Source organism: Hypomesus transpacificus, unplaced genomic scaffold, assembly GCF_021917145.1.
Source record: "Hypomesus transpacificus isolate Combined female unplaced genomic scaffold, fHypTra1 scaffold_31, whole genome shotgun sequence".
In the NCBI taxonomy this organism is placed as follows: Eukaryota; Metazoa; Chordata; class Actinopteri; order Osmeriformes; family Osmeridae; genus Hypomesus; species Hypomesus transpacificus.
In genome coordinates, this window is record NW_025813837.1 from 618,690 (window position 1) to 761,841 (window position 143,152).

At 41.8% G+C, this 143,152-nt stretch overlaps 5 protein-coding genes across 11 annotated transcripts; 2 read left to right on the forward strand and 3 right to left on the reverse strand.

The window, feature by feature from the left end:
* The first annotated feature begins 9,923 nt into the window (after nucleotides 1-9,923).
* Nucleotides 9,924-27,511, forward strand: smarca2 (SWI/SNF related, matrix associated, actin dependent regulator of chromatin, subfamily a, member 2). 6 transcript variants are annotated; one of them, XM_047015694.1, is made up of 34 exons: nucleotides 9,924-10,031; nucleotides 11,005-11,253; nucleotides 11,575-11,704; nucleotides 11,794-12,132; nucleotides 12,332-12,433; nucleotides 12,865-13,114; nucleotides 13,881-14,007; nucleotides 14,973-15,146; nucleotides 15,402-15,575; nucleotides 15,679-15,858; nucleotides 15,945-15,995; nucleotides 16,435-16,574; nucleotides 17,199-17,256; nucleotides 17,447-17,541; nucleotides 17,854-18,001; nucleotides 18,320-18,483; nucleotides 18,700-18,766; nucleotides 18,879-18,989; nucleotides 19,127-19,369; nucleotides 19,670-19,783; nucleotides 19,949-20,053; nucleotides 20,454-20,540; nucleotides 20,657-20,703; nucleotides 20,876-21,042; nucleotides 21,264-21,427; nucleotides 21,560-21,817; nucleotides 22,181-22,258; nucleotides 22,901-23,119; nucleotides 23,442-23,662; nucleotides 23,818-23,923; nucleotides 24,116-24,217; nucleotides 24,297-24,423; nucleotides 24,748-24,884; nucleotides 25,419-27,511. In XM_047015694.1, the coding sequence occupies exons 2-34, from the start codon at nucleotides 11,026-11,028 to the stop codon at nucleotides 25,452-25,454; spliced, it is 4,749 nt and encodes a 1,582-aa protein (XP_046871650.1). In that variant the 5' UTR covers nucleotides 9,924-10,031; nucleotides 11,005-11,025; the 3' UTR covers nucleotides 25,455-27,511. The 6 variants fall into 6 exon arrangements, with proteins under 6 accessions (XP_046871650.1, XP_046871655.1, XP_046871653.1 ...); XM_047015699.1 differs by having other exon boundaries at nucleotides 21,560-21,787; XM_047015697.1 differs by having other exon boundaries at nucleotides 16,444-16,574.
* A 2,616-nt stretch (nucleotides 27,512-30,127) lies between these two features.
* Nucleotides 30,128-68,377, forward strand: adamts3 (ADAM metallopeptidase with thrombospondin type 1 motif, 3). Its single transcript, XM_047015947.1, has 22 exons — nucleotides 30,128-30,548; nucleotides 30,897-30,918; nucleotides 32,030-32,469; nucleotides 44,031-44,187; nucleotides 47,335-47,522; nucleotides 52,066-52,149; nucleotides 52,525-52,681; nucleotides 53,753-53,858; nucleotides 54,453-54,596; nucleotides 55,507-55,639; nucleotides 56,098-56,211; nucleotides 56,301-56,446; nucleotides 56,692-56,867; nucleotides 57,565-57,698; nucleotides 58,088-58,211; nucleotides 62,146-62,226; nucleotides 64,248-64,411; nucleotides 64,847-65,003; nucleotides 65,114-65,246; nucleotides 65,954-66,161; nucleotides 66,772-66,889; nucleotides 67,249-68,377. The coding sequence occupies exons 1-22, from the start codon at nucleotides 30,486-30,488 to the stop codon at nucleotides 67,755-67,757; spliced, it is 3,558 nt and encodes a 1,185-aa protein (XP_046871903.1). The 5' UTR covers nucleotides 30,128-30,485; the 3' UTR covers nucleotides 67,758-68,377.
* Nucleotides 68,378-74,411: 6,034 nt separating this feature from the next.
* npffr2a (neuropeptide FF receptor 2a) lies at nucleotides 74,412-78,886 on the reverse strand. The gene is made up of 4 exons (XM_047015971.1): nucleotides 78,821-78,886; nucleotides 76,537-76,871; nucleotides 75,885-75,984; nucleotides 74,412-75,293 (listed from the first exon to the last, which is right to left on the reverse strand). Exons 2-4 carry the CDS (start codon nucleotides 76,862-76,864, stop codon nucleotides 74,459-74,461), a joined length of 1,263 nt encoding a protein of 420 aa, XP_046871927.1. The 5' UTR covers nucleotides 76,865-76,871; nucleotides 78,821-78,886; the 3' UTR covers nucleotides 74,412-74,458.
* Nucleotides 78,887-80,837: 1,951 nt separating this feature from the next.
* slc4a4a (solute carrier family 4 member 4a) lies at nucleotides 80,838-120,853 on the reverse strand. Of its 2 annotated transcripts, none has more exons than XM_047015969.1 (27): nucleotides 120,779-120,853; nucleotides 120,488-120,580; nucleotides 116,625-116,698; nucleotides 113,876-114,049; nucleotides 109,011-109,146; nucleotides 107,405-107,565; nucleotides 105,234-105,413; nucleotides 101,506-101,582; nucleotides 96,717-96,874; nucleotides 96,311-96,398; nucleotides 94,711-94,865; nucleotides 93,663-93,779; nucleotides 92,988-93,162; nucleotides 92,183-92,316; nucleotides 91,502-91,776; nucleotides 89,999-90,069; nucleotides 89,588-89,773; nucleotides 89,149-89,262; nucleotides 88,048-88,209; nucleotides 87,431-87,609; nucleotides 86,557-86,629; nucleotides 86,239-86,307; nucleotides 85,405-85,578; nucleotides 84,550-84,714; nucleotides 84,249-84,342; nucleotides 83,619-83,695; nucleotides 80,838-82,921 (listed from the first exon to the last, which is right to left on the reverse strand). In XM_047015969.1, the coding sequence occupies exons 2-26, from the start codon at nucleotides 120,502-120,504 to the stop codon at nucleotides 83,655-83,657; spliced, it is 3,249 nt and encodes a 1,082-aa protein (XP_046871925.1). In that variant the 5' UTR covers nucleotides 120,505-120,580; nucleotides 120,779-120,853; the 3' UTR covers nucleotides 80,838-82,921; nucleotides 83,619-83,654. The 2 variants fall into 2 exon arrangements, with proteins under 2 accessions (XP_046871925.1, XP_046871926.1); XM_047015970.1 differs by having other exon boundaries at nucleotides 105,261-105,413; nucleotides 120,779-120,843.
* A 4,938-nt stretch (nucleotides 120,854-125,791) lies between these two features.
* On the reverse strand, nucleotides 125,792-130,125 carry grsf1 (G-rich RNA sequence binding factor 1). Its single transcript, XM_047016004.1, has 9 exons — nucleotides 129,720-130,125; nucleotides 128,895-129,042; nucleotides 128,599-128,754; nucleotides 128,268-128,402; nucleotides 127,991-128,129; nucleotides 127,663-127,796; nucleotides 127,247-127,326; nucleotides 126,774-126,909; nucleotides 125,792-126,603 (listed from the first exon to the last, which is right to left on the reverse strand). Exons 1-9 carry the CDS (start codon nucleotides 129,945-129,947, stop codon nucleotides 126,548-126,550), a joined length of 1,212 nt encoding a protein of 403 aa, XP_046871960.1. The 5' UTR covers nucleotides 129,948-130,125; the 3' UTR covers nucleotides 125,792-126,547.
* Between the last annotated feature and the right edge of the window lie 13,027 nt (nucleotides 130,126-143,152).

The window sequence follows — 143,152 nt, forward strand, 5'->3', positions numbered from 1 at the left end:
AGCAGCAAGTAGATCGTAAAATATGACCACAAATTATAAGAGGTTGACTGGTGACATATTGTCTTGTAAGTGCCTCACCCTCAGTTAGGAAATCTGATCGTTCTAGTGCAATCTATTGTAAGTGCAATTTGATGTCCAAAAATGGCAAGCACCCACATAATGTCATCCTTAAGAGGGGAAACATTAGACATTTCAAAACACACTAACCTTTCCACAGTGTGCATTTCTAAAATCCTCTTTGTGCCACACACTGTACATCACTCATGCACTTCGAAACAAACCTCAAAGGACCACAAAGCCCTGGGCATTTAAATACCGGGGCATTTACCATGATGAAATAAGAGTTCTCTTACAACTAGTACTTTTAGGCCTCACTAATCCTGAAATATTGGTCTGTGACGAATGTCACAATTTAGGAAGAATTCGGCTCCAGTTTCAAGGCCTTATCAGTGTAATGCCTGATGCAGATCCCTTAGTCTATGATGAACAACCGTTGAGACAGTGGCAGGTCCCTCCTCTTACGCTGTCTTTCACAGAAGCAGCACGCCGCCTTTTCACTTTTCACTGGATTGCCAAAGGAATCAGCAACAGTTGGTGATTGTGCTTTAGTGAGGACCCTTCAGCTCTTTTGATATATGTTGTTGGTGAAGTATGGAGGATACATTTTTTTCATACTGCTTCACTAATACAAACACACTGATAATACACACTGTTGATAGTGGAAGCAACACTAATATTATAGAATAAAATAGTTTTCACTAAATGTGTTTTCCTATTCTATGAGTTGTCAACTATTGTCAATGCAATTAATTTACAAAGATTAAGATATTTTGCAATTTTCTGAAAATAACATTTTAAAAAAGAAAACATAGCGTATCAAACTGTCTTCATTTACAGTAAACTAAAGTTTCATGTCATGAACTGGCAGAAACATGTGGGACATTTAAATTCTCACTTTTACATAGGTTGTTAATGTGAATTTTAATCATAAACTGTATATACAATATTATATATGTAAAATACACAATAAGGATAACAATAGTATGATCAATATTAGATTAATAATGTTGTCATTTGACAATCTAAAGTTTAGATTCTAAACCATTGAAAACAAAAAATAACAGCAGCAAATAGGATCTGATGGAGGGTTTGTGACACGTGGTCGTGCAGGTGGTGGACCCAAATTCAAGGAGAGGCAGGCAGGATCAAAACTATAAATATTTATTTTCCAAAATAAAGAACCCAGACACAGAAGGAATGCTCAAATAGAGACAACGACGTTACCAGGACAGACAAAGAAAGCAGACATATCTACAAAGGGCAGTGTGATCACAATGGACAACAGCTGAGTGACTGGAACAAGACACAGGAGTGCAGGGAACCAGGGGAGAGAGACAAAACAAGGGGCAGAATACACACACACACACACACAGGGATACAGAGAACACTAGGGGAAGGGAAAACCAGGGGAACTTGAAGTACTGGGGCACGGCTGAGGCTGTGACAAGTTGGGATGTCTGTAGTGCCGTCTGTACAGAAATGTTATGGTCGAGGAATGGAAACTATTATTGTCTTCAGTCATGACTCCCTGATAGTAAAGTTTATAATAGAATATGTCAGGGCAGGGGTGAAAAGATGTTTTACAGTATCTTTTGGGACTTCTTATAGATGGAGTCAGTGGGGGTTACAAAGTCTTATGCCACACTCAAATTTGACATTATTCTACACTGAAATTTAAATGTGGGAGTGATCAGGTTATGATGCATAGGAATTCAACCCATACCTCCTGCTTTTCAAGACATTTTCTTAATCATTCTCAAGCAAATGAAACTCAGTCTCAGTCTTCAAATCAATATGGTACAATGTGTAGGTCTGAACTCAACCCAGACTAACTCAACCACATGAACATTTTTAATTCATACAATTGATACAAATACAAGCAATGGACACACAACAACAGATGGACAGGACACAAACAGGACACAACAGCTATATGATTGGACACTGGTAATCCTTTACTGAAATGTATTAAATGCACTAAAACACACACTTATCTACATACATGCTGCTAATATTCAGATGATCGCATATTTACATTTACATTTATTCATTTAGCAGACGCTTTTATCCAAAGCGACTTCCAAGAGAGAGCTTTACAAAGTGCATAGGTCACTGATAATAACAACAAGATAGCCCCAAAGCATTGCGGGTAGCCAAAACAAGCACACATTGTGAACAACCAAAAAATAAGTGCCAAAGGGCAAAACCATAAGAGCATGTAGTTAGCAAGTTACAATTTAAACAACATGAATCTGTAAGTGCAAGTGTACTTGTAGAAAAAACAAGCAACAGTAAAATATGTAGTAGTGGGTGGAGTTGCTGAAGTAGTTGGTCTTGATGTCAAGTATCAGTTGCACCAACAAAATCTGTAATTATCCCTGGTTGATGACAAGCAGCATGTCACACATAGCCAGCTCCACCCTGGATCTGGCACTTTCCTTTCCAGGTATACCCATGTTGCCTAAGGCAGCGCAACTTGAGGAAACTTCAATGTACTATCCAGTGAGGGAAGGGATTACCCCATATTAAATGTACATGAAAGAGTGTTGAGTTATCTACAGTATCTCCCACCCTCCTTCGAGCCTTCCTACTGACCACTGTCAGAAAGTTAGTCTAGTGTAGCTAGAGAAACCAACCAGGGTGTTCATCTCCTCCTGTTGCTAGGTTCCACTGGAAGGGGGCATCATACAGCTTTGAACGGTCATTCAACCTGGTTTCCACATGGTCTTTCTGACTGTCCCGGTGAATTGAGTGAGCAAGATATCAAATTTATCATTTTGCCCAGAGCATTTCTCACTTAACCATGGAGCCCGTTTTGAAGCCTGCGGTTTGAAAATCTCAGCTTGTCTTTGTTTATTTCAGTAACTTGGCATTACACAGATTGTGTGTGCGCGTAAGAATGAGTGCTTGAGTGACACAAAAGTGTAAAGCTATAAGCTATTTTTAGTTTGCTATCGAGAAATTCCCAATTGTGCATTGACTGTGATAAAAACAATTTTTATATGCTGTCATATTTTATCCAAAGTGACGTACAAACAGGGCATTGTGCTGCTGAGAGGGCTGAGCTGTCTCAACTGTGTACACAATCTATTCCTCTTCCAGAACTTGTTTATGCTGGTCTCCTTATCTTCACTGTTTCTATGGCAAATAGATTTCCATTCCCCTTTCTGAAATGTGCCTGTCATCACTTTCAATGTATTTGGCTGAGGGCCAGCTCTGTCTAAATTACTTTCCTTGATGGATTTATAGTGTGGTGCTTGAGCAAGCCTGCATTGCCATTTGCCAAATCCCTGTCAAATTGCACAACTCAGACATACAAAACACCATATAGAAAACACAATTACCAAATACCCTTTCCTCGACTGTAATTTGAGTCCAAATGAAAGTGGAACTAAAGTGACCTGACAAGTTAATCAATAATTTTGGCGAGATTCTTAAGCGGCACTGAAATATGGGTTGATCTCAGATGATCTGCAGTAGTCTGTGTTCTGTGGTTATGAGTGGTTTTGGGAATCTTATTTTTTATTTTGTTATCAGTTTTGTTTCACCCTAATTGCTCAATTGGGAGGCTAATGCATGGACTCCATGTATTCCAGGTCTCACCTTCAACCCTGCCATTGTTATCAAAACAGTAGTTTCCTTGGAATATGTGTTGCAACATGGTCAGGGTCACAACAAAAATTCATAGTAGCAGATACGTTTGATAAAAAGCCACAGCAAATAATTTTTTGTAAGTGTCAACATATAGCATACAATTGTGATTTCTTATTTTATACTGATCACTAAAAGAATGGGTAGTGTGGAATTGGGATTGAAAAGGTTAAAGCTGAACACCTATCTAGAACAGATGAACATCAATGCCTCTCTGCTTGGTGTGTGAATGCTTTAACAAAAGTTTCCGACAAAGATGACAAGCTTGCTTGTTTGTAAATGAGTTATTTCAAGAGTCAGGGTGAAAAAGTCCCATGCATATCTGCACTGAGTAAGGACATAACTTTTCAATAATGACTGCCCTTTTGAAGAGCGTACATGGATTTGTAAAGTAAAAGAAAAATAGGACATGGGTCAGGCACTTTGACAGGCTCTCTGTATGAAGCAGAATAACAGATTAATTGCAGTAAAGGGCGGCTGACATTCCTGTCAATGGGCTTTCATTGACTTTGTCAGGTAAAATATTTGGAACTTGAGTTCAATAACCAGAGACTCAACTTGCTCATTGTGCTCTCAAACAGCACCTAAGCCTCTTAAAAAGACAAAGGTTATTAAAATAACATAAACCATGTTCTGAAAAACATGTCTGTCATTACCTGTGAAAACAGTTAAGCACTGGACTGCAAAAATCACGTAAGACTGACAAAGCATTTCTTTGAAATCCGATTGCATATGCTTGTTGATTGTAGTATTGTAAAAGACCTTATCCTATACATTTACACAAACATTAATAACTCTCAAGGTTGATAGCCAGGATTTGTTACAAAGTCAGCCTGATCTACTCTCTATTTACACACCAAATAACATCCCCTGATATGACAGATGTATTTATACATCTGTCTACATTCACATTCTGAATATATTGTTTCAATATGTTCTATGACATTTGTACATTCTGTAAGGTTATCTTTTTATCCTATTTCAGTTACAATATGAATAGGGTAGGAATAATTTGGATGTAATTCCATTCAAGTGTAAAGATTGGGTTAGACCTGCTCGAAGGGACTAGGGTGAAAAGTAATGGTAATAACTAGTAACAAAAATGTATACAAATAAGTACTGTTCTTGGTAAGGGAGGTTTTGAAATCACAATGAATAGATTATGTGTTTGAAAATATAAATATTTTAACATACCAAGGAACTCTGCAAATGTTTTAAAAGTTGAAAGCGTTTGTTAACATTCGGTTGGTAAAATTTATTTTCAGGATTTACAAACCTGCCTGATGCATGACTTAGTAAGATCTATAACAGAGTATATTAGAAAATATTCAAAGTCAGAGCACATTTTTAAGTAGTAAAGAAAATAACAAAAATCTAGGAACTATCACGATGATTGAAAAAAACCAACACATTCTTCTACAACTGTTTTGTAAACTAGAGATCACCTTTGACATGTTGAACTAATGGGTCTGACACCTCAACACATCTATTACATAGGTCAAATGTCAAGCAAAGATATTGACCTCACCACCACCACCACAAATATAAATTTCTACACAGTCTGTCACATCCTTCTGAGAACTTTCCATTCATGTTACAAACCAAGGTTACTATTGTGGACATTTGTTTTGGGCCTGTACCTTTATAACCATACTGCCATTTGTTTCGTTCTCTTTGTCCAATTGTCCAAACAAGAGGATATCCACGGCTTTATAATGATATCACAAAGGTGAACGACCTCAACAATAGCAGATTTCAAAGTGTTAATTTAAGACCAGGAGTGTTCATTTCTCTCGTTGTTATTTAGGTCTACTCTCATGAGATGGACCTACAGTATATAAACACTCCTGATGTTAAATGAACACATTTAAATGTGCTTCTGATAGTTATTTCCGATATAGATGTACAACTTCAACAATTAACTATGCTGTAACATTTCTTTCACTTAAATCATATTTTTGTAATGTTTTTTCCCCCAAACATAAAATATAAAATGTGAAACCTTTTCCCCTGGGTCTCAGGAGGACATGGTTAGTACACATACTACATTTGACATTCAAGACTATACTCATGTGAGCATGACAGTAAAAACATAGCACTGTTCAATTAAATCCAATTCATTTGGTGATCTAACTTGCAATACTTCAATATAGGTGTTTTACTCTCATATCATGCAGAACTATCTCTCAGACACATATTATAAACACAGTGGAGTATGTGAACTGCATAGGGTGAATATTGTAAAGATATAAATGGCTTTAACAGTTCACAGATGTGCAACATGTGCTCATGGTGAGCAGGTTTTTTCAGTACACAGAAAACTGCAAGGATTCACTGTGACATGAATAAAACACATTCTGGCTTAACACAACCAGACATGCTTCTGCAAAAGTTGAAAGGATTGGAAAATAATTTGAAATGTATTGAGAAAATTCACCAATCATCTAGATTGTCAACTTGACATCTGGTGGCTGCCAGTAAGTGTTGAATTGACATAATTGAACAATTTGTAAACTCAATTACAAATTCTTGTTTGAGTATTGTACACAGTTGTTGCTTAAGTCACTTTACTGCTCATGTATTTTAGATTGTGCATGGCTGCAACACATTTTATTTTTTTTATAACTAATTTACCTGCAATTTAATTAATAAACAAGACAGATACTATGAAGTCCATAAAATTAAGACTTGCATTGTGTCGCAGTGGTGTGTTTGTATGGGTTCACGTGCCACCAGATGTCGAGGAAGTTGAATACTAATATTGAACAGAATGGTTTCAAAATGACTGACAGAACACCTGCAACAAAGGCTACTACAAAGAACCCCGCTCTGACAGCATTTCCTCTCCCATCAGTCTCGTACATGACCTTGCAACATCTTGGAAAAAGATTTTTGTCCAGTGCTCTTAACCTGATGCTGGTCCCAAGAGAATGATGAAAAGCTGCTCTTGCAAATTGAGCACCAGCACACAGAATTAAGGGTCAAATGATTAAGGCCATGGCACACCTGCCCATAAATCTTGTTATCCTCTTAACAGGAGCTCTTCAAAAGTGGAGATCAATAATAAACAATGGTCAAGGGGCTGCAGGATAAAGGTATGCGAGCAGCCAAATAGGCCATGCAGGATATTTAGGACATCCTTTTATTGCGACAAGGGAGGACAGCCTGGACACATTGTGACTTCCAGAAGTCAAAACCAGAGCTCCTTAAAAGATAACATATGATCTTTGGTTCCTCCACCCCAACATAATGTGTAGTATATTACTGTGTCTTATTATCTATTCGAGCACACCAACATACATAGTTGAATAGTTGTTTAATACTATTGACAAAGCATTAGGCTGTGACATTATTCTAGATATATCCTTATGATCAATGTTGCTATTGTTGAAATTGTAGTATTGCAATATTTTGGCAAAACCATAAAACCATGGTAGTTGGTGCCAGACGGGCTCGTTTGAGTATTTCAGAAACTGCCGATCTTCTGGGATTTTTATGCACCAGCATCTATCGAGTTTACAGGGAATGGTCCGAAAAGAGAAAATATCTAGTCAGCCACAGTTCTCTGAGTGAAAATGCCTTGTCAATGACAGAGGTCAGAGTAAAATGCCCAGACTGGTTCGAGATGATACAAAAGCAACAGTAACAAAAAATAAAAGTAACACGTGGTACCTTAAAGCAGATGGGCTTAAAGCAGCAGAAGACCACACTGGGTGCCAGTCCTGTCATCTAAGAGGTCACAAGTCACACAGACTCACCAAAATGGGACAGTAGAAGACTGGAAAAACATTTAACTTAGGTAACAAGAAAACAAAAACTCTGACATCCAAACATTTCTTACAACACAAAATAAATACAAAATTTTAACATTTTATTTGTATTTTATAATCATCTAAACACCCTGGAGAGAGTTAAGATAGCACAATCACTCCAGTCACACAACTTGCTGTCACTACAGCAAGGTTGTAGTGTATAAATAGGAATGTAGCTGAAACTTGTGTATTTGACCCAATACACACTACAGGCATATATTTCACTAAGAATGTTTCTAATGACTAAACCCAATGAAGCAATCGAGATCAGTTACACAGATTTCCAGGCTCGGCTACATGTCAGGAATCAGTGTACCAAATTTTAAAATACTTGCCAATTCTTTTACATAAATATAGATGTAACCATATCTTGAAAAAAGTGGTCTGAAAAACATATACAGAGACAGAATAAAATAAAAATTTCAGTAAACGATAAGCAGATATAGAAAGAGAACAAGAGAATTGACTGAGACCTACCATCATGTTAGGCTATTTGATTTGCATCACCACATTGCTAATACCCATTATGATAGTTGAATATATATTTTAATTTTAACACCCACGGAAGGTTCCACTGACCCATTACCTCGACCCATTGCAGTCAACTTTTCTGTTCCATTTCTATTTAATCAAAAGCCACTTGTTTCTTGAGTGTAGCATGACTTCGGTTGATCTATTCAGTTTAGGAACAATGGGCTTTAAACAACACACTGCTGGTGAGTCTGTATGCTGCACCTTGGATGGATTTCAAGGTGAATAGAAACCACAACCACTGATTTTTTCCTGTCAAATGACTGTGGGCTGAGTCTTTCCTGGTGCAACCCTAATTTGAAGTGGTGGGTTTAACCACTTGAGTTAATTAAGGCTGTCAATTTGATTAAATTTACATTGGGAACCCTGTGAACATCCTTTTCCAGGCCTTTAATAAAGGATATGCTTTCGGAAGAGGGGAAGTCTTGATAAAAGATCAGACAAGTGCTTTGTTTATTTATCTAAAGGTTATTCAAATATACTTAAATTCTCTCATGTGTACCTAGCTTTTGTCCTATGATTCAAGTAAGGTTACTATGTATGTATAGGTGAACGAATGTATCGTTCATCACCTATGTGTGTGCCAACCTTGTAACCCTGCTATATACTTATAATATGCCATACTACTAATAGTCTGACACATTTTATGTCACAATATGCTAGACCATTGTTAGATGGGAAAGACCGCAATACTTTAAATCCATAGTTTTGTAGCAGAATTAGGCATAACAACTGATAGATGTACAAATACATTAAATATAGTGCTCCGGCCTATACAATTTCAATAGAATGCTACTTTTCATGAGTGGTACAGTAAATGTTAATAAACATCAAGAGTTATATCGTGTCCAAACCACAAACACACAAGTCTTTTTCTCTGTCATATAGGCCTTTAGGCTATAAAGTCTTCCCATTTCAAACAACTAAAAGTGATAACAGACCTGTGATAACAGCTTTGAAACAAAAGCAAAGGTTTTGATGTTGAGGAATACACATGTAACTGAACCTGTGCGTATTTGCATAGCCTGCCTTTCTCCATCATTAGGTTTGCTGCAATGTAAATAGAGCTTGGCAATAACTCAAAAAATGACATGTTTGTTTAGAGCTCAGGAATGGCTCTTGCTTGCCTGGCGGGCAATATTTAGTGTCAATTGCGATTATTCTGGGTAATGCAATGCCTTACCGGTAGCCTGATAGCCGACCATGTGATTGTCTTAGACACTGCTGCCCCCTTCTGCCTTTCCGGTGTAAGTCTATATAGGTAAGCGGAGGGGTTAGAAAATAGTCGAGCAAACTTGCAATGACGTTGTCATGAAAAGCCAACAGGTACTTAGGTACGATGACAAATTGGTGGCAATCTGCGCAATGGTGTAAACCTGTAAGGTTTGCCGTCTTTTTATATCGTGGACCGCCATTGGAGGGATGAGGGGACAAGAGCCTATGACAAAAATCTAGGCCCTTAAAACGAATTCGGAATTAGTATTATGATTAGAGATAAAAGATTACTACAATTTCCACCACCATGTAAGAATTATAATGATGCATGATGATCGTTCACTGGATGGACAATATTTGAAACGTATGGAAAATAGCAGACATTCATAGTATATTTACAGTCATTGGTTGGAAGTCATGTATCAGTAGTCAGCGAATGTAGGCTATTCAGTATTTGAAACATTTCTCACTATGGGTGTTGATAATTTGTCCACATGTTTTGAATTTATAACATTTCCTTAACTGTACGTACTACGTAGATTTCAGTAGTCCTGGAACTGAGGGATAATTGACGTTTTGTTAAACCAATCATTATACGTATGGGGAGGTATTTCCTGTGGTCCTGACAAATTAGATATGCAAACATAAAAAATATCCTACAAGTTATAAGCAGAAGGGATACAGACGTTACCAACAGCCGTCATCTGAAGTAGACATTCGGTTTCCAATGCATTTTCTAGACTTTTTTAATTCGACATAAAGGTAGAGTGACCAAGTTAAAATCTACTTATTTTAAAGCACAACAATCCCAAGACTTCACTTTTTATTGTTTGCTCCGTTATAATAGTAGCTACTCGCTTAGGAACGCATACTGTAGCTACTGTAGCTAAATAATGTGCTGGCTAGCTAGAAAACTGGCTAATTTCTGCGATAGAAGTTAGCACTAGCTTAGCTAGAACTAACGAAACAGCGTAGATGAGGCTGTCAGTTTCACTTCGTGTCCGTTTTGTTGTTGCATTTGGTGGTTTTAATCTTTACGATTTAGCCAATTATGAGTTAACTATATCTAGCAATGGCCACCACCATGTTGTTGAGACACGAAGTTCAGTTGAGTGCAGGGGGGAAGCCATTATCCAATCAGCTAGCTAACTAGTCTCTGAAAGAAAGATTGCTAGAGTTTAGTACAGTAAGCGATATCTGCCAGTATTCAATACATAACAAACTAGAAACAGGGGTTCCAAAACCTTTCACATCAAGTAACCTCCGATTAAACCGAACCATCAAGCCTACAACCTAGGCTAGCTAGAGCTACAAGTCGCCGTCTGACGCATGCCTCAATTTCAAATGTACCTACCGTATTGTAATTGACAGATAGCAATGCGTTTGTGAAGCAATTTAATTAGCTTAAGGTAAGGAATGCCACATTCCCACCAATATCTTCAGCACAGATATTTGTATCAGTAATTTCCATCGTTATTGCAACAAGTACTGCTAACACTAATATGCTACTCAACGAAAACACAATATGTGTTAGATTATGGATCATAATCAATGTCAGTTATTTGAGTATGTTAACCTATCAGGTATCCATTGGAATAGTTAGACATGGTCTTGATGAATGCCTGACCATGTAGTTAGGAACTATTGTACTATGAATAAAGTTCTTTAATTTAGGGAGTCGTTTGTGTAGCCTAGCCTGTGTGGCTAATTATTGAATCTTTTTATGTTTTTCCAGCAGACCTAACTCTACTGGTAGATGTCTACTTCTACCGACCTGACTGGGAGTATGTCCCATTCTGGTCAGTCTCCAGGGGCGGGGCAATCCCCAGGGCCTGCCCTGGGACCTAGCCCTGGTCCAGGTCCTTCTCCTGGCTCGGTTCACAGTATGATGGGCCCCAGCCCTGGGCCTTCCAGTGGGCCTTATACCATGCAGAACCAAGGAGGGGGGGATTACTCCCAAGACAATGTGTACCCCATGCACAAGGTACAGTACCAAAGCCCTTCTATCACTACATGGATCAGAGGGAAGTGTGTTCCAGATGTAGCTGGCTAATTGAAATAATCTATCTAGCTAGGTATTTTTCCCAGAGAGAATGTTTGTGATGCGACATTGGACATAAATGGGTATATTGGGGATCCTACAATTATTCTTATTTTAAGTTTCTAACACTAATTGACTGGCAGTTACATGTCATTTTTATAATAATGTATCTGTTTTTATCCATACCATTTGAGAGAAATTAATCTCTTTGATTAATGTGATTTCATTATAATTCATATTTTGATGTCTGATGGCAATTTTCAGCCCATGGAAGGAATGCATGACAAGACCATGGTAGATGAGCTACACTATGGTCAGATGAAGGGAGTCGGGATGAGATCTCTCCACAGTGGCATGGGGCCACCACGGAGTCCCATGGACCAGCACAGCCAAGGTAAACTGCTGAGACTTTAACGTTCAAAGGTAACACTCAAACACATATCCAAGATCCCTGAGACATTCAGCTCCCCCTCTTCTTCCTAGGATATCTGTCCCCTCATCCCTCTCCAATGGCGGTCCACGAGCACACCACCAGCCCAATGTCAGGGGGTGGGGGTCCAACACCGCCTCAGATGCCCCCCACCCAGTCGGGCCCCTTGGACCCCCAGGCAGCCATGCCTATGGGGCAGCAGGGGCGGGGCCCCTCCTCCTTCAGCCCTGTTCAACTTCAACAGCTACGGGCCCAGATCTTGGCCTATAAGATCCTGGGGCGGGGCCAGCCCTTGCCGGAGAACCTGCAGCTGGCTGTGCAAGGAAAGAGGAGCCTTCCCACCATGCAGCAGCAGTCGCCAGCGAGCACCAACCTCTACAACAGACCTCCAGGTACGTTGATGATCAAAACCTCCAAGACAACTCTCCGTGTTATTACTGTGTAATGCTGGAAAGCTGCAAAGACAGTTATGTTAAGTAACATGAATAAAACAATAAATAAAATCTGTATATAACATGAATCACTTGTTTACTCACACTTGGATATCATAGCAATCCGGGTTATAGAAAGAGACTCTCCATGTGTTCACAGTCATGCTAATGCCTCCAGTTGGCGGTACCCAGTCAAGCCCCTGCCCCACCACTGCCATGCAAGGCCATGCCCAGAGTGTTGGGTCCAAACAACCACATGAAGGTCAGTATGGCACAATGGAATAATGTTCTAGATCTAGAATTAGCCGACAGCCGTCATATAGTTAATACACCATGGGCGTAATGATACGCTGAGAAACAATTTTGTCTGAATTTCAATGCACACTTTGTACATGCCTGATTAAAGCCTTCCAATGAAAATGTGTCTCATAACATATAGGTGTGTATATGAGCAACTGAGAAGTATTTGGCAGTGTATTTTGATTTCCCTAAACGGCCTGTTTTTTTACACAACTGCTTGATGTGAATAGAACACTGACAAACCACCTAGCCCACACATAAATCAGTTGCCTGTAGCATGTGTAGAAGTTGACTCAGCTATGACAGTAGGTCGCAGAAGTACCATAGACAACCTTTGTAGGCTTATCTGTTTTGAAAATGTTTACTAGATTTCACTGTCTATTGTTTCTCCAGGCCTGAGCAGCGATTCTTCCTGCAACCCTCAGAAGCTCCTTCCCCCGTCCGCTAGTGGACGACCATCTCCAGCTCCACTTCAGCCTCCTGTAATGCCACCTGGGCCCATGCCTGGCCCCTCTACTGCCCAGCCGGCCCTGGGGCAGCCATCGCCCATCCTTCAGATGCAGCAGAAACAGAACCGTATCACGCCCATCCAGAAGCCCCAAGGGCTGGACCCTGTGGAGATCCTGCAGGAGAGAGAGTACAGGTACCTCCCCCTCTCTCCGTCCGCATCTTCCCCAAACAACTGAACCAATGAACCCATATTTGCGTTTATATGGCTTGCATTAGGTTCAGATGTATATAATCCTTTACTTGTGGCATGGTATTTACAATGTAAGTTGATGTGTCAAAGGACTCTTGGGATACGGTGGAAATATAACCATCAGTTTTGGAGACTTTGAAAGTGTCGACCAAACTATAATAATGATCCACTGCGTCAACAATACAACAATCCATTGAACTAGTGTTTCAACACTACTTGTATCATAAAATGTTTGAGATAATCGCTACACCCTAAGATAGGTTACAATGTTTCCAATGGCTAACAATAATATCACGACTTTATGACGCAACTTTGGGTTATAAATGTTGATCGTATCACTTACAACATCGCTGCATAGCAGTGTAGCTACTGTACCTCATTAACTATTATAGCTCATCATTATCCCTTATAGCTTATCATCATCCCTTAACGCGGGTATAGTCCACACTTCTCTAAAGCTAGATCAAATGATATGCGAGTCAAAAAACGGACTTCTGTGTTCACTTACACTAATCACAGTCCTGCTTGGCGGATGTCGCGTTTTTTGGGGAGGGGGGGGCGGAGGTCATTGAAAAGTGTTTTACAATTTTCATTGAGTTTGACGTATTTTCGACGTTAGCAAAAAACCTTTTGGGATAGTGCAATGCCGTTTTCCTTTCCCTGAAATTGATTGAATTGGGGCCTGGTCTCAGAATGTTCCTCTTCACAGGCTGCAGGCTAGGATTGTCCACCGGATCCAGGAGCTGGAGAGCCTGCCAGGCTCCCTCCCACCGGACCTGAGGACCAAAGCCTCTGTGGAACTGAAAGCCCTGCGACTGCTCAACTTCCAGCGCCAGGTAAAACAAATTGACACCCGAGTCATTTTCATCCAACGCTTTTATCCATCCTTAAGTATTATACAACTGGTGCAAATAGGAAGTACAGTGGAAAATCAAGGGTCAGAAGTGCATTTGTTGGTGTTGTAAGAAGGGAAACGGCTGATCTAGTAGTTGTGAGCCATGTTCGGAACATAATTCTTTTCCTGGAGGCGGGGAGTTTTGGATATTTTGTCATGCGTTAATAGAATCAAATAATGGGAACAAGCCGGGTGCCAAAACGGAAATACAAAACCACCAAGATCAAGACCATCGGGGCCTTCAAGCCGAGGAGCGAGGGGTCGGGGGCTTGGCTCAGACACCAGAGCAGCTGCTGGTGTCGACTGGACTAGGCAGCACGCCAACTAGACTACAGCTTATTCACAATCACCTAACTATTACGCTGACACATGTTGCAGGGGCTAGCTTGCACGCTGATGATAGGCCTGCATATTTATTTATTGATCTTGTATGGCGCTTATTACTACTCAAAGTACTCAAGGTCGCTTTACAGTGTCCAGTATTCATTCAGACACAGTCAAACTGGTGGTGGTAAACTACAACTGTAGCCACAGCGGCCCTGGGGCAGACTGACAGAAGCGTGGCTGCCAATCAGCGCCTACGGCCCCTCCGACCACCACCAACATTCATTACCAACATTCATTCACATTTATACGTTGCATGTCATTATGATGGTGGGGGAAACCGAAGTATATTTGTGACTGTGCCCACTGAAACACCATAAGGAAAACAATGACATGACCTCATCTCAACTATCCGTATATGTTCCACCAAAAAACGTTGTGTACAGTAATCGTTGTCAACTGTTCACGTTCAATGTATAATATATTGAATCTATTGAAACAACAAAAAACGTCCAGTACGTCCTAAAATGTGGTCGTTCCACCCCCCTTCGAGCCACTTCTCTATACTCCTCTTCCCTTTAGCTGAGACAGGATGTGGTGGCCTGCATGCGCAGAAGCACCACGCTGGAGACGGCGCTCAACTCCAAGGCCTACAAGCGCAGCAAGCGGCAGACCCTGAGGGAGGCGCGCATGACGGAGAAACTGGAGAAGCAGCAGAAGATGGAGCAGGAGCGGAAGCGCCGTCAGAAACACCAGGTGAAACCTGACGAACGTTATTCACCCACCGCTCGTATTCCCTACTTTTCCACGAGAACATCCGTAGAAATTTGGCGGAATTTAGAACTTGCCTCTTTTTTTTTTTTTTCTCTCTCAAAGTTCTTCACGTCTTTTATATTGTACCAAGCATGTGGGTACAATAATCCAGTGACATCTTCAACGACTCCATGCCATCACACCCATTTTTGGAACACCAATACCATTGTACAAACATCTGTTTTTTTTTTTATACAGGAGTACCTGAATAGCATCCTTCAGCATGCCAAGGATTTCAAAGAATTCCACAGGTCCATGGCCGGAAAGATCCAGAAGTTATCCAAAGCCATCGCCACTTGGCACACCAACACCGAAAGAGAGCAAAAGAAGGAGGCCGAGCGAATTGAGAAAGAGCGAATGAGAGCGCTCATGGTAAGAGATTTATGCATCATGACTTCAGCTCGTTTCACGCATGTTCCCACATTCTTATAAAACTCAATATGAACGACCTAACCACATTCTGTCTGCCTCCAAGAACGAGGATGAAGAGGGCTACCGTAAACTGATCGACCAGAAGAAAGATAAGCGTCTGGCCTACCTGCTGCAGCAGACCGACGAGTACGTGTCCAACCTGACCGACCTAGTGTACGAACACAAAGCCGCCCAGGCTGCCAAGGAGAAGAAGAAGAAGAAAAAGAAGAAGAAGAAGAGAAAGGTCCAAAGGCTTTCGGCGCTGTCGCTTTTTGTAACCATCGTTTGAAAGGTTGTGTTTGATAAGTCTCGTGTGTGCTTGATTCACAGAACGTGGATGGGGATGGTGAAGGTGCGAGCGCTATTGGACCTGACGGAGAAGTAAGTTCGAATCCAGAACATCTTGGGAATCCACGTCTGGGAAATATTTGAAAAGCCCTATTTTGAAAAGCCTATGTGTGCCTGGTTTTAAGATGTAAGGTTAAAAAGAAACTTGGAGCTGCAACTGAACTTATGTTGTTTTCGTATATGGTGCTTGTTGGATGTTGTTCCTTCTCATTTTCAAAATGCACAAGTGGCCAGCAGAAAGTTTTTTTTAATTTTTTTTTATTTTTATTTTTTTTACTTTTGGTGGGAAACCTTCACACAATAAGTCTTGTTTCTATATTTGTATCGGTTATTTTATTATTTGTCCATTAAATGTGTATTATGCTTGCCTTTCTGCTGTGGAAACATGCACATTTCTCCACTTGGGAGAAATTAATTAAATGTTATCTTCAATGTTATAATAACATTTAATAACGACTGTCTTGCTCTGTTGGCATGGCAGCCCATGGATGAGAGCAGCCAGATGAGTGAACTTCCTGTCAAAGTCATTCAGACGGAGACTGGAAGAGTTCTCCAAGGGGCCGACGCCCCCAAGTCCAGCCAACTGGAAGCCTGGCTAGAAATGAACCCTGGGTAAGAGAATCAAACTTAAGATATGTTAATTGTGTAGATTTTTTATTTATTTTTTCAGTAATAAGACAAGAGAAGCTAACAGTGTTTCACTCACTGTTTTTGATCCCGGAATGTACAGACCTTTACCACGATGTATGGCTTATAATAAACATGAATGTACAGGACCTTTAAAAAGTTCGGAAACACCTATCCTTTTTATCATTTTTGAGTGACTCATGCACCACCTTGCGTCATTGTTTTTAAAGCATGAATTCCATCAATTAATCAATCAATCAATCGCCCAGTCACGGTCTGTAGGGCATTTAACCTACATGCATATAATGACTTTGCATGTTCTCCAAATATGCCTATTGTGACAGTTTGATGACAATTAAGGTTTTGTACCAATATCTATACATTTTGGTCAAAGTAAATCTTCATACAGTTAATATGTCTAGTTTGTTGCATATAAACAACAGGAACATGTGCCTAAAAAAAAACCCCGCTAAAAGATGGTGTTTCCAAACTTTTGACATGCACTGTATTTTTTGTCAAATTGTTTAATAATTAACTGAGCAATTCATTGGTTTGTTACAAGTAGAGTGGTATTTTATGTTGTCTGGTCTGTTTCCCTCCTGAATACAGATATGAAGTTGCCCCTCGATCAGACAGTGAGGAGAGTGGCTCAGAGTCTGAGGAAGAGGTGAGTGTTTCATGGCAAACCCTCACTTTTGATCTCACAGTCACTACAGGGTTTGAGTCCCACTCTTTTAGACTGTAACTGGCTGTTAGCTGTATCTGGCCGTCAAAGACCCCTGGGATTTGTTGCATTCAGACTCCCTGCGCTTCTAAGGGAACCTCTAAGATAAACTTCTTTTACTTGGTTTTTGAAGGACGAGGAGGAGGTTTTCTCCCGAGCGGAATCTGAGGAGAAGAAAATCCTTGATCCGAACACCGACGAAGAGTTGGCAACCAAACACATCATTGAGTATGTCATTATTTAACAAATGTATAAAAGATATAACTTCCCTTAAAACCTGGTGTCTCCTGAGGCTGAAATTAATTTGACATAAAAAGTCAAGGCTTCAGGCTGTGTACTATTTCATTAGTCTTCAAAAATAAGCAAATCTCACAATCTTGAAAATAATGCATTTCATCCTAAGCTTGCACAGTGTAACCGAATGCATTCATCATATGGCAGCATTTGTCGACCCAATCACATGACATTTGAATTGTTTTAACATTGGTTAAAAAGTCTTTCCGTCCTGTCATTCCATCCAATGACATCCCTTCCTTCCAGGTCGGCCAAACAAGATGTGGATGACGAGTACAGCGTTCCCACTGGAGAGACCTCCACACAGTCCTACTATGGAGTGGCTCATGCCATCATGGAGAGGGTGGAGAAGCAGTCGTCCCTGCTGATTAATGGAACGCTCAAACATTACCAGGTACGCTGCGCCGACATCAAACGCTCTCGGTGTGTTCAGGAAACGAAAACGGTTGACAGTTGCTAAAACTTGTTTATTCTTAACATTAGAATGTATGTTACTGATAATTATTAGTCTAAATATTAAAAAAAATATATAAACACTTGTGTCGGCAGACATTCGGATGATTGATTTTATGTTAGGGGTGAACTTTAGTGCGTGTTCAGCTAATGCAAAAGTGAAATAGTTAACATTTCGTAACATTAAACAAGCAAGTCAATTACTCATTGGATTATGTGTATTCATATAAGTAACTGTGTCCTTGTCTCTTGTGTTTAGATCCAAGGGCTGGAGTGGATGGTATCATTGTACAACAACAACTTAAATGGCATACTGGCTGACGAGATGGGCCTTGGCAAGACTATTCAGACCATTGCACTCATCACCTACTTGATGGAAAACAAGAGATTGAACGGACCCTTTTTAATCATTGTCCCGCTTTCGTAAGTCGAACTAGACAAATTTGTTTTGTTCGCATAGATTACAGAGTTAAATGCTGCTGAACATTTACTGTATTTTACGTGTTCACAGAACGCACTTTTTCTTGAAGTAAAAAGTCAACTTTGACATACAGATGAATCAGAATGTCCCTTTCTTGTTGAAATGAAATGATGAAGTTGATCCCTCAGTAGCAAGTCACTCTCTTATTTCACTTATAGGACCTTGTCAAACTGGGCTTACGAGCTTGATAAGTGGTCGCCGTCCATAATCAAAATAGCCTACAAGGTGAACTGCATGAATCTTTTCTCTGACAAATTTTCAAGATTTTATATTCTACCTCAACTATCTCAGTGTGTGTGTGTGTGTGTAAACATCTTTGCTTTGATGAACTCTGAAGGGCACCCCTGCTATGCGGAGGTCACTGGTACCTCAGCTCCGTTGTGGGAAGTTCAACGTTCTCCTCACCACGTACGAGTACATCATCAAGGACAAGCAAATCCTCGCCAAGGTTTGACAGATGAACTTTCCTCTCTTAGACACACACACACACACACACACCTGGTCTCAGTTAACACACACTCGACACAGCCAGTCCACAGATTCCCACACAGATTCCCCAATCACCAGCTCCTCACTTCTCTACAGATCCGTTGGAAGTACATGATTGTGGACGAAGGCCATCGCATGAAGAACCACCACTGTAAGCTGACCCAGGTCCTGAACACCCACTACCTGGCCCCAAGACGCATCCTCCTGACAGGCACGCCCCTCCAGAACAAGCTGCCTGAGCTGTGGGCACTGCTCAACTTCCTCCTGCCCACCATCTTCAAGAGCTGCAACACCTTTGAGCAGTGGTTCAACGCTCCCTTTGCCATGACTGGAGAAAGGGTGAGGCTCTCAAAGGGCAGTGTTATGAGACATGATTTCACTTTTCTTTACAGAAACTAGAAGCTCAAATGTGCGATTAGGTATTGTAATTGGACCAAAAATGAAACTTATCAAGTATATTTACTTCCAAATTAGATAAAAAAATATGACAATATAAGCGTATTGAGAACTTAATTCAAGCCCTGAATTGGTTGGTACTACCATAACACATCAATTGTTTATTTCACTTGAAGTTCCAACCCTGGTGAAGGCTTGTGAGTGCTCTCAGTGCATGTTGTACTGAAAGCTGTTTCTCTGCAGGTGGACCTGAACGAGGAGGAGACCATTCTGATCATCCGACGCCTGCACAAGGTGCTCCGTCCATTCCTGTTACGAAGACTGAAGAAGGAAGTTGAGTCTCAGTTGCCAGAGAAGGTTTGTTGGGGTTATTTTCACCCTTTTTCTCTTAAAATTCTGGTTAACTTTCTTGACATTGGTACGGAAAATTATATCACGGTCATTAAAAATGACGCCCCCATATTTTTTATTCATGGTGTCCGTACCCCTCTGTCTGATTGATGTTGTCGTTCGTCTTCACAGGTCGAGTATGTCATCAAATGTGACATGTCTGCCATTCAGAAGGTTCTTTACCGTCACATGCAGAAAGGCATCCTCCTCACTGATGGCTCAGAGAAGGACAAGAAGGTTAGACACTGAAACGGTCCCCTTGTCTGTGTCTCTTCCCTATGCTTTCTCCCCTCATTAGTCCTCTGTTTGTTTAGCTGCAAGAGTTGCTTTAGATCCTGGCTTGCATTTGCCATCTATTCTACAGGGTGACCAGCACAAATCTTATCTTGCAGTTGAAGAGGACAGGCTTTATAGATCATTTTTAAAAATACATTTATTTCATCCATAGTAAATGATCACAAAGGATTAGAACTCATTTTATTTAAAAGTTCATGTATTTTCTTAAGGATTAGTCTCAACAGACTGGAACAGCTTGGCGCTCTTGAATCTTTCCCCATTTATAGGATTGTAGCAAGTCATTGTCAATGGTTCGTTGTCTTCGTTTTGCCTTGATTTGCCTTCCTTTAACTTTCGTTAGGGCAAAGGAGGAGCTAAGACCTTGATGAATACTATTATGCAGCTGAAGAAGATTTGCAACCACCCCTACATGTTTCAGCACATTGAGGTTTGTACCGCGACCCAAAGTAGTGGGCCCTGCATACACAGTTAAGTGTTGTGACAAGAAGAACTATTCTTGTTAAATGTAACTAACTGACTTTTTGGCAAACTCTTCTTTCAAAGGAGTCTTTTGCCGAACACTTGGGTTATCCCAACGGCGTCATTAGTGGGTAAGCTACTCGGAGTAGTGTGTACTCGGTGTACCCTGTTAAGACAGGGAATCCATTTCAGTGATATGCCTTGGTCTTTACCACAAATAGTTTTGTCGTTTTCCAACACTTTTCATCCTTCCAAACCTGATTTATGGATTTGACCTTGAAGCTTTACCTGTGTTCCTCCCAGTCACGATCTGTACCGGGCATCTGGCAAGTTTGAGCTTCTGGACCGCATCTTGCCCAAGCTCCACGCCACCAATCACCGGGTCCTGCTCTTCTGTCAGATGACCTCCCTCATGACCATCATGGAGGACTACTTTGCATACCGGAACTTCCTCTACCTGCGTCTCGACGGTGAGCAAGCTCACACACCATGCATGTTGAAAATAGTTTTTTTTAACAAATTAAGGAATTCGAGACAGTACAAGATACGTCCGAACTTCTCCTCCATTGTTGGGATCGATCACTAAAAGAAAACGAAAGCAGACGCGCGGCCTCGGACCACTACCCGCTGTACCTCAGAGCGGTTTGGGGTTCCCCAAATTTAAGCCTGAGAGAAAATTGTTCTGTTTTAGGTACCACCAAGTCAGAGGATCGGGCTGCGCTGCTCCAAAAGTTCAACGAGAAGGGATCTCAGTACTTTGTTTTCCTTCTGAGCACCAGAGCTGGAGGTTTGGGCCTCAACCTGCAGGCTGCCGACACTGTTGTCATCTTTGACAGCGACTGGAACCCTCACCAGGTCAGCCAGAGTAGGGCATAGATAGGATAGATATAGAATCGGGGTATCTTCTACCTTCTGTATACATTTCGATGAACGTCTTAAGGTTGAAATGCTTCTTCCATCCCCCCGGTTCTGATTGGCTGACCCCAGGACCTCCAGGCCCAGGATCGCGCCCACCGGATTGGGCAGAAGAACGAGGTGCGCGTGCTGCGTCTGTGCACGGTCAACAGCGTGGAGGAGAAGATCCTGGCGGCGGCCAAGTACAAGCTGAACGTGGACCAGAAGGTCATCCAGGCAGGCATGTTCGACCAGAAGTCCTCAGGCCAGGAGCGCCGTGTCTTCCTCCAAGCCATCCTGGAGCACGAGGAACAAAACGAGGTCGGTGAAGATGTGCACAAACAGGAAATGGTAGGCCAATCTAAATCCAACTATCCCCTTTGTGTCCATAATGGTTGAAAATGTTAGAGCTGCTCGACAGTTTTACTTTGTAAAGAATTGTAGTCATATAGGATTGTGATGAAGTTCAATCCTAGGTTTTGGAGTTTGAAATGTGTTCGGTAAAGTGTACAGATGTTTCAGATTTTCTATCTTTTGATCTATCCTCAAAGGCAGTTTACTGTCTCCCAATGTTGTTAATGGTTTCAAGTTGTCTTGGATGAGCCTCAAACCCTAACCCTTTCGCAAAATCACGTCTAACCAAGTTGTACTAATTGTTGACACGTCTCTGCAACCTTCAATGGACGGCTACATCGGACCTCTGTTTGATGGCAGGAGGAAGACGAGGTCCCTGATGATGAAACCCTCAACCAGATGATCGCCCGAAGCGAAGATGAGTTTGAGCAATTCATGGTTAGTGAAATATATCCTAGTGTTCTGGCCTGCGTAGTGTTATTTTCATAGCCAACTTTCAGCGGATAGCTTCTGTCAGAATTAGCAATGATCATTTTGAACTTGGCGGAGACACCTGTCTGGGCGCCCAACTCTTTGATGATCATTACTACATTATTAACAGTAGAATATCATTCACATTATTTGAGCTATGAGCTATAAGAGGGATCTATACAAAATGCCCCCTTGTGGAAACCAAACACAACATCAGACGTAGCTTTAGCAAATGTGGAAGAAATGAACAAAAGTAAGAGAAGGGTAGCCAGAGCACAGACCAACTGATGACTCGTGTTACAGCGGTGGGAGGGAGCGTTGTAACTCTAGTGACACGCCAATTGACAGAGAACATTGTAATTTAAATGTCAACTAATTAAATGTTCATTTATTTGAATAAATGTCAAATTTGTTGTACTTTATGGTTACTCATGTAATATCAAGAAATATTTCAAGAAAATATATTTATTTTCGTTTTAAGGGAGACCCTTCAGACCCTTAAATCGAGTAAATCTTTGTGACTGAAACAAATGTCAATCCAACCTCTTTGCTGATCGTGTACAGAACTTTGTTACTGAGTGAATTCAAAGAATGTCATTTTCTCCTTAGCGCATGGATATGGACCGTCGTCGCGAGGATGCCAGGAACCCCAAGCGAAGGCCCCGTCTGATGGAGGAGGACGAGCTGCCGTCTTGGATCATCAAGGACGACGCGGAGGTGGAGCGGCTGACCTACGAGGAGGAGGAGGACAAGATCTTCGGGCGGGGCTCGCGCAGCCGACGGGACGTAGACTACAGCGACGCGCTGACTGAGAAACAGTGGCTGCGGGTATGTTCACGTGGAGAGGGTTCACACAACTTATAGAAGAGACTGATCAAAAAGAATTTAACGGAAAAAGGAAATCTATGGTACAGTTCTGTTACTTATTTACGGAACTCTGATAAGACGATTCGCAAGAGAACTACAGATTTGTTGTTGGGCTCCGATTTGTTTATAGCAGTCATTTATTTTGGTCAAACGAATCGCATGCCAGCATTTATATTTGTACATTGACAACTATGGGAAGTGAACTTCCATACACAAACATAGGACGGACTAACTAGTCTTGGAGCCAAGCCCTTTCCCAATGAAAAGCGCTGTCCTTCTACAGGCTGTCGAGGACGGGAATCTGGAAGAAATGGAGGAGGAGATCCGGGGAAAGAAACGCAAGCGCAGGAGACGCCAGGACAAGGACCCGGAGAGGGACGAGGGGGCCCCGAAGGCTAAGAAGCGCCGCGGACGGCCACCCGCAGAGAAGCTGTCCCCCAACCCCCCCAAACTCACCAAACAGATGAATGGCATCATCGACACTGTCATCAACTACAAAGATGGGTAAGGTCCAGTAATTGCTGGGTAGTTTTGGTTGTGGTGAATGCATGTTTTTACCTAAAAATCAGTGTCCAGGTGTTTTGTTTGGTGTTTGAAGATGCTTGAGCATTTGCAGCAATTCATGTACGTACCAACATACTTGTCTAACCTTTTAACAGGTCAGGGCGCCAGCTGAGTGAGGTATTTGTTCAACTACCGTCAAGAAAGGAGCTGCCCGAATACTATGAGCTGATCAGGAAACCTATGGATTTCAAGAAAATCAAGGTACAGTTAGCCCCTGTTGTCAGACTGCCTTTTTCATTGGTCAGTTGTAAGAATGTATTTTGGGTTAGGTATTGATTTGGAAGTTTTCCATTTCCTGTTGCCCAATTCCACAGCACTGGAACCATTAAAGCTTTAGGTTTAAATCAATTTTCCCTGACTGAAAGAAGGTGAAAGTGTTGTATTTTTCCCCAGGAACGTGTAAGGAACCATAAGTACCGGAGTGTGGGGGACCTGGAGAAAGACGTGATGTTGCTCTGCCATAATGCCCAAACGTTCAATCTAGAAGGTTCTCAGGTTAGCTCCCATCCTGAGTGTATCATCCTAGACCGTCCCCTAGACGTGGCGTGCTGTAACACTTGTTTCTATGTCTCAGATCTATGAAGATTCCATCGTGCTCCAGTCGGTCTTCAAAAGTGCCAGACAAAGAATTGTCAAGGAGGAGGAGAGTGAAGAGGACAGCGAGGAGGAAGAAGATGAGGACGAAGACTCTGAGAATGAGTGTAAGATGGCCTGGTTGTTCTCGAGGGCCCCGGACTACGATACGATGCACTGTCAGCCACCAATAAATTCCTTGCACGCACCAGAATGCTAGCACTTAGCATGACGCGTTAGCTCGTCCCCTGGCGCGTTGGCTAGCACACCGGAGGGATCGGATTAAAGCATCTGCTAAATGAACACGCATGTAAAACACATGACAGAAGAAGTGTAGGAAGTCTTAACCTCTTAACACCAATCTTAAACACGCGGTGGACAAAACGAAACGCAAAATATAGCCTTCGATTGTCGCCTTCAGGCTAACTCTGCTATGTTCCCCTCCTCGACAGCCACGTCGGTGCGCGTGAAGATAAAGCTGAGCAAGAAGGACGAGCACGGCGGCGACAAAGGCAAGAAGCGCCAGAGCCGGAGCAAAGCCAAGCCGGTGGTCAGCGACGACGACAGCGAAGACGACAAAGAGGACAACGTAGGTGCACCAATCCCGTGGCTGTGTTACCTCGACCTTGAAAAGATGAATGGAATTATCCTCCCACGTTCCTCTTATCCCGTTCATTTCGAGCTGTGACACTTTTCTCGAATCATTTCTTCGGTGCTGTAGGGGTGGTTATGGAATGAAGGAGGCACAAATGTTACCTTGGTTCGACTTGTTCTTTAGCTTTACGTGTCTTCATTCTCTTGGCTTGGTTTGCTCTGTTGTTGTAATCCTGGAGATCGACAGTGTACGTTTCTGCTTAACTTATGCTCCATCAAACCCTTCTGAGAGCAGTTGTTTTCCCTTCTGAGGATTGTGTTAGTATTTCAAAGGGACCACATACTCACGTGGGGCCTCACAAAAGTCAATAATTGTCCAGACTGTATGGTATAATCATCCTTCCCCTGCCTCTCCAATCCTGGTTTCCGGGAGTGTTGATGTATCCAGGGGTGACTGTATCCAGGGGTGACAGCGTGGCCCTGCAGCGTCCTTTGGTATTGATGTCACTGTGTCTTGTGTCTTTTGCAGGACCGATCCGACGAGAGTAGGAGTGATGACGAGTGAGATGAGGATGCACAGCACTTATCAAAAAGAGAAATATCCTTTTTAGAGAACTTTTGTTTTTGTTTCTTTGGCTCTCTGCTTTTGGTGTGCCCAAATGTTCACCCGCCAGTTTGAGTTGGGTTTTGTGTTGGAGATTGAGTGTTTGCCCTGTATTCACCACTAGGTTGATGTAGAAATGGAGAGCAAAGGGTTTGAAAAAAAAATATGCTCATTTGTTTACCCAAATATTTTTACTTAATAGATGATAAAACTATATTTTAAACTTGTACATTTAATTTTATAACGTAGTCAAATAAATGGTATACTTGCTAATGCTTTCATTATGATGGTTCTTAAAGACTGTGTTCATATCTTTGCAACAGCATGCATAGAAAAAGTAAATGCATTTCATATAAAATAGTCCCCTACTGAAGTGAAATGTATTTTAAAATCTTAAAATATAATAATAATACTGTATTCATGCCCTAAAACTGCAAATAATTGTGAGTCATCTTGGCCGCTATTTTTGGGTGTGAGTTTTATGAATAATTGAGCTTATGTCCCAAAACTCTGATACAACTGATCTGAATGCAATCTAAATTAAAAGAATTAGATGCACACAAAACGACAGTATTATTTGTATGGAAACATGAATGTGAAAAGAAATAGTGCAAAATGATTGCAGCTTGGATCAAATAACCACAATCAGGCAATTATATAACAATCCTTGCAGGCCTATGCAGTGCCCTGTAAGACCTGAGTTCCATGGGCTGTTTGTAACCTGTTTTTCAAGAAGTAAGACCATGTAAACAAAAATTAAATTTCTGCGCAGTCCTCAGTGAAATGTCGGATTAAGGGGTATTCCGCAGAAATTCAGATGTGAGAGCTCCCTCTCCATACTGTTATTGTAGATTTCTTATTGGAGAAGGGAGGGGGGAAACTATCCACACACTTATAATTATGTAATACCTTACATAAAAACAGTATCTCTTAATGAACATCTTGATATTGTTACTGGCTAAAATGTCTGTGATACAGGTATACTGTAATGTTCTTAAAAATCACACTTTTTGTTGTTGAAATATTTGCCACTTAAGGCCTCTTTGTCTCCATAACGCCAAAGCAACATGCAAAAGAAGCTGTTGTTAGGTGATCGACATTGGGACAGCAATTTGTATTTTGAGGTTCCGCAGAGAGTTTGCGGGATTCCTATGGGTGGAATAATTGAATATGTTGGGGAAGGTGTGCAATTACCTCCAGCAAAAAAAACACTTCTGCTTGAGACATTAAACACCAACGTGAGGAGATAGAAGTCAGGAAATGTTGTGGATGGAAAAGATTTTACGATGATACAACAATCATATTAAATGAGATTCATTTACTGTAAATAAAGGTCTGTGCCATTTTCATATGTACATTACAAAGGCTTCTTCACATACAACATTCCTCCTGATACGCTCATAACCTGATCCACCGACTCAATGGCGAACTTGACACAAAACTCACCTGAGTTGGCAGGGAGAAGATCAAAGCAAGGTGCCTTTCCCTTCTGTGGTGTTCCGCTATAGCGTTACCAAGAGAGGTTACAAATTGTTGCCAATTTGACATTATTTTTCTGACCATTCAGACTTTACATGAGCAGTGTTTTAGATTTTTCAGTACATTTTTCAAATGTGAATTATACTTTTGTATGCTATTGCCAAGCAGCACAGATTTTATGCTGGTGAACTAAAGTGCTGCACTTGATTTTTGTCTTCATAAGTCATTAACATTGCTATTGAGCTCTATCTATTTCTCTAGCTATCTGTGATTGTTCTTGATGGCATATCCTTTTATGACATGGTTGATATTGAAAGACAAAATAGTTTTGCATGTGTCGTGTGCATTTTGCTTGCCAACTCAGTTGTGATCCTAGATTTCTGTGCACATTGTCTTTGTGGTTTTATCTCTCTCACCAGAGCAATAAAATGGCCACAGTTATGACCATTTTCCTTTTATCGTTTGCCTTTCTTAACGTTTCAAACTTTGTATCCATTACAATAAAGTATGAATCCAAGTTGTGGAATCATTTGAAGGAAGTGGTGTCCTGGGAGTACGTCTTTGACTTGTCATGACTTTTCCCTTTTCTCATAGTGCCTGTCATTCATAAATCTCTCCAAGCTATTCCAAAGGGACACTTCCTAATATACTTCCCGTGTATTCAGATTAAAGCATAAACATGAGTTGAACTTCCCCCTCATGTCATTGGGTAAATCCACAACATACTGGTAAATAAACAACATTCCTCTGGAGCCGTCTGAAATTGGACTGTAGCCTCCCTTTCTCTTTTAGGGCGTGATGGATGCCTTTGGCCTTTATCAGGATCCCCAGTGTCCCACACTTGGGAGAAGCAGAGTTCCTCTCAAATCAAACAGCTGGGCGAACCAAATGCCTTTCTATTCTGTATTCAAATGATTTCAAACTGAGCTAAATTAAGCCACTTCCATTGAAGTGCACAGGTCTTTTGGACCCTATTCGTATCGTTCTTTGAAGTGCCTAGCTGTTTAGACTGGCTTTAGAATGTGAAGAAAGGGATAAATTGGACAGTAATCCTTGTCTGAGTGCCAAAGATGTCAGCTGGAAATAGTCAGGTGCCAACGCAATTCCTGCTATTCCTCTGTAGCCTTTGTTTGGAGGCTCCACCATCATCACATTAGACCAACGTTCGATAGTGGGTCCTCCCAGTCCTGCTCTGATTCAAGGCATTTTTCTCATATCTGTTCAAATGACTCATGTATGTTGAAATGAAAGGGCCAGGTGTTCTATCAGAGAGCCTGGTTATCTGGTGTTGTATCGCATTAACTTTCCAGTGTGAAAAGGCCTTTGAATACTAACTCTTGCACCACTTAAAAGGGCCGTCAGGAAAAAGGCATTGTCCCCTATTGAATTCCGGGGTTCACTACTAGTTTCATGCATGGTTGAGACACGGCTCACTTATCTATACTGTACTGAGCTCTCCGGCTGCGGATGTATGCCAAAGACACAAATGAATCCAGACAACAACATCTAAGAACAAAGCAATCCAGTGAGCTATATGGCATATATATGTCATATATATAGTCATTTGATCACTATCAATTTCATAGAATTAGATAGGAGTTGATCATCCGTAATCAGTGATTTTGTTTCATTGTATTGACGATTTGGAGTTTACTTCCTAGTTTTGGCAAGTTCTTGATCATGTTACTATGGTGGAAACCTGTGCATTGCACCAAACTCATGGCCTTGTTCCAGGCCTGGTGCTCGTAGCAGAAGCGTATTCTATGTTTGGGTAGTAGAACATAACAAGACAGACAGGCTGAGGAACAACAGGAGAGTTTCCTTTTCTTTCATACATACAGAGAGCCCAGTCTTGACGATCTAACATGCAGCCTAATATCTTCCTCCTATATATTTGTACTGAATTGATTCTCAAATATGGAACAAAGCGCGCCTTCTATCAGTTTATCTCTTGTTCATAAAATCATCTATTCAAGCATGTGTGATTTAGCCTACTTGGCTATGTTCCAATACCCACACTACCATACTATTTAGTATGCCTTTGCAGTTTCTCTTAATCCTGGTCCTTGGGACCCTCTGCCCTTTGTTTTTAATGTTTCTCTCTTCCAACACACCTGGTTCAGATGAATGGATTATCAAGCTCAACAGAAGTCTGAAAACAACCCATTCATTTGAATCAGGTGTGTTGGATGTTTAATACCCTATGCCAAACATGTCATGATGCCCTACAACATCCTGAAACATTTGTAGTATGCAAGCCTATGTTTTTCTGGGATATACAGTGCAATAATTGACAGTAGAAACCTGCTCCACTTATGCATAAGGTAGGATATATAAATATATATAACAAAGTCTCAAACAGTTTGAATAGTATGCATGCTTCATGCAACAGCAAGCACCTTTTCAGGGCAGCTGCAGTACCAACTAAAAGTACAAACTAAAATGTTGCAGTCTGGACGCTGCCTGTATCTGGCAGGTCAACACACAGCGTGTGAGGAAGCGTACATTATATATCATATGTTTAATGCATCCGAATCATATCCGCACTCATCCAAACTAAATTGTTGTTCTGTTGCCCATGTAACACGTATTCTGCTGTCAAGTTATGGTGCCCGATGAGAGAGGAGCTGTCTCTAGAGACAGTGCTGAACTGAAACAAACAAACAAACTTCAATTCGTTATTTTTACCACCAGGCAGATGGGTTTTGCTTCATTGGCATCGTTTATCAAACTTTCTGCTTAACTGTTTGGCATGAATGTGTCAAATCATATGTCATGGGCTGACTATCAACTTTATGTAGTCTAGCCTACATCAGTGTGCATATTGAGTTAAGACGTTGGTGCTTTATTTTGTACGAACATCAAAACTCAATAGCCAGTTCAGTTATTGAGATGTGTGCTTACGGTCCGACCTTCTTTCAGGCAAATGTCGGTGCTATGAGTATTATCAAACAAAAGCAATACCGCAAATTTGTCTGCTAGGATAACGTCGGACTATATTGAGCTTGTAATTACTAAATCATGGCCACAAAATACTATCCGGGTGCCCACGATTTTCCCCCACGTCACGTCCCGAACTCCGTAGGAAACAACTTTCATGAGTTTTCTTTCCCTGTCCCTCTTTCTGCACCATGTGTTCCGAAAGAGAGAGAGAGAAGACGGTGACGTCACGGTAGGGTTGATCTGGCGTTTATTAGCCAGAGCGAAATACCAGGTTGCAAGCTCATACCGCTCTGTTCGATCAACAAGGGCTCACCCCAAATAGTCTGGTAGGGATGGTTCACTAACAAACTCTTTGAAACGGCACCCGACATTGACCTAACTGTTGCAACTCGCTTTAAAGTTTATTCAACTCTGATTTACTTTCAAATTCAGTTGCAAATTGTCTAAGTCTGTCTTGAAGAGCGGGATTACTTTTTGGCTGTTTTCGTTCTTTGAGTAGGGAAATTGTTTCTTTAAACTGCTAATTTGGAATAGTTTGGTGTTTTTGCGTAACAAGTAACAAAACTCGTGATGGTTCTCCTGTCACTAATGTTAGTAGTTGTAGGACTTGTGAATGTGACTTCAGCTGACAAGGTAAGTGCTTGTCTCCTTAGTTTACTGTTTCTACATTTCGTAAAGTTGAGATTGAATAGGAACTGAATTACAAAGTTGCTGCTAACTTTAAAGTGTGTTTCATAATTGCAATCATCATTTCACTTTCGAATTTCTGAATCTGAAAAACTCGACAGTCAGACTACCCCGCAGTCTGACTTTATAATGTTTTATACTATTCAGCCTGTATAACAGGCACTCAAATAAAAAGTAGGTTTTGCCAGAACTTTCAGGATAGAAGGAAATGGTGTAATCCCGGTTAGAACTCATTCGTAAGTGGCTTCTCATTTGCTGGATTGATATCTAACCATATACTGGTTTTCTTTACAGGCTGGTGAAGTAGATGAAGAAGGTAAGACGTTTATTTCAATGCTACATCTTAAACTAAATCATAAAGAAATAATGTGTTACTCAAAATTTAAGAAGCACAACATGTGTACACAGGAAGCAATGTGGGATATGTAAATGTGTTGTATTACACCTTTTTATTACACAACTAAATCATTTCAAGGATTTGAGCAGACAAGAGAAACCTCAAATCCTGCACATCTGTTAGCTATTTTGAGGTTAAGAAACAAGTGAACTGCAAAGAGATCTTAGCAGGATCCCTACACATCCTGCTTATCTACTGGCTGCCTTAAAGTGGCTTAAAGTTGAGATGCTTCATTCTCCTTATTTATAAACCCTGACAGATTGTCATCCCCCCACAACCCCCTCCCCTCCCCTCCCCTGACATACTAAGAAAGACCTCAGACAAATCTGTAAACAAGGAAATAATTGACCGACTAGAAAAATGTACCAAAAGCACAGAGCAAAATAGAGAGGCTTCTATGAGCTCTGTCCTAATGAACCCCTATGGATGAGAGTTGCAAGTTCTGACTTCTCAATGACCTGTATTTGTTCTGCGAAAGGAAACAACTGAGAAACAAATGTTAAGTTATATGAAGGTTGCATTCTGTTTGCAGTAAGAAGTCATAATGTATTCTTAATGCATTTGTCAAAGATTGCATATATACACCATTCATCACAGTTTGACGCAACAAATATGTGAAGCTTAGTTTTGCATTTAACCAATCACTTTTTGCAAAGTAATAACTTTTGCATACAAAATGTGTGAAAAAGCACAAATACACCCTGCTTGGTAGTTAGGGTTGTGGTCATAAGAATTTCCTGTCTCACGAGACTTTTAACAAACCATAATTTACAACATGAAACATTGTGTTATGTTTTCAATTATACACAACAGGCTTGTTCTCTAACATCTTGCTAAAATGAATGATCAAAACCATCCACGTTTTATTGGTTTGAGTTTCTTCCAGGTCTATTCTTGAGTGTCTTCCAGCTTTGTTGAGACCCCAAAAATATGAAATAAGATGACATTAGCTGCGTCCAAAATAGGCAAAGGCCAAAATGTGTTGAATGGGAAACTTAGGTTTTCTGTCTTCCCTTGTGTGCTCTCGCAGATCTGCTTAGGAGCAGGCTGAAGGAGTATGGCCTCATCACGCCAATCAGCACAGACTCTCAGGGACGCTACCTGTCGCATCTCCTCTCAGCCAATCACAAGCAGCGGGTGAAGAGGGAGCTCCGGTCTGACGAAGCGGAACGCGGCGCCGAGCGTCTTTTCTTCAACGTCACCGCCTTCGGGAAGGAATTTCACCTGCGCCTGCGTCCCAATGACAGGCTGGTCGCGCCCGGCGCCATGGTGGAGTGGCACGACGAGGTCCGGAGCTTTGACGCGGGCGAGGGCAACGTCACCGGAGGCGCTAACGGCCGCGGGAACGTGTCCGACGGCGGCACCGAGAGGATACTGAGGCGAGAGCGTCTCAAAACGGACTGCACCTTCATCGGAGACATCACCGATGTTCCCGGGGCCTCGGTCGCTATTAGCAACTGTGATGGACTGGTAAGCGTTCTCCCTTCTTTAGCAGTAAACTCTGCACCACCCCCCCCCCCCCACCACCCCTCTCTCCCACCACAAAGGATGGTAGACCTTTTCATATGAGGGTCAGTGGCTTTAAGATGGTCATAACTTTGCTCTTCTTTCACAAGTCAGTACTTTTAAAGTACATTGTGCATCCGATATCCCTTTTGCAGACAGCCGGACGAGCTTTTGTCGCGGTGTTTGTCATGGGTGAGTGGTCGTCCATTGCTTGGTGCTACTGTGACGTATTACTCCCTGGCCAGTTCCTCTCATAAAACATGGGCAGTCATTTTGGTCGACAAACCTTGCATCCTTATCTTTACCATTACCTCCCATAATGCACTTGGCCAGGGGTGACTTTCAGCCCCAAACTTTCTTATTATCCCTCTAAAAGTTGAAGGTAAAAAGCGTGAGAACAGTCTATAAGAAACACCCTAGTGGTTTCCTTTAGGCTGGTTTCATAAAAGCAAACAATGCAATTCACAGGCTTGAAGTTAGTGAATAGAATATAGCAGCACTCTAATATGTGTGTGTGTGTGTGGGGGGGGGGGGGGCTTTCAAATTGGTATGTTTGTATACCTGCACACTTTCCTCAGGGGAAGGCTATAAATATCTACTTCATCTCATCATACCAAGTTAAACCTGCTCTAATGATCAGGAAACCAACTCGAAACCATATCAATATAATTATAATATTGTTGTTGTTATTATGTCAATATAATAATAACACAATAAAGGACACAGGGAGAAACACGTAATCTGCTGGTAAACAACAGGCAAACAAGGATCTACACACACATACACACCACAGGACCGTTTGTTTCAGCATACGTGTTCACTTATACATTTCTACTTTTGTCTCTATTTTCACTGCATAACAGACTGTAGTCTTCACCTCACAGTATCACCAACCGTGTCTGAAGGAGGGGATCCCTCCTTGAATTGCTCCTCAAGGATACTTTAGGTTTTTCTCTGAGTTTTTCCTTGTCTTCTTTGAGGGTTAACGGTTGGTTTAGGTGCAGTTCTATGGGCTTCTGTGAAGCCCTCTGTGACATTACTTGAAAAAACTGTAAAACAAATAAGATTGGATTTGATGACTTGGGAGGGGGGGGGGGCGTTGAAACTGTTGTTATGCTTGCTAGTGCAGATCCTAATACTCCTATAATGTTTCCTTGATGACGAGGTTGGGACTGTGATACTATTGCAGGGGCGAGAGGGGAGGCGGGGGTGGGGGGGGGGCTTTAATGATATGCTTTTGTACGAGGCCGTTTTTACTATCGATGGATTTAATGGGTGGGAGTGCGGAACCTGTGATGTATAGCTGAGTTCACCCACCCTCTGTGGAGTCGTCACATCTGCTGCCGAGCCGTTCCCATGCCAGGCAAGGCTGCACCCGGCTAGGACGCTTTCACAAGTGCGTCTGTTGAAGCCGCTGAGGACTGGGGCTCACATCTTGTATTTCCAAAGGCTTCTCAGTTAAAATAGGTGTCGGTGGGACGTCGTCACCATTCCAGAGGTGTAAATATAAAACTTGATAAGGTGATATTTTATTCAGCCCCATAGGGAAATTACTTTGTTCCAGCAGCAACTCTTAATAAGGGCAGGTGTTTCACTTATATGCAGGTGTTGCACACGATAAGGTAAATATACAGAGTGTAGGAACAAAAATAAAAAGCTAACAGAAATGAAATGGATATAACGATATAGATATTTCGTACACCGTACAGGAACTGGATACAAGGAATAGTGGAGAGGCCGCAATTCCGAAATGTAAGTCACATTATTACAAAGATGCTTTGTGCAAGCGTATGGCAGTAAGCAGGAAGGGTTTTCTGTCGGTCAGTGGTACACTGGGGCATGACGAATCTCAAGCCAAAGGTGTTAGCCAAACAGAATAGTTATGTACTGCAGGCGAGGGGGTCATCCAAGCTGTTCGATATCTTTTTCGATTGTCATGAGATACAAATGCACTCGTGCATGGATTGGCAACACCAATACGCACACGTGTTCCCGTGTCCACCGATGACATTGGCCCTCTGCTCTTCTCCCAGTCTGCCGTCCTTCCTCTGGGGGCAGCCTGGAGCAGGGGGCAGCCATGTTAGCCTGTCCCGGGAGCCCAGTCCAAGTGCTCACACACGGGTCCTGGCCAGGGACACGGGCAGGAGAGCGATCCATTCTGCAAGTTTTTTCAAACTGGGGGAGGAACCCGCGCGAGCATGAGGAGGACATGCAAACTCCACACTTCCAGACCACGCCCACTTTACCTTCTGACCACGCCCACTTTACCTTCTGACCACGCCCACCACCGCTCTTTAGATGCTTCCTGAATCATCGCCTCAGTTGCACTGACATTGAGGGGGAGGCTGGTGGTGGTGGTGGTGGTGGTGGTGGTGGTGGTGGTGGTGGTGGTGGTGGTGGTGGTGGTGGTGGTGGTGGTGGTGGTGGGGGCGTCAGCGTCAGCAAACTCAGTGATGGCGTCGAAGCTGAGCCTGGCCACACGGTTCAGGGGGAACAGGGAGTAGAGCAATGGGCTGAACCCACACCCCTGAGGGGCTCCAGTGTTGAGGAAGAGTGAGGAAGAGTTGACATCTCCCATCTTCACGACCTGGGGGCCTGTCCGTGATGACATCACAGCTGCATGGCAGCCCCAGTGATATTTTTTGTGTTCCTTTTTAGCTCCCCTGAATAGGTTGTGAGGTTAGGTGTCGTTTAAGCTTTAATTATATACGTTCAAGGACATGTGTTCATCACAGCATTGGTTGGATTACTCAGTGGGCTGTACTTGTCCCCATGCAAGGACCTGAGACGTGTTGAAATGTGTATCTGTATTGTAGTTAGCATTTTGGTGCTGTTGTTTGTCTTTTGATTAATGAGTGGTTACAATGTGACCAGTGTTGGTGTGGTTTTTAGGTACCTGTCCTTTGTGGGTATAACTGCTTCAGTTGCAGTTGTGAGTTGATTACCAACAAGTCTGAATATATTGAAAAAATTAATAATGAAATATCGCAAAAAATATATCTAACACAGCAACTGTTCTTATTCAAGAGCAGCAGAGGGGAATTCAATTTGAATTATTTTCCCAACACTCACAAATGTTACCCAAACAGCAAATCTAATGATGCTCTTGTCCTTGTGTTTGATCTCCAGAGGTAGGCCTAACCCGCTGTCTGTAGGTGTTCTTAATTAGATCCAGAGTGTGGTAGTCAGAGACAGCACAGCTGCAGCCTTGTTCCTAAAGCACATGAAGCAAATATTTCCTATCTTCTGGCTGGGAAGAAGAGAGACTAGTGTTAAAAAGCAGCTGGGAGAAAAGAACATCACCGGGTTGGGGTTTCCACAGTGATTTACCGGTACACTGCAAGACAGATCCACGTGACAGTGAAACGTGCGACCTGTGGAAATAGTTATTGGAAGAAGTGTTTAAATAGCTCCTTGATGAAGTTCATGAAATATCTTGTGCAATTCCTCCGTTCTGAAAGCTTTGCTATGGAGTAGAAAATGAATGTTGTCTTTTTGGAGGATGTTGTGGGGACAGGGGCCGTCCTTGCTCATAAGAAGGTTGACAGACTACAGGTAGTGAAAACACAGCATGCAGTGCCTCAAAGCTAAACGTAGCCACTGCACTCAGTCTGTGGAAGTATGTCCTTTGTGGGATGTCATGTCTAGGACTCTTTAGTTCTGCAGCTGTCAAAAAGCAAACTCTCCTGTCATTAGATATTTTTTCATGCCACCTCAAGTGTATTTGGCAAAGTAGATGGAGAAGGAAATGGGAGTTTTAGGAGAACTGCCGGAAGTATAATGGCATTTTTTAAAATACATATTTAAAATGTGATTTATAATATATTTTAAATACATATCAAAGAGCCACAATCAACAAAATGGTCTTGGCTGAATATTGTCATTTTAAATGAGTCATAGCATGTAATATGATTTGTCGACAAATGTGTCAAATATCGGGGTGACTAATAGTTCATCCGAACTGATTCGTTTTATGAAATAAATGTCATTAGCACCACACCAGTCATTGGAGTGAAAAATGGTTCTGTCACTAATTAGTGATGCTGTTTGAAGTATATTTCTAAAGCATACCAATCTATACCAATGATATGAAGGAATTTTGTGGCAAAGAAAGAAACGATTTTTACCACGTTGCCGCCAAAGGACAAGTAGTATTTACATTTGCATCTTGTGCACTGGCGATGACAAACATGGGCTAGGAAAACATGCGCAGGCTTGTTTGTTTATCCAAATTGTGATTTAACAGAGGAACGATGCACCTTCATCTTCGATAATCGGACAACAATAATAGTGTTGTAACTCATGGTTTCTTTTCTAAAACCTAGGATGTCGCTGCATTGTTCAGATTCCTTCCAAATAGTATGCTGCCTGTGCAGTCTGTAGCTGGATCTGTTCTTCTGTTTAAGAAGATCTAATGACAGTGTTTAATCCTTGGAACACACCTGGTCTATATATACAGTAGCTTTCCAGAAGGATGGGGGACAGATTTACAAGTAGAGCAAGTCTGTCATAAAAGAAAGTCAAGAAGGAGACCTATGGCTGGTTATGTCCGTTTCCTGTGCACAAAAAGGAACTATGGCACACGTAACTTAACAGGCAGACAAGACCAAATAAGGGAAAAATGCAATTGATATAAATTGGGTATATTTTATAAGCTGACTTGTTAACATGACATTTTGTCAATGTCCAGCAGTCTTCATGTTTGTTATTTTTCTCTCATCTGCTAGCCTCCACCCTTTTGGTTCCCAGTGTTTAGTACAGATTCAAGTGACCTGGCAAGCATATAACTTGCAAATGCATACAACTGGGATTTATATTTTCTCAACAACTGAACCAAAGACGCCCTCATGCCCTGTGTAGGGGGCACTGTCATCCTGGAATAGACCACTCCCATCATTATAGAATTAATTAACAATCATAGGTGATTGCTCATCACAGGTGATCAACTAGAACAACCTCGATATTGATTTGCTTTGAGACCGGCCCTCCAAGGGCTCAAGCCATGCAGGAATATGCCCTCCTCGGCCGTACAGAGCTGCCTGACTCCCTCTTAGCAGGGGTTGAAGGGTCATGCCTGTATCTGTCTCCTGGTGTATGTCACACACATTGTCGTGGACACGACAATGAGAAAGAAAGACTGATTGAATGATCAGCGTAGGTCTTTATTCTGATACTTTGAAAGGCAGGAGCAAAATGTCATACCAAAACGACTCAACATTTATATCTTAACACACGTTACGTCACGTAGCCTACATGCATTGATATATGCTCGGCTAACTGTTCAATATACTCAGTGTGTTGTCAGTTCTCTTATGAGGATCTCTCTTATGGTGCTGTACAAACTGGATGATGTCTGTACCATTGGGGGTGGGGGCAGTTTCTCTGAATTAATGACCGTTTCTCTGTATGGATGTTTGCTGCTGATATGTATAAACACATAATATATCAATAAAAGTGCCCAGAAGCACACACCGAACTACCACTTACTGGCCCCTATTGAGAAAAAATAAAATCTTTAAAAGAAATAACTTAGCTTTGCATATCCTGGGGTACCTCCCCTTGTGTACCTCAAACCATATTTATCCAAACAGCTTTGTAGTCAAAACTGCAACAGGCAAGTTTTTGGCTAAACGGATAAAGTAAATCAAGATTGCTGTCGATTTTGCTACCCCAAACGTACTTATGTGTCTATAAGATGACGTGGCAGCATGGTCGGTGTCTGAAGCCTTGGCTGCAGGGTGCGGGGGCGACAGCAGAAACCTCACTTAGTCCTCGTGCCATCTTGATCCCAAACCCGGCCAAACTGATCCTGATCCAGAGTTCAGAACAAGTTGAAGGTCCACAGAATATTTCTGTAAGGTTGTCACTGTGTGGTATATTGTGGAGGCGTACGAATACAATATTGTTTCATCAACGTGAAAATACAGATTGCTATTTTGCACATGATTGATATAAGACGTTCAACAGGGATCACAATTGATACTGGAGGAACGCCATTGGTCAGATGGACGCCAATCTAAAAAAAGGGAGGGGTCTACAAGGCAGCTCAATGGTGTTTCTTATCAAGGGAACACATAATTCATAAAAATGGACAATCGAACAACATCCATTAAAACCGCTGTGTCTGAAACTGACTTGTCTTAAAACGGTCGTTTTCGAGATGGGGGAGAAAAACTAATTGCCCCAGTGAGTGCCCGATGCGTTCAAGTAAACACGCCTCAGCCTGGGTGACGAGGGGAAAGTTGAACGCTCTTCATGTCTTGGCAACATGAAGGATAATGGTCGTAATGACACTGTTCAGAATGTCACTCTGAGTATGAATTTAATGTTGTTGTGATCAACTCAATTTGTGGCTCATGCCTCAGTTAGTCAAGTGACGGTAGTTGAACAGTAGTTGCATGTAAGCTATTGTACAGTTTTTTTTTGTACCAATACTGTACTATACACTTCCCTTAACCCAATACAGGTTCATACTTTGTAGTTAATGAATACATTATTAATGTCAACTTAAGCCCTTAAGTTATGAAGGCATGCCTCGAAAATCTACAGCAATTTCGGGAGGCACAAGAGTAGTATTCAGTAATAGATCTTGATTTATTTTATCTGTTTAGCCAAAAACTGCCTGTTGCAGTCTTGACTACAAAGCTGTTTGGATAGATATGGTTTGAGGTACACGAGGGGAGGTACCCCAGGATATGCAAAGCTAAGTTATTTCTTTTAAATATATATTTTTTTCAGCAGGGGCCAGTAAGTGGTAGTTCGGTGTGTGCTTCTGGGCACTTTTATTGATATATTTATGTGTTTATACATTTTTAATCGTGACCTACATAAACCCAAGGGGACCCACATTTTCTGTTGTTGTTTTAAACAGACATTGAAGCCCATTCACAGATTCTTGGTTTTATTTTAGGTAAAGTGTTGACTTGTTACCAACATCTCAAAGTAGTAGGTAAATGTTTGCCCTGTTTGGAGGGCTGTACAAAAAGAAATGATTGAGCCAGATTAAATGTTCTTTTTTCAAAATTTATAGAAAATGAGGCTACACCCAGCATGACCTTTTGCTTTTTCTGACCTTCTTACATCTCATCAAACATCATCCAGTATTACCTACTCAATGCTTTAGTCTTTCCAATAATACTGGAAAGGACTCCCGCAACAAATATTACATTTACGTGTATTCATTTAGCAGACACTGTTATGAAAAGCGATGTACAAATAGTGCTTGATTATAAATAATTATAAGCATCAGTGTAGCAGATTATCAAGGACTAGAAGTGCACCACGGACTGTCTAACAATAGCATGATCTAAAATACAATACAGCATTATTCCTCAGATCAACAGATCAAGTCAACAAAAACAATATCAACTGGACTTCTAGTTTATAAATCATGAGATTCTGCAGGGGAAGTCTTTGTTCGAAGACAGAGCCACAACAAGATCTCAAATACTTCACGTACCAAATCGTCAATTTCTCAGATACCACAACAGGTGACTGTTTTTTACCTTTAAAGAAAGAAAGAAAAAAAAACCTGCAGGTATTGCAAGCTATGTTTTCATTTCTCCTGTGTAGTGTTTTGTGTTGATCCATTTACAAACACGTTTTCATTGCACGCCTGTAGCCTGGTCTTGTTTTGCCACAATGTATGATGCCTGTCATAGCATCTTACAACAATAAAACTGAGATTTCTTTCTAACTTTTACTTCAAAGCTTATAAGGAAACTTAAAGGGGTTGAGTTTGTGGAGGGTGAAATGTGACGTATTATTGTAGTCATAGTATTAAGAACTGTAGTTAAATAGTTATGTTTTCAGTCGCTTATCCAGAACATTTCATATAAGGTGGCCAGATGGGTCCTTTTATTATTATGGGGTGGCACATCTAACAGTGCGCATTTGCTCACCTGTCACCGTTTGAAGTGGTGATATCTCAGTGATAGGTGATATCTAAGTGATAGGTGATATCTCAGTGATAGGTGATATCTCAGTGATAGGTGATATCTAAGTGATAGGTTAATATCAGATATCTAATCTGAGTTGCAGTGGTGACTCAGCATTTCAGCAAAAATACCCAGTTTTAAAAAACAGGTTATATAATACAAATATTCCGATTTACAGTGAAATGTAGAATGGCCGGTCATGGCCCCTAGTTTGGGGTTTAAAGGGTTAAAGTACCTTAGTTCAGCTATTTATATTTTTCTGGTGCCCTGCAAAAAATTATTTGTTCCGCTGTACTGAAGTCTCTCCCCCCCCCCCTCCTCACTGCTTCCAGCCAGGCTTGTTTATTATCATTTAGCATCTATACTTCCATCCATACTTGCATTTCTACTTGCATCCTCCTTGGGATGGATGACTTTGACTGACTTTTTTCTCTCTCGCTCTTTTAAAAAAGTTAAAAATCTGCATGTGTGATTTTTCCTGTAAGTTCTTTTTAGACCTGATGAAAATGGCAGGTAATGATGACGAAGGTTTGAGCAAACACACCTTTAAACAACATGGCGGGTGAAAGGTGGTAGTGTCTTGGCTGAATTCAGGCCTTTTTCAAAGTGGCTGTACCATATTTTTTTAAGAAAGCACGTTTATAACGGCTCCTTAAGAAGTTTATACTGGAAGGGCTGTCTTTGAAAAACTGGCCCCTTCAGTTGAGTCCCGTATGTTTGTCTTGGCAGAGGGGGGGTGTCTGCTTGGCTTGGGCTGGTTCTGGGGATATTAAACTGATGGTACACACACTCTTGTTCTCTTCAAGAACTTGTATTGAGGAAACAATAGGCTTACCTTTTTGGTCACTTGGCATTCGTCTGCAACATCAAGTAAGCTCTTGATTGGATTTTTCAACACACAAGGTGGAAGAAGCTACAAAATACTCTTGTTTCTCTTTTTTATACAGGCACAGGAATATTTGGGTTTTGTGTATTATGTGGCATTTAATAGTGGGCAATCGGGAAACCAAAACCAGGATATAGCTTGTCATTAATATTAATATAATAAAAATGATATTATAAATCTAATCACAACCCATTGGTTCTATAGAGGTTGGTTTAAGCATCTATTTATTTTAATATTTTTCTTATTAGGTTATATTTGTATGAATTGTGAATTTAATTATGTTCATGGATCTATTTAATTGTTTTTGAACCCCTATTCACATGTATTTTTTGTCCTATAGAGGCTGAACAAACTCCAAGTTAACTCTCAAGCAGTTGTTCAGTTGAACAAATACACTCACTGAGATTAAAACTAGATTGTACAGCTGTTGCATCAGCCAAGCACTTCTAACAGACACTTTTTAGCACACTACTTTCAAGTCTTCAGTCACCTTTTTCACTGATCAGATGAAAACACCTCTAAACCTCACAAATTATGAGTTTGATTTGGATCATTCCGGAACCAGTTGGTTTGAAAAGGGAAGGAAAAGGCAACGCCTATCCGCCAAGTGATGGTGTTCCTGCTCGATGCTCAACCGATTCTGCCATCCCTCCCTGTTTCCTCTAGGTGGCTCCGTGGGGAAGAAGAAAAGGTTCATCTTAGAATATTGTCTTTCACGTTAGTAAATGTTTAGACAACTTGTCAAGATGTATTTTCCTTGACTACGTTTTATGGGCATTCTCTTACCAACTAACAGCATATTGGCACAAAGTTCTCTTTCTCCTTGCTGTGTGGATGCCATACCCTGGTCATTGGCCACTGGCTCATCTGGCTCACCATCACGTTGCCCTGAAATGTAATACTCTTCTGTAATATCCAAGTGACATTCATTGTGCTTGGCAAATTGTGCACTACACTATATTCCATAAAGAAAGCACTCGATTTTAGAGGACTGTATTGTAGGGCCCCTCAATCTGTCCAAGTATTGGCAACAAACTTTCATGCACACAAATTAAGCGGGATATTGATAGAAACTGATTGACAGAGTATTGTCTTTAAGAAGTGGGGGCTTCAAATGTCAATCTTTACATAATATTAGACCTACCAATGCAAATGATGTGAGGTGCTGCTGTTTGCTCTTTACATTGTGTTTTTGTGTAAGATTCGTCTTGTTGATAGTCTTCATTCAAATGGTGTTTTTAGAATATTTGATTGTGTTTGAAATCCCTCATAAAGATCATTTAAGAGGCGTGGCACTCCTCTGGATATACCCCTCCTCCCTACACCTCCTCCTGACATTCCCATAACCTGCCCCACCTGCCCCCGACCGTGGCAAATGTGGAATCTCCGCAACACGTGTCTGAGAAGGCATGGAATATATCACATGACTGCAGCGTTTGATTTAGACTGCTGGGACAGTAAACAGCGCCAGCATAATTGAGATGCATTTCTTGCCACTTTCAACTTGGGTTAGCCAGCTCATTCGTTCCACAGATATTACCCACCTAAACCAGGAAAACATTTAGGAACTTTGTTATCACTATTAAAAAGTGATTTTAAGAAGAAAAATATTTTCATATCTGAGTCTTGGTTGTTGGAATATAAATTGGTCTTATGAGGAAAACACTTCTAAATTGTTATGATACAATAGTGGCCTTATCAATGACTTATAACGCAGTGAAATTGCTCTCCAAGTCCTTTTCTGTGAAAATAGGAAGCCATTGGGAAAATCTTGGCTGGAATGAGCCAAAACTGTACTCTCTCTGGAGCACACAGGATGGTAGTGAGGAGGCCAAGGCCAAGTTAAAGCCAGGAGAGTAAGAGAATCAGATTTTCGAGCACATTCCAACCTGGCCTCTGAGAGGCAGGTCTGTGTACATGAGGCCTGTGCTAAAGGTTGGAGAAGGGAGGACATGAACGGAGGGAGTGTTCCAGAAGGCGAGCGGGTGACGAGTGTGCACATGCACGTAACACATATCCACACTTTAGCCTTAAACTAAAATTACATTTCAGTGACTATCGGCTCAGTTGCGTGCAATTAACATGAACACATTTAAAGGTGTAATTTACTGTGAATATATATTTTTTTTTTACCAAATTGTATGTGAATGCATGTGATGTCCAACACACATTTTGATGTTTCCATTCTATGATATAAGGATTCTTTTTTTACAGCTTGGTTAACTTTTAGGGAACTTACCAAGAATCATCAGGGGTGACTCAGCAGGCATATGGCTTTAAATGCGCTTTTTAAATGCACTGTCTGTCCTGGTTACTTAGGAAAGTGAACTTTCTTTAAATTTTCATTTCATCGAGGTAAAAGAACTGAATATCTGAGAGCTAGTGTTTTTAGGGAATAGTTGGCTGAAGAAGTCCTCTTGGCACAAGCATTTGGATCTTGTTTAAATATTGTATCTTTCCCTGAACCCTGGAGACAGTGAATTAGACAGATGTTGGGGTTTGTGCTTTGAAACAAATGTGCTGTGTCCCGACTTTTGTCTCAAATCAAGATAACATTTTGGGTCCTGCCCGTCCATCTTATCTTACGAACCTTAAAAAAACAAAAATGAAAAAGAGGACACTCCTTAAAAACAAAGGTTGTGTAGATCTTCCCTCGTTTTCACAGGAGCTGACATTTTTGCCTCATGCGATGTGTCTCCCAGGCAGGAATGATTCGCACTGACTTAGACGAGTACTTCATCGAGCCTCTGGAGAGGGGCATCCAGGAGCAGGAGGAGCGAGGCAGGGTCCACGTCGTCTACAGGAGGTCCGCAGTGCTCCAGGCCCCCTTGGAGAACTCCATGGACTGCCAGGTGGAAGGTAGGATTGAACCGAATTGCCTCGGTGACTGTATGACATTTGGGTTGAATTGTCATTCGTATTGCATATGTCATGTCAATTGGACTGTCATAAGACCATATGTGGAAGAAATTCATGTGCAGTGGATGATCTGTGAATGGAAATTGCATCACTGAACCAGAAAGGATAGCTAGAAAGAGATTTTGCCTTGAAGCTCAACTCAAACTGCAAGTATCTGTGGAAGTGTATGGGATGAGTGTAAAAAAGGTTGAACTGGTTAACCTCACTTCTAAGTATAAATACCACCATTCCCAAACATCAATTGCTATTAGAAGGAACACTTGTGAGTGGAAATGACACCTGTGACTTATGGTACAGTCATCAGGATAGAGAGATGGAGAATGGAATTCAATAAAAGTAAAATATTCCCCACTTAAGTAAAAAAAATAATTGTCATCTCATAGTTTTGAAAGTGGAGAGCTTAGATTTTTTGGCTTTCCTTAGATTTTTTAAATAGGTATATACCTCAACTGACATATCACTGATCTTTGTTGATGTGTTGTGCAACTTGATCCTAATTATGTTATTTGTTAATCATACTTTCTCAAAGCTTAAATTAGAGAAAGCCGAAACAGATTGTTTAAATAGAACACAACATTTAGAAGCTCAGGTCACTGATTTTGAGGTATTTCACATTTTATAAGCTATTCAGCGGCTAGCTATATTATCTTACATACCTAGAAATCACATAGAAATCTTGAAGGGTAGTTCTATGAAAGGTATTCTGTGAGTATTCATCTAAATTAGAATGCAGCCTAGACAGCACTTGAGTGACTGGGAGGCCAAGCATGCACAGAAGAAAGAAGAGCTACGCTAGAATGTTCTTCAGGTACATCACTCGCTATCATACATTTGGGGGATTTCTTTTCTTGCTTCTTTGATTATGATGATTAAAAAAAAAAAAGTTTGTTTGTTTGACCTAGTTTGATGCTCATTTGGGGGTGTTCAGTCAACCTAGTTTTGCCTGTCATATAACTTCTCAGTAGCAGTGGCTGCAAACTGCAGTACCCAGAGGCATTCGGTTGGTCAGGGTCTACACAACACACACACTCCTTTTACAGGCGCAGCGCTTGCCAACATAAAACCATGAAGCGCAGTATCTCCTGAGCGCACGAGCTCAGCAGGTATCCTTTAATTCCACCCGCTGACACATGGAAATGATTTCATGGGACTTAAATTGTAAAATGCTTCTAACAGCATTTTTTCTCCTTTCAGAGAGAACGCACTGTTGGGTAACTTTTGCTGCTTGCGCATTTCGACTCAGTCGGGGCACTTCACAAAAGGAAACTACAAAGATTTCTTCCAGTCATCAAAGCCAATGTAATTAACTTGTGTTACATGTGGCAGAAGGGCTGAGAAAGCTGTTTGCATGACAAATAAATTGCGAGTGCCAGATCAAACCCAGCCTATGAAACACCTTGTTATATTCAGCTACCTAAGCTACCTAATGGAAATGTTGCTCTTTTAAAAGTAGACCTGCGTTAAATTGAATATATTGGAAAGTGATGTGCTAATCGAAACGTTTATGGCAGCTATGACTTAAAAACAAACATTCTATCTTTGGAAAAAAAAGGTCTGCTATTGGAATTGGTCTTTTGTATCAGGTCTGAGAGTCTGTTGTGAAAGTGTGAAAGCATGGACGTATCTAGCCCAATGGAGCCCCCTCAAAAGTTTCATTATTTCATTTTAAACTTTTAATAATTTCTTTTATTTTAAATATATATATTTAAAATATTTTATTTTTGTTAATTTCTCTTCCTAAAACCCACTAGAGGACAACATTTAAAAGGATATTTAAAAAAAGATATTCTGGGGTAACATGCCCCCAGACTCCCCTAGTTTTGCTGGGTCAAATAATAGGTTTTATCTAGGGTGTTAGCCCCCCCAAAAGTGGGAACCTAGATTTGCCCCTGTGTGAAAGTAAAAAAACATTTCAGTAAAATACCTGTCTGTTCCGCAAACCTTTATCTGTTTGATAAACAGAGCATGGCTTTGAAGTGTTTGTAGACTGAATTTAAATGACGACATTCCCTTTCTTAGTGTTCATGAATACATGCCTTTTCCGGTACCCAACTTTGTAATCATCACATTTTATTAGGGGATGAGACAAGGGAGGGAGTGGATTATTAGCTGGAGATAAACAGTACAGGTAGAAATCCAATAAAGAAGTAATTTGTAGCTTGCAGCGTGGCTCCCCCCCCCCCCCCCCCCCCCCCCCCCCCCCCCCCCAGCCACTGTGCCACGTGTGAGCTTCACTAACCAACCCCTGCTCCCTGCACGCGTCTCAAGGGAAGGGGGGCTGCCTCGCCCCCAGCGGTTGGGGCGCCTGCGTGTTCCGTCTCCGTCCGAGAGTGTGTGTGTGTGTGTGTGTGAGGAACTAGGATCTGAGACACTTTGGCACTTGTAAGGAAAAAGCATGTGTGTGCAGATGAGGGGGAAGTCCCGCACGTTTGAAGTAGGTACCTCAGAGAGCGTGTTGACTCTGGGGCCTGAGCCTGGTCCTGTCGCACAAGAATGCCTGTGTCATGACGAGGGCGCAGCAGAGGAGGAACGCGCTCCACAATGCTAACTCTGTGGAAGCCAGGACCATGGCTGAGGTCACGGACATTTCTCTGAGCCTCTCCGCACAATCAATCAGGGCCAGTGTCTGCTGGCGTTAGTGTCGCTGGAACTGAAATATGAAGATTCAGAAGCTTGCATGGCATAGATTGGTGGGGAGATCAGAAAGGCCAGATGATTGTACATTCTTGATAAATCTATCTACCCTTTTCAATATTTCATGAAACCTTTTTGTTCATATTTATATTGTTTATTATTGTGTGGTTTTCCATTATTCAACTAGTTGTTATCACCACTCATCTTGAAGAGAATCACATTTGAGGGAAAATATAATAAAACAATATTGTGTAATATTGGCAGCAATCCCTCTCTCTCTGTTTACTCCCAATAGTATTAATACTTATTACAGTAATTATTATTAGTAATGAATAATTAGGCATACTTTGGCGTCTCTGGTTCTGTAGAGAGTTTAGAAGTAAAAGTAAGTTAAAGTACACTTATGGCAGTACTGTGCTGACCTCATGGCCTTGTTCTCTGTTGTCCTCTCAGAACCGGAGCTAAACATCCCAGGAGTGTTGGATAATGTTGCCAAACAGGTCAACCAGACTGTCCGTCGGCGGCGTCACGCCGGAGACGACGACTACAACATAGAAGTCCTGCTGGGAGTGGACGACTCGGTGGTGCGCTTCCACGGCAAGGAGCACGTCCAGAACTACCTCCTCACCCTCATGAACATCGTAAGTAACCGCCGCACGCTTCCGCCGCGACCCCTCGCTGCTTTGAACTCCCCATCGAGCGGACGTCAAGCGTAGGTTCGCGTCGAAAGCGGGACTCGCTGACGCTTTCGCCGGCACAATTGCTGACGGAGAGAGGCCACTTAGCGGGAGGGGGCGCCGAGTCATGCTGCGTCCCGCTCCACCTCCCGACATCCTCCGACCCCCGCCTCCTCTCGACGCCTCCTCTTTCCGACAACTCCTCCATCCCCGACTCCTCCTCTCGACGCCACCACCTCCGAAACACACATCTTCCTAACGCCTCTTTACTCCCTGTGGACATGTCTGAATGCATCTCTCAGTTCTCTCCCTGGCTGTCATTCACTGTCTTGCTCCTTTTCCTGTCTGCTCCTTTTCGACCCTCGACCCCCCCCGCTCTCCCCACTGATGTCTGTTCTCATCTCATCATTACTCCAGAAGCCGCTATCATCACAATATCCCCTTTTGCAGATCACTGTCTTGTCACCAGAAATACACTTGGACATGATTCAGTCTGTCAGGTGATGATGGAGAGGATGTGTAAACAATTTCCACACTTTTGGAAAGGGAAATATATATTAGGGCATTTTTATAAGGTCCATGTCCCCACCTCCACAATAACATGTTTATTATAAATATACATGTTAAAATGTTTATTCCTACATCCTGGATACCTGTGTCGTAGGCTATATATCTTAAATCATCCAACAGTCGGTCTGTGCAATCCATGCATTGTGTTGCATGAATACATCAAATAATGGTTGCCATGATTCATTTTACGGCAGGAATATTTAGATCGCCAAGAAAGCTCCACTTTTTCTCCATTCTGCGTGTCACAAAGACTAAAACTCAACTGGTTGGCCTTGTGGCTCTGTGAGGTGGCGAATCTGCCTCTCCGCCCCATGGACAGTTCAGAATGACCATTGGGTTACATTGTCAAGACTGCCACCTACTGGTCACGGTTTGTGAAGCTAATTGATGGTGAGTTTCAGTTGATGAGCCCGGGGTGCTGGGCTGAGTCAGCTACTGTACATCCAGAAAGAGGAAAGAGGAAAAAGATGTCTCCCAAACCTGGTATGAGATGAATGGCTCTGTGACCATCGTCTACGAAGCGAGCTGACCATCACCTTTGACTTGAAGACCCTCAACCCATTCAGCCAATGGTTTTAGATCAGTCAAGGGCTCCGAGGCTAACATATGTAGGCCCCACTGTAAACTGCTGTAAATAAATAAGGAAGTACAATACACTGAAGTTGGTGCTGGGTCAGCTCTAGTGCCATCTTTAATGTGACTTTTCCCAAAGATTACAGACAAAAATCACAAACAAGCTGCAAAAAAAAGCATCTTAAAAACACAATCCAAATGATACACCTTATCTTACTTATCAGTTTTATTAGCATACCCAATAATGGTAAAGATTTGAAAAAGACCATCACTTTTGCAACATTTAACAAGAAAACCAATGGATTACAATGTATAGCCAGAAACACAGTTGAGTGCTGAACTAGTCACCAGTTGGTTATTGAATGTTGCAAACAGTCTCACGCACACAGGCAAATCCAGAAGGGGGAGGCAGAAAGAGCCAAGGACAGCCCTCGTTGATCGACTGGGTATGGATGTGGGGGCACTGTGCTGCACTGTGAGGTTGTAATGAGTGAGTGTTGTGGCATGTCTCCGTTAGTTTTGTTTAGCGAAGCACAAATTATAAAGAATATAATGAGTACATTTATGGAGTCTATGTGAAACTGGTCTGCTCAGAGGTATGATCCCGCATTGTGTAATCTGCTGTCTGGCAGCTGAAAGACTGGACCACTGCTTGCTGGTTGATATTTTGTCTCTGGCCGGTCCCATACACAAGGACCTGACATAAGAGCATGGAGCAAGGGAGCATGGATGAGACATGTCTCAAGGGAGTCAGATGGCTGAGCGGTGAGGGAGTCGGGCTAGTAATCAGAAGGTTGCCAGATCGATTCCCCGCCGTGCCAAATGACGTTGTGTCCTTGGGCAAGGCACTTCACCCTACTGGCCTTGGGGGGAATGTCCCTGTACTTACTGTAAGTCGCTCTGGATAAGAGCGTCTGCTAAATGACTAAATGTAAAATGTAAATGTAAGTTGGGGGTCAGATGGCTGAGCGGTTAGGGAGTCGGGCTATTAATCAGAAGGTTGTTGGTTCGATTCCTGGCCGTGACAAATGACGTTGTGTCCTTGGGCAAGGTACTTCACCCTACTTGCCTCGGGCAGAATGTCCCTGTACTTACTGTAAGTTGTTCTGGATAAGAGCATCTGCTAAATGTAATGTAAGTTGCTATTGCTGGATTTGAGAGATCACAACCACGTGGGAATATGAAACGCCAACCCAAAATGACGAAAGAAAATACACAAGGATTTATGGTGAAATACATACCAAATGTAGGCATACAGAATGCTCCACCATCCAAAAACCCCCTCTAGTAGGCTACAAAAAACAATATGCCAAAAGCACATAAAAAGGGCAACACTTCAATGGAAATGGCAAACAGAAGATTGAAGCTTCAGAACTCCAACCAGCACTAAACCAGCGGCCGTGCTGGTTGAATTGCCTCTGACAGGCCAACTGCCCCTAGCTGACAGACTGTTGAGGCAATCTGCGTTTATATGCCAGTGAACATTTGAATCTTGCACTTGAATACCCTATTTCTCCTCTCTCTGTCTCTGGCTGTCTTTCCTCTCTCTCTCTCTCTCTCTCTCTCTCTCTCTCTCTCTCTCTCTCTCCACTTCTTCCCTCCCCCTTTTGTGGCCACAATACCCTCTTTGTTTGAAGCGAATCCAAGCACTGGCGTTCGTAAGGTTTCTGCTGAGCTGTTGGGGCGCCATGCTGTCATTCTGCTCTTCCTCTCAACATGTCAGGAGAGAACGCCCACACAAAAGTCCCCATAAACAATGAGAGATTTACATGGGGATTGACATCTCTACTTTCCTGTAACCCGCCATTAATTCTGTCACCATCTGTTGGGAATAATGTGCCCCCAAACCCAAACAGACTACAAGATGCAAAACAATATTGCACAATTTTGGACTAAAATACATCAATGAACAGCTACCTACTTTTCCCAAGAAAACGATTTCAAGCTCAAAACGTGCCAATTGTTATATCAGGAACTCCAAAGATGACCAAGGGAATGTTTATTGGAGAACAATTAAACAGGCCATTACTGGAATTTGTTTTAACATTTAAAGTTTGGCAGTATGATCAGCCCTGGCCTTAGCTTGTCACGCAGCTGATCTGCTTGGGATGTGAAATGACACATTTGTGTTGTGCTTCGTCAGCATGTCAATATGCGCATCCAGAAACATCTTAATCAATGTCAATGTGGAACACCCACAGACTGGCCGACGGCGTTAACGCGTACAACAGCAGAGCCACTTGTACATCTTGTAAATGATATCAAGGGTTTACTTTGACCTATTCTATCCTGAACTACATTATCAACAAGGGTTTACTTTGACCTGTTCTATCCTGAACTACATTATCAACAAGCATGTGTGCTCCCAGGCATGTGGTTTATCACTTTGTGGCCTAAAATATAGTTTTTCATTTGACATCCTGTTCCCTTTTGGAAAACATTGGTGCAACAATGCACATACTTTGGAAGAGAAATCCTCAGGCTAGGGAAAATAGTGGTGATGCCAGTGGAGGTTGTGTACTGTGACATTGTACGTTATATTGTACTCTAGAAAACAGGGTTTCACCAAGATATTTTGTGAAGTTTGTGCGATTGTGCCTTCAATCTCCCTAGCAGTGTATACAAAGTAGGATATAGAATCAATATGTTTAACAGGAGAAGCGTTTCTCATATCATATTAGCATGCTTACTCTGGCAGTCATGATATCAATGAAATCTTTGATGATACATTTTCAAATACAGTGTTGGGCTATGAATGGTTGAATAAGATGCCATTCAGCACCTTGAACTGCCCTTCTAACGTACTTAAGATGCACTTTTGAATGATCAATCTACATGTTGGTATGGGAAACAGATGTAACTACATCCTTAGAAAGTCACGATGCAACCTTTCATGCATCGTCCAACCATCATAATCGGGAAACCGAACCCAGATCATTAGGAGAACCAGATTTGCCACTGTAGTGCCCATTGTATTGTGAATACAGTGCCTTGACTACACTTGGGCGGGCATTATTCTTGCAGCTTTCTCCGATGGCAAACAAGTGGTATATCTAATCACGTGTATTTCTTATCAAGCATCAACTGTGATTCCACTAAAAGACTAGAATATATAAAAAAATTTAGATACATACTTATATTATTTGATTGCAGTGATAGTTACCAGGATGATAAACAAAATAAATAAAAAAAATATATTTATATCTAGTAGAGCACCAGACTAGTGAAGATGTAGACAGTAGAATTAATGTGTTTTAAAGTGTCTTAAGAGTATGCTGAAAGACCCATAAACTTTGAGGAAGGAGCAACTGTATTTTGTTTTTTAATTGGCTGTTTCCTTTCATATCTCTCTTGTCTCTCCCAGGTAAATGAGATCTACCATGACGACTCACTGGGTATCCATATTAATGTGGTCTTGGTGCGGATGATCATGCTGGGCTATGCCAAGGTGAGATGAATGAAAGGTTGAATTATTCACCCTGTTCCATGTACCAAATGTTAAGTTGGCAGTAATTCATTCAATGGAGACTTTTGTCTCATTAGACCAGAGAATATGAATGGCAATGCATGTATTGTCTTACTTGATATATGATATAAAATACATATGGTAAATATTTTCATTGTGTATACATCTGATCTTATTTACGAATTACATGGTCCTATATGACCAATATGCAGGGCTAGCTGTAAATGTTATTCATTTAGTTTGTGTTTAGTACACCAATGCAATTCTGCAGAGGCATCCGTTTTAGTCACCTTCGGGAGGTTGGGTGGTGCCGGTCTGTTGCTCATGTTGGTCTCGAACGTCACTCTCCCCTGCCAGTCCATCAGCCTCATCGAGAGAGGCAATCCATCGAGGAGTCTGGAGAACGTGTGTCGCTGGGCTTTCGTGCAGCAGAAAGCTGACCCGGACCACTCGGAGCACCACGACCATGCCATCTTTCTCACCAGGCAGGGGTTCGGCCCCACCGGCATGCAGGGTGAGGGAACCCACACGGAATGAATGACATTAACATTGAATGATGTGGGGGTTGGGGGTTGTGGAGGTAAAACAGCTGGACAGGTGAGGGTGATTGGCCACAGACATCTGCCTCATGTATTTCAGGTGTTTTCTCAAATGAATACAGATGGATATGTGTTTGTGGAAGGGGACCAACTAAAACTACTGAGCCTAAATAGGTCACCATTTTTCAGTTTTGGGACAAAGCCTCTAAACGGCAATGAAAATATATTTTTTATCAGTACTGTGCTTTGAAGCTCATCACTGAACTGACTGAATGCACACTTATAGTTGAACAAACATTTGGTTAGTCAGAAATCTGACTAAATATTTGATAAAATATGTCAAATCAGACTCACTCACTGAAACACACACTGATGTCAAAAGCTTTTATTTTACAGAGAGTGCACAACGATGACAATTAGAAAACTCCTATCTGAACGTCGGCTCACTAAATCTTGTGTCAAACACCACATCCATGGTAGCGTACTACCCCGCTTACAATAATCATTTGTGTCGATTTGTGTACAGAACTGCACAATCCCACTGGACCCATCCCAGGATTTAGAGACACTGTTAGACCCCATCTGTTGCCAATCTAGTGTCCTCAATACCCCCAATATAGCCTTTCAACATGTAAAACATTTGAATACACATTCAAAAGTAGCAAGCAAATCAACTCGCTCGTTAAAAAAAATCGTTCATATTTCTAAATCCAATTGTATGCCTCATCTGGGAGTGTTCTGAGACGCGTTTGGGTTGGTTGTCACTCTAATGGGTTGTCATGGTGTGAATAATGTAGGTAATCTCTGCTGTAGACCTGTGGAGAGGCTTTGGGGGATGTGACCGCCCAGGCCCACTGGCCTCTTTTGAACAGAGCAGCTGGCAGCGTCAATTATTTGTCTCCTGCCATCTTTGTCTCTTTCGCCGTCTTGCCCCCTCCTAGTCTACACCCCGTCCTCTCCGTCATTTCATCACCTCGCCTCCTCCTTCCTCGTTGTCGCCTCTCTGTACCTTACAGTCCCTCCTCCCTCTCTTCCTGTCGTTGCAGGCTACGCCCCTGTGACAGGCATGTGCCACCCCGTACGGAGCTGCACCCTGAACCACGAAGACGGCTTCTCCTCCGCCTTCGTGGTGGCCCATGAGACAGGGCACGTGTAGGTTCTCCAATGAGAGTCTGTGTGCTGTCTTTGTTCTGTGAGCGGGAATGCATTATGGTTGTGTGCCTTGTACATGCGTGGACGCGGGTATGTGCGTTTGAGTTCCCTTGCGGGTGTCTGTATGAATGAAAAATCCTTACTTATAGGGATTTGTGTCTCCTAAGTGAGATGACATTTTTCAGAATAATAAGCACACAATGTTTTCACCAGTGTGAATGCCTTCAGACTCCATTGCCATAAATGACCTTTCTGCATAATAGCCTTAAGCAATGGACTGGTGAGACTCGCTTCTTTTAATGCTATTGTTTATTTACCGACCAACACATTTACCAAACCCCGTATCCAGGGTGACACTAATTTGAGTTAGCGAATAATTACTTTTCCGTTCACGGTGAGAGGACGTGAATGGATGCAAATGAGTGTCCATATGTACTAATGTACATGTGTTTTGTGTGTGGATTTGCCTGCGGGGCGAGGAAATGCACTCACCCAGTTTGTTGCGCAATGCATGCTGTACATTTGAGTGAATACAACCCACACTAAATGTAATCGCCATGATTTAGCCGCTCTTGTGTGTTGTGCTGGTGGCAGGCTGGGGATGGAACATGACGGACAGGGGAACCGCTGTGGAGACGAGACAACCATGGGCAGTGTCATGGCTCCCCTGGTCCAGGCTGCCTTCCATCGCTACCATTGGTCAATGTGCAGTGGTCAGGAACTGAAGAGATACATCCAGTAAGTGTCATTTAAAAAATAAATAAATAAATAACATTTATTTAAGCAGGCCGAATCATTAAGACCAAATTCATATTTTCAGTGATGGCCTGGCAAGTACTTTCTGATGTTACGCGTTACTTATGTCACTTACAGAAGGTTTCAAAAGACAAGGCGTCCTTAAAAACGTGTATTTTAAATGCAGCCCGAATTCAAAATGAGTCCAATAAATTATCCATCCACACGATACCAGACAATACCCCAAATTAGCAAACCAAACCATGATCATATCTTTCCTCTGCTACCAGAGTGTAAACTAATAGTTTACAGTTTGTGTGATGAAGACTACTTGATTACAAGCCATGTCGTGAAAGATTAGTGCAGCAATGAAACATGAAATATATTGAATGTTCCACACGAGTAATCGGTGGTTTCAGTATTGAATAGTTGATTATCATAATAATCGATAGTCCCAGCTTTAGCCATGCATGTGCACTGTAATAATATCATTGACTGCAGGCTTTGGTTTTCATTTACAAATATTGGATTTTCCAGTGGCACCGAGCATGTATGATTAATAGGTGGAGTGTGCTCATTTATTCTGCGAGTATATCCAGAGGTGATGGCAATCAATTGTATGGATTGAAATTATTTTGAAGGTTCGCTCTCCTGTGTAGACCTAATGAACCCTGGGTCTGCGACAAACCTCCAGCCCACGAATGAGAACAAGTAGATGTTTATCTGTATCTGTACAAGACAAATCCACCATCTTGACAATAATCATCCGTCTTCGCTGCATTGTTTCTGTGTTTTAAATGTTAGACACTATTGCCGTCAATGTTCGATATAGTCAATAGTCAATATTTTGCGCTACAAATCTAGTGAATGCTGTTCATTGTTTTAGTCTTCAGTGATTGTCTGTGTCTTACAGTTCCTATGACTGTCTCCTCGATGACCCCTTTAAACACGATTGGCCCCAATTACCTGAACTTCCTGGCATCAACTACTCCATGGATGAGCAGTGTCGATTTGACTTTGGAGTGGGATACAAAATCTGCACCTCAGTGAGTGGAACTGCAGGAACTAACTCTGATATCACTGGACAACTGGACCTTTCTTTTTGAATGTTGCTCTATTTTGACACGTCTCACAATTATGTGACCTTTTCCTCTTGACAGTATATTGCTTAAGTCAATGTTTACCCAAATTTGACCAAAATGTGTAGCACTGCATGTCATTGCGCTCTTGTTCTACTGTATGAGGTTTTTTACATTTAGCTCTTGTTTTTAAATTTACCCTATTACGGTGGTCAGTCAATTCTCTTCAGTAACATGTTCCCCAGTCCTGTTCAATATTATATACATATAAACACAGTATATATATATCAAAATAAAGTTATGCATTGAGATTGGCTCTTCCCTTTTGACAGTAGTGCTTAGCTGTGTAAGCTTCCTGGTTGTTTACATTCCAGGTTGAAAATGGCTGCCAAGCGATGAAATGTTTTCACTCTCCCCTCTCCTAGTTTCGCACATTCGACCCATGTAAGCAGTTGTGGTGTAGTCACCCGGACAACCCGTACTTCTGCAAGACCAAGAAAGGCCCCCCCCTCGATGGGACAGAATGTGCACCCGGCAAAGTGAGTCCAATCCGTTTCTTCCCCTACGACGGTGGTCTCCCCTTTGTTATGGTGACTGAGTCTCTCCTCCATCCCTCAAACTCGCACAGTGGTGCTACAAAGGTCACTGCATGTGGAAGAACGCCAACCAGGTGAAGCAAGATGGCGCCTGGGGTTCCTGGAGCAAGTATGGCTCCTGTTCACGTTCCTGTGGTACCGGAGTCCGCTTCCGAACGCGCCAATGTAACACCCCGTCGTAAGTGTAACCAATACGCAGATTTGCATATCTTTCATAGTTAGCGTGCATTACTTTGAAAGTCAGATCTTCTGTGGGCAGACTGTAGTGCTATACATTTTCATGTGCAAACCACTGCAGTAGTTGCATCATTAGTTTAATCTAAAGCAAATGCAGTTTGTTCACATGATTCAAAATAAACACACAAACACCTAGATCGTGTACTTCATCTGATTCGACATTGGTCTTTTACCCCCAAAAAACAGCCCTTCGAACGGAGGCCAGGATTGTCCGGGCGTGAACTTTGACTACCAGCTCTGCAACACTAACGACTGCCTCAAGCACTTTGAGGACTTCAGGGCCCAGCAGTGCCAGCTCCGCAACTCCCACTTTGAGTACCAGAACAGCAAACACCACTGGCTGCCCTACGAGCATCCAGACTGTAAGTGTGAGATGGTACCCAGGGTTCTCGTTTTCCTCCGCTGCCCTGGCTTCTCCGACCTTTGAGTATGGCTGCTGGGGCTGGGGGTGGGAGGGTGAGTGGGTGTGGGGTGGGGGGGGGGTGCTTGAAGGCAGTTCGTCACAGGGAGTACAGCCTAATCAAAAGACACACTAGATGTGCTGTTGAAAGCACTAACCGCAATGCACAGGATCTACATTACCCTCACGTTGTGCTCTACACTCTTGATCTGGTTGTGTGTGTGTGTGGGTGTGTGTGTGTGAGTGTGTGTGTGTGTGTGTGTGTAGGGGGGGTTGAGATGCAGACGCCGGTGTGTGAATGTGACAATGTTTGCTCCTAATCTCAGTTGAGTGTACTAAGAAAGATCTCCAAGAAGAATTCTTGGCCCTTTGAGATGGGACACCACTGTGAAAACACCCACATTGGCTTGCAATATACTTTCATGATACCACTTCTCATGGAGATGATTATGCTGGCTTAATGCAGGATCACTAGGAAACAGCCAAGAGGAACAAAACCACAAAAAAAAAACTAATAAAAACTTATAGTGTCCATCTTTCCCTTTTTTCCCCAGTTTCTGAAGGCAAGTGGTATAAGGGCCTTTAAAGTAAAAGTTTTATTGTAATGTTTTGTGTTCAAAGGTATCTAGTTTCATGGTTTTCTATTGTACTTATTCTAGCTAATAGGAGATGTCATCTGTACTGCCAGTCCAAGGAAACAGGTGACGTGGCCTACATGAAGCTGCTGGTGCATGATGGGACACGGTGTTCCTATAAAGACCCTTACAGCATCTGTGTGCGTGGAGAATGTGTGGTAAGCCGAATGTGTGTTTTCAAAAAGGTAATTCTTTTCCAGACTGAAAAACATTCACCTCCTGAGTCTGTCATGTGTGTTGATCTTGTTTATAGTAAGTTAGAAAACAGTACAATTATTGATATGAAGTTTGTTTTTATGAACCACAAAATATTTTTGCCTCAGAGCCTCTCTGATGACAAATTGTTGCAGCCAGTCGTCTTTTGCCAATAGCAAATGAAGCATTGTCCAAACTGTAAATTGTCGGTTGGCAGCTGATCAACAGTCAGCTGGCCAAGACTTGCCAGGAAATATCCTCGTCAGATAACAGTTCCCATGCCTTCACATCCAATTATTTTTATCCAAACAGTTAAAGACGAAACGCATGTGTATGTGATTGTTCTCCTCAGAAAGTCGGATGTGACAAAGAAATTGGGTCCAACAAAGTGGAGGATAAATGTGGCGTTTGCGGAGGCGACAACTCCCACTGCCGCACGGTCAAAGGAACGTTCACTCGAACTCCCAAAAAAGCTGGTAGGTGACATGCTACATCTAAACGAATCGCAATCCCCAATGCTCGTGATTTTCTTTTATGCACCTGTCCTCTCACTTTGTTTCTCAATGTCCACGTTTTTGCATTACGTTGAGGAATGCCTAAATACAATCCAAGAATGCGGGCTGCCTGTCAAACATATCTAGGGTTGTTGTTTTGAAGTGGGACATTTATATATGTGTGCGGTACTAATATGTGTATAAACAGTACATGTTTATGTGTACTGTACAGGTATTTATGGTTTGCATTCGTATTTCTTCCCAATTATAATACCAGTGCTGACTTGCCCAGGGACTGCATGGGATAATGACCTCTTCAGTTTACCCTGGCACATTTATCGACATGTTTACTTGACTGTGTTTTTATCCAAATCACTGTGCATTATCTATATAAAAAAAAAGGCTGAACAAACTATATGCCTGACCTGCCTAAACTATGTGCACAGCAGAGCAACTGCTGCCCCTTAAATCCTGACATTTCATTCCAGGTCTCAAGGTCATACTAACTTACTTACACAAATTCTCCTCACCTGATAAATGAGCGTACCATGTAGGCTGAGGACTTACCGCAGTGGCCTGGGTTCGAATCTGTGCCCTTTGCTGAGTGTCTTCCTCTTCCTTTCTCTCTGTCTCCCTGCCTATCCTGTTACACTTCACTTACAAACTGTCTTAAAAGAAAGTGAACAAATGGCAGAAAAAAAACATTTTTAAACCCTCACTTCACAGACCACATGGAGCATGGTTTTCCAAACCTGCCAGGGCCTCCATCACTGAATCTGCTGTCTTCCGAGAGAAAATATACTTTCTGTTTTCTCAAGTTATCTCAACATCTTCACCCCTTGTGGATGTTTGTTTATTATTATTTTGTGTTAAAAGTATTTACGGGGTGGTACCCACTATGTCGTAAATATCCAGAACATCCACAGAGAATTCACAGTTGGCTCCTGACTTTTCTCCTGAATCTGATCAGGTCAGGGCTGTTATGTCAGAACATTTGGATCGATAGGGCCATGCTACCCTGAACATGACATGCATGAATAGCCCTATAAGGCATGGAGCTACATACATAGCTCTGATCAACTGCAGAATGGTAGGGTTAGTAGGGTTTTTGTCAGAAAGGCAGACTTTTTGAGGCGGCCAAAGTAGCCAACGACCGCCTAGTTTCCTGCCTAAACTCAGCTCTTCATTTACAACAGACAGTATTGCTGTCTGTTACAACATGAATATGAGCAATGACAATTATACAATACTATTTTCATCTTAAGAATGTAATAGTGACTTTAGCACTTTGAACTACCAAACAACAGGATAGCCGACCATCCTCAAATGAGATTCGCTAGATGAAGTAGTCTAATTGATATTCTTTAGTTATCAACCTGTGCCTGAATTTCATCCAGGTTCTTTTGTCAGAGAAAGTTAAGGTAATTCCCCCCCTTGTGTTTTCAGTAATGTATGCCTAAACAATTTACATTTTGAATATACTGTGCCTCGGTCAAGTACTGTAATGTCAAATTAAATCAAAGTCTTGACAGTTGACCGCTTTGCTGCTGTAGTAACTTAATCTTACCTTTTTCTAGACAAGCAGTTGTGAATATAAATATAATTCTACAATCCCAAATATTTGATACTAATATGCAAAGCAAGTTTTCATTTAACAAGAGAAGAGACTTGAATATGTATCTATGAGTTTTAACTAGCCTATCGGCACAGTAGTGTTATAGGCAATGTTTTGAACATCTTTAAAAAATTGTTGTTTTATTCATTGGCATCATAGATGTGGCATTTTGTTGTCCAAGCTGTTCCTTCCTTAAGTGACTTACAACAGGGTTGTTGATATCAAGCATTTGAAAAAAAAAAGTCTACATATGCTAACTTGTACACCTTCCAAGACTCAAATTAGATGAATTCTCATTACTGCCACCCACATGGCACACGCATACTGCAGGACTGGGATGATGAGACACCAACAGATTTGTTAGTAGGACTGTTGCTATTATTATACTTTGTTGACAAATGCCAAGCCAAGGTAGCTAATGAGGAAGATGAAGTCATGCGGGTGATTTCTTTTTTGGTGCAAATGTCTAATGTCAACTCTTAACATGAATTTCCTATGTGGATCATAACGCATAATAATATTAAGGTGATAGACTGACAGAATGTGATGGTTAAATGACTTTGAAAAGGTTCAGTGAGGTCTTCATAAATCCATTCATAATGCGTACATTCAAATAATCTTTGAGCAAGATTTATGTAGTAACCACACAGTGAATAAGTTCGATTTATAATATAATGTGATACATGTAAAGGGTTACATAGACCACAATATGCAATTCCCTGTTAAATTCTCCAGGACTTGCCCGTGAATGTACAATATGTAAGCATCATAAAGGATTTATCAAGATTGAATTTAGCCTAACCAAAACCACATTGAAATAACATCTAAACTCTAACTGTCTTGTGTAACACTAATCACTCACATTTTTTAACAGGAAAACAGTTAAGCAAGAGATGCCAAAAAGAAACCCCTTTGTTGGAAAACACAATCTGCAAGTATCCAGTGTTGCCTGATCTAACTGTTCTTCCTTCCTCTTTGTACTGTTTTTCCTTCAACTAACTGCTCATACAGCTACTACAAGTCATTTAGCAAGGTTAAAACAGGGAGGTGAGCAAATACCGTATCACAATAATTTTCTTTTGTGGCTCATAGACATTATGTTAGCATTAGACCATCATTAAGTACAGATAAAGTATTCAAGGTTCAATGGATTACTCAATACAGTTAGTGTCATTGTACGGGGTATACTAAATCAAGTATATTATTCTACGTATATGACACATACATTATAACATAACAGTAGTTGACTTAGGCATGACTGTCTGCTGCCATGGTAATAGCAGTATTCCTCTTCCAAATGTGCCAGCAGTTTGTGGAAGCCATTTAGGTTGAATTGGTAGTATTATTTCCTTGGGGACACTTCAGACATAACACACACAAAACAACATCTGGGAACATTTCCCTCTAACCAGAATGAAATCAGCATAAATATATTTTGATCACACCCAATGAAACACAAAGGTTATGAGTGTTAAATCTGAACCAACACTAATTCTGGTCCTGCAAGAAAAAATGCAAGTTTGCACAACAAATTCAAATGTGTTTTCTAGGAATCAGAAGTGTCACTCCTGCCAAGGCGAAAAGATATTCACACAAGAGTCATGCAAATTCTGCCATGACTGTTTGCTTACTTTTTCTAATGCAAATACCTTTTCTTCTGCTACACTAATCAAAACACTTCAAATCCGGTAGCCAAAGAAAAAACAATGAAGAACCAGAAAACACTTCATAGACAACTAACCAATTTATTTGATTTGAAGGGAAGACGAGAGGAGCGTTCTCCCTACCTAAAGGAGCGCGAAATGTGTGCCTCAATGAAACCGAGGATTCTAGAAATGTGTTTGGTAAGTCTTGGAAGGTTTGCAGAGCGGTGGACATTATGTGAATAGAAAACGAAGACAGCTTTGTAGCTCTTGCTGTGCTTTGCGGAAATATGGCTCAAGGTCCTTTCATTTATTTCTCCCATTACTGTTAACGGCATCAGTGTATGTCTGAATTTACCATCGACATTGACAATTAGATTAGTACTTTTACTTCACTGTAATGAACGGAAATGAATGAAGAGCTTTTTTTTTGCCATGCGTCAGCCTGTTGTACTACATTGTACTTCATAGACTTCTCTGGCCATTGATTGATGCCATCGAAGTAACGATTTTTTCCAAAATGAAAAAATCACCAGATCACAGTGATGTCCACCTCTGCAAACTTATGAACAATTATTTTGGTTCCTGCTAACTAACCTGCTTCTTTTATCTTTCCCAAATTATTTTGCTTCTTCTGCTGATACACATACGTGCAAAGGTTACCTTAAGATGTTTCTCATTCCACCTGGGGCTAGACATATGATCATCCAAGAACACGAGGCTTCCCCTCATATTCTTGGTAAGTGTGAGTCCTTCTGTTGAATGTTTGATGGCAAATTAAGATGAACTCGAATGGGCATAAATTAATTGTAATGAATATTAACTATTGCTTATTGAAGTATGCATACTACTCATACAGAATGTCCTCCAGAGTTTTTTGTTTTGTGACAGCATCTTGCTGTCTCTTACATAACGGGACTCTGTTAAAAAGCAACAACAACACAGTGCCGTTCAAAATAGATCTTTTCTTTTAGCTGCTCAGTGTTGCAGCAATATTAACCACATTTTTTTGTTCGATTTTTAATCTAAATATCTGGCTGAAAGGCGCTACATGTGACCCTGTGAGTCTGGTAAAGTGGAGTTCAGAAACTCGGGCAGCAAACATTGAGAAGCCTAGTATTTACACATACATTTAGCCTACTGAACAGCTTTGAGCTATGTGTGTGGCTGCCTGATATATTTACGTGTTGTCATATCTATATGACATATCTATTCTGTCTACAGAATTCTTGATAGTACTATCATACAGCAAGTTAATGCCGCCATGTTTCCATGGTTTTAGCCTCAGCAAGTGGGAATGTTTAATTCGCCCAGTTTCCCCCCTCTTGTTGCTGTGATACTTGTGAGGATTCTTTCAAGCATTTCAAGGAACAAAACTTTCAGCCAGCCCAAAATGTACAATGCACACACAGTGACTTAAAGTCAAATCAGTAGGAAAGCTGATAACATCAAAATGAAATATTGTACGGCTACAATAGAAAAGGAAATGTTAATTTTGATCTCCAATTTCTCCAAAAGTCTCTTCAATATGGAGATTTGTAGCTAAATGCATTTGAAAAGCAGTCATGGCTAAATATAATTGTGTGCCTCATTGCCCAGGTGCAAACTCCATATCTGTCAAAGGGACAATAATTCACACTCAAATAATCTCTTCATTTAGCTGACGATTTATCCAAAGCAACATACGGGAGGATTTTTGAACCTGTGATTCAGATGCAGTCAAATGTTCTGCCTCTGAGCTTTACCCATCCCCAGACTCAAAGACAAGTCTGTTTCATCCCAACTGTGCACTAGCTCACTCCTCATGGAACCATCTAGATTTCTTGATTGAAATAGCTTGGTAATGTTTTCTCAGGAAAACCAGAACTTTGCACTGAAACAAACCCTCCGTACCCAGCCTGTAGAGACAGCTCTTCTTCCCTGCTCAAATAGAAAGTGCATTGATGCATAGCACATTGAAGCGTATTCATTATGGTGTCACCTATCATAAGGTGACAGTTATTGATGGATAAAGATTAAGATATGCCTGACACAGTTGTTCATTTGCTCTGGTAGTCTTGTCATGTCCAACTGTGTCCCCATACTGAGTCATTGGTCAGGATGTCATGCATGTCAACAGAAATCTTACCTACTGTAGATGTTAGTATAAAATAAGACATTTAATAAACAGACCAATGAATCATATCGATGGACATAAGTATGTATAGAGTAGATATAGAATATCTACACATCTTTCCCAAAAAATCTACTCTACAGCCTGAATTAATAAATTACTTTTCACACCTGTGAAATGTTGTGGCGTATTATGTGTAGCTAATTGGATTTTCTGTTTATTAACTTGGAATCCAGGCTGTAAAGTTGAATACATAATATTATTCCTATTATTTCAAATCATATACATACACTGTGTGTGTGTGTATGTATGTATAGACAGTATATATACATTATATATACTGTAAATAATAAATACAATATATATGCATACAAATATACATATATTTGTATAGAATATATACAAAACTAACTATAAATACTTAGAATACAGTAGTTCCCAATTTAAGTGGTGAGATTTCTGCATTGTGAAAATGTTGAATTATAATTCAAATGAACGATAATGATAGAATTATACAAATATGACTATTCTTGTTGTATATTTCTGTTTTGATCTAGCTATATATGGATATTGATCAAACAACTTTTTTTAAGGGCATGGTAAACAAAATAGAATGTCATTAGCTCCTAACAAATGATTGATTGCAGCCATCAAGAACCAAGCAACAGGGCATTACATTCTGAATGGTAAGGGAGAGGAAGCCAAGTCTAAGAGCTTCATCGACCTGGGCGTGGAATGGGACTACATCATTGAGGATGACGTGGAGACTTTGCATACGGATGGACCATTACACGACGCAGTGGTTGTTCTGGTAACTATCATTGGTCCTTTCCCTAGTTAGTGTTGATACACTACATCTCATTAAAACTGTACATGACAAGATTAACCCAACAGCTTAACTCCAAGACAAGTACAGTTTATGAAGTAAAAGCTCTGATCTTGGAAATATTATACATGATAAATGATTTATTATATTATGCAATGAGAACTGTGTGAGACATAGTTTATTGTATAGGTCATAGAAATTATGAGGCTGATGCTTCTTGACAGATGCTCTCAATAAAATGCATTTGTTTTCCTCTGTAAGTTACACACCTGCTCAATATAGACACCTGCTCAGTTAACACTTCAAATCACAGACGGAAGCATTGAGTTTTTCCATGAACTCTTGAGTCCTAAAAAAATCCTGATTACATATTTTACTACTTTAACACATATGACAATTACTCTTTTCTATGTTTTACAGATAATACCTAAGGACAATGAGACCAGGTCCACGCTCATGTATAAATACATAATTCATGAAGACTCTGTGCCAATCAATAACAACAATGTCATCCAGGACGACACCTTTGAGTGGGCTTTGAAGAGTTGGTCTCAATGCTCCAGACCATGTGCTGGAGGTAAAAAATATATATTCATATAAGCTGTTTGAAGTTCAGCAATATCTCAATGTTGGGATTCATGTGATAACCAAACTCAAGCATAGTAAAAGCTTCCTGTTTTGGTGCAGGTTATCAGTACACTAAATACGGATGCAGAAAGAAGGGAGACAGCAAGATGGTCCACCGAGGCTATTGTGATGTCAGTAAGAAGCCCAAACCTATCCGCCGAATGTGTAACCTCCAGGACTGCACCAAGCCACAGTGAGTACCAGGCATTTCACCTGTCTGCCATTAGACAGCATCATATGAAACTCCTCCATGACACCATGTCAACCTGATAGGTTTGACTTGGGAGTGGAATCACTCCAAAACACCATACTTAAAGTAGCTTCAGAGACCCATGCTTCTGAAAGCAGAGAAGGATCAGAAGGGAATACGTTTCCCACTCATGAATGACATGAACTGAACTAACATGAGGAACTTTGACAGAAAATCCAAGGTCTTAGCCTCGTCCCTGCTGGCTGAGTGAGTGAGGATGGGAACGAGGGCTGGTTTGTAACAAAGACGCTCCAAAAGCCAAGAGACATCAAAAGGGATACATCAAACGTTTTTTTGAGGCTGAGCTACTAAGGAAGCATGTAAGCGGACCAACTTCTGCTGGAATAGGTTCTAAGGTTCTTGAAACAGAACCAACTATCCATCTCTCCCACACCCTGCTACTCTCACTCTTTCGTGAACTCAGATGTTAAGCAAAGCTACCCTGAACATATCAAATATTGGTTGCTTTGCTACAACTTCTATGCTATAATTGTTGCAATCAAGATATCGTGAGGCAATGTCACATTTAATCACTGGGTCCCTTTTCAACTTTTTGGGGGGGGGAACTGTTGACCTTGTCCATCTATACTGTACCTCCCAGCTTGTTCTCGTTGAATTTCAGTGATCTATTCGTGTTTGTATTGTTCTAGGTGGATCTCTGAAGAGTGGGAATATTGCACGAAGACCTGCGGCAGCCTTGGTTTCCAGATCCGAACAGTTCGCTGTGTGCAGTTCCTCCACGAGGGGACCAACCGGTCGGTTCACAGCAAGTACTGCAGCGGAGAGAAGCCTGAGAGTCGAAGGCCGTGTAACAGAACGCCTTGCCCAGCCCACTGGAGGACTGCAGACTGGTCAGAGGTATACATCCATGTTTCTTATATACTATTATTATAATTAGACCCATGCGCTGTTCTTATTTGTCCAGAGAAGTTCTCAGAAGTTCGCCAAAAACGTTTGCGGACTTTCTGAAAGTTCTGCAAAGTTTTTTTTTTTAAGGACCTAGCGACGAGCGGTCGCCTTGGAGATGTAGCGATTGACCTTGACAACATGGCGTCTGCTCCAGATTTGTCGTGTTTGATTTGGGATTCTCCCACGTATTGTTGTAGTATATAAGCAACCAAATGTGGACTTTTCGACAAGTCTGCAAACGCTTTGTTGCTTCGATTTGTTCAAACGTTAATCTCTGCTTACAAAGGCGTTTGCAGACCTGTCGAAAAGTCTATATTTGCAGTTTGTTACAATGTCGCTTGTTGACGCTCTAAATACTCAGTTGTTGTCCACCTGGAATGAGGCGGCAGCACCTCTGTAGGTTCCCATGGCCAGCACAGACGCTGGCTCAGGAACGGGAGCATGTGACACTTTTCATGTCGTCGTCTGGACAAGCCTTGGTTTCTTGTCCTAAATGTTGCTGTGACGGCTGTTCCATAGTTTGGACTAAAGCCAGTGTCTTCGTTTGAATCTTGTGCAGTGCTCAGTGACGTGTGGTGAGGGGGTGGAGAAGCGTATCGTTACATGCCGGATTGGAGATCAATGCAACGGAGAGAGGCCAGAGGCCCTAAGACCCTGCAGATCTGGACCTTGCCGTGGTAAGGCACAGGAAAAGACCAGCACAATCTCAGACACGGTTGCTAAAGTGTATTCACTCAGATAGACTGACTGTCTCGATGTGTTTTCATGCAAGTCAGATACCTTTGAGTCATGAAATATACTATATATATATATATATATAAATAGTATACTTATATACTATATATAAATATACTACTATACTTACTTAGAACCATCCCTTTATGAACATTTATTTACCACCATACGGTTTCTGCAGAATCCTGTTTACATGTAAACAGCTACCTAGATAGGTACAGTAAATGCAACTTCATTTGTGACTTAAGTCCAGTCATAAAAATTCTAAATGATAATAGATGCTTTAACCCTTGACTTGCAGATGAACCCTGTAATGGCGATAAATCCATATTTTGCCAAATGGACGTGTTGGCTCGATACTGCTCCATCCCTGGCTACAACAAACTGTGTTGTGACTCCTGCAGCAAGCGCACCGGCACTCTCACGCCACTCCTTATCGAAGCAACAGAGATGGATGAACACGTTCGCTTCGGCTCCGCCTCCAAGCTCCTCGAGATATTAACGGCCTCGGCCTACTCCAACAGCAGCCAGGCCGCTCCTCTCCGTTCCCGCCAAGGCCCGAAAGAACCTCCGAAACCGGGTAGCGCCGCGAAACACATCCCGACGGTCCCCCCAAAAAAAGGCCCCCTGCAGCCGCACGTCTCCCAGAAGTGGGTCCCACCGCACGGCAAGCCGGTGGGCAGGAACGCGCCTGCCATGGCGTCCTCCCACAGCCTCCTGGCTGACCAACAAGCGGACGCCGCCGAGGTTGAAAGGATGGAGCGCGGCAGAGAGACCAGGTGGCCCGCGTTCTCCGAGGTGGTGAGATGAAGCTGAAGCCCCTCCCCTTCTCTGATATTCAGACATCCAGCTTCATACAGGGGTTTCACCTCACCACACCAACACAAATACCAGAAAAACGGAGCGTTTGTGACAGACAAAAAAAAGTGCTGGTTCACTTTCCTGGTTCACTTTCCAAAAACAAACAAAAAAACTAAAACATCCATAATCTTCTCCCCCAACACTTGTCTGGAACTTTACTTTTGGTAAGGCTGTTTGAAGTAAACTGCTCCAAAGATCTTAATAAATGCATATGGACTGAAGCCAAGAGACATTAACAGCAGTACTCCAAATTCTAGTTATATAGAATTTATGCATCTAGTCTAGATGTATAGAATTTAAAGATCCAGTGAATTTGTATGGTTACTGGGACCCTTTATTCCATTACAAATATAGATCTTACAATTATATTTTCATGTCGAACATTCATGTAGAAACTGTGTATGTACTGTATAATTTCAGCATTAGCAGATGTCTGTCGATGTAAAAAAAAAAAAAAAAGAGTCAAAATCTTAAATATGAATCTGCAAACACGATTTGTATAATGAAAATAACTATTTGTGCTGTTTAACATGATGGCATTTCATACTTTTTAAACGCTTTCAGTTCTAGTCTTGTTTTGGTTGGTCAGTACTTGCAAAATAAGGCCCTATTGAGATATAAACAAAAAGCTTAAATATTTCTGGACCTTAATATAGTACTTTGTCGACACACCTTTGACAGTGATCACAGCTTTGAGTCTTCTCGGGTATTACTCTACCAGCTTTGCACACCTGGATTTAGAACGTTTCTCCTAGAACGTTAGAACGTTTCTCCTATTCTACCTTGCTCAATCTATTCAGAGAAGGTGGGAAATACTAATGAACTGTGACCTTAAGATATTTCAACAGATTTCTGGGCTCGGGCTAGGCCACTCAAGGACATGAACAGGCTTGTACCGACACTTGTCCCTTTCGAGAATGTTGTGTGTCCTCCGGAGGTGGCTCTCGTAAAGAAATTCAATTTCTAGCTTTGTTTATCATTTGCTCAGTCCTGACCAGGGTCCCAGTCCCTGCTGAAGTGTTCACGTAGCGTGATGTTGTCACCAACATGCCTCACCACAGGAATGGCATTAGCCAGCGGTATCTGGTTTTCTCCAGATGTAGCGCTTGGTGTTTAGGCCACTGAGTCACATATTTTGTCTCATCAGACCAGATCATCTTTTTCCTTATGCTCTCAGATTCCTTTAAGTATGGTTTGGCGAATTCCGTGAGGTCTGTCAGATGCCTTTTATTCAGTGTATTCTTCAACCAAAGTGGCTTTGGTCCAACCAACTCTCCCATAACAGTTTGTCATCTCTGCAGAAGAACTTCGAACCTTAGGAACCTTTAAATACTGGGATTCTTGATATCCTCCTGTCTATTTTCTATAACCTTCCTCCTTATGTGCCTTTTAAAAATAATCTCAATCCTCTTACTTCTGCCATGTGAACTCCAATAATGTTCTAGAGACATCTCAAGAATGCTCACAGGAAGCAATATATATCTAAGCTCAGTTTGGAGTGTGATGTCAGTGTATGGATTGATACTTACATAAATGTAGATATTTAACTTTGTATACATTTGAACAAATATGTTTCTTATTTTGGACTGTTTATACATAAAATCGTTATCCATTTGAATAAAAAATAATAAATACTAGAATACTATAATGAAAAAATGATAAAGTATGAATACTTTGCAGAACGCTATAATGACATTATTACAACATAACATTTTATTTAAAAAAAATGGGGCGTCTCGGTGGCTCACGGGGGCAGAGCGTGTATCACAGAGGCTTTATTGAAGCGCCATGGGGGCAGATCTGGCCTGGGCCCCTTGCTGTATGGCCCTCTCACTCACCTGTCTTTCCGATCACTTAACTATCAAGCTAATAAAGCATATATCTTCAACCCATTTGTTTACAAAAAATATGTCTAAGTTATAAAAGCCATTAAAAGCCTCACTGATGAAAATCTGAGGAGATGTATTTCACATCAGTAACTTTTTGTGTACAAGGCCATGATTTATGGCTAAACTATGTTACTGTTTTGATGTGCACGACATCATAACTCAACAATGTCCCAATAATAAAATGTAGAGATTGTCAGGAACACATTTATCTCAAAGTGTGATCCAAACTATTAAAAACACACAAAGTTAGACTGAAAGTCCATAAAGGTGGAACATATTTTACTGTATCTTCAACTTTGTCTGAAGAAAGCTTTGAGAAAGAGCTGAGATGGGAGCTATTTATTATAAAATTATTTTGTCACAACCACGATGCATTTGACTGCAATAGCAATGAAACTGTGTATTATGTATCAGCAGAGTTCATTGTGCAACCATCGTACTAACTATACTTGTATATAGGATTGAGAGCATTCTTTTTATTGAGAGTAAATGGTTCTTCTCACTTCTATGTTCAGTGAGGTGTACATAGTACTGTATACTAAATTAAAAGAAATAACCGGTAGGTCCATGTCATTTACAGGGCCAATGCTTCCATTATAAAGGAATTGGGACTTGAAGAGTACACAGTGGTTGGTCTGGAAAGAGAGATGTGCAAACAAGTTGTACATGATATGCTTTTAAAATGTTTCAGTTGAGAAAGCTGTTTTCTCACAGCTGTTTTGAGAAGGCCTTAAACATGGTTGTATTTGTCACAGCCAACTGTAGAGTAGATCAATTGTTGAGTTGATCAATTGTGTTTTCACATGTTTAACAAGACGAGAGGATTGGTATTTTGCACAAGCAAGGCAAAAATAGATTTTAGACATTTTTAGTGGTAAATTGTGTTTAACCATTTAGAAACACACAATGCCAAAACATTTTTTTTTTACTATTTCATTTGGTTTACTCCCTGCCTTTATGACACTGCTGCTAATGTTATGCAAAGCTTTTAATGATCAAGACGATACTAGTATTTTAGATGTTATATTGACAATCCCTGAATCTCAGACAGATGCATTCTGCATAGAGTTTGATGAACTTTACGCATCCCCAGAGCTACCCTTGTATTTAAAGCATTTAGGAGCTGATGCATAGAAGTTCTTCTCATCTCTAATTGCTTGTCTACTCTACTTGTTTTTGTAGAATGAAATAAAATGTACACTACTGATGCTGTTTGTTGTATGGGGAGCACATACTGTAGTAATAAAAACAATATACTAATCATTTTGTCACTCTTCATCCATATCATGTTGGATTGAATTAAGTTACACACGCCACCCACGTTTGCTTAATATATGTATTGCTTCTAAATGTATCACATACAAGGGACAAGATACAGAGATCCAGTTCAGTCAGGAAACACATTTTTATGTAACAATTAATTGCATTGGAAATAGTTTAGACTTTGGCAGAGTGCTTTCGTCGAATAGGAAACTCATTACCCTTTATCATAGGGAGCAAATCAGGTAGGGAGCATGTGATAGAAATCCTTGGTAGACGTGAACAATACAGGCAGGAGCTGGATATGGTGGACTGTGACAACATTTTGTACAATATGCAGGTACATAGCAACATGTGCTTTTGTAAGCATGAGTGTTAATGAAGGGCTAAAGGCATGCAACTCTTATGTTGCGATAGGGGAACGCCTTATAAGCTTCAATTAACACACCTGCAGTTGATTGGGTGAATCTGTTGTGCGTCTGTGCTAGAATGTCAGTATAGCAAGTGTATACATTTCCCAAAGAAAGAGAAGCGTAGTTTTTTGTTTGTTTAGGTTGGCTGCCATGATAAGAATGAAGTGCGGCTTTCGTTTTCCTCAAGCAAGGCTGAAGTGTAGTTTGTCGAGGTGAAGCTTGAAGTGCAGCGTCTTGAGCCCACGGTGGATGGTCCGTAGGAACGGAGAGGTGCGTGGTTGAGCGTGGAGGTTATTCCAACACTGGAGCACGGAAGGAGTAGCACACCATGGTGGTATTGGTAACCTGGGCCCGTGTCGTTATCTCGCTCTTAAAGGTAAGCTACCGTTCACCAATTTCCAAGTCCCGAAATACAAGGATCTACACTCGAATAGACAACTATTGACCTCAACTAATTAATCGACGTTTCTGCTATAATAAGAAAAATAGCCTTTCAATATAATCATTTGGCAGGCATTATTTATTAATGTAAAAGCAAATGTGCCATAGGCCTACCCTAAATATTTCAGTATCGTGTTTAAAAGTATGAAAGGCATGAAATATACAAACAAAATTCAGAACACATTCTCTAGATTTAACATCACTGCTCCAACTCGTTCGTTGCCAGTGCCATGGACTGAATAGAGTATAAATTGTATTTTGGTATTAATAGAATGTTACACAACTAACAACAAACCTGGTCTCAACCTGGCCCATATGACAGATCAAACAACAAATTAAATGCAATGGTGACCCAAAAGGTCAGAACATGTTGACTGTAGTTAATACCAGCCATGGTAAAATGTGTATTATGTAACCGTCCTCTTTTTTTATCGTGCCAACTTTGTCATCCACACGTTGGTGGTAAACTGGGGTAGTGATGTCGATAAGTCAGAGGCCATAAACTTCACCATGTTTTTCCCGATGTATCTGTGTCGGGCTGAATCATTGAGACCTGAAACAGCTTATCAGAAAGGTCAGGATCGAGGTTGCCGGTCATCCAAGCACCAACAGATGTATCCGTGGAGTCACGGCAGCACAGGGTTGTTGTACGAGTCTATGGCTATGGCACTGACCTATATTGTAGTGATGCTGGAAGGGGACAGTCAGGGATACACTGGAGCAGAATTGATAATGAGGGGGGTGGGGGGGGGGGGGGGGGGGGGGGGTTGAATACCCCAGTAGTGTGGAGAGAGAGAGAATTCTGTGAGCAGCCATGCACAGACTTCACGCTACAGTTCACAGCACAGCTGACTGAGTGCACGACTGTCATTCAGCAAAGGGAGCTTATTTTGCATCCAACCACACAAGGAATAAACATGGATATTTTGATAACAAACAGGCCCTGGGCAGTTCTTTAAATCCAAATACCAATGTTGGGTTAATACAAGGTTTTCCTCTAAATACGTTGAATAATAACGCAGCTGTTTTTATTCATATCTGTAAGAAAGTGTGGCAATGACCTTGTATACATTTCACAAATTGTATGTAGTTTATGTAGGTTTAAAGCTGAACAAGGTAGAAAATCGGACATCATCTCCAAATGCCTCTGGACAGGTGTTTGCTGTATTAATTGACTAAGTTGTAAGCTGTCCCAGTTGTTCCTTGCTCAGTGCACTGAAAATGTCGCCCTTACAGTTCTGTTAAATCAGGTATATGACGGTTTCAGGTCTGTATGAGAACTGTATAAGTGTGTGACAAGTGTATGTCAAAGTGTGTAATCATTGTGTGCCTTGTAGTTTTAAAGACAACAATAATTTCAGACCAACATTTTATTTAATACTTCAAGACTATATTATTGTTCAAATGTAGCTAACTGAAATATTATATTTCTTACAAAACATAAAATGTCCTTTCTTAAAGACAGTAGCCAACCAATGTAGATGACAGAAGAGTCAAGTATAGAAAGATGTGGCAGTAATTCTCAGCCTGTCCCTTCCCTCCAATCATAGGGTCTCCCAAAGCAGATCAGATTATAGTTGCCGTTATTGCTGACGTCACAGGACATAGCTAAAGCCACATCACTAATATCTAGGATTCTTAGACGTTGTACAATGCAAGAAATACTTCATCTTTAGATGCCTTCTATTTATACTGTAGACAACTGGCATTTATATTGAACCAGGCATGAACCAATAGGAGTGCAGAAGCAACAACCATGAATAACACCATGAGATCCCAATCATCATTAGTGACACGATGTCCATGGTAGGATGAATGTTAATGTATTTACTTCTTGAGACCTTTCCTTTTAAGGTTTACAGCATGCAATATAAAAGAATGGCATAGTGGATTTATTAAATACACAAATCAATTGAACAGCCAGCTATTCATCGAAGGGCATGGCTCATTAAGTTCAGTGGCTTTCCGCATTGTTTAGCCCTCAATAAGGTCTACTGTTGAGATTCCATGTCAGTGTGCCATAGGACAAGGAATGCCAGCAATTAATGGTCAATTAGATGACCCTACAGAGCACCCTCATAATTAAGCGTTTAGTGTTTGTTGCACGCTTCATTGTACTGGTTTATCAGGTAATCCACACTCATTTTCACTATTACCATTTCACTGGTCTTTGCCCTGAAAGTTAGCTGAAATTGAGATATGATGATCAGAATGTCAAATAGTTTTTTGCTGCCTACTCATTAATTCCCAAAGTTACTAGTACAATACAGTGCATACTTTTGCAGAAAGTAAAAAATGCTAAATGACTCACAAGGCTAGTAATCACATAACATAATGTTAAACGTGTACTGAAAATGTACAATGTGCAAGAGGGCACCACTAAAACAGCATTGTATAGTCTCTATGAGAACTCAGTTGAATGAGATGTTTTGAGATATAAAATCAAGCTAAGAGCTCAATAGAATGTCATATGAACACAACTTCCGTTTCAGAGTTACATAAGTCTGACTGAAGCATCTTGATGAAGTAAATGCAGTACAACCAGAATGAACTCATAAAACCACAATATGTTTGCGTCATGTTTTTGCATGACGTCAAACGTTTTACACAACTTTCCCCCCTCCAGAGGATGTTTGCAATCCTCTCCTCAAATAGAGAACACAGTCACACTATCACTGCTTTGAGAGACCCTTTTCAGATCATCCATGACTACATCTTGCTCAATGACCCGTCTGTTGTCGTCCATAGTGTTGATGGACAAAGGCTTTGTGCTGGCCCGGGGGCTGGCGGGCAGCACAGAGTTTTCTAGCACTCCGTGTGAGTAGGTCTGTCGGTGGTGCCCCTCGGCCGTGCCCAAGCTGAACTTGAAGACCGCCTGGAACCCCCGGCGGAAATTCTCATTGAAGAAACCGTAAATAATCGGGTTCACGCTACTGTTGAAGAAAGCCAGCCAGTGTGCAAAGGGGTAAATGTAAATGTTTATGACTCGGTGCTGGTGCTCGGTGAGTCTGGCATAGTCACTCAGCATCATCAGTGTCCACAACGGGAGCCAAGACACGATGAACAGTAATGCTACGATCAAAAGCATCTTAATGACCCTCAGTTTTTTCTTTGACACCATATTGCGGTTATCGTGGCCAGGCTTGCCAACCGTGGGAACCGCAGTTTTGAACAGAGTAATGCCGATACGGGCGTACATAATCACAATGAGGGATAAAGGCGCAAGGTAGATGTTGGCACACAGAACTGTGGTGTAAATCTTGCGCATTTCTTGGCTTGGCCAGTTTTCTCTGCACCAGTAAAAAGGGCGTGTTTGGTTGCCGTCTCCCAGTAGGATACGGACGGTTTGCTCCTTTGTCACTTGTAGCATGACCCCAGAGGGAGACATGATGGACACAGCCAGCACCCAGATGATCACTATGATCACTGTGGCTGTTGACAGAGCCAGTTTTTGCTTGAAAGGGTAAACGATGCATCGGAATCTGAAAAAAAGAGAAGTCTATTACAGTGGACAAGTGGTGTTTCGTTTCTCACTCCTACAGTATGAACAGCGTAGAGATTTACATTCATAATGTCATGAATTGATGTTGAATTTAAAAATTCAAAGTGAAACACGATCTTCTAAACTAGCTGCTGCATATATTACCCATGGTTAGTCCTTGATGTCATAGCAGTCTGAGATACTGAATTAGCTGTGTAGTCCTGCGTTAAAACACTTATCCAGAATGCTAAATATTTTAACAGCTGCTTTACTTGAAAACGAGCTAATATGTGTACATTTGCAATGTGAGCTGATGTTCTAAAGGTCTTCGTGATCGTCTGTGTTATGGCAGAAATATTTTATAGTTTTGGGGGGATTTTGACCGTGTTTGACTAAACCATCACGTTGATAATTAATGATCTACCCATATCAACGCTATGTCAATGCTTAGGTACTTGTATCACAACCTAATAAGTGGTCAGCAGTAATTTTTTTGAGAATGTTGGGTGAGAATGTCTCATTAAAATGTTTAACCATGAAATGCAGGATGTGATCCAATACTTAACACAACAACAACATATATTGGCATTACCTGTCAACAGCAATGGCAACCAGAGTGAAAACCGATGCGGAAACTGAGATTCCTTGAACCATGCCACTCATCTTGCACACCAAACTTCCAAATGGCCATCCTGTCAAAGTGAACAGAAGCTTAAACATTGGAATACAAATTGTAATAGTTCTCCTGTATTGCCCCCCATTTGGGCCAGTATAGGAGAACTGTACAAATTCTTCCCTGACCTCTCTGTAATGAGACGATCGAGCATTCTCCTGGAGAATGTGAAGTGCCAACATATCACAAAGCACACACAAGCATGAATGAATACTGCATCATTGGAAACAAAAAAAATAAGTAAATGCAACATTTTACAATGAACATAATAAATATATGTGCATTAAGAGTATATACATTACTAAGCATTTAAAAGCAAACTTGAAAATGCCACTACTACTATTACCTGCCGAAAAGGGCGTATATTACCTGAAACACACTTTGTCAGACAGTAGCTGTGAACATTTCGCAGTCAGTTCATCAAGTTGCTGGCTAGGTAACCAGGCCACTTTTGCATTCAATGGCCTTCAATATTGACAAACGAGCCCTAGTTTAGAGAGGGGCGTGGTGGTGATGAAACATTGATACATTGGGATCAAAGCAATCCAGGGTGACACGTTTGTGTACTCACCTGTAATGATGTTATCAAGAAGTGTGGTAGGCATACAGAAGATCCCAACAAGAAGGTCACTGACCGCCAGGTTGAGAATGAACAGGTTGGTGACAGTCCGCATGTTTTTGCTCCGCAGCACAAGAAAACACACAACTCCATTTCCAACCATGCACACCAGGAAGATTAGAAGGTAGGACACTATAAATATGGCTGCTATGGATGGCTGGTGAAGGTAAAATCCCACATAGGTTATGTTGCTCTTGAGTATGAGGCGTTCCTTGAAGGTGTCTGTTAAAGTCTTGTTGTCATATACAAAAGTGATGTTTGTCTCAAGTCCGTCATTCATTTTACACCTGAAAACGGGAGAAAAGGTTTAGAGCTTGAGCTTATTTTGATAGGAAAGGGGAATAGACATTTTTGGGAATTAGTAAAAATAAATGGGGACTTATCAGTGTCATTTGCAGTAATTGTTTGGAGTAGGAGTTATAGTAACAGGAATCTTGGGATTGATGGGAAAACCTTATGAACATTCCACAAGAGCAATCAAGCTTAAACCCAAATTATTCTATGACCGCAAAACACTTGAAAAATGCTTTTTTTATATAGGTTTTTTTTACTAAACAGAAACTATATAGTAGACTATACATTATTTGAATATTTTGCTAGTTATACTAAATGTAGACAATTATGTTGATCTCAGTAATTAATCCAAATGTAACCAAACACATGGTCCTTGGGATAAATGATGGTGTGGTCTTCATAGCCGTCACCAGTGTGAAGGATAATGTTTGTACGTGTGGTGTCGGAATGAAAGCATCATGCAATGGAAGCATGCAAATTGCATGCAGCGAATTTTCAATAGGTCCTTGTACACTTTTCACAAGCCCCCAAAACTTAATGTTCAAGGAATGAAATGTGGCCACTGCACTAACCCTAACTATGAAGGCAGGAATCTCTGTATGTCTGTCTTGATCATCTCTAAAACCGGTCATTATATGAAGTTGAAATTCGGCAGGTGTATTTCTCAACACCCAATGATGTTTTGCATCAACTAGAAAGTTGTTTGGATGAGCGTTTCTCAACAAATAAATCTAAACGTGTTTGCTGCCATGTTGATCTGCGCTAAGGCCTGCAGCCATCGATCGAGCAAAAATTGGAACTGCATAACAAGTAAAACACTTATTTATTTATTTATTTTACACTTATTTTGTCAATTGAAACAAAACTTTGGCATCTCCAAGCTGGGAATGCTGCACTCTCTTAGCAAGATACTTCAGGCATGACACTTGGACTTCAGCGGACCTCCTTTCCACGATCACACCAGATGTTGATTAAAGGTCTAGACCTTCTCCTTCAGGGTCATATACTGCATGCATTCACAGACCAAGAACAGTCATTCTCAGATGTGTTGAACCTATGTACCTGCATATTGTGCAATTGCTGCCGCCATTCCCAGTTCTTCCATACCATCTTCTGGATCATTCCTACAAGACGTGTTGATGCCCTGCAGGGCAGTTGTGTGTGACAGACTGTTTAGTTTTTTAGATGGATTTCTATCCTTTGGAAAGGTTTCGATTTGCCAGATACCTCTCCAAACTGCACACCCTGATGTTTCTGTCTGAGTTTCAGGGAGTTTTCTTGTGGTCTTTGAGAGTTTAGATTGGTTATTAATCTGTTGGTCTCCGTGAAGCCTTTGGACTTTGCCCTTAAAAAGGGCTATACACTAAGTATGATTTTGATTTCCAGTCTATTGGTGGGATTTATTTCCTACACTCCCTGCCAATACCTGTCCTATGCTCCTTCAAGGCAGTGAGTTTCCCTTTAGTGTTTTGACTGGTTTTGTTATAGCCGTTTTTAACGTTCTGCTCTCATGGCCCACTTTTATGTATTTTTATGTCTTTGCAAGTCAGGACGAGGCAAAATAAAAAGGGTTTTGGAAATGATTGGTGGATACTGGTGTTGCACTTCGAGATTAACGTGCGCTCTCGCTGAAGCACTTTGCATATTCATTTACAAATAGGTTATATAATATTGCCCTTGCAAAGCAAACCTATTTAAACCGACACCACATTTTTCCATAACGGGGTCATTGACTTCAGTCTCGAAAAAACTAAATACTGCAACGACATATAGTGGAATATAAACGATACAGTCAATAGCCTATCAAAAGATGGCGAGGTCATGAAGATGGATATAGTCACTAAAGTTGACTTATGTTTTATATAGTAGAAACAGGTTATATTATTCAATATTTTAAATAAAACAATACAAACATTGTTTCTGCCCACTCAAATACACTTACCTTTGTTAAACGCAGGAGCAAAATGTCCATTCATTTATTAAATTAATCCTGTTGATAAGGCATGGAGAACCAAGTTTTCCTTCAAATTACAACAAAAAAGTGTCTTTAAACGGCCGTGAAATAGGCGAAATGATAACTGGTATTGCCGTCTCATATGTGCGCCGGTGTCATTGTAATCCTGTAAGCGCCCTTCTCATGATGCCTCAACTAATGATACAACTCCGCGCAACCCAGTATAGACGAGGGGGATTACGCTGTAGTGTCACGACCAGGGGGGTGGTGGATTCATCATGCTTGTTAGTAGCTAGTACATAACCGAATTTTACATCATAGGAAAAGCACATGTTAGCCTATAATTGTAATTTAATATATGGGTAGATATGCAAATAGCATTTTGAAATGTTTATGTAGGGCTAATTTAAATTGGATTATTACAATTATAAATATGGACTCTCCAGGTTGTTTTCTAAATGTTATCGAAAGTCCAGAATGTTAAATTACACTCTTCCGATTGAGCCAGTGCCATATCAGCAGTAGGGGGCACTGTCAGCTAAGGTTAGAGTCTAAGAGGTATTCACCATGTTAGAGTGGATTTCAATGGAAGCGTTTTCCCCCAACATAGCATGCTTTATTTGCCTTTGAAGTTGCTTTGGTATTGGTAAATATTTAACTCAGCTGTTTGTACATTTACTAATGGCATATCCTGTTCAATAACTTTTAATGGTGATATAATTGCTTTTATTGTTAGAATGAGTAATATAAACTAATCTCAAGTTAGTGTAGTAGAATTTCATGCCCCATCACATTAGTGCCAAGTACTTCCGAAAAAAACTTTGGTTAAGTCCAATCTAATTAACTTGTTACAAAAAAGTGACAATTTGATGTAGTTATATCCTTCAATCCTCTATTGAATCCTCTCCAGAAATAACCATGATTCCTAAAGAGCACATTGACCCTGTAACCAACCACCTCTTCAGATCTTTGCTCTCTCTCTAAACCTTTTTAGAATGCTGAGTTGAGGAAAATAGGCAAGTGATTCATCTCTATCTGGACATAATCAAACCTATAGAGGATTAATGGTTGGTGAATTCAAAAGTCTTTGGTCAGAAAATATTGAGATTTGTTATTTCTTTCTACAGACACATGTTTGTGTCTCTTGATGTAAAGAATGTGAACTAGTTATGTTTTACTTTGCAGTAAATTATACATCAAAGCTTGCACTGTTATCCAAAGCAACATACATGGTCGAACTTGGAATGCTCTACCACTGAGCTGCAGTCGCTGTTTGCCTTCATACTGTGTGTTTCTAATAACATCTTTACAATTTCATTTTCATTCTCCTTTTTAACTCTGAGTTCTCAAAACGAGTTTGCAGGTCAGGATTGCTACTGCTTCTATATATTGGTTGCATTTCAAATGTATGGATATAATAATATCCATATTTTACCAATCTTATTTTTGTCCTTTAAACTACAAATTCCTTAAAACCATACAATCATATTCAGGAGTTGCAGTACAACAGGTTGTTCATTACATGATTCTTTCATTTGCATCTTTGTAGATGCACATTACTGCATATGGCACAAGGGGGTGCTATTGTATTACCCAGAAACAGACTTCTGCTTGTCTTTGTCAATGAATAAGCTGTTTTGATCTACCTTATTGTTAGCAAAGTTTGTAATTGGCATTACATTATAGAAACAGTGATTGTTGAGATTGTGATTAGATTACAAGTATTTAATATATATATTAAGATGTTACAAATAGCCTTGCAATTGAGGGGCAGTTCTATGGGCGCATGTGAAGCCCTCAGTGACATGCTTGCATGTAAAAAGGGCTATACAAATACATTTGATTTGATTTGAATGTATTGGTCTTCCCACACAGTAACAAAGTATATCTTTTTCTTATTTTAAAGTAAATTCTTGATGCAGCCTTAAATATTTGTATGAACAGCATCTCATTAAAGCCTTTGCTAACGCTATTACCTTTTTACACAACCCAATTTAACTGGTGTTCTACTACAAGTTTAAACAGAAGAGGGATGGACAAGATACAATGTACATTTGATTAATTCAGTTCGTTTTTAATATACATTTCATTTGAAAAATAGAAAGTCTAAAATAAATCATTTCACAATTCCAATTGTATCAGTATTCAACACACCATAATTAAACTTTAATGTACTTACATGTTATAGAAATAGTCCAACATGCTTACTGTATATTACTGTATACAATGTCTATTTCAACTAGGTATGTCCCAGACATAAGTTACACTTATATCCACACTCAATGGTTATAATACTGATTTTCAAACTGTATAAATTATTTTGTGCTGATCTATTGATATGAGACAGATAAAACACTGTGTGATAAGAAATAATATCTTGCATCTTGTGTTCCAATATTACTTTATATACAGGACATCCAAAGAAAGAAAAAGGTTAAATGGTCACGCAGAGACATAAAACATAAGGAGTTAATATGCTCTTCAGGATTGACATATGTTATTAAATATGTTGCCACAGAAGTCATGTTGGCACTCACTGAGCAATACTGACCATCAATAGTCAACCCAAAATTCCAGATGGCAAACAAAATCTTTTTGTTTTTTTGTATCCCATAACAGGGACATGCATGGCTTAACTCGGTGGCTGGCCAAAGTGTACGTGCAGACTATATCTGGGGGTCCAGAAGTGGCCGAATCGGCACGCACCATGGAATGAAAGGGCTGAAACACAGGTACCTGCACTTCTTCACTTCTTTGCATTGAAATTAGTTTCAATGCCAAGGAGAACAGCTGTACTTTGTTCCAAATTCTGCACGTGGTCTGTCTCCTCAGTGCCAGTTAAATGGGAACTGTGAGATGCTCTGTAGGCTGAAGAAGCCCAACTCTCCGGTTTCAAGGGTTGACATTCATTTAGTTTTGTTCCCTTTTGAGATTATTTGATTGCAATGATTGGATCCCTCTCCGTTAAGCCACTTAGGTAAATTGATTGTGTGCAGTGCAAGCAGTTGTTTGATATGTATCGTAGTTTGATCCAAGTTTGGCTTAAGAAAACAAATAGTTATCTGGTGGAATGTTCTACATGCTTAAAGACACAAAGCTGAACACAACGAGCAGGAAGTAAGAAAAATCAGGAAGTAAGGAAAGGGGAGAAAAATACAACCGTGGAATTATTTTTCCAGATTACATGCACTGTGTCAAGTTAGTTGAACACATTTTAAACAAACATGAGAACATTAACCATGAGTTACAATAACTGCAATGAAAAATATAAAATAATCAAAGACCAAATATTGTTTAAACATGAATTAAATTACAATAAATTGTTACTTTTCTATTTTTTAAATCAAGTACAGTAATATATATTTCTTGAACCATTGCCCTAAATGAACAAAATGGAGAGATCAACACATTAAAATGTCATGCTGCATCCAAAATCAACTCATGGCATTTGTTTTATATAATGCCTTGAACTTAAAACAAGAGGTAGAGCTACAAAGAAAAGTGAAATCCAAATATTCTCTCCTGCTACAATTTGAAATTGATTACAGTCAGTACAGGTTCCTTTTACATTGTACTTTTTACATATAAAAAGTCAAAGAGCAATACAAAACAGATCAGGAAGGGACTCCCTGTGTGGTCATAAAAAGCTGCAGCATATCTATCAATCAAGATGGAATAAGCATTGCATAGAACAGTAGTAAGGAAATCACCTCTCAGACACATCAATGCTCAAGTATATAAGACACACCCCACCAATAGACAAAACAAAAGTCTATAGAAAATTAAGTTATCTGATCTCTTTGATGGGTTCATTCCGTTTGCGCCTGCATCCCATTTCTTGAACTTTAACTTGACAGTTTGGTTAGGTTTTGTGTAAAAGTGAGATATGTAATTAGAGGAAAAGAAAACTTAAGTGTGAGTATTCTAGGTCTTGTAAGCGTGTGTGTGAGGACGGGCAAGGCTAGTGGGAGGCAGCGTGATGTCTAAAGGGACGTCTCTGACCCGTGGCTCTTCCAGTAGTAGCCGTTGTCATCTGGGTCGATGTCTATTCTAATCTGAGGCACAGATTTGAGTGGACTCATTTCAGGGCTGTGAAACAGAGACACGGAAAATACAATTTATACAACAACACATTTATATTGTGGGAGCCTTCCTATTAAACTGGATTCCTCCTAATTAATTCACATTGATATAAAAACTATTTATATGTACTGAATCACTGCAATCACTTTGATCTTCTGTAATTGTCCTGCATTTCTCAGTCAGAAAGAAACTACAAATATAAGGGTGAACTACAAATATAAGCCTGACAGCCATGCCTTCTATCTGCTATTAAGTGAATCTATGTTTGTGTGATTTACAGCAAGATGCCATCTTGCTCTGAAATTGGCTCTGCACGCGTCAGCAAAATTGGAGCTTATCCACAGCCTGTGGCCACTGCGGATGGATGATTACAACCACAATGCTGGTGTTTTTGCTTTTTTGGGTAATGTACGTTATGCTTGTCTGAGATGAAACTGTAAATCTGATTCAAAGATTTAGTTTGACGTATGATCTAAAAAAAGAATTAGGTACAATTATCAATTAATGCCAAGTAAATAAAGAGCCAATGTTTTGAAGTATTGTCTGATTTACACGACACGGAGGCTGACAGGTTCCCCAGCAGGACTTCACGTTGAAAGATGGCAGACGAGAAAGTAAGCCCCTCCCCTTTCCCACAGACTATAGTGGCCTTTCCTGACACTCTTGCATGTTGCCAGCTTCATAGCTGGGAACAAGATATCACCTTGACAAGCAGTTGTCCTGGTAGTAGCGAAGCTGCTCAGCACGAAGAGTGGTGTTGGCATGATGGGGACTTGTCTCCTGTAGGGAGGGAAAGGATGCCCGGGCTATTAGCTCACATGTGGTGAAGATGCATTTCCTGTACAGTATCTAGACATGCTTACGGTGAGTTATTTTTGTTTGTTCGAATCCCAACATAATTTCCCCCCTCACAGTAAATTAGAAGTTGGCATCGGAGCAGGAACTGAAATGAATCAATCTTTGTGCGCACGCAGTGATTGGCTTGCGTTTAAAATCCTGTGTGAAAGCGTAGCCTCAGACCGTAGGCTGAAGAGAGAGATTATAACTCAAGGAACCATTTAAGTGGCGAAAGGAAATGGAGGGGCATGAAAGAAAGGGAGCAAAGAGCAAATTAGAGAAAAAGAACGAAGACAACAATTAATGGAATGCACTTAATCTGTGAGAAAGACTGGTAGTGACGGACGCGTCCTCCGATATGGAGAACCAACAAAAGAAAAGGCTTGAGGCAAAGTGGAAGCTGGAAAGCAAGAGCAGTGGGGAGGAAAAGGGAAAGTTCCTTTAATTCCTCCGTTCTGAGAAAGCGCATCGGTCAGGACAGATCAGGTGTACTCACTGTCGGAGGCCTTATCGCCTAAGAAGGGCTCTTGCTCCATTATGTCCATGGGGATTTTAATGCTGGGTACATTCTCATTGTAAGGGTAGTCAGACTGCGGGGGGAGACAGCAATGGAAGATTTCCTGAACCTGAATTCTACAACATTTATGGGGAAGGCCATCCTAGGGTCTGTATATACAAGGACCCTCACACACAAATCTACACACACACCTTTAAATTAAATTGTTCATTATAATTCCATAAAGAAAACAACCAATTAATGTACTTTCTTTGTCAACCATTTGAGAGAAAATTCTTACATCATCAATGTCACTGTCAATGCTCCCCCTCTTCTTCTTCTTCTTCCTTTTCTCATCCTCCTTCTTCTTCTTGTCCTTCTCTGGGATGATGTCATCCAGGAAGCTGAGCTCGTGCTGGGAGAACATGTAGTCCATGAACTTCCTCACAGCTACCAGCGCAAGGATCTAAAAAGTTGCAAAAAGCGACATTTCAAAAGTCATTCATGAATACAGTCCACAGTGTTACAGCAGTGTCAGCCAGAAGATATACATACATTATATTTACATTTAGTCATTTAGCAGACGCTCTTATCCAGAGCGACTTACAGTAAGTACAGAGACATTCTCCCCGAGGCAAGTAGGGTAAAGTGCCTTGCCCAAGGACACAACGTCATTTGGCACGGCTCGGAATCGAACCAACAACCTTCTGATTAATAGCCCGACCCACTCAGCCATCTGACTCCCAGATTTATAACACAAAATTCCTGTATTGTTAAGCCAGCATCTTGACTAACGTAAACCACACAGAACCAATAGATTGAATGTTTAACAAGGGCTTAGGTTTCATTCAACACAAAATACTTCCAGTATTTACTAAGATATTTTGTTACAACCTGTGTAATCAATAGCTGTACATAAGTTTTATTTTTAGATTCATCTATTAAATACTTATGATTTGAATACAGATCTACCATATTTTGGTACAAGTTGAACTTAACAGGTTTGTAAGGGAGGAAAGGTTTGAGAAACACAACCAGACCCCTTTGGATTTCTTTACAAAACTCATGACCACGTAAAAAATAAATAAAAATAACGTTTGTATCTTGGTCTTTATCTTTGCTAGAAGAAGGCTCAATATGAAGACTCGGACCTTACCATGACTGGGAAGATGATGGCAGCCACTGTGGACTTGAGGATCCAGAGCAGAGCCAGACAGAGCACCTGGATGAAGGTGAAGAGGTGGACCTTCCTCAGGGGCACGTGGCGCAGGTACACCAGGTCAGGCTGGTGCTTCGCTGGCATGAGGAGCAGCTGAAGACGATCCATGAACTGCCGAGGAGGTGATGAAGAGTTCGTGGGACAGGTTATATAACGTGCGGAAGAAGGTACTAGATGTTAACGTCCACTTACATTTAGTCATTTAGCAGATGCTCTTATCCAGAGCAACTTACAATAAGTACAGGGACATTCCCCGAGGCAAGTAGGGTAAAGTGCCTTACCCAAGGACACAACGTCATTTGGCACGGCCAGGAATCGAACTGGCAACCTTCAGATTACTAGCCCGATTCTCTAACCCGCCATGGAGTCCCACTTACCACTAGAACGCCCAACCTTCCCCATACCAAGTTTGTTAAATTTGCCTGTATGTTAAATAACTTTCCCCGCTAAACTGTAATGAATTCCATAGTAACTATATACTTATTATGCTGTTCGTATCCGAATGAGCCATTAACAACCACGAAGCCGACACGTGGATTAATACTGTTGGGGAAATGGCTGCAGTAACATTTGATGATCCAACAGTAAAACTAATTTCTTTCATGACTTGGACTTAAATAACCCTTAATTAAAAGCTGACAGTCTGCACTGCAACCTTAAAACTGCTGTCCTTTGTGTATGCTGTATCCTTTCTTTATTCTTTCTTACTCATGATAACTAGAGAAGTCACCTACCACAGAAAGGCTTGTAACGGGAAAAGGCAGAAATTACCTGCACACCGTTGAGGGAAGCCACTCCCATGTAGAGGAAGACTCCATACAACACAGGCATGGGAATGAACTGATGGAACAAACAGCGAGGTTAGCACAGTTTACTGGATGGTCTACAGTCACTGAACTGTCAAGTTATAAAAAGAAGCATTGTGGACAAATAGTACCAGTGTTCTGGGTTTCGAGCGTTATTTTGAGAGTGTGAGGTTGCGTCATTTCTGTGTGAACAATTCACAATATAGACACATTTATAGACACAATCCCCAGAAATCAGATTCCTAAACAAAAGCACAGCAGAATGAGACACAAACATCCTCACCTTGAGTATAGGAGACATGAGGACAGACAGTCCAGTCAGAATGAAAACGCACACACCAGTTACTCGTTGCTCTCTATTGAAGATAAAAAGAAACAATGACATATACTTTATTCTGTATGACAAATGTGTAAGCAATATATAGACCTGATACACCTTTTGAATGTGTTTACAGTAACAAACCACAAGTCACGTCAATAAATATATTGTAATTAATAGATTATGCCGGATAATTACATTTAGCAAATATGCACAAGGTGCCGTTGTGAAACGTGCCCAAATGTTTCTCACAGTCTTGGAAAACTCTGAACTCGGTTGAAAATGTCTCAGAAGCAAGATACTCTCAGCACTCAGATTCCTATAATAAAAGCTTGTGGCCAACACTGAAACATTTTGACGTTCAAGTGACTTTGTTAAAACTCTCCCAAAGTGATAAAACAACAGAAAACTGAACGTTCCTAGGGGACAGAAAGCTCAACATGTTTGTTTGCTCAGCTTACAGCTGTAACACCAGCACCCTCCTAGGGCTAAGATTAACAAGCTAAACATTTGGCACAGACTCTCCACTGTGAAAAACGTCTTTGTGGTATTGTCAATATATCGCAGGCCTTTATTGATGGCTTTTAACATTTGATTGACAAGCAATGTGCTAATCATGAAATATTTCACCTTAACTCATTTGGATAACCAGAGAAATAATGTTACTTTGTGTTCAAGTGCTAATTACGAGCATCAATCATAAATATAGTTGTCATTGGTGTATGAAACGTAAATATGCTACTTAGCATGAGAGTAGTACGATGTGTTTCTAAACTTGGGTGTGCTGCACACACATTCTCACCAGACAGTGTTTATGCTTGAAATGTGGTGTGCTTACCTCACGCCCAGAAACTTGGGCTGCTCTCCCGGGGCAGAAGTCTCCGTCTCCATCTTCAAGCTGTCGATGTGTGCGATGGAAATTACGGTAGCAGCCACGTACCATGGCAAGCCCATGAAGGAGCAGACCACCATGAGGACCGCCACCCAGAAGAGGTCCAGGTGATAACCCGCACCTTTCTGTCACCCCCGGAAAAAAAGACAAAGCTATTGAGGAGTTGTAGGTAAGGGAAGATGTACAATATACACATTCAAATAGTTCACAAGTGTCTCAAATGACAGAGTTCATCGAAATCAACTTGCTTCTAAGCCCAGTATTGTCTTTAATGTGAATCTCATGAATCTATCAGTTGAACAGTGTCATACAGATAATGACTGTACCATCTTCATGTCATATGTATTTCCCCTCAATCTGCTCGATCTGTCAGCAGGGACAACTGGGGAAAAAAAAACACTTCTAGTCTGTCATTGCTTGGAAAAGAAAATGCATTTAGCATGTGGCCAACTGGCACCTCCCCTGAGCCCAGCACGTATCTTCCTGTACCCACGGGTATCTAATGGACCATGGTAATGCTTTCCGGAATCAAATGGGCCGCCAACGTCAGCGGTCTTACCCACCTTCAGCTTGTGCTCCTTCCTGTTGACGATGACGGCGGTGATCTGCTGATCCATAAACAGCAGGATGGTGACCAGCAAGGCAGGTAGTGCAGACGCGAGGTACACCCACCAGGGGTTACCTCCAAAGGGAGGCACGAACCAGCCCCTCTTGGAGCTCGTCGGCTGCAAATTGGGGGGGGGGAATTGGAAGAGCAGGGTGGTTGGTCATCTCAGATGAAGCATCACAGAATTGATGTCATGGCATACCCAACACACACATCCAGGATCGGATGAAGCCATTTGTCAGGGACACTTGGTGCTCACAAATCATTTGACTGGCATCTTAATGAACATATGTTAGTGGGGGGAGGGGGTGGTGAAGAGGGGCACGCTTCTGATGCACTCATCGTCATTAAAGACTCATGATCATTTCTGTAGATATTGAACCAGCTTTTTGTGTCATTTTGATATCTTTGGTTTCTTATTTTACAAGTCACGTTTTATGAATGTTGTAAGTGTCATGTGGTTTATGTTTTATCTTGTTTTTTTACAAACATGTGCATATGTGCAAATCTATGTGTTTCAAAGGCATCACATTTGATCTCCTGCAATCACCGACTGTACATTTGTACATCTTAGACCTCCACTTTCTACTACTGTTAGAATATCATAAATGTGTCCCATTTTTATATGAAGGTTGGGTGTTACTGTATACAAGGACAAGCTACAAGTGACTTAAAAAAAATCATCAAATATAACTTTCGCTCTGGTGCACCTGGCCTCAAGTTTAATTTCAATGCCTTTTATAATTTGATTATTTTACCATGTATTCAATACATCTATACATATCTCACACTCTGGTAAGAATACACTGAGCTAGTTGGATTGACAAAGCTATGAACTGAACATATTCTTATTCTTTTGTACTATGAAAGAGTATCCAACCCATGTCTTACACATTTATAGACTGCAACAATACTGTATTCTTGAATTGATTATTGGGGTTAATGCAATTTCAAGAGGGCTGCAATTTCAAGGGGGCTACAGTAAGTGTATTTAAAGTTATGTTCTTAAAACTTGGTCTCTAAAAGATACTGTATATATTTGAAAAAGACACAATACCTTGAATTCAGTTGGCACAATGAGTTTGGGGGTGTCCACTCCTACTAGTGCATCTACGCCACAGAAAATCAAGATGGCCAAGATAATGGCAAAGTCACTGATGAGTTTTCTCACCTTTGGAAACAGACAAGGAGACACTCAAAAACATACACTGCACAGGATCACACCAATGCTATTTGTAACATGGTCATGGAACTGACCAGACATTTTTCAAAATAAAAGCCTGGCTCCTTTCTGTAGTCTTAACAGGCAAATTTACAGGTTAGACGATGTTTTACAAAACAGGCAAACTATCCCTGAGTATGCTTTAACCAACTAGTCTACCCAACAAGGAGCTATGAGGAGATTCCTTTTGCAAAACGTCATTAGTTCCATCTTACACAGAGAGCTAAATCAAATGCACTGTTAAAAAGCTTAAGGGAAGGCTAAAGCAACTTACAGTGGTTGGGAAAAATGGGCTGAACTTGAACTTTTTGAGACACATGGAGCATGTGTAGGTACCAAAGAACAAGATGAAGGACATGAGGGCGATGTCAGGGACAAAGTCGCAGGCCTGGCCCACCAGTTCCCCTCCATACTTCAGACACTCTTTCTTGGACAGCGATGACCACGTGGCATTCAAAGGCTGTAAAAGCAAATAGGATGGAACTCAGTTATGTTTCAGCCCGTTTTTGGCAGAGCACAAACACGGAAAGAATACCCCAAATGTATTTGTAGTAGGAATGCAATAATAATTCTGTTGGAAAAAAGCTGCACTTCACCATCCTTTCTTCCCAACAGATGGAGAGAATAGGTTACTGATGGCTTACTCACTAGGTCTTTGTTGTTAGGCTACTGATGATTTACTCACTAGGTCTGTGTTGTTAAAGTACCAGACAGAAGTGCCATCCAGAGGATCACCCAGAACTTCAGTGCTGTTTTCTGTGAAAAATAACAGCATGCCTCACGATCAAACTAACTATCATAATTAACTAATTAACTCACAACTAATATCATTAGTATATTAAGTTTACATTGTTCAAGTCCACGTAATACGTTTATCAAACGAACAAGACTCTCCACCAATATGTAAATAGCTCATTGTCTGAATGAAACTGGACCAACATGCTAATGAAGACAAAACATAAACTTCACTGGGTTTATAACGACAACAATCAAGTTTTACAGAGAGACTGCTTGTGTGTGTGTGTGCATGTGAAAGTGCGTATTTACGTGAGTGTGTATGTGTGTGCATGTTTGTGTGAGTATAAAATGCATATGGTCATATACAGAAGATACAGTCAATGTGTGAGTAAGAATTGTGCATTCATTGTGTATAAGGGAAGTTAATAAATATATGTTAACGTCCACCACACAAATATATCAACATATTCTCTTGAACCCAAAAGGACAATCTTCATATTTTAATCTTAAACAACAGGATGTTTCACCTCCTAAACATATCAAGTACCAAAATAATTTACAATGGACTCCTTACCCAATTAATACATACTCATTCTCATGGAAGAATTCTTACTTTAGGTATTTTTCTAATAAAGCTTTGGAAGACTGAAAGGTCAGACTTTTGGTCAAACATCTGGAAAGTGTTACAAGTCCCTTGAACTTGTCGAGCCAGAAGGCCCAGCTGGTCTAAATACAGTTCAGAAATTGCATTCAAATACATTTGGAAACTTGAGGATGTTGCCTGTTCCACTGTTTTCACTCACTAAACAGCCCATTTGAGGCGACACCTGCGTCAAACCAGATACAGCTGTCATATTCAGTAGGAGTATAGGAACACAGTGTACACCCATTGAGGCGATGATCAAGGTTCTGGTGGTCTGGTTGAAAAGGATAATCGTTTAGCCTAAAGCTAACTTAAGGACTAACTCTGGACCCTAGTTAAGAATTTTTCTAGATATTGTGTGCTAGTAATAGCAACCACAAAAAATGCTGAATGCCAACATGTCAGTTTGCTTGAGTCGCATTCAACATGCGTCAGTGGAGCAAAAAAAAAGTACTGCTTGTTTAAAATGTTCTGTTGCCTCTGCGTTTTCCTTTTGACTGGTGTAGCATGTGTGCATGCAGGGTTTTGGTCAGCCATGCAGAATAGTCAAATGAAACAAACACTTCTGCTGGTTGCCGAATGCTCCAAATATAATTTCTGAAGTTCTGCCCCTAAAATGTAATTCGGTTCGACTCTGCAATTGTTCCAAAAAGTGACTTGAATTTCTTGCTTCACAGAGGCAGAAATTGAAAAACCATCATGTAGAAAGGACACCCAGCATAGCCCACAAAAAAACCATACTAGCCTAGACACGCAACCACCAGAAGCCAAAATGATCATTCAAAAACAGATGGACAAGAACCTTACCCAGGATCGTCGGAGCCATGCAGAGGCAGTCATATTGGGTGACGTAGTCGATCTTATAGTCAGGGTTGATGGGGTAGTAATTGCACAGCTTCAGCATCTTTTTGAAAGCATCATAGATGAAGATGAAACTGATGAGACACGAGAAGCCTTCCTCAGTGAAGCGGGTGAAATACTGCACTAAGTAGCTGGCGTCGGTCGCCACCAGGACCAGACAGAAGAAGGCTGACCACAGGCCAATCCACAAGCGGAACTCCAGATAGTCAAATTCATTTTCCCTGGAAAAAAACAACAGCAGATGATTCGATCCTGTGTAGTGGAACATGATGTTTGAAAATGAATAGCTTGTGATAGATTTGGTTCCAGCCTTTGTTCCGTTTATGTGAAGAGAATGATCATTGATTTGTGTTTACAAAAGTTTCCACATGACTTGAGTTGGAGAATTGTATAACTGTACTGCTTTCTTTATAAATGTTCAGGTCTGGAAATATAGATGTAATACCTATTCCTTTCTTGTACTGTGCCAACTATGACCATGCAATTGGAGAAAGCTGGTGTACAGTCTATGGGTTTCCCCTGTATAAATTTCATATGCATACGAACAAAAACATTTTAAATATATGTAGAAAGAGATCTATAAATATGCACACAATGTGCAACAGAGAAGTAAGTAGGAAAGGATACCTGCTGAAATTGAATAGCAGCCGTTCAAAGACCAGTACAGGCCCAGTACTGCTGAGGATGGTGAGTGGCTGGCCAGCCAGCAGGCAGAAGACACCACCGGAGACAGCAGTGCCAAGGAAGCTCTCCAACACACCCTGAACACACAGACCACTCAGCCTCAGCACGACAGCTCAACGTTTCCGCAACACCTATACTGCAGTTCAGATGACTGAGGACTGCCTCTGCAGTTCAGGTGACTGAGGACTGCCTCTGCACTTCAGGTGACTGAGGACTGCCTCTGCACTTCAGATGACTGAGGACTGCCTCTGCACTTCAGGTGACTGAGGACTGCCTCTGCAGTTCAGGTGACTGAGGACTGCCTCTGCAGTTCAGGTGACTGAGGACTGCCTCTGCAGTTCAGATGACTGAGGACTGACTCTGCAGTTCAGGTGACTGAGGACTGACTCTGCAGTTCAGGTGACTGAGGACTGACTCTGCAGTTCAGGTGACTGAGGACTGACTCTGCAGTTCAGGTGACTGAGGACTGACTCTGCAATTCTACACTGCAGTTTTAAGGAGCCTAAACGTCATCATCAAGTACACATGGGAAGGGATGAGGAAGGTCAACAGGAGGTGTCCTGCCAAACAGTAAAACCACCACAGCCAAGCCAATATGGTCATTTGACGCCCCATCCACCTCCCTCTCTATATGGATCCTTGCATTGCTGCTTTACTTCATTTTAATTCAGAATGAACCACGTTGTTTATTAATCACATTGTTTCCTCACAGACCCATAACTAGGGTTTCAGAATCAAGATGACTTACCTGCATGTTGTCTGTAGCATCCCCGAGCAAACCACCAAACGTGATGGCATTTGTCACAGTTCCCAGGTAAATAAACAAAATGGCTGACAGGGCCTGGATGTGAAAAACATCGTAAAAATCACTTGCAAAAAACGGTGCTTTCCTCTTAATATCCAGCATGAGGCCTCCAAACAACCTGTAAGAAGAAGGGGCACATCTGGTTTGTCTTCTTATTCACATATTATTTTGTGAGAAATTGATTTTGGCTCAGCCCAATCAAACATGTCTACAGCAAATCAACAAATCTGAAAATATCTGAAACTTGCGGTCAAATCCTAATCATACACTGTGATATAAACTATTTGTGGAGTTTGAATGGCTTTATTTAGAGTTTAGCATTTTGGAAAATATATGGTATGTTTTCAGGTCATGTTGTTCAGCAAGGTAAAAGTAAATTCTGATTCAAAGAAAAAATAATGAAGGAATGTAAACGTGTTTTCAATATTCGGTATCTACAGTGGAGTATGTTGGTACAACACAATACTTTTTCATTTGCTGTCGAGGCATGAAAATATAATTTGTTTTATATTTGTGACCAAAAAGAAATATTTACATAAAAGGTGCTTGATAAGACTATTTACCAGGGTTAATTTCATTATGGTAAGCAGTCATGTATAATTGACAGTTACAGTTTACCTGCCCGTCTTTTGCAGTTCGTCACCAACAGCATGTCCTCCTCCCCCTCCAGGACCTCCATCGTAAGGCGTGTCTCCGTTCATCTGGGAATTGTCGCCCGTAGCATACATGTTCTTTCTAGGTGAGACAACACAACATTCCGTTTAATATTTTGAACACTGACAATGCATGTGATGTCGATATAATGGTTGGAATCAAATATAAAAACTTGAACTTAAATTGTTTGCTGTGATATGATATAAGAGAGGCCTTGTGTTGCGTTTGTCCTACAAAGGACTAACGCAAAAAGGACCCCTTTCTGATATTGAGTGACGGAATTTTCCTTTTAGTAGAATTTGTCAACTCAGACCGTTATAGGCCTTTTGAAAAGGTTTGCCATGCTGCTGGGTCACTTGGGATGTATCGTGACAACATCAACTCTGCCCTTGAACGTTGGAGCCACAGGAAGTGCTGCTGGAGTACTTAACCTCCCATATTGAGTGGCAGGAAGGAGTCCTAGTCGCCTGCCACTTCACCTGAAGCCACTAAGACTTGACAAGCTTCTTCTGATTCAGAGCGAGCAAGCACCCATGAAGATTCACAGCACCCATAGGTCATCTTGACTTGACCAAAAAGCCTTGCGCAAACGTTATTATCCAACCTCACCAATGCTCTTGTGGCTGAATGGGAACAAATTCCGCATCGACTGACAAACCTTCCACAGGAAAGGGGTCAGCAGAGTGGAGACCACTTTGCAGACCCCTTTTATTGCTCATGATTTTAGACTGAGATGGACAAAGGTTTCTGTACACTGAGCAGATGTCCACATGCTTATGGCCGTACAGTGAATACATGGTGAACTCTTGGTATCTTTAATATCAGGAATCACTCAAAACGATGACTGATGAAACCCACTGTATGCCTTCGCTTCAAGGGGTTGGCTAACGAAACCACACAATATGAATCTCTCTGACCTAACAGCATGAATGCAATGTTGTTTCAAATATGACAGTTCTAATGGGACATGACGGAATATGAGGGGACGTATTGTGGTCATGTGGCGGGTAACCTTTTCTCTGAGGATGGGAGAGACTTTGGGGGCTCGATCCTGATGGCAGGGTCCCACTCTCCAGGAGGCAGGACGATGACCTCATCAAGAAACTCATCAATGCCCGCCAGAAGATCTTGTCTGTCCTTGGCCTTGTATGCAATATCGTGGAAGACCTTCACAGACAAAGGAAAGTAAGAATCATAGATATCAGTACGGGGCACTCCTCGCAAAATATCAAAACGGGTGGACAACCCAGAGTGGGGTGGTCAGCTTTGTACTGCTCGTGTTCATAGGCAAGCAGGTGAAAGGTAATCCCAGAAATACTTTTGTAAGAATATAAAGTCTGAGGGGGAATCCTTGGGGTGGAAAGATACAACCATAACTGGAGCCAGCTAATGTTGTGAATCCATCTGTTAGTTGCAGTGTTAATGAGACTGGGAGCAATGCAATCTCTCCTGTTTATTCTTTTTACCAAGCTGATGGGTAAGACTTGGAGCACTCTGATTACCATTTTTCTAACTTCAAAAATAAACCGATCAAAGTTTGGTCTTTTCCATTCTTCATCATGTACGTCTTGTGTAGCCTCAACATAGTTGGCCACAGAATAGGTTGAGAAGGTTTTGTTTACATTGCAAATGTAATCCTATCATGCAGACAAGAAGTTGACACACTATGTCGAACATGTCGACAATGAGTTTAAATGTTGGATAACTAACATGTACATAATAAGTATAAATACCATATACCCAGAATGTACACATTCCGAATTTTTCTCTGCTATGATGTTTTAATGATTCATGCAAAAATCTTTTTGTATTCAGTATCAAATCAATACAAGTAACTTATCTATTCATTCAAGTAAAATAACCTATTAAGTTTAAATCCTTTAGTGAAATGATGACGCTCATTGCGATACAGAAAATTCAGTAAAAAAGAACCATACAGTTAAATAAACCAGAAATAATGGAAACGAACAATAAAATATGTAGAACAGCGTAGGGCAGTAGGGCCAAATTCCACAGATGGAACAACCCCCCACAAAACACAACCACAACACAACAAATTTCGATGAAAAAGTGCATTCATGTCCAGCTACGATTCAACACCATTGACATAGAGGAACATAAGATGATACAGTCTTGTTGACCATCATAATTATGTACATAAAAGACCATGGCAAGACTCAGACACGAGTTTGTCCTGTAGGTCATTCCAGTTCTGTGCAAACAAAACTAAAAAGGTGCAATATACTGTATGGTTGAATGTATAAATGCTGAGATGTCAAAATGCGAAGGTTTGGATTGCAAACCATTGGGAAACGCTTCTGAATGCATGGAACTCATCAACAAAAACCTGACCCGCGTTGGGTTTGAAAAATTACCTCGCACACTGGTAGCATGTTGATGAATCATTGATGTGATTTTCTTTCACCAATGGAAGATATTGAACCCCTAAAATAGAATTTTTCCAGCATATATTTTTCATCTGCATTGAACACCATAACAGATTATCCTTGATTATCTGTTGTAATTACTATATGTACAACTTGTACATCGCTCTGTTTTTATGTATTTACATATCTCAAATTACTATTTTATTGTTTTCAGTTTGTTCTTACCTCATCTGACATGAGTGTAGCAATGGCTCTCCCGATCTCGTGATATGACTTTGCTTTCCCTTTGGGTCCAAGAAGGATGAACAAAAACCTGCGGAGGAAAGAGTTTGTTTGCTATTTAAATGAAAAGATTAATTTGTAACATCTGAAATAATCATATTACATTCACCATCGAAATTTCTTCCTTATCACAATGAGGGTATTTATTGCAAGTTCTGACATCGCTGTTTGCAATAGATAACACTGAAGAAGAATGGATGTCCTGTTAAGGGGATTATTATGATATACTCAAGGTCAAATTAAAAAACCTTATCGAAAAAGATTTGGGGGTTTTGTGCAAATGTAAAACCGGTGCATGATACATAGAACCAGGTATGGAATCCTGGAATCCTAGACAGTGAGCAACTACCTGGTGGGAACAGGGACCTCTGTCAGGGCGCCCAGCATCACAGCCTGCTGCAGACGCACAAACGCCACAAACGGGGCATCCAGGAAGTCCACTTCCCCCACTAACACGTTTGAGGCCTCCGCGTCTCTGGGCAACTTCTTCATGAACTTGTTCCTCAACTGAAAACACAAAAGAGGATAGCCTGAACCAACGTTCACACCAGCAGGGGCCCGTTAGAATTAGACAAGCAACATAAAGTAGGACGGAATTGTATTAAATGTCAACTGGTCGTCTTGAATTGTCTTACTAAAGAAAGGCTAAACTGAGAAAAGCAGGTGAGTGATTTGGTAACTAGATAGTAAAAGCTGTACATGTTGCAATAACAGGCCTAGTCCGACATATGACCACACATTGTTCAGTGAGACCAACAACTGGTTTAATCAGCAGGACCTTCGGATCCTGGGACAATCTCTCAAAGGAGCTTGTGGTAGACTTTTCCAATTAAACTTTACATCCTGTGGCAGGTTGACAATCTACTTCAGACAGATGAGCATTTCGACCTATATCAAGGACTTAAAGTCATATAGCATGTTCTTGTTATGTACTAATTTAGCAAGCACTTTTATTCAAAGCGATGTACAGGGGCAAGGGGGAGGTGTGTGTGTGTGCGTGTGTGTGGGGGGGGGGTTGTGGTGGTGAAGGGTAACCTGTGACCTCTAGATTAAAATAAATAAATAAAACACTGAGCTATACCCAACAAATGGAAGAAGCAGGAGAGACAATTAAACATATCAAACTATTTTTTTTAAATATGCAACCTTAATTGACAAAATCCAAATAGAAATGTGTTTGACGTATGTCTCACTACCATGGCAATGGTACCATGGCTTTACACGATTTTCAATGTATGACAAATATCACACATGTTAAAAGGTCTACCACTGTGTAACTTATTAACAGCAACTGTGTCTAGTGTAACTGGAAAACATTTACCCAGAAGCATGGAAGCATGGAGTCATGGATATCCTTAGACAGGACAAAGAGCTCCATACTGTATGCCATACTTCAATAGATGCAAAAAAAGAACAATAAAACATTCTACGTTTGTACACTAAACTCTGAAATTGTCTCTAAGCAAACAAAATTATAAGTCACTCATCCTTTTATGTTTCCCAAGAAACTGTTTCTACTACTTTTACATTATATAATTTGATTTGCACTGTTCCGGTGAAATATACAATCCATGTCGAAAGTTGAATTACTGATGACATTTTAAGATACCCCCCCATGAGTCATAGGCCATACCCCTTACCCTACTGCCTGTGTGAACACAAGATTAGGAGGAAAACTGGCATTCTTGCTCATTTGGGGATGTCGTACATTTTGGAATCTGACTTGAGGACCAGTTTAGCCACAATAAAATTGGGATCCTCCTTGTCAAACCAGAGAGTGCTGCTCTGCCCACAAACTTTATGCATCTCATTCCTGTCTCCGTGATGTACATTGAAAAGTTCAATTTAGTGTAAAGCTGTATAAGTAAATACTTAGTTTACACTTAAATTTAGTTTACTTAGTTTATACTTATATTTACTTGAAGTAAATGCTGAAAGTTTGGCATCAATCCCCAGCATGTGTCATTTATGTATAATTAAATTAAAGAACACATTCAATTAAATGTGCTGCTCAGAATACCACACCAATTCTGGTCAATTTCAAAGGGTGCGTAATTGCAGATTAAATACCAGGGGCGTCAATTTACTTTATCAGTCAGTGCATTAATTTAGATTGATAAAAATCTAGACGCAATATCCCAATCAACGCTTGTTAAATCAAAGCAGTTTAACCGAAAAGTCAAACCGATGCACGCGGAATTCCATGTCAGCGCACTCTTCTGAGCTTGCCAAATAGCCACTGCAGTCCAGGGGTCAGACTAGGCAAACAAGTCAGAATTGAGATAGGCCAAGATAACATTACAAAATTAAACAAAAGTTTATAAATAATAGGCCTACCGATCATCTTATTTTGACTAAAACATGAAAACAATATTACATGAAGCTCAAAAAAAACTGTATTTGTGCTCAAATGACTGCCCAAAAAGTGGTGCGCTCGTATTAACTATTGATGTCCCTGCCAAAGCTGATATCGAACTTGCGTCCCTGAACTGTTGTGTAGTGGATTAAGCAAGGGTAGTTTCTATAGCCGAGTAGTGCATTGTGTGCAGCAAGCTTGGAAGAAAAAAAAGGGATATGAATAGGGGCCTGTGCCCCAGTCGAGCTTTATGTCTAACAACACCCCTGATAAATACCAGGATACCAAGAATCACTATCTGATTAATTCTGCCTTGCTATGCAAGTACAAGGTCAGACTGACGGGCCTGACCAAATTGTTTTGTCATTGCTCAACATGATTTCTTAAGATTGGCCAGCCCTACATACCCAATAAAGTGTCATTGAGCTCTAATGCCAATATGATGTAATGGGGGTCTGAAAGGGATCTCAATGACCAAGATGAAGACATTGTTGGTTAAAAGGAATGTATTAATACATTATTGCTAAGTAAAATAAAATATCTGACTTCAGAAGTAGGCTCTGTTGTTATACTTGAGGATCACTGGATGTTCATCAGCTCTTCTTAGGGATCCCTGTGATTTGATTTTAAAATCCAACTAGAGCCAGTCTTGAAAATCACTGTGAGAGAGCCATGAAAGTTAATTAATTGATCGAGAGCCAAGCTGTATAATTGACACCATGTTGTACGAAGCTAGCCCACAGAAGCCGACCTGCCCTACAGATGACCTGGCATGGATTGTGATACATACTACCCAAGTTCAATGTTTCACCTAAACAAAAAAACATCCATCTCATTTACACTGAATCTTTCTGCAACAAATAAAATTACAATGAATAACTACAGTTTACTACAGTAAGTGGAACACAGTTTGGGGATATGTTTCCATCTTAACACATTATCTTAACCTGCGAGAACCCCTTTCCTCACAGCTTTTTTCCATACTAGCCTGTGCTGCTACGATGTGTACTTTACTTACACTTAACTATTCTAAGTGAGAGGACACAGTCAATTTGAAAGGTGCCAAAAATGTTACTTATGAAAGTAGAGAAGGGTGAGATATCAAACCTATTAAAACAACATATTCATCTCAGTGAAAAAAAAAAATAAAAAAAATTTGTATTTCAACCCAAATTGAGATTAAATTTTAAATCATCTTTGAACAAATTAAGGACACTAGTGCCTGTGCTCGTGATACAGCCTGTGAAGATGGTGCTCAGTTGATTCTGTGACACACAGACACAGACAGACAGACACACAAACAGACACACAGACAGACAGACAGAATTATAGAGAGTGCTGTGCCCGTGATGCAGCTGTTGACGTCGGTTAGATGATTTACTGTCAGCTTAATCGGTTTGTGCACATTTGCGTGATGCAGGCAGCGGTTTTGAATCACTAAACACATGAATTCCCTAAAATAAAAAAATTCACTGAACTATACTGAACAAGTATCCACCTTATATTGTCTTGCTGTTAGCTAGCCATCATTACAACCTCAAAGAAACCCTGTTGAAAGAAGCTGATCAAAAAATAATGCCAGCAGTCTGCTCATCTGGCTGGATCTGTGTAATGGTGATACCAAAATTAGCTTCTCTGTGAGGTATGCACAACAAACTGCCTATGAAGTCTCCTTGCCTAGTTTGTCTTAAAAAAGCTGTACACTTTATAGGCCTAACTTTATCATGCTCATTCCACCTTACACAGTGTTGCGGGTGAAAGTTTGGATGAACATACAGTGCACGGTTCTCAAGATAAACTTGAACACACAGACAGTGATTCCTGGCATTATAGTGTGCTGATACAGGAGAGTGACCATGGACCAGCAAATCCAACCATACCTAGTCATGGTTTATAGAGGCCCTCTGTGAGAACACCCCTGCCGAGTAAGATAGACTAGCAACGACTGTTAACTGTGACTGTGTGGTGTTACTGAATCACTACTGAAGCAGAAGAATAGACAAACTATTTCTCCGGTGTGTCCCATTGAGGCCAAAAGTCCTGTGTCCTTTAAAGTCTGCTAATTGACCAACAATACCACAGTTGGGACAGTCTTGTAGGCTAATTCACAGCACTTCCACACAACTCTCAAGAGGGCACTTTCCCTGTATACAATGAAAACCCTTGTTTTGAGTGAGTAAAGTCCATACAAGTGTCCTTTGGAAAATAAAACCTGGCTCTCCTTTATCTGATCCCCTGAAAAGATAAACTACACAGGGCAAGTGAACCATCAGGTGGACTGGAAAGTGACTTGGTCTTGATGGTACAGTACGTATAATGATTAAACTGAGCTAGGTTGGACTGGACTGATCTGGGAGGGATTAACATGTGGTGTACTTTAGTCATGGTTCTAAAATGTACAAGTCGGTTAAGTCAGAGTGATTTCAGAGGCTGAACATTGGATCACAATTGACATTGCATGGTGAAGAGTTTATATAAATATACATTCTTCGTACAGGGCCATTTTTACAGTTCACTGCATGTTAACTCATTTGAAAGCACATATACTTTTTTTGGGGGGGGGGGGGGGGTTTGAGGCTTTTTGGGGGGGGGTTGAGGCTTTTTGGGGGGAGGTGGGGGTTATGAAATTGTACACTGTTTGAAAACAATTATTGGAAAATGGTGTACCATTAAAAAAAAACACAGTAAACAGGAAATGGGATGACATAGGATTGATCTCACAAATTACTGTTAATTAAAAAATCTTTTGTTTGTAAGATCAGCAGGGGAAAAAAACACTCACCTGATCCTTCTCAGGTTTGTCAGAGATGTCATTCAAGCTGCTGGAGTTCATGTTCCGATGGGAGGGCGTAGGACTACCTGTTAAAAGACAGTCTCGAGTGGTTAATTTGACAGTTAATTTCTCCACGATGAAAAGGCCTGAATGGAAAGAAAGACGGCAGACTACAGAAAAGACAGTGGCCCAGTTTATCATCCATGCATGCAGAAAATAGAGAACAGACAGAGAATGGAATTACGTAGGGTGAGAAGAATAAGCTTCTCAAAGTTAGTTGGACCAAGCTAAAGGATATAACAACCCTGGTAGAACTTGACTTTAAAAAGAGTGTTCACGACACCTTTAAATACATATAATTATACTTCATAACTACAATCATGGCACATTTATCCAGCATAATTTGATTTAAAAATAAAAGGGATCTTATGATATATATTTGTATATATACTAGTGCTGTCAAACGATTAAAATGTTTAATCGCGATTAATCGCATTAATGTCATAGTTAACTCGCGATTAATCACAATTAATTGCAGATTTTTATCTATTCTAAATGTCCCTTGATTTCTTTTTGTCCCATTCTTTTTTCAAATTGTAATGCTCTTATCAACATGGAAAAGTGGTTCGGATTGCTTCGTGCAAATATTTTTTGTTATTGAAAACAACATTGCAATCGCCTGGCTTTGACGAGGGGGCGGAGAATTCGCATCATGTATGTCTGGCCATCAAGTGGTATTTCAGACTGGACGTGCTGCGATGATAGCTCAGTTTACAACGACAAAACACACAGATCACTTTGGTCTTGTCAATGTAACCATTTGGCAACTTTTTAAAAGTAAACTTTCCATTCAGAATCTTATTGGCATCCATTTCGGCGTCTCGCGCTCGCGATCCACTCAAAACGTAACGTTAACCTACTACCAGAGAATGTCTCATATCCGTAAACGGGCTCTGCTACTACGCTTTAGCCGGATCGCAAGCCAAACAAATGTGTGGCGTGCCTGTTGTTTTGTTTCCGGTCTAGCTAGATCCGGTGTGGTGTTGTAGTTTTTCTAACTTCGGTAGTTGTTGCAACAGCATGTGAAAAAAAACTACAAAGTTTGCTAGGCCAAAAAGAGCGTTAATCGCGCGATAAAAAAATTGACGCCGTTAATTTGGGTTTGCGTTAACGCCGTTAATAACGCGTTAAACTGACAGCACTAATATATACACACATAAAACTTTTGATTTTGAAATCTGAAGCAATCTGAAAGTGTCATGTATTATTCCACATCTATGACAGCACCAAAATAGATATAATATGTAAAGGTGTCATGCATGTAGTAACAACATTATGAAGATTTTATGAATAATTTACAACATGTTGTATATTTCATGTGTTACCCTTATGGGTATGTAAAGACATAATACTTCTAGTAACTGAATATCCATCCAGTAAGAGAACCTTTTGTACATTTATAACAAAGGCTGAACTGCTCAAAAAAAAATTGCTGAAATGTGACAATTTCTCCTCAGACTACAGAATGTTTTCTAATAAAAATTAGTACTTTTAACATGCAGTAATCTGCTGAGAGCAATTCATCATATGGTATTGTTATACACTTTGTTGGGTCCATGTGTTAGTAAAACGCACATTTTCTTTCACTCCAATTTACACCCAAAAGGTTTACCTAAGGCACGTTTAAAACACCAAGCCTTTACAGCCAAAGAGATTAACACTGTTCTGATTATGATGTCAAGATACATTGTCACAGACATTTGTAACAGGGCCAATCACAAGAACATGCAGTTAGTATATTACTTTGAGTATAATTCAAAGGAAAAGGGACTGTTAGAAAATATTTGACCGGTAATCCTGGTGCCACTGTAGCAACTGAAATGGCGTAGGAGTAATGACTTGAGTGTCAGTTTGATGCAGCCAATAGAAAAAGTGCCATGCCTAAACATTGGAAAGACAATGGATAAAAAAATACTCCCCCCCATTAAAGAAGTGTGTATCTATATTTGTGTGCAGCATAGACAATTTGTATACATGCTCACCGTTCAGCCAGCAGGCCAAGTCTATATCTGTGTGGCTTTCTTGACTATGAAAGACTTTTATTCTTCAAGGCCAAAGAAAATGCTCAAATATTTTTACAAAAAGAAAGACTTCAATTCTAGACTCACTGCACATAGAAACGTAGACACTGAAATAAAACTTACAATAAAAATACAAATTTCACTATTCTGCATTTCTACATGACAGTGGCATGGCTCCTAAGTGGAGTGATGCCCATCAACAATAGTGTCCTAGTGATACCCAAAGTGGTATACAAGTATGAGTGGTACTGAAACTATTGACAGCACTATTTATGTATTTGTCTCACGCAGTTTTGTAAAGTTATCAAGAAGACGACAAGCTTGAAGTAACAAAAGCAGTGGTTTAGACCCTGCCAGAGGCAGGAGATGAGTTAGGAACAGAGAAAAGGAGGGAAGAAAGGCCAGTGGATATAATCTAGTTTAGAGAACTTGTTAACCACAGCAAGACATTGAAAAAAACATGATTATCTAGTTTAGTTTTTAGTTACATGTTTTGAGAAGGAAGAGACTGATCTACTGAACAAGCCAATCTACAAGATGATTTTATTTGTAGAAAATGGGATGCATGGTGTTCTACTGAATATGTAATGAATGTGATCTGAAGTAACTGTAATAATTAGCTTTGAAGAGTGGAAATATCACGAATCACTATCATAAAATACGAGTCAATAAAATTTTAGAACCCTTGGAACACCACTAGAGTATGATCAGCGGTACAAATAGCTGACCTTTATGTGGTCATTAATGTCACTGGTAATAAATAACCAATCATCTTTTAGTGATCCAAGTGATCACTAAAACCAAGTAATGAACAATCAGTAAAAGAGTGATAAAATGACATTTCATTTTGCACATTTTGTGAATATGAATCAAGGCCTGGATTTCCCCCCAAAATATATGAATTTGTAACTTTATATCAAACAAATGATGATCATTACCATTACTTGCTTAAGGGGTCATTCAAGAAATAAGAACACAATATAAAAAACACTGCCTCGTTGAACAGTGGTGGAGTCTCAATCTAAAATGATGGAAGAGAGTGAAATCTTTGGCTACTGCCCATTAGGCTGCATTCATGGAAATGTAAAGCAAGAGGTTAGGATGTTGGAGGAGGTTGATAAGAGTTAATTTCTGTTACTGGAAATGATGTGATTGTCTGTCATGGTTTTATTGTTAGAGCTTTCATTAGCGTTCGTGTTAGTGTACAATTTAATTCTCTAACAATAGAAATGAATCAGGATAGAAAATTAGATAACGTGAAAGAGAAGAATGTGTTAGCATAGCTTTTACCATTTCTAATTGAGGCCCTATGTCTTGTTCTACAACCTTCTTATGACATAACACTAATTTTCCGTTCTAAAATAACCACTCACAGACAAATGACTCCCAGGTAATTGCTGGATATGTGTAGGGCAACCAGCAACAACAAGTTTTTCCTTCCATACGTCTTATCAGTACTATTGCGATGTGGTATGTTCAGAGGGGGGCAGTAGTGCTAATAGTATTGGCATCTTCCAATTCTCTATGTTTATCACTCTTTACCCACAGAACAATGTAAAGGAAACATTACCCAAAAACCCAAAACATTATAAATAGCCGTGTAGCCTATTAAAAAGGTTGGTCAAAAAGACTGCACCGAACTGGCACCGGTATTACCATTATCCATGTTGGAAAACAGCCTACTTGCACTGGACACCGTCTTTCCGATGTCAGCCAGCGAGCGTAGATTCGACTTCTTGGTCTGGTGGCGGTGCTTGCGGAGCAACGTGTAAACCACCTTGTCCTTCAGTTCTGCATTCAGCAGCCCGCTCTCAATCTGACTGTTGGTGATCATCTCTATACAAGGAGAAGAGATGAACAGGAGAGAGATCAGGGGAAAGAGTGAATGAGGTCAAATGTAGGATCCTGTAAAAAAAAGGAATGAGAGGACATACAGTTAATAACAGTCTCCTCACAATACATGGGTTTCTTAAAACAGCCTTTGGGCAATTTTGTTCTAAGGTGAGATTTTTGGAGAAGGTTTGATGCATCTATGCTGTACCAATTACCACCAGCAGGTACAGTGTACTCACCTTATTAGGCAGGGTAGCCAAATGAGTATCTATATTCGCATGGTTTGTTTTTGTGCATTTTAATTGTCTTTATGCTTTTCTTTTGTATACCATTGTCATGCTTTTCAATAATTTGTGGGTGCGCCTATGCACAATTGCTGCGACATAGTAAATGATATTCCCGTTAAAGGGCCATTATCTAACTTGAATCTATATTCTTCAGTAATCACGCCAACGAAGTTCGACGACACAAAACCCCGAAATCATTATGTCACCCACATCGAGGCTGAGGCTCTGGCGCAGTGTGCGAGCCTGTGGGCCACACCGTAAGAGAGGGCTCAAACAAAGACTCTATTTTTCAAAAGAGGGTCAGCGGCCTGCGCACGAGATTAGGGGTCCCCCCGGGGGCTCTGTCTGAATGGTACGGCCCACTAATGGCCCATCATTCAAGTCACTTGGCCTCCGAGCATGGACCGACTCAGCTCAACCGAGCACACCAGCGATTACGTCGCATTAGTCATCTCAAAGTGATATGTCTTCCTCCTCTGGTCCTGTGTGCGGGCCAGTGGTGGAGTTGCTTAGAAATGGAGGGGAAGGACAGGGAGTATTATATGCGAGACAGTTCGACATGGCGTCGCGTCGATTTTCTTCCAGCTAAACACTTCCTAGCCTTGACAGGCCACTTTAACCTTGCTTGCGAGATAACCTACAGTGGTGGAGTGCAAAGTCTATTTCTGGTCAAATTCAACGTTCTCATGAATCATTATTGATTATCTTTCATAAGGGTGTATCATTCAATGTATGTTTGCATTTGAACTTTTTTTATGGATGGTACATGGAGTCCAAGGTCACCATGCTGGGAGGCGCCTTTGAAACAGCTGAAACAACCACTGCTTTAAAAAGAAAGAAAGAACAAAAATTCTGGTGAGGAATCCCAGCTCAAAAAAACTGCGTTGGTGACAAACAGCAGCTCCTAGCTCCTAACCGTAGGCTTTTAAGCACTGTCATTAATAAAGTCACTGAATATGCCTGGTATTAGAGGAGAGTGTGGCCCTAAATTGAACTACAGAGATATGTGTCAGAGTGGGATTCGAAACAAAGACAAAGACACTGACAGCTCATTGTTCATGCAGCCTTAAGCTATGGCTTCAAGCATGCATTGGGAATCTAAACACAGGATCTTAAAAAAATAAATGTAAGGGGAGTAGGTTGTTTGGTTTGGAGCATATCCCCGCAAAGAGGCCTGCAGCTAATTGTAAACTGCAATCAATCAAGCCTTCTGATCGTTCCCCCAGTGCTTGATTATCATTAACTGGGTGAGGGAAGGGGGGGAATCTTTGTTCTGCCCTGTAAAAACCTGTTGATCAGCCAGGGCCACACCCTGCTATAGACCCAAGAACACCGGGTCTTTATGAGCTCACTTCAAAAACATTTTATAACAATGGTGTCGCCTTAACTTTCAGACACTTGATAAGCGGACACATGCATGCCATATAACGTCTACTACAAGTTTTTGCTAGATATTTATAGGGGATATGCTCATGTGAAGATCACAGTTTGAATCAAATCCAATTAGAAAATTCCCTTTTAATATTCAGATGACTGGTGATGGTAAATGGTGCTGAGCAGAGCACGTCCCCTGCGGAACACGATCAGGGAACACTCCGGATCTTCAGGAGATCACTGAGGGGTCATGGTCCAGTCATTAGGGCCATGTGAAAGGAAAGCACAGCGCTTGGCATTTCTGACGTGTGATAACAGACTCTGTTTACTTACCTACAACCTGAGGCAGAGTGGAAGCTTCTAGATCCAGCATTATGGTGCCTTTCTCTATACAAGTCCTCAGCTCAAACAAACTGTGTAAGGACAACGTGGCCACGTGCGGTTTACTCCAGCGCTCGCCGCCCTTCTCCACTTTCTCTTCAAATTTGATCCACCTAGAAAAAGAAAATAATAAATAATACATTCATATGAATTGACAGGACACTAATGAATGCTTGGATGCATAGGAAATGTATACAATTCTATGATACATGTAATGACATAGCTTTTATTCAAATATATGTTTACAATTAATTCCAAAAATGAATGTTTACAATGAATCCCCCCCAAGAAAATGTTTGTAGTAGATGTTTGTGAGGTAAATTTACAAGAATTCTTCGGGACCAACTTTTAGAGGGAGACCATTGCATTGTTTGTTGTGATACATTTCTGATCCCTCACTCATTTGGAGCCAAAGATCAAAAGTGTCAAGTTAATACAGAAACAAAAATGTTGTTGTTTAAATGGCTAAATGGGCACCACAGTCACTGGTTCTAGGAAGAGTTGATTAACCTCCCCCTCTCCTGAAACTGACAGCACTTTTGTATCTATGACAACGAGCTGGCAGGCCTAAACATCATGCTTATCGACCAAAAGGAACTTGTGCAATATGAAAGTCATTAATCTATTCATATAAAACATGAGACCATAAAGTTATCCATTGTCTGGATTTTGTAAAAAAAATCTGCAATGACAGGTTTCAAAGCGAACTAGAGACTAAACTAAAACTTTGTTAAAAAAGTGTGAAATAATTAATTTCACGGTCAATACAATTATTATTTTGAAAATCCCATGACATTTCAAAACAGGAAATCCTTGAGTTTGTAAAAGCAAAGGTTAAGACATCAGGATTTGCCCTTGAGTACGGCCAACATCACAGCCTGTTTTGAAATTTTGGATTCAAGTCCCTTTGGCCAAGGGCCAAGTATTAGGGAGTATTTTTCATTCAGAACATGTCCAGGGCTCCTGCAAGTTCATTGTATTTAACTGCAGAGTTAATCTATCTCGGCCTTCCGGAATGCAGTAAATGGTTAATGATTCAGAAAAGTGGACTAAGAGAGGTAGTTTACTTAGCAAAATATTAAAAAGAATCAAACCTTGGAGAGGTTCTCCTTGTTACTGAGGTTACAGAGTACTCCTGAATAAGCTCTGCCTGTCACCAACCAGTGAACAGGCTATTACCATATGAACTTACGAACCTCTTTCATGAAAAGACACTCACCAAAAAGCATTTATCTTTAAATTGCAAATGGTCAAACATGCTAATGAATGCCATTGTAGCAAACAAGTTCTGAAATGTCAATAACTTTTTTTTCCAGAAATGTACATAATGCTTGTCAACCTTTTACGGATCAATCAATGACTGTATGTTTACTGTATTTACCTTCCCACCAGTAAATTCCTTGTTGTGCAAACTACTTTTGGCGATTCAAACGTACTCTGATTCTGAAGACATGACAGGTGAGTCAATGTATCTTTTTCTTAAGGAGTCCATTAGGTCACAATGCAGTTCCGGAATATTTCAATCCAATTCCTATTAAAAGCCTCTCAAGGCTCTTACCTGGCAGTTTCCTTCCACTCCATCTCCTGGCCGTCCACAGACAGCAGCTCGTCAAGCTCCGTGAACAGCTGGGGAGACGCCGGCCCGTCGTCATCTTCCCCCAGCATGAACCGGATCCTCTCGGCCGCCGGCGAGACTGGAGAGAGAGGGAAAATACTGCGGTTCACAGACGTGGACTGTTGAGAATCGGGCCCGAGTTTGGGCTTTCCGTCCTCCGCCCCAAAGCCGTTCATCTTTTCCTCAGGAGCCGGCGGTGGAGGCGGAGGTGGCTGGATTTGGACCAGCAGCTCCTCGTCCCTCTCCTCTGAGCCGGGCTCCTTCTCCCCTTGGTTGTTGTTGTTAGACATCTCGAGATCTTTGTGACACCCCTACCATAACACTTATCGAGCAAAAGTTGAAGAAAATAAGTCCCAATCAGGTGAAGGAAAGGTGGTTGCGCAGATTGGTGGGTGGGAAGCTCCGCAAGCCCACCTAAGCAAACAAAAAAAACACTGCTAGAAGTTGAAAATGATGTCCGTCCTTGGCCCCCAACTTTAACAGACTGAGTTCCAGGTAGTGGGGGCTGAGGGGGTCCCCCCGAATGACAGTGTCCCCAGAGCCCCTTCCATGGCCAAAACAGCACTCTTTGCCATTGGTCCTTTGGCTTGGCACGCAGCCCTATGGTGCCCCCCTCATTAACAGTTAGGAAATGGTTCACAAACTGCCCAACTCTTTACAAGAAGGCTTTTGCTTTCATTCCCCTTGTCTTTCAATTTGAATATTTAGTCAAGCCCCAGTGCTCTTGTAAAAAAATCGACCATAATGAGTTCAAAAAGATTGATATTGAATACATCCTATATGAAAACACCTCCTACAAATAATTGTGGACTCCAAAGACAAGAGGATGGCTTGAGTAACACTGATCATAAAGACATTTGCCTGATTCATATAATCATCATTGGAAAAGCACTGTTCCGCATTAGACTAGGAGGCCAACATGGCAATGATTGTGTTGGTATGAACTTTCTACAACAAGTTAAAATGAGAAATTAATGATTTTAATTGAAACGCGTCGCTTTCTTTGACACCTTTCTTTGTTTTTTTCTAAAACAAACTTGGTTCTGTCAACATGAACCTACAGTTCAAAGAAGATTCAAGACAAAACACTACCACACTGGAAAGGCACAAAGACACTATTGTGCTAGACAATCCCAACAGATTTTCACTTCTATCACAGTTATTTGTGCATATCAATTAAACAGGTTCATGACACAACTGTTCAACTGTCCTAAGCCAATGAATCAGATTCCTGCACGCCACTGTCCTATTTTCAGCTAATCACCCATGACAACGCTAATGTCATCGGAACTTGCAGTGTCATTTCAATCAAAATATATGCGTGTTACTGGGGCACCAGATGAGTGCACTGGATCAAGCAGGATGCAAACCATGGCTGCATTCTTTAGATTGATCCTTTTACTGTGCAGTTTTCACGAAAGTTTACTCAAATTTAACATTTCAAATCATAGAAAATGTTACATATTTGAAAGCATGGAGCGGCATTTTATCATTTTATTGTCATAAGACAGGATGGGCCAGGTAAAAAATAGGACCTCTTCCATTCAGCGTGTACTGTAAGATGGAAGAAGAAGGATCCAAAGCCCACTCAAATCAACTTCCATCTGGGAACAAGCAGAGCTATGCTTAGGATACCATATTGTCTCCCGGTTGCTAAGAGAGGGGGACGGGGGGAGGCAAGAGGGTGGGGGGGTGAGGCAGGGTGAAGCTCAAAGCAAGTGAAGAAAAAAGAGAGAGAGAGAGAGCGAGCACGGAAAAAAAAGGAGGGAAATGGAAATGAAAATCCATCGTTCAATCGCGTTTTCAAAGCTCTGTGTGCCGTAGCCAAGAGCCAACAGCAGCAGTTACAATGGGGACTTTGTCCCGGCAGTGGAGGCTCATGGGAAAGGAGAGAAAAGGAAAGAATGCCTGCTGTCCCAGAGAGCGCATAGTGGACAGCCACTCCACGACCGGTTTAGTCCCGTACTTCCCATGCATCCCACACAAAAATACCTCCATATCCATGCTTGCTTTGAAATGTCTGAGAGCACTCGAGACTTCGCTCACCGCAAATTCACTGTACACTACCGTGCGTGGCAGTATGAGGGAGCAGCAGCAGGAGCAGCATCTGATGAGAGGACTGAGAGGATTTGTTCAGAACCCTACTCAAACATCACAATGGTTGACTTTTAGTATTCATAGCAGTGAGCCACACTATTGGATACAAATGGTAGGGTTGAAAGCAGAAGAATTGGAATGGACAATTCTTCAAGTGCACAATATCCATTGCCAGTGCAGTGAGTCTTTTTATTCATTTATGATCATTGTTCGAGATGAAAAAAATTATTAGCGGTGTCCAATCAAGATCGTTTAAAGAAAATCTTTTAACATGCAATTAATTTAGTATACAACTTCACAAAATCTCAACTGAGTGAATTCCAACAGAGTAGTGATACTTTTATCGTTTTTTCACAGTTGTTAAAATACAAAGGGAAACCTGATTGAACTGATGGTGACTAAACACTGTTGTACATTCACCCACAACACGGTGGGAGTAAAACAATTTCTGCTATTATCTGAGCAGTCTAATGGCCCCATCTTGAATAACCAACATGGATGTGCCAAGTAAAAGAGGCAAATGCATACGCAGATCCAAGCGTAGGCCAACTTAAACAAACATCACCTTTGCAGATGACATCACAGTGGGTGTGAAACTAGTTTGGTCTTGGCAATTATAACACAAACGACGATTAGATGTTGATGTTCCAGACAACTTGATGTGTTAACATCAAGCTGGGATCATTTCTAGATTAGAGGCCAACCTTCATGGCTCAGGGCTGGCTGGTGTTCTGTGGAAGGCCTTGCAGAAGCTGCACTATCACACCTAGGGTGGCAGGAAGCCTGCTGAGGCAGTGAATTGCACAATCAAGACGGGGGATTAGGTTCCCCACAACTCCAAAGGCAACTTGAAACAGATAAGATAAATCGACGCAACCACATCACTAAAGCCAATTGAACCATGTTACTTGATCATTTGATTCCCATTTTTACAGGCTTTCAAACACTAATAAATGTTAGAATTGATCAATCTGTTTTGACTGTTTGAGTGTGGTCCATACTGTAAACAAGTATTGTGAATGTATCTGCCTTCATACAAATCATTGGACATTCAATTCAATCAAAATGTATGCATTTGGACCATTTCAGCCTGACTGTGTTGCTCTCCTACCCCACGTCTTTGCTCTGTAATGTCGACTAATCACAGGAGGTTGGTGGAGCAGAGAAGGAGGTTAGATGGACTAATTATAGCTTTGTGGGGGAGTAAAGTGAGTTGGTGGGGTGGGGGGGGGGGAACTATCAGCCTTAGACAGGATTAGTGAGGGTTCCCCGCACGGCCGGAAGGATAGACGTCGCTTCAGGGGCCAGAGGATAGCCTTCGATACCGTTTTACACAGGCGATAGAATGGGTGTGTGGAGGGGGGTAATCTGCTATAAATCCAGGACAATATCTTGATCCCATGCTTTTCATTATTTCGTTTTTGTTCGTGTAAGAATTACTGTGGCTCATTTGCCGAATTTGGATGAATTTGGGAGGGGAAAAAAACGATTGGTCATTCAAATGAAGTGGGATCGAACAGCGTTACAATCGAGGCACACGAGTGGACCATGTAGTCTGATAGTGTCCATCTGAGCAAACAGGAGGATTCCAACGGATCAGTCGGTCCCCCCGGTGAAGCCATATTTCCGCCCATATGGAGGGAGGGGGAGGGGGAGGGGGAAAGGGATGGAGGGTGTGAGGGACAGATGAGGTAAAGGGCAGCATCACGTGTCTTTCTACTGTCTCACAAAGCAGCTGGACTCCTGTCTTCTGCCATCACGAATCACAGCTTGCTGGTCTTTCCTCTTATTTTGTTTGAGGGACTTTTTTTTCCCGATGTCTGTGATTTTATTGTCCCGTAGGCCTTATCAACAATATCGCGTTAGATAGGGGACCTCCCAAACTGTCGACGAAAGAACCTTCATGAAAAACAGACCCATGTTGCTTTTCCATAAGTACATCTGTATTGCCTGTAAAGAAAATGCAGCAGCGACATGTCTCTTCCCTTGAACATGACACAGCTAAATCTAATGATTCCATTTTGTTACAGTGTTTCTACTCTAATTTTCCTTCCCCCATATACTAGGCAGGCACATTTCAGTGGATAAATTCCATAAAATTTTTTTCTGCTTTCAGTTTGATTGTGCCGTTTGGTGGCTTTATGAATGCTGATTTCCTCATTTTACCATTGCACCCAGCTAGCTAAAATCTCAGCTCAGGCTTTTCTCCTCGTGAGGTTACGGGGGCTGGGGAGGGTGACATGAGTTCACCCATCCTTGCGTGTCTATTCATAAATGTGAAGAAGACTGTCCTGTAGACTAAGCCCTTGGGGTGGAGTGTCAGAACACACAACCAATGCAGTTGAGGAGTAAGTGGATTTTTTCTCTTCCCATTTTGTTGTTTTAACATAGATTAGGTGAATCAATAATGTTTGGACAATAATCCTTGACATGTAGGCATGGATGCACCCCTACACACACACACACACACTGACCTGGATTTTATAAAAACGAAAATGAACGTTACTTCAACCACTTCCGTTCAAATCCAACACACTTGTTCTCTTGACTGCAGCATACAGGCACAGCCATTCAGTTGAAATCGAGTCAGAGAAGAGGTCAAAGCCGGGGGGGGGATTTTGCCTGTGAAAGACCAACCCGGCCTCACGAATAACAAGAGGGACAGCCAGGGCTGGTAATCTGGCCTGACATGGATTCATGTCATAACTTACTGAGTGGTTTGAGGATGTTGTTGCTGGCCTCATCATTGTTTTCCGTGTCGGACTTGTCAGAGGCGTTCTCCGTCAACCTCTCCTTCCTGTCCCTGTGGGTCGCTCTCCGCCGGTGGCGTCTCCGGCGACGGTAGCTCTTTGGCACATGTACACCAATATACACGGTGTGGTGTCCTGAAAGGAGGCAGAGTGACAAAAAAATGTATCAAGACTTGCCGTTGTACGTCCATTTTGAACAAAGGGTCAATTTTTAACAGACATGATCACATTTGAAGTGAATCTGCAGTAGTTATGTCGGATATTTATGGAATATATATATCCCCGTAGAGTATTTATATACCATGCAAACTCCCTCACAAGTAGATCCGGCCAAGTTTCATCCATAGTTCTGAATGACTCTTACTATCCCACCACACATCATTCACCCAGATTCATTAAAGGGTTTTCAAACTAGGAGAGTCCATGCTTGTATTATTACTCTGGGAAAGCTGAGAAGAATATTTGTATATGGGAGTTCTCTGTTTGTAAACATTTCCTGAACCCATCTTGGAAAGCTTGTTAGTCTGGGTCTGTGAATCAATTGTCTGGAGAACTGAAAACTTTGTGAAGTTTATAATCAGCCATTGTCTTGCTCACAACCCAAGGACATGCAGTGTTGTGTGTGACATTGCCTTGCGTCAACTTCAAATGTTGGGCAAAATGTCACAGCAATCTGCTGACATGAGTTTTGTGTGAAATATACAGTACATACACAAGTATATATACTTAAAATAAAACTTGAAACCCAGTATTCGCTAACAGGATTTGAAAAAAGGATCTAAATACATACAGACTACACTATATGGCTATGGTATGCTACTAATACTGATGATAATAATACCAAGCCCATGAGCACTTCCTGGTCACCCCCAGCGTCCCTCAACAAAGGCTCAGTGAGATCGCTTTCAAACAGCGTTCATTGAGCATACTGACTGAAAGTGTGGCCACACACAGCACATGACAACATGAGGAAGCCACAGAACACAACAAACGCTTATCTTCATCCTCCGAAAACAACGACACTCATTCTTTCGGCACATTCACAATGGGTCGTGTTGTGAGTTGTTTATTCCGACGCCAACTAGTCCAGTATCCTAGAGACAGAGGCTTCCACATTGTAAGAAAGAGCTTAGACCCTCGGCATCCTCGTCTCATAACCTCATATATTTAAGTTTGAGCCATACTGGATGACCTAAAGTGAAGTGGCATTCCTCAGAAGGCAAACACTTCTTTACTCAGCAATAGCTGTGATGGAGCCCTATGCAACGTTGACATTGAGAGGCATGGGGCAGGTAAGTAGCAGGGGACAGGTGAAAGAGAGGGTTAGAATCAAACAACGCACTGTCAACAAAGCACTGCACTACATGGTGGGTTTGGCAACAAACCCTGCAAGTAGAAAGGCTAATGTCAGACGTAGGGCGAGAGGGTATATATATATAGAGAGAGAGAGAGAAAAAGAGAGAGAAAAAGAGAGAGAGACAGCATAATCAGAGAGAGAGCACAATGAGAGAGCTTGAGGAATAGAAAGAGAACAATGAGAGGAGAGTGATAGAGGAAGTAAAGCTTGAAAGAGAGTCAGAGCGAGAGATAAAGAAAGTGAGTAGCCGAGTAAAAGGAAGTGATGGATGAGGCAAGAGGAGATGAGGTGAGAAAGAAACAAAGAGACAGAGAGAGAGCTGGAAAAGAAGAACTGCACATTGCCAGAGCATCTTTGTATCCAACGTTGCCTTTTCTATTGGTCGAATTTATGTAATTTCTGGATTTCTTCCTAAAAGAACACTCAAAGCTGAATTTCTGGCACCACAATCACCACCAGTAACCAAGCAAAAGCTGCAGGGTGTGTCAAGTGCCAGTTCACCATGACTTACCAACAACAAGCTAACACAAACTCACAGCTGAAAAAAAGTTTGATCTTAGATTCAAGATTGGAACAGAGTAAATACAGTACCAGTCAAATGTTTGGACACATTTTCCCAATATTTGTATATTTGGCTTTTGGTTTTCCATCACCAATTTTATTACCATGAAACTTGATGTTTATTATATTAATTTATAGTAATATTATATTCATTTATAATCATATATCATTTACATATTCCCTGTCATTGCTCCGCATCAAAGTGTCATTTGTGCTATTTAAACACAAGTAGATTACATTCCGACAGAAGGTTTGGCAGTTGGCAGTCATAGATGCACAAATGCAATGAGGGACTGTGACGTCAATATTCAATACTGAGTAGAGTGGTCTTACCAAAGGACTGGTAACCATACTACAGTATTATACACTACGATTGTTTTATCTGTGCTGATCAACAGCCCTAAGAGAAGATTAGACAGGTAAACAAAAGGTCACGTGATCCGTCCTGCATCTACAACTATTTAGGTGAGCATTTAAGTGATGAAAAAACACTTGGTATCCTCGGGTAGTTTTCCTTCTAGAAACTGCTGAACTGCTCAATGACAGGTATGTAGACTATGTAGCAAATGTTCCACTTCTACAGAATGATTCTTCTCACTAAATAATAATTACCTCCCAACTCCTTTCAGGGGGAAGTTTACTTCCATTAAAGTAAGTTGTATTGTCCCTTATGTCTTGTCAGATAGTTCTTAGTATTTTTATATCATTTTTTGTTACAAACGACTTCCATTCGATGTAAACAATTGTAAGTGGTGTGACTTCCTGAGCGACATAGAACCAAACTGATCTTACCTTCCACTTCCTCGTCGTCGCAGACATGTTTGACGAAGGACGCCCCCCGGTCCAACACCGCCTCGTCCTCCATCCTGTAGTAGTAGAAGAAGAAGAAAGACTGCTCACACTTTTCCTCCAACGACAGCGTGGAGCCGTAGAACTTGGGCTCGTTCACTTGGAGCGTGTTCGGACTGGGAGTGAGTCGGGTGCTGCTGGAAGCTTCCATTTCGTCGCCCGTCCAAGACTCATGTACAGAATATCCTTCTCCCTGCACCCCAAACTAGAAAAGGTTACGTCTTCAGTGCCGGTGGCTGTGTGCTCTTGGGCAGCCCGAGATCTGAGGAAGGCTTCCGTCCTTGAAAAGGGCAGTGTGGCGGGACAGGCAGGTACACACTAATGTAGGTAATCCATCCGAAGCGGGGGCAGGGAAGGGTAGATTGGCCAGCTTCGAGTCTAATTCTGGGTGACTACCGAGGAAGAGACAGCTTGTGGTCATGCACAGGATCGTATTTGGGTTTAGTGAGCAACGGTGCACACGGTGTTTGGGTACAGTAGTCACCTTCTGATTCGGTGTCAGTTGAACTTCTGTTCTGATAATTGCTCACAGACACACACACACAGACGTAAGACATCTCATCCTCATTCCTCACCCCTCCCCCATCGCCCAAACTCTTCCTTCCGAACCAAGCAGGACGTCAAGTCTGTCTTGCACTCATCCGCCCTTAAAGGATTATCCCAGCTTTACTTTAATGACATCATACTAGCACATAATAGCCCTTGGTGTGTAAGACTCAATTATGGCCCCGGATGTCTCTACAGCGTAGTGGAGACAAATGTGGAAAACTAGCTACATATTAAAAACCCTGCTTAGTAAACATTAGTTTGAAGACCATGTTAAGTTGTTGCTATACATTTGATAGTTATCCCAGTGGAAGGTATTTTTCCATCATACAAAAATAAAAAAAACTTTTTTATTGAAACTTCCTGCATTGGACTCAAACAGCAGGTTTTCTGGAGTTATAACACTTCGCCATCTGCCAGATGGACACATCTGGGCCTGACGATTGCCATCAGGACGTTACATGCCCGATTGCATAGTACCAACCATGTCATGTAATGTACAGTTTAGTGAAGGAGTATTGACATGGGGCTAGGCCACGTCTTTCCGGTGCATACAATCTGAATGCTCAAACCAGCTATGACATTCTAAACTAGACTTGCTCTTGAAACTTTGTGGCAAATGTTTAGGCTTAACCCTAACACCGTACAATCATGGTTTGTTGAGATGAAAGTGGAAGAACGTGACTGGCTGCAGAGGTCCCTGACCTCCATCTCATCAAACACGTTTGGTGAGAATTCTAAACACGAGCCAACGTCACTCATGCTCTTGTGATTGAAGGGAAGCCAAGCCCTGCATCAATGCTCCAACATCTTCTGGAAAGCTTTCCTAGAAGAGTGGAGGCAGCTATAGAGGCAATGTGGGGACCAACACCATGTGAATATCCATTATTTTGGAAAGGGCTATTCAACAAACAGACAACAAGAATCTGCAAACTGAACAGGTGTCCACATACTGTTGGCTCAGGTATTGTATTTAGGATCCACTTATGTGACATCAATGTGCCTGCTAGTTCAAAAAATTAGAGGCAACACCAGGGTAGAAATAATGATGCATCGTGTGTCATTGAACAGCTCGTCATGATCACTTCCTCCTTCTCTTGACCAATCCGGGGTTTGATCTTGGTTCCTCCGAGTCATGCAGGTGGGTGGTGTTCATACTGAGGAGTGAGTTTAACCAACATAGCTCCTCCCCTAAACTCACACTTATGCGCACTAACACTAAACCACCTCAACTAGTCAAGCTGTATGCCAAACTGTGTATGCCATCTACGCCACCAAAAAGCTTGCAGTATGACTTTAATCAATACAACTCAGTTCCCCCTGTATCGTTAAATAACCATGTTCTGCTATGTCAGGCCTTGGTCGAGCCAGGGAGTCAGGTGGCTGAACGGTGAGGGAATCGGGCTGGTAATCTGAACACGCCAGTTCGATTCCCGGCCGAGCCAAAAAAAATGACGTTGTGTCCTTGGGCAAGGCACTTCACCCTACTTGCCTCGGGGGGAATGTCCCTGTAGTTACTGTAAGTCGCTCTGGATAAGAGCGTCTGCTAAATATCTAAAAAAAAAAATGTAGTCGAGAGCCGAGTTGACTAGGCCTACTCCATGTCAGAGAGACAGACGGTTCAGTGTTCTCTACAGCAGCGGCCACAGAGAAAAAGTGACCACGTTTCATTCATTCTGCTGGATGAGAGGTGCTGGTGCTGGTGTTGGCACACACACTGAATAAGTGATTTGAGAACGGGTTTATTTTTGGTCCAAAGCATACAAGAAAAATTACACATTTAATTTTTGCCATTAGTAGAAAGCATTAGGCCGACATTGTCCTCCATGTTCCAGTTTTCAATGAAAATTATATCCAATTGAATGTTTATCATTTTTAGGACAAGTTTCATGATATATATTTGTGTAACTACTGCTTCATTACATTTCCAGGCACATTAATTCACGTGTCATAAACCAGATGAATTATTTTGAAACTGACATCACATATCATCTGTACACCACCACAGACCAATACAAAGCATTCAGATCTAACTATTGAAGATTCTTCAATAAAACTAACCAGCACAATACACAAGTTGTGAAGTTATTTTTGGGATATTGTATATTTGGTGCACTATTCTGCTGTACTAACATTAGACAGCACAGAAAAAGGGGGGGGGGGGGGGTTGGGGGGGATTTCTTCTTTTCATATGCTAGGTGATATCAAACTATTCTCTATTAACAGGTTTGTCAAATATGGATACAGCTTGATTTAAACGTTGAATGGAAGGGTTAGACTACCTGTTCTCTGGATTTACTGATGCCTCCCTTCAAGTCCCTTAATGCTTGTCAACTGTCTAATCATTAAACCAAAGGCTTCTTACTCTTTTGCCACCTATGGAACAAACATTGGAATAACAAGCTGACACATTTAAATGCCCTATTTTGCAAATAAGCCTACACCTTTTCAAGTCTATTCCTTGACATGTTGCACATTACTCCAGAAAAATTGACTGAATCCTAGCGCTTTACCTTTTTTCTTGTTTGAAATTAGTTGAGATGTTTTCAAAGCAGATTTATCTGAAATTGCTCGGCAGAACTTAACACCATTACGTTTTTCCACACGTTTACTTAAATTCAACATACGATAATGTGCTTAAGTTACAGATAAGATAACATTGATTGTCTGTGAAGGATAGCGAAAACGCATTCTTCAAATTGTAATAGGACAGTAACGTAACTGTCATGGGGAAAAGTAATGGGAACCCATGCTTTGCTATTATTGGACATCCTGTGGTATCTACACTTTCGTTTAATGTATGTATCCGTTTTAGTCCTAGTATATATATTTGTATGTAATTAAGGAATGTAGTAAAGTCCTGACTTAATAAATCACTCGGTTGTAGTATGGAAGCTGGTGTCTCGAACAAGCATAGACAGAGCAACTGGATTTAACATTGCCGATGAGAACATCCTTCAATTCTGCCGTGAAGACTAGCTGATGGATGTGCCTAGTAAGGAATCGCATATTCTACTCATGCAACATCCATATAATTAGCAGCGTGATACAAATTAATGACACGTTCACGTTATCCTTGCACACTAATGACTATCGAAAATAAAGATAATTTATCCGATGCTCTGAATGACAATTAATGACGCCAATGATGAATGGGAATTCAAATGGGGCTGAATTGCCTTTCATAATAATCCACTTTGAAGCACAACTTTGAATTACACAAAAGACAGCTGTATAGCATGATCATATTAAAGTCTTACTTCTTGGCGGCACTCATCTCAAGCGGTCTTTGATAAGATATCCACACAATCCGGAGTTCAAGAAGTTACAGCTGGCGCGCGTTGATGCGTCTCCTGAATGAGATACATTTTAGAATGCAGCGTTAAACTGGTTGAAAACGTTTCCAAGTTTGTTAGAGCCACACAATCATTCAAACTTGGGGCTGCCACAACTTCTCTGAATAGACTGTTTGTACAGGTTTCCCCTATTTATCCTACTGGACTAGATTCAATCTCAGCGCATAGGACGGACTAAATAGTGACGCTACATACCTGAAATGAGTTATTTGGCAACTGTCTCTCACCCTGTCGACAGCATGTACACCTGGTCAATAAACTGAAAGCTGCAACTCCTTGACCCTTAAGAGTCGCACTTATCTGGGGAAGAACCATCCCACTGTCAACGTCACACCTAAAGTGGGAGGTCAAAGCATTGAGACATTTTTTTTTACCAAATGCAGGCATCCATCCAAGCGTAACAAAAAATCTTTCATTATTCTTTTTTATAGGGCTATTATTTAGTGTCGTATACATTTGTGTCAAGAATAGACAGAATAAGTTGTCTAGTGGAGCCAATTAGGCTACCTAAAATTCAATTTGGACATATAGCCAACAGTACTATCGGTCAATACTGCTTCTTATTTAAAAGTAGGCTATGACGATATGTTACATCAAAGTACAGTCGTGATATGGTTTGATTATATAGCGACATCTAATGGAATAAGACATATATGACATATATTTGATACAGCAGCACAGCAATATTTTAACAGCTTACTTGAAGGCCTTCTTCAAGGGCATGTTGCAAAAACGTCAAATTATTTGAATGTAGCCTGGCGATTTGAACAGGAAAGCCACAAAAATTGACAGCGTTTTCAAAGCTTGTACCTGATAGGGTGAAACTCACCAATAATCTAGAACTCAAACCAGTGATCCACCATCATGGTAAAAAAACGTATATTTTTTTATGTAAGTACTACAGATTAGAGAACAGTTGTTTAGTTATCAGCGCTTAAGCAAGGGTTTGATCAAACATCTAACACATCACACACTGCAGGTGGATGTATACAGTATTTGGCATGAGTCTGATACCCTGTCAGACCGCAGCCAGGCATGCATTTGTGTATGTGTTCTCTATAAAAATCATACCGGCTGTGTCAATGAGGTACACTTTAAGATGGACTCCTCAGTACGAGGACACCTGCTCAGTGAACAACTCACTCCAAAATCATGGACATTAATATGGACTTGGTCCCTAGTTGCAGCTACTTCAGCATTCATTCTTCTATGGATGCCAGGTGTGTAGCAGAGCAAGTGGACCCAAACACATGAAAGGCAGTAACAGAACACTTTCAATTGAACTCAAGACACAAAACCTAGCATCTAAGGTACATACAAACCAAAACAGCTAAGATAGGTAAACATTTAGAGGCAGGATAACTTAGGAAAATAACTTACACAAGCAGGGACACAGCCACCAGCACTGGCAGGGTGACAATAGACTACAGCTGGGTGAGTACTAACGAGACAGGTGTAGGGAGCTTGGAAGCAGGGGAGGGAGGGAGAGATCCGTTCCACTTGTGTTTCATAAAAAAATAAGTAATCTCCTCGAATCCATGTCATACTTTATTCATAATCCTTGCTCTCATGGTTACGGTGAGTTTTGACCTTGGTTTGTGGCACAACATTTATCCATTAAGGAGTATGAGGTAAATGGCTAGCTTGCTAACCATCTACAATACAGTACGACATTTGAAGTTGGACTCAAACTGTTTTTTTGTCCTCACAAAATGTGTCCCCCCCCCCAAAGTGTGACTCACCATTCCACCCTCGACACTGAGAATGAAAAGGAAACACCCGGAAGGCAGGGACCACACTAGACAAACACTGGGGCACGGCTGTGGCAGGGGAAGCTTTCCTCTAGATATTGCTCTGAGATTGAACCACAACAGCATTAGTGAGTTGGGGTTACTGATATTGACATATAAGGCCTGGCTTGCAGCCTGCGTCCCAATTCATCCCCCATATGTTTAAAAGGTTGAGCTCACAGCTCTGTGCAGGTCAAGTTTTTCAAATCTCGACAAACCATTTGTTAGTGGACCTTGCTTTGGGCATGTGGGGCATTGTCATGACGATACAGGAAAGGGCCTTCCCTAAAATGTGGCCGTGAATATGAAAGCCAAGAATAATTTAGGCTGTCATTGTGTGTCGTAAAGTTTAGACTTCCCTTCTGTGGAACTATGGTGCCTAGCCTGGATGATGAAGATCAGGCCCAAATCTTTATTTCTTCTTCATTGAACTTTACACTGAGGATTCTCAGTGAAGTGTTCTCCTGAAGTGTTCCCCTGAAGTGTTCTCCTGGCATACATCAAACCTGGGTTCTTCACCATCTCTCACTGCAGGTGGATGTATACAGTATTTGGCATGAGTCTGATACCCTGTCAGACCGCAGCCAGGCATGCATTTGTGTATGTGTTCTCTATAAAAATCATACCGGCTGTGTCAATGAGGTACACTTTAAGATGGACTCCTCAGTACGAGGACACCTGCTCAGTGAACAACTCACTCCAAAATCATGGACATTAATATGGACTTGGTCCCTAGTTGCAGCTACTTCAGCATTCATTCTTCTATGGATGCCAGGTGTGTAGCAGAGCAAGTGGACCCAAACACATGAAAGGCAGTAACAGAACACTTTCAATTGAACTCAAGACACAAAACCTAGCATCTAAGGTACATACAAACCAAAACAGCTAAGATAGGTAAACATTTAGAGGCAGGATAACTTAGGAAAATAACTTACACAAGCAGGGACACAGCCACCAGCACTGGCAGGGTGACAATAGACTACAGCTGGGTGAGTACTAACGAGACAGGTGTAGGGAGCTTGGAAGCAGGGGAGGGAGGGAGAGATCCGGTCCACTTGTGTTTCATAAAAAAATAAGTAATCTCCTCGAATCCATGTCATACTTTATTCATAATCCTTGCTCTCATGGTTACGGTGAGTTTTGACCTTGGTTTGTGGCACAACATTTATCCATTAAGGAGTATGAGGTAAATGGCTAGCTTGCTAACCATCTACAATACAGTACGACATTTGAAGTTGGACTCAAACTGTTTTTTTGTCCTCACAAAATGTGTCCCCCCCCCCAAAGTGTGACTCACCATTCCACCCTCGACACTGAGAATGAAAAGGAAACACCCGGAAGGCAGGGACCACACTAGACAAACACTGGGGCACGGCTGTGGCAGGGGAAGCTTTCCTCTAGATATTGCTCTGAGATTGAACCACAACAGCATTAGTGAGTTGGGGTTACTGATATTGACATATAAGGCCTGGCTTGCAGCCTGCGTCCCAATTCATCCCCCATATGTTTAAAAGGTTGAGCTCACAGCTCTGTGCAGGTCAAGTTTTTCAAATCTCGACAAACCATTTGTTAGTGGACCTTGCTTTGGGCATGTGGGGCATTGTCATGACGATACAGGAAAGGGCCTTCCCTAAAATGTGGCCGTGAATATGAAAGCCAAGAATAATTTAGGCTGTCATTGTGTGTCGTAAAGTTTAGACTTCCCTTCTGTGGAACTATGGTGCCTAGCCTGGATGATGAAGATCAGGCCCAAATCTTTATTTCTTCTTCATTGAACTTTACACTGAGGATTCTCAGTGAAGTGTTCTCCTGAAGTGTTCCCCTGAAGTGTTCTCCTGGCATACATCAAACCTGGGTTCTTCACCATCTCTCAGATGATGAAGCGTGATTATCACTCCAGAGTTTCCACCAGAGTCTAATAAAATATAGCTGTACATCATTCCAGCAGAGACTTGCTATGGAAACTCATTTCACAAATCACAAAGAGTTATTATAATTTCATGGCTTCCAGAGGCAGTTTAGAGAGACTAGATAGCTTGGTAGTCTTGCAATCCGAGGACAGACTGTCATGCTTTTGCGCCACACGCTTCAACACGGAGCAGCTGTGCTCTGTCAGTTGGTGGAGCTTACAAGTTCACAGTTGAGCCACTGTTGCTCCCAGACATTTCCGTTTCAAGCCCAGAACTAGGTAGAATGTGAAACCCCTTCAAACACCTTTGCTGTCAACACCGTTTGAGAGGGCAAAACAACAGTCGCACGCCACGATCATGTATTCAGAATTGCAGGGAAAACATTTCAAAACATGAGTTAAAATACTGTGGTACCAAGGAGACTCCATGCTCTTCTTAATGTTATGTTTGCTATGTACTGTACTGTATAGAGTTACAGTTTGAAATGTTCCATGTGGCACCGTTAGCGAGGGCTTTCCGAAGCATTAAGATGGCATGTCATTGTTTTGAAGTTTGAAATGTGTTCTAGATACAAACGTCTGATGGTGTGCTTCGGATGCTCCCTGCGCTGCTTCTCGGCTTTAGGTTGAAGCCACCTCATGCGTTTGAAGTCAAATTGCCTCAAGAGGAATGCTCTCTATCCCTTCTACTTTGTAAAGTCTTCATATATCTCTAAAGCAGTAAAGAATTCACGGAATGTGTTCGGTAAAACCAGGTGAGGCTCCCTGTTCATAGTAAACTGTCAACAAGAAGCAAATGTCTTGCGGTATAAGGTTGTGAAAGCAGAATGAGGCAAGTAAACCAAATGCTTGGGTGTAGTGGTTTTGTTTGTAAAGTATGTGGACAATTAACACCATCTTCAGGTCAAAAGATGAACTGCCCCTTTTAGGAATGTTCCAGTGGGATAGTACAGTTCATTAGTCACCCCAATTGATCCAATATTATTTCAACTTGAATTGAATTATGGCATGTGGAATATGGCATGGAATGTGTCATTTATGATCTGGAAGTTCAACAATGGATGATGCTATTGCTTGAGATGTAGTCCAAAAACACTACGTGGGCTTTCCAATCATAGAAAAGAACTAGCAAAGGACGTATGAACTACCCAAAACACATTCTGTAAGTCTTGCCAAAACTCAATTGAAACTCACACTGTAAAACCTTTTGTGTGTTTTTATGCAGTTAAAGTTGTGCACTGTCTAATAAATATTAGTAGCCATCGATGGTGTAGATATTAGGCTGGTTTTTGCTATGCCATCTGTCACTAAAGCTGTGGTTAATTTGATTGGAAGCTGCAGTCACTCACTTCACCAGCCAATAGATGTCGACCAACTGGCAACATCACAGCTTAATTAAATGGGACTGACCTGACATCATAAGTACTCACCATCAGAAAGTAGTTTGTTATACTTCCCCATGGTCCCAATAATAAAATGAAGTATAAGGTTAGATTTTTTTTTCATTTTTTATTCAGCCAAGACATGGTGTGTTACAGCCTTGTAGCACAACTTTGAACATAATTAATTTGAAGGATGCATTACTGGAATTCAGAAACGGTCAGTTTCCCATTCGATCGCCGTAACCTAGATGTGATTTGCCAAACGAGCTGTCTATCATCCTTCTGGGTTGAGTATTGGCTGCAGGTGCCGTCATCTACACCGGCCAGATGTGACTTTGGGTTCATGAAATCGAGCAAGCTAGATATTCAATGACTTAAGCATTATATTACATACCACATTCCACAGGATCCCATTGATGTTCTACCAACAATTTCTGTTTTTCCAGTACCATTCGTCAGCGTCAGTACACGATAGCAACTGCTTTGTCAAGATAGTCCTTAATTGTCATCAGGTCAGCCTAAAAAGCACAATCCAATCCTTTGTGTTTTTGATGTAAATCACATTCTAGGATTTACATCAGGTTTAATTTGTTTTCACGGTTTTCCTACAGTAAACAGTTTGAACATTTTCACTTGGTCCTCTTAAATTAGCTATGCTAGCAAACTTCGCAAATTCATAATTAATAACCTAATGATGGCTTCGAATGATGTCATGTGTTCGATCCCATTCTTTGGATGTATTTCTTTGAACCAATGATCCTGGTGGTTCTGTTTGGGAGGCACACAGAGCTCCCACACAGAGCACCACTAGAAGACAAGTGAAAGGGGCCAAGGAGACACGAGATAAGGAGGCAGCATCTCCAACCTTCTCCCCACCACACTGTTACACCTGATCTTCCACTGGTGCCGAATTCAGGAACAACTCGATGTATCGCTCATCTGGACAAAGGGGAAAATGATATAGAAAATATAAAAAGGATTCCTCAGGTATACCCAATATAAAAAGGATTCCTCGGGTATACCCAATATGCAATGACGACACACATTTCAAAACATGGGCAATTTTCAAGGATTTTGTAAGTGAGAATCCCTTTTCCACCCATACTTACCAATACGGGCCTTGTCTCTCGACATGGCAGAGACGGCGTCTTTGTGACACGTGAAGAAAACTTGGGCCTCTCCGCTGGGCCGGCCGTCGGGGCCGCACTCGAGGAGGACTCTGGACAGCGCTAAAGGAGAGAAGAACTGGGAAAGCACAGGCCAATCACATCGTCGGAATTCCTTTTCCGATCACTTTGACGCGGTCACATGTTCTTCGACATGATGCTTCCTCTAACTGCATCCTGTTCATCATTGTGACTTCTGTTTCTGAACTCAGCAGTCATTTCTTTCACGACAGATAAACATGAGGATCAAGGATGAATATAAATGTGCGGGATGCCACCGTTATCTACGGCATTGCACATCATTCACCAAACACATCCACAGTTGATATTTACAGTGACAGGCCATTTAAAACACGTGGAGCTACACGTTTCACTCCAGCTTCCCTTCACGCCCGTACATAACGTGTGTGTCATACCTCGACCACGTCTTCTCCCGTGGCATGAAAGGGCAGTCCTCTCATATGGACGTAGTGTAGGGCCGGGGCAGGCGGGTGTCCTAACAGAAGACCACACAAGAACACAGCCTGTTAGAGTCTAGTCCACTTCGCTTCACAGCCAACACAACTTGAATCTCCCCTGACCTCACTTCACCCGCGAGTGGCCGTCCAGTTGTGACTCATCAGTGGGTTTTTACACACATGTAACATCTAAAGGCAACTGGTTCAACCCAAATCTTATTTAGAGGGGCTCACGTCAAACGGAGGGGGGGTGAATCTTTACGCAGTCCAGACTTTTCATGTCGGTTAAATATTTTGAAATAGTGAATATGATTGAAAAGACGATTGTCTTAAATAGCGACAATGCACTGTGTTCTGGTGAAGGAGTTACTGACCGGCTCTTGGGTTTGGATGTGCGTCTTTGTCGTGCCTCCTGGGAAGAGAGGAAGGACTGGTTCGGCTCGACGTGGGCTCCGCCCTGCGCCTGCTGAGAATTTCCCCTTTCTGACTCGGAAACACCTCGATATATCTGTTAAACACAAACTCACATTCAGACATGCAAAACATCCCATAGGTTTTTACAGCAAAAAAGACATCCCACCATCATGTATATTAAGCAACGTCGACTCCAACCAAGCGAAACAGAATCCTGAGGAATGTGGAGGTTAGCTGTGGTCATAAGGCAGCACTCTATGGGCAACCACATGTTAACAATGAGCCTACCTGTTCCCAATGAGCTCCCGGTCTCTCTGAAGGGCTTCTTGAACCATCTCGTGGGAGGAGAACTGCACAAACGCTTCCCCCTTAAGTCTCCCTTTGCCATCGGTGACAAAGGTAACTCCATTTTTGACGACATCCAAACCTAGGGATGATAGAAAGTTTGGGTTTTTTCCAGACCCCAAAAGAAATCATCGTTTTGAAGTGTTGAGAACTTTCGTTTGATTCGGCCACGTTGAAAGACATTTTCAAGACCTTCAAAACCACGAGGCTGGAAGCTTACCTGAGAAGAAGAAGAGAATGTCTGCTTCGGTGCAACTGTAGGGGAGGCCTCGGAGACGTACCACACCGTCCTCGGCCGGGAGCTGAACGGACTTTTTCAGGATGGCCTCAGCATCGCCATCAGTCACTTCATACACTAGACGAGACGCAGACAACACGGCACCTTACTACCCAGCTAGCGCATTCTAGCGTTTCAACGCTACACCTCAGAGACAATGCATGCCAATGTAAAGCATGAAACGGAGGTTTCGGCAATAAAAGACTTGACCCAAAACTCGAATTAAACGGGATACTTTTGGAATAAAATAAGGAGGAATGAAAAATGCCCTTGCCTTCTACATAGCGGGACCCAAGGTACTGCCTGTGTTTCTCCAAGGCTTTGCTGACATCCTCTTCGTGCTCCACCTCAATGAAGGCCTGCCCGCTCGGTTTCCCATCTTGGTTCACCGTCAGATGGATTCCCTTCACCCCATCACGGACTCGGCACTCTGAAAAAGTTCCCAAAACAAACGGACGATGAAAGGTTTGCGGTGCACGTAGGAGCGACGCACGCTGGGGAAAAAAGGCAACCGTTCGTGCAGGATTTTGGATTTTTGCACCATTGTGCAAGTCAAGCTCAGGTGTTTACCGGAGAAAAAGTGCAGGAGATCGACAGCCGTGCATGTCCATGGAAGTCCTTTGGCGTGGATGATGTACACTTCCTTTTTTGGAGGCTCCGGATCTGTTCTGTATTCTGGAAGAGGCGGGTATTCGTCCGATTCAATTGGTGTTTCTGCCTGAAAAAAATGGAAGCCACGGCGATATGAAGTCTGTCATAACTGTGTCGTAAAAATAAAGCGACTGATTAATTGTTTATATTTTTTGTATCTTCAGCAGAAAGCCCATTTATTTTGGATTCATTATTTTCACAAAATAAAGTTTCATCAATAAACAAATCTGAAAAGCCATTGTGTTACAATGAAATGATTTTGGGATGAATAGTAAATATGAAGGGGAAATAAATAATTGGAGTTTGTCAGCGACACCTGTCAGCGACCCCCCTCTCCTACAACTAGCCTAACGTATGCTCCATGTGATCAGACCCCTGACCTTCCTTCATCATACTCCAACAATGTTTGAACAACTGTATAACAAAACACCACAGGCTATCCTATGAATTGAACCAAGAATATCTAGCAATTCTATCATGCCTTTAGATTCACAATGAGAATACATGGAAGAACCGATGTCTCTTGGCTGCATGTGTACCCGGCTTTCCTAGATGAAAAGGTCAAGAGCCGCCAATGGGAGTCATACGATAAACACACCTTATGTAGTTGTACTTACTGTCAAGGGGAAACAAGTGCATCGGACGTTTTGCATAGAGGCTGTTAGAAACGCTGTATTGTTTGTGAGTAGGTTAGAAACGCTGTATTGTTTGTGAGTAGGTTATCTAAACAATTAGCACACAAACCTTATTTGATAGTCCACGTTGGTTGATTTTCCAATTCAACTCACTCGGAAGTCTGGGGGTGTAGGTTGTCAGTCCAGCTTGGTAATGGTACAGATTAATTGCGCCACATCTAGCGGATTTACCAATTTCGTTGTTCCATACAGACTTGCTCTGTGACAGTATTTTCCTCTCCACGCGCCTTGCTGTAAAACAGCGCTGGAATGCAAATAATATTGACTTTCCCGACATAATAAAATTACACGCTGTCGTGCGGTACAAGATAGGTTACAAATGGTTTAAGACACACAATTACGCCACTGGAAACCCCAATCATTAACTACCGAGTTGTACAACGCATAGGCAATTCAACTCATGTTCGATATCTCATCAAGGACGACGGACAGTTCGAGGTCAAAGTGTAAATTAAGTGTAAGATTCGCCACACACTTTGTGCGTGTCGACATCTAGAGGTTTGGAAGGCATTTGCAGCCCTTCTTCTTCTTAGAATTTTTTTGACGGATCGCATCCAACTTAAAAGGGCATAGACCGCCACCTACTGTGCAGGAGTGTTTGGCCAGTCACGGCATAGGCATACCTATTTTTTATACTGCTAGCTGTCAAACTGCCAAAATTAGAATACAATACAACTTTGGGGGTTATGATTCCTGATCAAATTTACAAGTTGAATTATTGTGGCAAAACAATGAATCCACAGATCTGATAAGACCAGACTATTGTTCTTAGTTTTCATTAATGAGTTAATACGTTTTAAGAATGCAGAACAAAACAAAACTTGGAAGATTTATGAAACCACACAGATTTTACATACAGAAGGAAGAGGTCACTTTGTTAAGACAAATTTTTGGTGGCATTTATGCTTTTCTGTATTTCTGACAGAGATGGTGTGTTTTTGGAGGGAAATGTGGGGAGAGGGAGAGAGGAGATGAGAGACGGTAAAGGGCCTGGGTTGGTGAAAGGCCTCAGACAGCATGATACACTCACTAGTCTGGTGAACCACCGGGGCACCCAAGTGTCTGCCGCACGCACATTACCAAACAAAAATAATGACATCATCCTTTGGTTGTAGTTGGCAGGCAGTTTACTCCGGTTTAAAACATCGTCCCACAGGCTTGCTGGCTAGATCTATTTCTGTACGCCACTACAGCAAAATCTATAACTGGACTGCTCTCACATTGAATGATTATATTGGGTGAACAAGGTACCAGTGCAGCAGCTAGTTTAGAAGTTAATGACATTAGAAGTAAAAATTTTACTTTGTATTTTATTTCACATAATTTTATATGACCCTCTAAAATGTTATGTAATTTGCTAACCATGCTAGGATAATCTGATGACTGGAATTCTAACGATTGTACACACTAAACGTGTACGTTTATTTCTTAGGTGTTTAACACCCACCCAAATAAATGTAGGCTGCATAAAGTAAATTGCATGTTTATTGCAATGTGTGTGTGTGTGTGTGTGTGAGAGAGAGTGTGTGTGTGTGCACGCCTGTGCTGATGGCCAGTGAGAGGACATTACACAGGGAAACAGGTCTGTGTTGCAGGGGGAGCGATTGATTGGCCATTTCCATGCTAATGAGTTAAGATGCTGCAGAAGAGACAGAATAACTGTGGCAGCAACATTTATAAATACGGCTGATGCGAAGAAAAATGGAAATTAAACCTTTTAGTTTAATAAATGTGTGGCGTCGGTGGCAAAGCGAGCGATTTCCATTTCCATTTGCCCAATAATGAAACAGCAGGGTCTGGATGAGGTTGCAAGGGCTTCTGGGTAAATGTCTACTGCATAAACAGGCAGCCTTAGAGGCAGACAGACAGGTGGACTAGAAAGAAACAGACAGACAGGAGTATATATAAAAACAAGTTGGCATGATTGGTTTCTGTATGTACCCTTCCCAACACACACACACACACACGCGCACACACACACACGCACGCACACACACACGCACACACACACACACACACACACACACACACACACACACACACACACACACACACACACACACACACACACACACACACACACACCTTATTGGGTTACAGGGGAATAGATGGTGAGCGGGTCATCCTGCTGTTGTCGTTGTTCTCAGATTGATGCAAAGCTACAGGAACTGATTGAAACCATCTTTCAGTGGTTCCATTTCATACTGCCTCAGTGAAACCCTGCTGTTTACCCGGAGGACAACTAGACAGACAGCACTCTGATTGGTAGTTCAATCAGTGCGTCCGAGAGAGAGAGAGAGAGAGAGAGAGAGAGAGAGAGAGAGAGAGAGAGAGAGAGAGAGAGAGAGAGAGAGAGAGAGAGAGAGGGAGAGCGAGAGAGAGAGAGAGAGAGAGAGAGTGATTTGGTCAAAGTAGGAGAAAACATCAAAGGAGAGTTCCTTCTCTCCTCCAGCCACCTCCTTCTGCTTCTCCTCCTCTTTGTCTTGCACTGCTGTCCTTGATTGACACGTGTTTTTTCTGAGTTATACTTTCCAAATCCTCTTGGGATGAACAAGCAAAAGGCCCAGGTGTGCACCTGCACAAGCATGTTTTAAACCAGTGTCCACATCTCTTGGGGGATTCATTGTCTCTCTTCCTCTCATTCAGCTAATCAAGCATTACAGAACTCTCTCTCTCTCTTTCTCTGCGAACAAGGTGTAAAGGAACTCTGTCTTGACCAATGAGGCGATGACAAGAGACACTTAAGTCCACACAATTCTACGGGAAGGGAGGGCAGGGGCAATGCGAGAGAGAGGAGGATGGGGAATGAGAGAGGGATGAGATGGAGGCAGTGTTCTGCTACTTATGCAGACTGATCCTCCAGTACTTTAATGGGTTTCATCTCATTTGGTGCCTTATGTCCGTCACAACGAGATCTATGAGGTTTTGAGTGAAAACCCATCCCTTGTTGCCTGGGTCCATGTCTTACATGCAAACACTGCAAGGAACACTGCCAGCGAAGGGATAACTTTGCGCGTGTGTGTGTTGTAAGCGTCAGGTCTGATTCTTCACCTGAAGTTCAAATGATATCAACAATGAAAACAATGATAACATGACTCCCTCCCTCCCTCCTAGGGCATCATCATAGTGTAAACACACATGCACAATATTAGCAAGGTTAAAATGTATAGAAAAATACATTGTTGAACTCTCCTTTCCTCCTCTCCTCCCCATTCTCTCCTCCTCTCTCTTTTACTCCTCCCCCCTCCTTCTTCTCCTCTCCTCTCCCCTCTCCTTTCTGTGTCTTTTTTCCATCTTCTCCTCTCCTCCTTCCTCCTTCCCTCCTCTCCTCTCTTGTCGTTCCATCCTCTCCTCCCCTCTCCTTTGCTCCCCTCAGTTTTCTTCATGCTGCGCTGCCCAGGGCCATGAATAATGCATGCAACTTGGCCGTGTCTGATTTAGCCAGCATCTCATCCCTCTGAACAAAGATGTTGAATATAAGGCTGCACTCTCTATTCACTGGCTGGTGTATTCATTGGAGAGTCTGGTGCATGATAGAGAAGGACAGGGCTTTCTCTATCTGTTAGTGACTGTTAGTCCCATTCCTCCTCATGTTTTGAAAATTAACTAGCTGTCTCTCTCTCTCTCTCTCTCTCTCTCTCTCTCTCTCTCTCTCTCTCTCTCTCTCTCTCTCTCTCTCTCTCTCTATCCCCTCCTCATCGTGGACCAGATGAATCTCACTAATGATGAAGATCTGTCTGCTGTGAAATGAATAGCTGAGAAATGGAGATGTAGCACAAATAAAAGGGAATATGACCCCAATATTCACTCAATAGACACACACACACACATACGCTCACACACACGCGCACACACACTCCAACCAGCAGGCTATTATCCCCAGTCTGGCTTGTTGTAATTGACTATTGCTTTTTGCAAACGTGACTACTTCTGACCAGAATATCTAGCCCCATCTCATCAGACTGTGTGTGTGCGCGTGTGTGTGTGTATCAGGTGTGTGTGTGCATGCGTAAAAGTGTCCCTACAAGTCTGTGCGAGAGTGAAAGAGAGAAAGACTGAAAGAGAGACTAATCTTTTGGGGGTCACTGAGGTGGCCATTGGTCTCATGTCTTCTTCTCCCATACCCACTTAAGCATGCTAATAGGGCTAGTGGATGCTACGACTCAGTGCCTGACCGCCCCCCAGTAGAGCCAGGCTAGTTAGCCATTATCTTGCTAATAGCACCAGGCCCATTCCTCTGCTGGGTGGCTGATGAGGAAATATGATCCTCCTCTGGCTGTCTCTCTCCAGCCTGAGTAGAGCTCAAGGTCAGGCTAGGTGAATATATCAAGGTTGGGACATACTATCGTCACGACAACGTGGAATTTCACGGGAGTTGGACCTGCGGTTTTCCATCAAATCCCATTTCACTCAGCTGCTGCACAAGACACTTTACTTCCATACTTCCATCTGCTCACCTATACTGACTGCTAGGTTGTTCTTAGTTGTTCTCCATAGCTTAGATTATCAAGTGTTTTCAGGATAATAATAATATTTCAGTTTTCAAATTCTCACTTGAAAAATGTAAAATGTGAAATTGTAAAATGTTGTTGACAAGTATAATAACTCACACAGGTTAGGACTTATTTGTTAGGTTTACAGTATATCATTTATTGGAGGTTTCTATAGGCTGCTAGTGAAGGTCAACAGGCGCAGGACCAAAGAGTTTCAATGTAGCGATAGAACCATAAACTAGCTAGAAGCTTCCAGAAGCTAACGGTCGCTCCTTCAGTCCAACGAAAATGAGGGGACAAAGTTAGCACACAATTTGTTCTGGAAATTTTACCTTTAATCTAGAGATATTACACATGATAAAATCAAAGACACAATGACGACCAACTATGTTGATGTAAATCCTCTCAGAGGCAACATTTTGCTGATCTTGCGGTCCACCATCATGTATATAATTAGCCAAAGACCGACAACATGTAGGTGTCCATAAGCAATGCACTTCTGCAAAATGAGCAAAGGCTCATGGGTAATCAGTAGATGTGTCTCATATATTGATTTTAACCTGGACTCCGCTTGACTGGTTCTTACGCAACAGGGGCTCTAGAACATTCACATCACCATGGTTATACGGAATAGAATAACCTTTTATGATGGAGAATTTGATTGAAGCAGCAATGATTCGAGTAGGATCTATGTCCCTGTGGGTGTGTAAGATAGAGAGTTTCAATTTAATGATGTACCAGAGGTCTGGTCGGGGTGTGTAAACAGACTCTGACTCCCATCATGCATTGCAGTGCCCTGCTATTTGTAACTGAGCTACATCAACAAGAAGGATTCTGGGAAGTGTAGTACGCATCATATCCTCAGGACAGCTGAACTGGACCCAGATCTATGGCGACTGTGAGGCGACCCAGAGGGAGTTCTGGGTCCAGACCCTGGTGAACATAATTCCAGATGTAATTGCGTTGGTTTAAACTTGTACCGTGAGAAACTGCTGTGTGCCCATCAGCCTCTCCTTAACCCTCAATTAGACTGTTTGGATAGAGCAGCGATTCTCACTCCACCTCTCTCTCCACCTCTCTCTCCACCTCTCCCTCCACCTCTCTCTCCCTCTCTCTCTCTGTATGTATGATATACCTATCTCTTAAACCTCTTAAATCTCTATGTACCTGTCTCTCTTTCTCTCTGTCTCTCTCCCCATTTCTCTCTGTTCCTCCTCTTTGTCCCTCTCGCCCCTCTTTCTCTCTCCCTCCCTCTCTCTCTGTCATCTCTGGGTCAGTGGTCCTATCCTCATGGCTGCTCCTCGCGTAAGTCTCCCCCTGCTGACCCTCAGAACCCTCTCAGCTCGGCACTTACAGACACACACCCACGACATGACACACACGCACACAGGAAATGAGATGTGCTGGTGGGATTGTGCAAAAGGGGGAACTGGGAGGCTGTGGGGTGTGATGGTCAGAGTGTGTGTGTGTGTGTGTGTGTGTGTGTGGGGGGGCCTTCAGAAATACAAGTGTTTGGTTCCTTCAACCTGCCTTCCTCCCATCAGCTTCACCCACCTGGCTGTGCAGGTCAAGGGCTCTCTGCTTAGATTGGAGTGCTGTTGTGTGTCAGGGCGGAGGGAGGGGGGGGGCTGCTTCTCTCTAGTCTAGTGTAGCAATCCTCTCTTGCTTCAGTCAATACTGCATCTATTTGCTTGGGAACACACGTTGCAGATGCACGGGTCAACGCTCTCTTTTTCTCTCTGTCTCTGTGTCTCTCTCCCCCCTCTCTCCACCTCTCAGTTTCTCTGTCTCCCTCTCTCAGTTTTTTCTCTCAGTTTTTCTCCCATCTCCCACCCTCTCCCTTTACCTGCCTGTGTCTGCCTCTTTTCCCCTCTCTCCTTCACCTCCCTTCTCTCTGCTCTTTGTGTCTCTCCCTCTCTCTTTCTCCCCCTCCCTCTCTCTGTCTCTCTCTCAAGTCGGTCCTGTGCTGTTGTGTGGATGTATTTATGTGGACAAATGTGCGTTTAGATGTGTGGTGTGTGTGTGTTTAGATGTGTGTATGTTCCAACAGCGTCTGGTCTGTTTGCTGTCTTTGATAACATTCTGACATTTGCCCCGCCTCCCCCCCCCCCCCCCCATTCTCTGAGGAGATGCCAGACGAGACCATCCAATGAGAAGACTTCACTCACAATTAGTGGCGGGGAGCAGGGAGGCGAGAGGGAGAGATTGAACTGTCAGAGAGAGAGGAGAGGAGGGGGAGAGGAAGGGGGCGAGGCGAGGAGAGGAGAAAAGGGTGACCCCTATCCTGCCAAATGGAGCCCATCATAATTAGTTCATTTGGTGTCTATCAGATTCTCCCTCTCTGTCTCCCCTATCATCCCTCTCTCTTCCCCTCTCTCTCTCTCTCTCTCTCTCTCTCTCTCTCTCTCTCTCTCTCTCTCTCTCTCTCTCTCTCTCTCTCTCTCTTTCCAGTCTCCCCCCTCTCCTTTCTCACTCTCCCCCCCTCTCTTTCTCTCCCCTCTGTCTCCTCTCATCCCTCTCATGACTCCCCCTCTTCCATCTTCCGTCTCCGTCCACTTCCCTCCGCTCCCCCATCTCCCCCATCGCCCCCATCTCCCCCATCTCCCTCCTCTTTACCTCCCTTCCTGTCCTCTTGCTCACCCCTCTGTCTTTCCTCTCTTCACCCTTACTCCTTCACCTTCTCCTCCCTCATCCTCTCCTCCTTTTAACCTGTCTTTGAGTGCGTGTGTGTGTTTGAGTGTGGGTTTAGGAAATAAAGAGGAACTCTCTCCCCCTCTCCCCCTCCCTTCCCGAGCGGTTGCTATGGAGTGTCATATGAATGGTAATGCTGATGTTAACTAGTGGAGTGGCTTTTAGCGGACCTATATTGAAACGTCAAACACAGATGCACTCTAATGAGATTATGCCGCTCACATGAATTAGACACACAGACTGGCACACGACGCGTTTCCAAACGCAAGTGCAGGCACCCACGCGAGCGCGCGCACAAACACGTGCCTTTGGATTTTTTTCTTTCTTTTTTTCTTTTTGGCTCTCCATTGCTCTCCCTTCACTTCCTGAGAGGTAGGTCATCTTCTGTCAGGCGTACCTTATGTCAGTGTTCTGTGTGTGTGTGTGTCTGGGTGGCTCTCACTGACAGAGAGGATGCAGTTGTTGTTATTGAGCTTTATAGGTGACTGCTGGTGTCATCCATCACCCAGCCTCTCCTCTCCACCCAGCCCTTCGCCACCTAGCCTTTCCTCTCCACCCAACCTCTACACCAACTTAATGGAGCCTTTGCATCATAACCCAGGCCAGAAAATAGGTCAACATTAAAACATACAGTGGCAAAAACTTTTTTAAATTATGAAATATCATAATATGTCCTAATCAGAATAATGGAAATTTGTTTCTCTCCCTTTCCCTCTCCCTCTCCCTCTCCCTCTCCCTCTCCCTCTCCCTCTCCCTCTCCCTCTCCCTCTCCCCCTCCCCCTCCCCCTCCCCCTCTCTCTCTCTCTCTCTCTCTCTCTCTCACACACACACACACACACAAACACACACACACACACACAGAGACTGAATCTATAGTGAGAACAAATGGCAGAAGATGATATTCATAAGCAATTCTCAGATCAAAACAGATCATGTTGTCCACCACTCTATACTGTATACTGCACACTTTCAATTACAAATGACAACAAAGCAAATCTACATAAACTTCCAGTACCTTAAGATGCCATGAGAGAAAAGAGAAGAGTTGCAAGGGAAATGTTTATGACTGCAGGAGTCAATACCATCCAGCCCTTTTATGAGATTTCTGGTGTTTACGTTTATTTGCAGACTTAATGAAATGAAAATGAGGTCATCTGGGTTTGAGCAAACATCTGCTTCTGCACTTCAAGCTACCAATCCCCGACGTGGAGACATGGTACAGCTGTCTCCTGGCAAAACAACAAGCATATATGCAACGTCAATTTCTTCTTTTTAAAACCTTGAATCCTTTATTGTGTTTCTGTGTCGTTTCGTTTCTGCCAGTTTGTCTTTTGTCTGTGTATCTGGACTCTGAGTCTGTCAATAAAGTTTGAATTGAACAGAATTATTCATCACGGTACGTCACTCCGTCCATCTCTATCCTTCCGTTGACCTGTCTGTCAGTAGCTGGCACATGTTAGCACCTAACAAATAGAAAGCCTCTTTGAGTTCTCCATCTCTCTTTATTATGCATACACCGAGAGAGAAACGGACCGAACAACACCTTTGTGTTCCTGTCTACATGTCCATGGTCTCGAGCACTCCTCCCTAATGCGTTCTCTCTCTCCTCTCTTCCCTCCACCCTCCTCCTCTCTCTCTATTTTTTCGGAAGCACTTATCGTCTGTCTTCACCAGAGCAGTGTGACTTTACATTCAGAAGTAGGCGACTGTGGGTGGGGGGGGGGGGGGGGTGACGAACAACGCAATGATCACCAACTGAGTAGGGTGCAAATGTAACAGACGTGGTATTGCAAGCTCCGTCAGAGGTATACGGGCCACTGTCCGCTCCCACCGGGAGTTGAAATCACCACCTCTGACTTCCCAAGCGCCACCACTACCAACTACGCCAACAAAAAACGAGCACTTCTTTGCCGCGGGGGGCCTATTAGATACTTGAGGAGTGAGTCTCACCACACACCGGCTACACAAAGATGAGGGGTTTCTTGAACTCGACAACTGAAGGTAAAACAGCTAGCAACAGAACAGCATATACACCAAGGGGAAATCGAAACTACTCTGCCAAAACACCCATTATCTGTCCCTTAAGGGTTAGGTTATTGGGTTTTCAGGATATGGGAGTCCAGTCCCACATCCGGGCACTGCTTTTCCCACCAGTACTTTGTCTCCCCGACTACCGTCATCACAACAGACACAAAGAACACAAGACAGGGTACATTGATGGTGTCCGAAATGAAATCCACGTTCAAGGGTGTCATTTGTGGGTTAAAAGGTATATCATTCGACTGACTAACATCGAAAGAGAGAATAACGTCGAAAGAATAACGACCGGATCACAGGCAGTCGTATGAAAAGTCTCAACGTCTCTGTCTGAGCCGTAAAGTTCAGACGACAGAATTTCGAGTGAAATGGAGAAAACGAACACACAGCCAACTGTCATTGGTACACAATCCACTGTTGGTTACAGCTTAACATATACTGGATATTGTCGAAATGAACACTGAGACAGAACAAACACGAACAAACGCAGCAGGCAATGGCTGATTCGCTGATGGTGATGAACATAAGCGCACAGGGAACGTCTCGATTGTTATTATCGTTATTGTTCCCACATCTTTCTTCCTTCTCTCCTTCCTCTCTTCCTTCTCTCTCTCTCTCTCTCTCTCTCTCTCTCTCTCTCTCTCTCTCTCTCTCCCCCTCTCTCCCTCTTTTACATAATTGATTAGAAGCAGCTGATCACATTCTAACACCAGGCTGAATGAGTCTCTGATTTACTGAAGAAAAACAATTACATTACTCGTCTGGCCCAGTAATTGTTTATTATTTTCCTATTAGACAAACAGTGTTGATCAATGTCATGGAAAGAGAGCCCATGAATAGTATCAACATAAACAGATTTGCCTCTGACATTAGGGCTAGATTACTTTTAATGACCTGTGCAATGTCACACCAATGCCACAGACAAGTGGAGAGATTGGAGTTAGCCAGATTTGATGGATTCATGTGCGTGTGTGTGGTGCCTCTAAATAATCACTGTTACTGTGTGCTGCAATTGTTCCAGGCCCATTCCAAAAGCAGCAGCATATCGACGGCTCTGGGATCAATACTATGATCAGGCAAAGGGAGGTTGCCTGATCATTGGAGGAGCAGATTCAGACTGGTTAGGATTCTACTGCTCATTCTTTTCAATCACCCGGCCATCTCCAGGCCTGTTGTCTGTCCAGGGGTAGTCCCCTCCCTCCCTCCCTCCATCATCATCCCTCCATCTCTGATCCGTTCATCCCCCTCGCTCTTCCATCCCTCATCCATCCATCCATTCATCCATCCATACCTCCTCCCCTACTCCATCCCTCCATCTCTCATCCCTTCATCCCCTCCATCCCTTCCATCCCCCTCATCCCATTCCCCACCTTCTCCTTAACCACTGTCTTGGTTTGTTTCTCACATCTCTCTCCCTCTCATTCTCACTTCAACGCCCCTCTTTTTCCATTTCTATTCCGTCCTTCCTTCCGTCCCTCTCCCTCCCTTCATCCCTCCGTTTCTCCCTCCATCTCTGTGCTTGTTGATAGGCAGTCTGAGTGTTTGTGGCAGCTGTGTGCTGAGTGTAATAGAGCAGAGAGCAAGTCTGAATAAAGCCAAGGGAGATTTTGTTTATGTGAGTTGTGTGCAGCCAGTGTGCAGGTCCCTGGACGGCCCCAGATCTCTCTGCCTGTCAGTCTGCATTCTGGCCTGACAAACTATCTGAGACGACGTGCACCCCACCCCACCCCACCCAGGCCCCTCCACCCAGCCCAGGTCCCTCCACCCAGCCCAGGTCCCTCCACCCAGTCTAGGCCCCTCCACCCCACCCCACCCAGCCCAGGTCCACCCCACCCAGCCCAGGCCCCTCCAGCCAGCCCAGGCCCCTCCACCCCACCCCACCCAGGTCCCTCCACCCAGCCCAGGTCCCTCCACCCCACCCAGCCCAGGTCCCTCCACCCAGCCCAGGTCCTTCCACCCAGCCCAGGTCCCTCCACCCAGCCTAGGCGCGTCCACCCCACCCAGCCCAGGCCCCTCCACCCCACCCAGGCCCCTCCACCCCACCCAGGTCCCTCCAGGTTGTTTGTCCCAGTTAGAGTTGTCACATCATTCATGTATCTGCAGAGGGTGTCCTCACTGGTAAAGTGTGCCCATGTAAAACTTTCTGTTCTCTGTCTAGTGTTACAGGCCGTCAGCTCAGAGCCCCCGCGCATGGAGAGGTTACATACGTCTTTGTTTTCCTGTGCACCGGTTAGTTCTCCTGCTCTCTCCTCCTCCCCTCCCCTCCCGTCCCCTCCAACCCATGGTCCGACTCATCTCGCTGCGGCCTCCATAATATAAGAAGCCGTTTAATGACCAGATACTTCCCACCCCCCGCCCCGCCATGGAGACAATGCTCTGGCTTGCCCCCCCCGTGCTAAGTGGTCGCCCGCAGGTGAATGAATCTTGATTCTCTGTCCTGCTGAGTGCTGTTAATGACTCTACAGTGGCGGGGATAACCAGCCAAATCACTGCACTTGACTTGGCCCCGCCGTTCCCTGCTTGTTCCACGCCAATTCGACGCAACATAATGAATGTTGTGTTTTGAAAGCACGGCGTAGTTAGTTGATTTTTAGATCACAGAGAGAGAGAGAGAGCGAGTGTGTGTGCGCACGCGCGCGTGCGCGTTTTTGCTAATGACAGGGCTTTCACGGTAACTGTGTGTGTTCGTCGGTCGCTCTCTCTTGAAAGCTTTAAGCAGTGCGTCTCCATTCACAGGGCTATAACAACAGGAGTGCTTTGTGTCTAATTGGCTGCTATACGGGGTAAACAGGCTTTTAACACACATATACATACACACACACACAAACACTTGTCTGACTACAGTAATGAGTTTGGGCTTTTAGCGGGTCCTCTCTCCTGTATGGCAGTAGCAGTCAGTCCCTATGTGGTGGTTAGACAGCTTTCACTGCTGGAACTCCTGAGAACATGCAACCAAGCCCTAACCCGAGCCCTTTCTCTAACACTGATCCTAACCCGAACCCTTCCTCTAACGCTGATCCTAACCCAAACCCTTCCTCTAACACTGATCCTAACTCGAACCCTTCCTCTAACACTGATCCTAACTCGAACCCTTCCTCTAACGCTGATCCTAACTCGAACCCTTCCTCTAACACTGATCCTAACTCGAACCCTTCCTCTAACACTGATCCTAACCCTAGCCCTAACTACCCCGGGCCCTAACCCTCACCACCTCTTTCCTCCAACCTCTTTCTTACCACCCTTCACCCCCCACCTTTCATTTGTTAATTTTGTTTTAACCTTTACATGTTCTTCCTCGAAACTACTCTTAAGGGGGGGGAGGGGGTAGGTAATCACTGTTTCAGATGATTGAAATTATTACATTGCACAACGTAATATTTTCCTTGATTTACCGTTACGGTAATGTCAATGGAATGCTTTGTTAACATTCTACATTATTAATGAATTACCACCCTATACCCCTCATCCAAACCCTACCCCACCCTGACCAACCCTCTCCCCAGGTGCAGAACTGGGTCCCAGTCTTGCTTTTCAGTCTCTCCATGGGAGACCTTCAGTGGATCTGCAGTCACACATGAAAACACATCTACACTAACCTTGACTGCTGGAGAAGCAAGGACACCAAGGGTGTGTGTGTGTGTGTGTGTGTGTGTGTGTGTGCGTGTGTTTGTGTGTGTGTGGGGGTGTGTGTGTGTGTGTGGGGGTTGTGTGTGTGTGGGGGTGTGTGTGTGTGTGGGGTGTGTGTGTGTGGGAGGGTGTGTGTGTGTGGGAGGGTGTGTGTGTGTGGGGTGTGTGTGTGTGGGAGGGTGTGTGTGTGTGGGGGGGTTGTATGTGTGTGTGGGGGGGAGGTGAGGGGGAGGGGGTGGGCGTGTGTGTGTGTGTATGTGCAAATCAATGGCAGTGAATGAGAGGAGCCCTCATCTTTCATCCTGAATAAGCGATAGTGTAAACAACGTCTGCTCATCAATCTCAACTGGGTTCCCATGGAGACGGCAGCCCTATTTCCCTCTCTCTCTGCTCAGAACCCCTGACATTTACAAAATAGCCCTGTGTGTGTGTGCGTTTGTGTATGTAGGGCATTTGTGTGTGTGTGTGTGTCTGTGTGCAGTATGTGAATGATCTAGAGACACATTCCATGAGTCTGTTTCTGAGGTATTTTGAATTGGGTCAGCTATGTGGAGCCCTGCAGTTCCCTAACAGACCAGAGGGGGGCAGAACTGCTTTCTGGATCTACAAAACACTTTGACCAGCCCTTCTGGTA

Bases quoted from the DNA above. Each gene is read 5' to 3' on its own strand.
- smarca2 (XM_047015694.1), top strand. From the start codon at position 11,026: ATGTCTACTTCTACCGACCTGACTGGGAGTATGTCCCATTCTGGTCAG. The intron at 19,784-19,948 runs GTTTGTTGGGGT...TCGTCTTCACAG, and splicing joins AGTCTCAGTTGCCAGAGAAG to GTCGAGTATGTCATCAAATG. The intron at 24,218-24,296 runs GTTAGCTCCCAT...TCTATGTCTCAG, and splicing joins TCAATCTAGAAGGTTCTCAG to ATCTATGAAGATTCCATCGT.
- adamts3 (XM_047015947.1), top strand. From the start codon at position 30,486: ATGGTTCTCCTGTCACTAATGTTAGTAGTTGTAGGACTTGTGAATGTG. The intron at 32,470-44,030 runs GTAAGCGTTCTC...TGTGTCTCCCAG, and splicing joins TTAGCAACTGTGATGGACTG to GCAGGAATGATTCGCACTGA. The intron at 65,004-65,113 runs GTAAAAAATATA...GTTTTGGTGCAG, and splicing joins CTCCAGACCATGTGCTGGAG to GTTATCAGTACACTAAATAC.
- npffr2a (XM_047015971.1), bottom strand. From the start codon at position 76,864: ATGAATGACGGACTTGAGACAAACATCACTTTTGTATATGACAACAAG. The intron at 75,985-76,536 runs GTGAGTACACAA...TCACTTTGACAG, and splicing joins TCTTGATAACATCATTACAG to GATGGCCATTTGGAAGTTTG. The intron at 75,294-75,884 runs GTAATGCCAATA...TCTTTTTTTCAG, and splicing joins GTTGCCATTGCTGTTGACAG to ATTCCGATGCATCGTTTACC.
- slc4a4a (XM_047015969.1), bottom strand. The intron at 92,317-92,987 runs GTAAGTCATCTT...CTGTGTGTTCAG, and splicing joins ATGCTACAGACAACATGCAG to GGTGTGTTGGAGAGCTTCCT. The intron at 91,777-92,182 runs GTATCCTTTCCT...GTTTTTTTCCAG, and splicing joins CTGCTATTCAATTTCAGCAG to GGAAAATGAATTTGACTATC.
- grsf1 (XM_047016004.1), bottom strand. From the start codon at position 129,947: ATGTCGGGAAAGTCAATATTATTTGCATTCCAGCGCTGTTTTACAGCA. The intron at 126,910-127,246 runs GTATGACACACA...GTGCTTTCCCAG, and splicing joins CGGGAGAAGACGTGGTCGAG to TTCTTCTCTCCTTTAGCGCT. The intron at 126,604-126,773 runs GTAAGTATGGGT...CCCTTTGTCCAG, and splicing joins GAGAGACAAGGCCCGTATTG to ATGAGCGATACATCGAGTTG.